This window comes from Heteronotia binoei, chromosome 11, assembly GCF_032191835.1.
Source record: "Heteronotia binoei isolate CCM8104 ecotype False Entrance Well chromosome 11, APGP_CSIRO_Hbin_v1, whole genome shotgun sequence".
NCBI lineage: Eukaryota > Metazoa > Chordata > Lepidosauria > Squamata > Gekkonidae > Heteronotia > Heteronotia binoei.
In genome coordinates, this window is record NC_083233.1 from 61,515,926 (window position 1) to 61,660,104 (window position 144,179).

The 144,179-nt window shown below is 44.7% G+C and overlaps 3 protein-coding genes across 4 annotated transcripts; 2 read left to right on the forward strand and 1 right to left on the reverse strand.

Annotated features, from left to right (window-relative positions):
• Nucleotides 1-27,627: 27,627 nt before the first annotated feature.
• On the reverse strand, nt 27,628-106,288 carry DGCR2 (DiGeorge syndrome critical region gene 2). 2 transcript variants are annotated; one of them, XM_060249419.1, is made up of 11 exons: nt 105,981-106,288; nt 85,823-85,855; nt 73,884-74,006; nt 53,936-54,061; nt 51,883-52,093; nt 48,908-48,984; nt 45,769-45,945; nt 43,583-43,786; nt 33,801-33,953; nt 32,724-32,960; nt 27,628-30,653 (listed from the first exon to the last, which is right to left on the reverse strand). In XM_060249419.1, the coding sequence occupies exons 1-11, from the start codon at nt 106,057-106,059 to the stop codon at nt 30,412-30,414; spliced, it is 1,662 nt and encodes a 553-aa protein (XP_060105402.1). In that variant the 5' UTR covers nt 106,060-106,288; the 3' UTR covers nt 27,628-30,411. The 2 variants fall into 2 exon arrangements, with proteins under 2 accessions (XP_060105402.1, XP_060105403.1); XM_060249420.1 differs by lacking the exon at nt 85,823-85,855.
• A 25,015-nt stretch (nt 106,289-131,303) lies between these two features.
• On the forward strand, nt 131,304-132,189 carry LOC132579305 (testis-specific serine/threonine-protein kinase 1-like). Its single transcript, XM_060249586.1, has one exon. The coding sequence runs from the start codon at nt 131,344-131,346 to the stop codon at nt 132,187-132,189; it is 846 nt and encodes a 281-aa protein (XP_060105569.1). The 5' UTR covers nt 131,304-131,343.
• An 8,245-nt stretch (nt 132,190-140,434) lies between these two features.
• Nucleotides 140,435-141,690, forward strand: LOC132579315 (testis-specific serine/threonine-protein kinase 1-like). The gene has a single exon (XM_060249604.1). It carries the CDS (start codon nt 140,480-140,482, stop codon nt 141,515-141,517), a length of 1,038 nt encoding a protein of 345 aa, XP_060105587.1. The 5' UTR covers nt 140,435-140,479; the 3' UTR covers nt 141,518-141,690.
• The last annotated feature ends 2,489 nt before the right edge of the window (nt 141,691-144,179 follow it).

A 144,179-nucleotide genomic window follows, 5' to 3' on the forward strand; every position in this document is an offset into this window, starting at 1 on the left:
CTCAGACCGGCCCTACAAGATCTCATTTAGGTCATTTAGGTCAAATCCATCCCTCAGAACAAATGAATTCGACACCCCTGCTATAGACACTACCCTTCAAAGCTGCCATTTTTCCCAGGGGAATGGATCTCTGTAGTCTGGAGATCAGTTCTAATTACAGGAGATCTCCAGGAAGAAGAAGAAGAAGAAGAAGAAGAAGAAGAAGAAGAAGAAGAAGAAGAAGAAGAAGAAGAAGAAGAAGAAGAAGAAGAAGAAGAAGAAGAAGAAGAAGAAGAAGAAGAAGAAGAAGAAGAAGAAGAAGAAGAAGAAGAAGAAGAAGAAGAAGAAGAAGAAGAAGAAGAAGAAGAAGAAGAAGAAGAAGAAGAAGAAGAAGAAGAAGAAGAAGAAGAAGAAGAAGAAGAAGAAGAAGAAGAAGATGATGATGATGATGATGATGATGATGATGATGATGATGATGATGATGATGATGATGATGATGATGATGATGATGATATTGGATTTATATCCCGCCCTCCACTCCGAAGAGTCTCAGAGTGGCTCACAATCTCCTTTACCTTCCTCCCCCACAACAGACACCCTGTGAGGTGGGTGGGGCTGGAGAGGGCTCTCACAGCAGCTGCCCTTTCAAGGACAACCTCTGCCAGACCTATGGCTGACCCAAGGCCATGCTAGCAGGTGCAAGTGGAGGAGTGGGGAATCAAACCTGGTTCTCCCAGATAAGAGTCCGCACACTTAACCACTACACCAAACTTGCTCTCCTGGAAGTTGGCAATCCTAAATGAAGACAATGTGCTTAGAAGGTTTGAGTCCAGTGACACCTTTAAGACGAACAAAGTTTAATTCTGAGTATAAGCTTTTGTGTGCGCCCACACTTCGTCAGATAACACTGAAATAGTTTCCCTCAAGCCTTACATACAGGTAGTGAGAAGGTGCTTACATGGCGTCGCTCTGCACAGGATTGTAGAGTTAGAAGGAGCCTTGGCAGCCTTTTAGTCCAATGTCCTGTGCAAAGTTAGAGCATCCCTGACAGATGACTGACTTACTTCTGTTTTGAAGGGCTTCTGGCAGGGGACAATCCACACACATTCCTAGGCAATTTGACTCCATTAGCGAAGTACTCTAAATCCTCCTGATGTTCAACCAACATCTACCCTCCTGCAACCAGAACACACGTGAACAAATGAAACTGGGGCTGCAGGAACTGCACTGGCTGCCAATAGTGTACCGGATTCATTACAAGGTGCTGGTTATTACCTTTAAAGCCCTATACAGCCGAGGACCTGCCTACTTTAGGGACCGTCTCTCCCGATATATTCCCCAGAGGGTACTATGATCTGGTTCTCAAAATCTATTGGTAATCCCTGGGCCGAAGGAGGCCAAACTGAAAGTCACAGAGAAAGAGCCTTCTTGATTGTAGCCCCCCACTGGTGGAACCAATCGCCGGAGGAGGTGCGGGCCTTGCGGAGCCTTGCCCAGTTCCGCAGGGCCTGCAAGACTACTCTCTTCCATCTGGCTTTTACTTAATATGGAATCTACTGTAGAAAGAATACCATCGCCATGGAAAAACTGTAAGATGTGCAACATCAAGATTTTAGCACCAAACCAACTTAGATGGTTTTAACTTAGATGGTTTTAATGTATGATTTATAATATGTATGTATGATTTATAATATGTATTGTTTTAATTGTTGAAGTGTTTTTATGTTGTGAGCTGCCCTGAGCCTGCTTCAGTGGTGAGGGTGGGATATAAATTAAATATTATTATTAAACCACCTTATACCAAAACAGATCATGATCTGTCAAGGTCAGTAATGTCTAGTCAGACTGGTGGAGGTTCTCCAGGGTCTCAGGCAGAGGACTTCTACATCACCTACTATCTCATCATCTTAAATGTCTACATACTAAGGGATGGATCATAGAGTTGGAACTTCCTTGGAAGGGACCTCCAGGGTCATCTAGTCCAACCCGCCTGCACAATGCAGGAAATTCACAAATACCTCCCCCTAAATTCACAGGATCCGCATTGCTGTCAGATGGCCATCCAGCCTCTGTTTCAAAACCTCCAAAGAAGGAGAACCCATCACCACCCAAACAGGCTGCCTCGGGAGGTGGTGGGCTCTCCTTTGGAGATTTTAAACAGGCTGGATGGCCATCTGACAGCAATGCAGATCCTGTGAATTTAGGGGGAGGTACCTGGGACTTTCTGCATATAACGCAGATGCTCTGCCACTGAGCCCCAGGTCCTCCCCAATTAGATACTCTCCTATTAGATCTTCTCCTTCAACAAAGATCCCTTTGCTTGCTTTCTTGTGACAGTGTTTCAGGTATCTGAAGAATCTTCTCTAGGCTAAGCATACCCAGTTCATTCAACTTCTCTTTCCAGCTGAGTTTACACAGAGGGGTTATTGTTATTATTGCAACTGAAAGCTTTTTACCTTTGCTTCTTGCCAGTTCATCTTGTCTATGTGTTTATACTTTGCAGGAGCAGTTAGCCATTTGTGGGGCAAGAGGCCATTTTGGAGGAATACCAACTGATCAGTGAAAAGGCAAGCCCTCTACTCCCCAGATAAAATTCATGTTGTTGTGCTTGGCTGCTAATGAAATAATCCTTGCTGCCCTCCCTTTTTGCAATTGCCGTTCAAATTAAAGCTATAAAAAAAAAAGTGCGCCCCGATATGAGAGACGGCAAAGCAAGAATGAGCAAAAATGGGTAATGAAAACCATAAGGCCTAACGATGCCCCCGGGGGTGATAGTGGAAGAGAAATACCAAACTTGGGAGAGCAGAGGGAGGGCCGACAATTAGAGAACGTTTCTGTGGATTCAAAGCTCAGAGTAAGGGGCAGTTATTAAGAGCATTGGGGGGTGGGGTTCAGAATCCAGAAGCCTCCAGGGTTGCCAGCTCTGGCCTGGGAAATTCCTGGAGATTTGGGAACAGTGCGTGTGGAGAGTAGGGTTGCCAGGTCCAGTTCAAGAACTATCTGAGGACTTCAGGGGTGGAGCCAGGAGACTTTGGGGCTAGATCCAGGAGCAAGGTTGTGACAAGCACAGCTGAACTCCAAAGGCAGTTCTGGCCACCACATTTAAAGGGACCGCAGACCTTTTTAATGCCTTCCCTCCATTGGAAATAATGAAGGATAGGGGCACCTTCTTTTGAGGCTCATAGAATTGGACCCCCTGGTCCAATCCTTTTGAAACTTGGAGGGTGTTTTGAGGAGAGGCACTGGATGCTATGCTGAAAATCTGGTGTCTCTACCTCAAATAACAGTCCCCACAGAGCCCCAGATACCCGCAGATCAATTCTCCATTATACCCTATGGGAATTGGTCTCCATAGGGAATAATGGAGCGCCCAGCAGATATTTCCCTCCTCCTCCCCCCCCCACTTTCTGATGACTCTGAAGTGGGGGGGAGGGTCCCCAAACTGGGGGATCCCCTGCCCCCAACTGGAGATTGGCAAACCTAGAATAGGGGGGGGGCAGGTTTGAAGAGGGATGTCACCTAGACTCTATGATTTTGCCCCTTAAGCTGTTATTTTCTGCAGGGGAACAGACCTGTGGCATCTATGGAACTGCTGTAATTTCAGAACTTCAGGCCCCAGCTGGAAGTTGGCAACCCCACCCTGATTCAAAATTCACTTTGACCATGGAATTGCTCGATGACTTGAAGCAAGCCCATTTTTCTGCAACTTCAGTCACTACCACCCATCTCCAGTGTGAAGATTATGATGGTTGCCTACATTATAGGGTTGTTGTAGAGATGGCAGAAGGATAATGCATATGAAAAGTTAAGCAAATGCTACAGAAATGCTAGCTAGCGTCAAGGAAATAGCCAACATGCAATCTTGTCCACCTAAAGCTTAACAGCCAGGAGGAGGAGGAGATTGGATTTATACCCTACCCTTCACTACCCCAAGGAGTCTCAGAGCAGTTTACAATCTCCTTTCCCTTCCCCGCCCTGTGAGGCAGGTGGGGCTGAGAGAGCTCTGACAGAAACTGCTCTTGAAAGAACAGCTCTGACAGAGTTATGACTGGCCCAAGGTCACTCCAGCAGTTGCATGTGGAGTATTGGGGAATCAAACCCAGTTCTCCCAGATAAGAGTCCACTCACTTAACCACTACACCAAACAGACAGTGAAAGAGGATGAAAGTCTGAATTGGGATGCACAAGGGATTAGTTTGTGAGTACAAATTTTCAGTGTAAGTGCATATTTCCAGACTAAACTCTAGTCTAGAGCTGTAGTTATTTATTTACTTATTTTTATTTTTGTTAATTTCTAGTCTGCCTTGTCCCTGTGACAAAGGACTTCTGATTACATGCAGAGTACCTTTCTCTCACCAGCAAGCCTGAGAGTCACTTGCAATGCATCCATAGGGCTAGGTTCACAAATGGGAAACCCAGACTGAAATCCCTGCTCAGTCACATGATCTTAACATGGCACAACTTTTTTCTGGGATGTACCATTTAGTCAACAGGAGGAGAGAATCAAAGTTTGAGGGGTTTTTTTCTGTATGAACACTTCATTGATTCATACATGAAACTTTTTTTGTCCCCGCCTTTCATCATGAAAGCAGAATGAGTTACACAAATGAGTGCAGGATAATGATTTTCCTCATTACTAGGGTTGCTGGGTCTGTGTTGGAAAATACCTGGAAACTTGGGAGTAGAGCCAGTAGAGGGTGGGGTTTGGGGATGGGAGGGGCCTCAACCTGGTACAGGGCCATAGAGCCCACCCTTTAAAGCAGCCATTTTCTCCAGGGGAGCTGATCTCTGCTAGCTGGAGATCAGTTGTAAAAGCAGGAGATCTCCAGGCCCCACCTGGAGGCTGGCAACCCTGCAGCTTAATGATAGGCAAACTCCTCTCACCTCAGTTCAGAAAGTTTGCTCCAAATTTTTCCATTTCCTTCACTCTTTCCAAAAGTTCTCCTCCAGCTGGAAATGTTGGTGCATGCAACTGTAGCTCCTCAGCAGTCAAAGAGACCTTCAACAATAACATTCAATATTTTTTGTGTATATACCTATCAAACAGCCTAGCAAGCTGCAATACTTACCATGCGTGCACAGAATCTCATTTTGCTTTCCAATCTGCCAAAAAAAAAAAAAAGGTTTTGAGGAAAAGTAATGATCATTTGATAAACAAACTGAGCCTAATGAATTGGACACATTCATATTCCAAACCAGATAATTGCAAATTAACCAAACAGAAGCAGGATTACACTCTGAGCCGGAAAAGAACATGTAAGGGAAATGTAGCTCAGTTTAGATGTCACCAGAGCATTGCAAATGGTGCATTCATATTCCAGACCAGGTAGCTACTGCTGCAAATGAAGGGCTTTGCGCTGTCTCTTAACCGCAGGCTCTGGAGGGAGGCTATAGAGAGTCAGAGTGAACCTGTGCATCCCTTTCTTTTTTCTGCTCTGATGCTATCCTTTTCAAACACAAATGGCTGCTCTTGGAGGATGATGCCCATTTGGATAACAATACAGGCAAGCAGGGCTTTTTTGGTAGAAAAATTTGCATATTAGACCACACCCTCTGACATCACCATTGTTTCACACAGGCCTTTTTTGGTAGAAAAATTCCAGCAGGAACTCATTTGCATGTTATGCCACACATCCCTGTTGCCAAGCTAACTGCATTCCTGAGAGTTCCTGCTCAAAAAAAGCCCTGCCTGCAAATATCCTGGGACTGCTGGACTTATTCATGTACTGAAGCAGTAGAAGAGAGTCCAGTATCACCTTAAAGACTAACAAAAATTGTGGTACTGAAGCAGGATTCAAATTTCAACCACCCTATCCAGATCGTGGGGACATTCTAGTACAAGAGATTAAGCAAGGAATGCCTTCCGGTTTTAAATTACTTCTGGGAACTATGAAGAAAAGGGAATTTCAGTGGCAGGCTGCTTTACACAAAACAGTTTCATCTTCTTGGGTCATATTTCTTCTAGGGTCATATTTCCAATAAATTAATCTTCTAGGGTCATATGTCCAATAATATCCTAAACAAGGATATTGAGCCCATTCCAACGAACCTTCTAAGAAAGACACAACAGCTTGCAACACATGTAAGTCTTGCACTAATTAGCCACAATTATGAATGATTCTTTGGTCGGGGGTGAGGGTTAATTGCTCTCAAAAATACGCTTTTGTCATTCTCAGGGCAGCTGCAAAAATCTCCAGCCTTTGCTATTAGATCCAACACAAAGAGCCTTTGAGTGAGAAAGAACAGGGAATCTGAACAGGATCATCCAAAACTGACTGGCTTTTACTCTTCTCCAGATGATGGGGTTGCCAGCTCCGGGCTGGGAAATCCCTGGAGAATTTGAGGGTGGAGCCTGAGGAGGGTGGGGTTTGGGGAGGGGAGGGACTTCAGTGGAGTACAATGCCATAGAGTCCATCTTCCAAAGCAGCCATTATCACCATCAGGTGAGCAGATCTCTGACACCTGGAGATCAGATAGCAGGAGATCTCCAGCCACGACCTGGAGTTTGGCAAGCCTGTCATCCTCCAAGAGGTAAACTGTGCTACAAAGCATCATGGGTGCCAAAAAGGCAGCATATTGTGAGGAAGCCACAGGCAGACTGTGGTCACCAACAGCTTCGTTTCAATAATTCAGGTACGTCAAGGATGACTGCAAATATCTCAGCGCGGCTGTTTCAGCTTGAAAAGACCTGTTTCAGTTTCACTTCTCCTTGGTGCGATTCAAGCTAACAAGTCTTCACTTTCACACTGTTTTTGATTTCCACTTCCTGGCTCGGAGCCAGGGTGATCTAGCAGTTAGAGTGCTGTACCAGGCCCCCCTGGCTCTGAAGCGTACTGTGCTGAATCATTCTCTCTCCCGCTAACCTACCTGGCAGGACTGTTGTGAAGATAGGTTTTTAAGAGGAGGTGCCAGTGCCTGTGCCTTCTGGCTGGGCTGCCTTTGAGTTCTGGGGCAGAGTTTGGAAGTGTGTATTGAGTTAGATTAGATTGATTGGGGGAATTCATTAAGCCCTTCCCTGGAAGGACGGCTAGCCACACTTCAAGCGATGCCATCGACAACAAAAAACCTGGGACTATGTGAGTGGGGCCTGCTATGGTCAATAGCACATGCGGAGAAATTGGCAGCACGATGACACTGCTGTGTGCTACTGCCCACAGTTCAAAGCAGTCCCAACACATCACTGATGACCCGCATCCTGTTTCTTTCTCATAGTCATAGGCCTCAGGTGACTGGCCTTTCTTTGCTGACAAGCAGCCTCCTTACCTTCTTAGTTACCACCCAAAAACTTCTCATCTGCAACCAGAGCTTTTTTTGTAGCAGGAATTTCTTTGCATATTAGGCCACATAACCCTCATGTAGCCAATCCTCTTGGAGGTCTGGACCGGGGCGGCTCAGCGGTGCTGTTGTTATTAGATCTGTCAGCTGCTTTTGATACGGTTGACCATCAGCTACTGACTAGCCGCCTTGCTGATGTGGGGATTCAGGGGTCCGCCTTACAGTGGTTGCCCTCCTTTCTCCAAGATCAGGGACAAAGGGTGGTGATAGGGGAGGAAGTATCCCAGAGGCACTCTCTCAGCTGTGGGGTGCCACAGGGAGCGGTCCTATCCCCGATGCTATTTAACATCTATACGCGCCCCCTTGCCCAGATTGTCAGGAGGTATGGGCTGGGTTGTCATCAATATGCAGATGACACCCAGCTCTATCTATTGATGGGCGGCCAGTCCAACTGTACCCCGGAAAATCTAAACCTGTCTCTTCAAGCCGTGGCTTCTTGGCTCAGGCTGAGCCGGCTGAAGCTGAATCCGACGAAGACGGAGGTTCTCTATCTGAGTCGGGGTGACCCGGGGAGGGAGGTTTGTCTGCCAGCTCTTGATGGGGTGCCCCTAAGGTCAAGAGCTTGGGCATGCTCCTTGAGTCCTCCCTCACAATGGAGGCCCAAGTAGCAGCCACTGTTAGATCCGCCTTTTTTCACCTTCGGCGGGTGCGGCAGCTGGCCCTGTTCCTGGAGCACAACGACTTAGCAATGGTGATCCATGCCACAATCACCTCAAGAATAGATCACTGTAACGCTCTCTACATGGGGCTACCCTTGACGCTAACCCAGAGACTACAGCTAGTGCAGAACGCTGCGGCACGGCTGTTAATGAGACTCCCTCGATGGGAGCACATTCAGTTGGTGCTGAAAGAGCTGCACTGGCTTCCTGTTGTGTTCCGAGTTCATTTCAAGGTGTTGGTACTGACCTTTAAAGCCCTTTATGGTCAGGGACCTGTCTATCTGCAGGACCGCCTTTCTCCGTATATTCCCCAGACAGCACTGCGTTCAGGGACGAAAAATCTACTGTCCATCCTAGGACCAAAAGAAGCCAGGTTGTGTATGACACAAACCAGGGCTTTCTCGGTGGCAGCGCCAGAACTCTGGAACGCTCTCCCGGAGGCTATAAGGGTCCTGCGGGATCTGCCTACGTTCCATGGGGCCTGTAAGACCGAATTGTTTCGACAGGCCTTCGATATCTGAGAGCTGCCACTGGACATCATATAGAGCACCAAGTAGAGTACTGGTGGTCACCACCAAATTTTCAGAACCGCCTATATTGTACTGTATTAACACAGCACCATGAAATGGTTTTAAATAATTTAAATTTGTAATTATGTTTTATATGTTTTATTGGTTTTAATGGTAGTAATGTAATGTTGTGAGCCGCCCTGAGTCTGCTTGCGGAGAGGGCGGGATACAAGCTTAATGTAATAATAATAAAGAGCTTACAGGGCTCTTAGTACAGGGCTTCCTGTAAGCGCAAACCTAGAGATCAACTGGCCCTTCTCTGGTCCGTTCACTTGCTCATCCTGCAACGTAATATATGCCACCATGTGTCAACAGTGTCCTTCAGCTCTCTTCATTGGACGAACATGGGGTTGCCAGCATCTCTTTGGCAAATGCCAGGAGATTTTGAGGGTGGTGCCCAGGGAGGATGGAATTTGGGAAGGTGTGACATCATTTCCTTGTGAGACTCCAGGAATCCCCCCTTATCAAGACCATGGCTACATGTGGAAATTCCTAGCGGTGAATATTTTAATTTTCCAATGCACTGTGCTGCTGATCTAAAACTTAGTGTCATCTGACAAAAGAACTTCAAAGGGAAAATCCAACGTGAAATTGCTGAATTAGAATCCATTAACAGATTCAAGCCCTGTCCATTGCCAAGGGCTTTAAAAGGACCTGGGATTCTTTTCACTACAGTTGCTAATATTTGCATATCCCACTCATGTTGAATTAGTTCAGTTCTACCTTGGTAATATCTTCATGGCTTGGGCTGAAAGGCCAGCACTGAGGACCTGGTCCAGCCTGTGGCCCTGAATAAGCTACTCCAGAGGACCCAGGAGCTGAAGTTCTCTTGTATACAGGACTTTGTTTAATAGCAGGAACTCCTTTGCATATTAGGCCACACACCCCTGATGTAGCCAATCCTCCTGGAGCTTCCAGTAGGCCTTGTACTAAGAGCCCTGTAAGCTCTTGGAGGATTGGCTACCTCAGGGGTATGTGGCCTAATATGCAAAGGAGTTCCTGCTATAAAAAAAGCCTTGCTTGTATATATGTGTGCATGCTGTCAAGTTGCTGCCAATTTATGGTAACTCCCAGCAAGAACTTTTAAGGTGAGTGAGAAGCAGTGTGAATTTGCCATTGCCTTTATCTACAGAGTCCTCCTTGGTGGTCACCCTTCCAAGTACAGACCCTTCTTGGCTTCTGAGACCTGCCACAATCAGGTTATATGCTAGTGCCTTTCCTTCCCATTATATGTATATATTTGTCTAATTTGTGTCTTTGTGTGTTTCTTGGGAATCTGATTTCCCCGCAGGGGAGAAGATAAACAGGTGAAAAGAAATATGTAGGCGAGTGGCACACACTCTCCACTTAAACTTCCTTACCGTTTCAGTGTGCAGATAAAATGTACATCACTCTTGGAACAAGACAAGGATCAAAAATGCAGTAAATAAATAATAAGTGCTGCTTGTAAGAATTACCAAGATTGAGACAAGAGCTGTTTAAGCAAATAAGAAAAACATGACAGAAATACTTGGCGTGACTGTTAGATGATGGATTTACATATCCTTTCGCAGTCCAGCAGCAGGGGTTCTTTAAGAGCTGAGGGGGGGGGGAGCTCTGCTGCCAAGACTGGACTTCACATCTGTTAAGACTGTGGACATCGGGATGTGTCAGCTGGGAAGCTCTTTCCAGCAACTGCATTAAGGTTGTACGTCTGTGTGCCAAGCCAGCTAATGTCCTTATTTGAGAAAAGTGCTGCTGTAGCGCAAGCAGCTTTGGGCAGAACCCAAATTGACTACCCCAAAATCTGTGTGATGCACAAGAGAGTAAAAGAGTTTGTCTTCACTTGCCAGATGCTCCAGGGTGGGTTTTTCCCTTTATTATAAATGGAGGTCCTGAACTTCCCAGCAGTGGTTTCTTAGCTACAAACAAGGAAAGAGGCAAGATGTGGACCTTTGATTAAAGGAGATGAACTTAAACTAGGGCTGCAAATCCCTGGAGTTTGGGGGGATGGAGCCTAGGAGGGTGGGGTTTTAGGAGGGGAGGGACCTCAGTAGGGTATAATGCTATAAAGGCCACCCTCCAAAGCTGCCATTTTCTCCAGGGGAGTCTGGAAATGAGCTGCAATCCCTGGAGATCTCCAGGACTGAATCTGTGGTCTCCACATCCATTTTATATCTTACACTTCTATATGGAGCTTACAAAGTTCCCCCATCTCCTTCTTACCCTCACAACAATGCTGTGAAGTGGAGAGATAATCACAAGATCCTCAGTAATGGCTGTTGGTCTCTGCATGTCTGTGGCAAAAAAAAAATACTGCTGTGGACCGGCAACTTCAATCTGCTGTAGAAAACTTGTCAGAAGGAGCAATCCTTCGCATTCACAGGTTTTTACCTAAATGTTGCCCTTCCTTCAGCTTTTTTATCACTCCCTTACTTGAAGGGGGGGGATACATAAATCAATAAATGTATTCCCTCTTTAAATAAGGGAGCATCTAGAGCCATCACCAACAGCCCCATGGAGCAGAGTGGTAAAGCTGCAATACTGCAGTCTAAGCTCTGCTCACGACCTGAGTTTGATCCCGGCAGATGCTGGGTTCAGGTAGCCAGCTCAAGGTTGACTCAGCCTTCCACCCTTCCAAGGTCGGTAAAATGAGTACCCAGCTTACTGCGGGGGGGGGGGGGGAGTGTAGATGACTAGGTAAGGCAATGGCAAACCACCCTGTAAAAAGCCTGTCATGAAAACATTGGAAATGACTGGTGCTTGCACAGGGGACTACCTTTTTAGGGTCATCATCTCTTACAGGTGCCTGGCCCCAGGATGGCTCAGTAAGCAGTCACCAGGGGAAGGGCCTTACCAGTTTGGCATGCAAAGCTTAATTGTTTAGGTTGGTCTTTGGAGGCTAAATAACCATGTTTGGACGGTTTTAATAGTGGTAGTGATAGCCGTGTATTTTAATATTTTAATGTTCAGGTGAGTGGCAACTTTTAAAATCTAATACATAAATAAAAATGCTGCCTTCTAGCAAAAGCTCTCAAGGCCTTGTAGTAATAGTAGTAGTAGTAATAGCACCATAATTGTAAAAGTCTATCAAGAATTTTAAAAGAATACACAGAATCAGCTTTAAGAAGCCTAAACACATAATCAAAAGCAAGGAAATCAACAGCAATAGAATAGAAATATAAAAGGGAAAAGAAAAAAAAATTCTTGAGATTTTTTTTTTGAGAGAGAGAGAACGACAATGATAACAGTGGGGGAGAAGCTGCTCTTTGTGAGCATCGCTAAAAGCAGCACAGAACACGGTGGGATTCCCCCAGGAAAACACTTGTTTTAAATGGAACGTATGTTTCAGCAAATGGAATTTTTATTGTTGTTTATGGTATATCATGTCTTAAGAATGTTCTGTCCTGTCTTCTAATTTTGTGATGGTTGTCTTGCTTGTAGGGTGTCTTTATGTTGTCTGATTGCCTTGTTTTTTTTATATTTTATCATCTGCCTTTAGTCTCAGCACGAAAGCTGAGCTATAAATCAAGTAAATAAATCGATAAAATCTTGTTACTGCACTACAGTAACCTTTCAGCGTTCACACAGGGTCTCCAGAAGTTAAATCTCTTGAGTGGCCAGATCCCACATAGCTTACATGCATGTAAATTCACACTTAACAACCATCCACTTCTGTGCAGTATACGTTCTTCCACCATGCAATTGAAGGCAGTCTGACCTGATAAGAAGAGACTGTAGAACAACTGTATACTTTTTTCCTCCCCAGTGTACCTTTAACCCAAAGATCATACAGCCTCTTTGCCTTTTACATCAGTGCAAGACAAGCTACTGCAGGGAAAGAATACAACATTTGTTAGATGGAGTAGAACCTTCAGCAGTGAGAGTCTATGTAGGACAGTGCAGTTGTTAGAGTCTAACTTGGACTGTGGAGACCGAGATTCAAATCTTTGCCATGAAGGTCACTGGTTAACCTTGGACCAGTCATCCTCTCTCTGCCACACCCACCTCAAAGGGTGCTCGTTGTTGGAAGGATAAAATGGGGAAAGGAAAGAACCATGAACAATAAAGAAAAAAAAGTGCTTTCCATCCCACTACATTTCCCATATTGAATTAGAACAGCATGACAAAAATAAGATATTTCTGTTTTAACTATCAAGTATGGATTGTATTTTTAAAACTATCTGAGGCAAAGCTTAGATTGTGCATGCCCAGTTACAAAAACACCTCTCCAGTTTGACCTCTGGGGTCCTGTAATGAATCTGGGTTCACAGATAAACCATTCCTCGTTCTGGTAGTCTTTAACACTTTAATATGAAAAGCAACTAAAAAAAAAAGTGTACCAGTGTCTAAGCCCTGTTTTCATGATAAGGACCAAGTCCTCAAACTGTTCAGGCTGAAGGACAGTGATAGGCCCAAGGTTACCCAGTAGGTTTCAGGCCATAGCAGGGATTTGAATGTAGATCCCCCAGGTACTAGGGCAACATTTTAACCAGTACATACATCAAGTTGGCCCAGATGATGCTTGGGTCAAGGCACTGGCACACCATCAAAGATAAAAAGGAACTGAAATGCATGCAGCAACCTCTCCCCCTCCACTCCCCACATTCATATGAAAATCTGTTCCCGTTTTGTACTACTTGGCTCCCTGCTGAGTTTAGTTAAAAGGTGTCGTCCGATATTGCCAAAAATGTGTTTTGATGTCTCAAATGGAAGACAAAGCTGGCCAGATGGTACCACTGCCGATGGCAGAAGTCCTTGCTATTTCCTGCCAACTCTGTGAGGCAGGATGCTGGACGAGATGGCCCACCAGTCTGATCTCGTGTTCTTCTGTAAAGACAAAGCAAAATCTGGGGCAGCTGTGTTGGATGCAGATCTTAGCCTTGACGGTTTCTAAGCACGCTCTGCAAGATATCCTGAAACTCTTGTTGGTCTCTGAGCTACTGGACTTGAATCTGTCTGCAAAACCCCACAACTTTGAGCATAAACCATGGCAGGTGGTAAAATGGCATTCCCTGGAGGAGGCAAAAATTCAAGACAAGGGCCAAGAATGGTTGCCATGAGTCTTGCTGATACAAGCCAAAAGCATTATGGGACTATTGAGTGCTTTCCTGTTGGAGAGAAGCACAGAATTCGCCAATCTGCTTGGGCATCTGGTGAGAGAGCCGTCCAAGGCCATGAGGTTCTCATCCCTACAGAAAGGGATTCAGGACAGGCACTGCACCAACTGAAAGTTAGAAAGGAGATCCCTTCTGCCTGAGGGAAGTGCATCCCTCGAAGCATGTGGGTAGGCCCCGTGTGGTGCCAAAGAAGCCCGGCTGCCTCCACCATCTCACCAGAGCGGTGACAGCCCACGCAGTGTGCCTATTCTGGGATTCGGAAGTAGCAAATAAATTGTTCTAAAAGACAGCTGAAGCAGTGGCTCCAAGAGCGACAGATGTCAGGACCAGAACAGAGAGGAGGAAGGACTTGGAAAGGAAACAAAAGCTCGGCAGAATGCCATCACCTGCCTCCCTCTTTGCGTAGCAGCTGGGACCCATTGTGATACTGGCCACATTCATTCCAACACCCTCGTTCCAAATGGAAACTATTCTCACACAATATCCAAACCTCAAATTAAAAGAGCTAAAATACACAAAATCTTATCACCCACGTTAACCTCCTCCTTAGGAGCCAATATTTCATCAGGCATCGACTTAACTCACAGGCTTTCAAAGCTAATGAACATAAAGACTCGAAGCAATATATAACCATTCATTGAGATATTTATACTCTGCTCTTCTCCCTCCTGGGGACCCAAAGCAGCTCACATCGTTGTTCTCTCCTCCATTGTTTCCTCTCAACAACCCCTTTGTGAGGGAAGTTTGGCTGAGTGTGTGTGTGAGAGAGAGTAGCCAGACAGGCTGATGTATGTGTCCACATCAAAACAATTCCAAGCCACATTCTGAACAGGACGCACAATAGCAGCTCTGTCAAAATGCAGATGCCTAGGCTGACTTCAAACCCAGTCAATCATGAGCCCGCTTCCCACTGCCAATCAGAAACGATGACAACTTTGGCTTCCAGAGACTATGTGATATCAGCCTGACAGTTCAAGCTACTGAAGAGACACATAGTGGATTCTTCTTGTGAAACCTTCTTTTGTCCAAAGACTTGAGCTCCTGCATTTTGATCACAGAGCAGTTTAATTTTATACCAGTTCTATTTTATTTCTTGCTAGTGATCTTTAATTTTACCGATGTTCCCATTACATAATAAATATTTTTAGACTAAAAATTTTGGTCAACTTAATTGCCTTGATCTATTTGCAAGGCTGTCCTGAAAACAACACCCCAGATTTGTGTCTCAAATTTCTACCCAAATGAACGGGAGAAATCAGTATATTGTTTGTTTCTTTTGCTGGTTGGCGGGCGACTAAAACAGCTGCTTTAACTCTTCAGTCTGAGGAGCCAATTTGGAAATCCCTAAGAAACTATGCTGCCCGCTGCTGCCCTCTGAAGGTAAACTAGAGTTCTGCAGGAACTCTCCATGGTAGCCATGGTGGTGCTGATAGGATTCTGTGAAAAGTATCAGTGCTAAAGTATCTGAAGAAGTGTGTGTGTGTATGAAAGCTTTGTTGGAAAAGACAATGTCTGGTGTACAAAGATGCAGAAAATAAGATCCTGCAGGGAGCAGCAAGAAGACAATTAGATAGGCAAGTTCAATGTTGGGCTGTATCAACAGAAGTATAGTGTCCAGATCACATGAAGTGATGGTATTGCTTTACTCTGCTCTGGTTAGACCTCACCTAGAATGTTGTGTTCAGGTTTGGACACTACAATTTAAGAAGGATATAGACAAGCTGGAACACATCTAGAGGAGGGCAATGAAGATGGTGTGGGGTCTGGAGACCAAGTCCTATGAGGAAAAGTTGAAGGAACTGGGTATGTTTAGTCTGGAGGGGAGATGATTGAGGTGATATGATCACCATCTTCAAGTACTCAAAGGGCTGTCATATAGAGAATGGTGCAGAATTGTTTTCTGTTGCCCCAGAAGGTCAGACTGGAACCAACAAGTTGAAATTAAATTTTAAAAAAGGATTACTGAAGGAAGATAGGGAAATAGCTGAGAAGCTGAATGCATTTTTTGCCTCCATCTTCACTGTGGAAGATGAAAAGTGTTTGCCTGCTCCAGAACCACTAATTTTGGAAGGGGTGTTTAAAGACCTGAGTCAGATTGAGGTGACAAGAGAGGAGATCCTACAACTGATTGATGAGTTAAGCAGAGGCTTGATGGCCATCTGACAGCAATGCTGATACTGTGGATTAGGTCAATTGTGAGAGGGAGGGCGGGAAGGGTTCATCAGCGCTAAGTTCTTGTGGCCCTTTCTTACAAACCCAGATAAATGCTGATCGCCACTTTGAGGTCAGTCAGCAATTTTTCCCCAGGCCAGTTTGGCAGGGGATCCTGGAGGTTTTTGCCATATTCTGGGCATGGAGAAAGGGTCACTGGAGTGTGTGGGGGAGAAAGAGGTATTTGTGAATTTCCTGCATTGTGCGGGGGTTGGACTAGATGACACTGGAAGTCCCTTCCAACTCTATGATTATCTCCTGTTGCCATTTCTTGTCTGTCTCCAAATTGCTACTCTTAGGGCATTTTCTCCCTTCTTCTTAGAACTCAGTCTTACCCTCTCTCTCAGCTAGACATATAGCTGGGAACCTATCTCTGTCTCTCCTCTTTCCTGTCAAGTATGTTAATTCCAAAATAAACCTTTATCTGCTCTTTAAATCAAGCTGTGCACTGTTGTCAAGTTAAAGGCTCTGCCAACAAGCTTATCCCCATAATTAAACTTTGTTGGTTTTCAAGGTACCACAACTCAAACTTTGTTCTGTAGCTTCAGACCACCATAACTACCCACCTGAATCTAAGAACTGTATATTTAGGTTTCGTCTTAAAATGGTCTTTATGAAAACTGAAAGAAAATTGAGCCACTTGTTCTCGTGGGGGAGGGGGGTGGATGCTGTGGGGAAAATTGGCATGAAGAAACTGATGCAATAGGACCAGGAGGTCTGTTTCTTTCAAGTGAGGAACCAAACCAAAACAGGGATGCTCAAACTGAATTTGACAACTTTTGAAATTGTCTCATCCTTATGCAAATAATAGCTCCACAGGCTGAGTTTTTACTATTCATAATCATTAGTATTACAAACTGGCTGCCTTTCTCCAGTATCTTTTTTCCTGTTAAGTCACAGCCAATTTTATAGAAGAAGATGATATTGGATTTATATCCCGCCCTCCACTCCGAAGAGTCTCAGAGCGGCTCACAATCTCCTTTACCTTCCTCCCCCACAACAGACACCCTGTGAGGTGGGTGGGGCTGGAGAGGGCTCTCACAGCAGCTGCCCTTTCAAGGACAACCTCTGCCAGACCTATGGCTGACCCAAGGCCATACTAGCAGGTGCAAGTGGAGGAGTGGGGAATCAAACCTGGTTCTCCCAGATAAGAGTCCGCACACTTAACCACTACACCAAACTGGCTCTCCTTATAGTGACCCCATGTGGTTTCCAAGGTGAGAGATGAAGCAAGGTGTTTTGTTTTTGCCTGCCTTTGCATAGCAACCCTGGTCTTCCTTGGTGGTCTCCTCTCGGAATACAAACCAGGGCCGACCCCTCTTAGCTTCCAAGGTCTGATGATTGTTAGTTGGCATTATGGATACTTCTTTGGCACCCCTTTCCATCTGCAAGGTCTTTATTCATTAGATCAGACCAGCAGATGTGCAGGCACGCTCAGAACACGATTGCTTTACCCACTTACTGTTTGGACTATCAGAAACTGACTTAAGACAGCTGTCAGGTTTTTATCAGATACTTTCATGCTGATATTTATCCTTCTGCTGGTTTATTGCTGGCCTTTTCATGTTATTGTCTTGCGTTAATTAGAGAGAGCTGGCAGGGCCCCCATGGCACCTGTTCTGTTGAGGACATTGGGCATTCGACAACGTGAACAACCGGTGATACTGAAGAACTGGGGCTTGCGCAGAAATCTGAGTAATGAGTTGGCTCTTTAAGGAGGAAGTCTCCAACTGAGGAGTCTTCTGCCTGTAAATTACTTTTTCCAGGCTTTCCCAGCAGGAGTCCCTGCTGCCTTAGATCAGAAGGGAGAGAGAACTATAATTCTCACCAACTTCTGCCAATCCTAAGGAACGGCAACCGGCAGAGGGCTGCCTGCGATAATGACCACCACCCACGGTACAGGCACCATCGCTCAACAGCCAGCTCAATCTAAACCGCAAACAAATCATAAATGTGAGCACACAGAATGCTCACAGCTGTTTCCAAGCCTCCCGATTAGTGAAAATTGTACCTTCATGTCTTCACAGATTAGATTGTCCTCATGAACATTCTCTGCTGTCGCTCCCATGTTTATGGAATTCATTACAACTCAAGTCTCCAGATCAGAGGGCTTGGTCTGTTTTCTTCTTTAAGCAAGCTCTCCAAATGCGATGGGTTTACATTCCCCCTGCTACTGAAATAATGCTGATGTGTGTGTACTTTTTCCCCCTTTGACATTTCAATACATTCTTGTTTATGAACGCTGTTCTCAGCTTCAGAAGCTCATATTGAGTTGGGGGGGGGGGAGAGCAAATTCTAAATTCCCCATTAAGTAAACCTGATTTTTGAGATGCTCAACAAAAGTGGCATGAGATGTAAGAAACAGCTGACACACTGTGAATCATATATCGGACTCTGGCTTTTTACGTGAGAGCACAAACATCTAAGCATTGTACACAGCTCAAATTTGCACTTTGGGGGAAATGCCACTAAAATGTTCAGTGGCAGCTGGTCAACAGATGGTAATTAAAAGGTGTCTCAATGAGTTTTAATTAGAAAGGAAAGCTCCCTTTCAGTTCAAAAGTTACTTTAGAGAGCAGCAATGAATCAGCTTTGTGCTATTTTCAAATGATGATGATATTGGATTTATATCCCGCCCTTCACTCTGAATCTCAGAACGGCTCAAAATCTCCTCTACCTCCCCCCCCCCCAAAAAAAATCCTGTGAGGTAGGTGGGGCTGAGAGAGCTCTCCCAGAAGCTGCCCTTTCAAGGACAACCCTGTAAGAGCTATGGCTGACCCAAGGCCATTCCAGCAGCTGCAAGTGGAAGAGTGGGGAATCAAATCCAGTTCTCCCAGATAAGAGTCCACGCACTTAACCACTACCCCAAACTGGCTCTCTAGATCTAGATCAACTGGCTAAGATCCTGGCTCTTCTCCAGGTGGCAATATCTGGAATTTAAATAGGCATTTCCCCACCCTTAGGAAGGACTTTTTCTTGTAGCTGCTCTATCAAATATTCCCCACCCCAGGCAAATTCATCTAGCACCATAACTACATTTTAAGTCCTTCCTGCAAATCCTTCAAGAGCACTTAAGATTTAATCAGCAACTGCACAAGTATTGGTGTCACTTTTGATTACCTTTGCTGAGTTGTCCTCATTTCTTGATTGCTCTATTTTGTACAGTTTAACCAAACGGGTAAGCTGGGCTTGGAGTGGAAAGGCAATGGAGACTTTTAAAAAGTAAGCAGTTAGCAAAGTGAGGCCAGTGTTCAGGCACATGTAGGATCTTCACAGAGGCAGGCAATCCCAGACCCAGCATCTCATAAAGGCTGGGGAAGGGACTGCTAAGAACCCCATACCCAGGTCTACATGCAATTCAAATGTGTTCATGTCCCCACCCCACAATATGCTATCTGGTACAGAACAAAGACAGTGTGTGCCATGGGCTTGAAATTTAGGTTAACTAAAGCCATGTTCTTCAGCCCCCTCTTAGGCATGTTAGATTTCCCAAAATATTATCTAAGAACATAAAGGAAGTCACATTGGATCAGGCCAAAAGCCCATCCGTTTCAACACTTTGTCACACAGTGTCATCAGGAAGTCCACCAGCAGTGCCAGAACTACAGAAACCCTCCCATTGTGTGTCCCCCCACACCAAGCACCAAGAATACAGAGTGCCGCTGCCCCAGACAGTGTGTTTCATCAATACCTTGTGGCTAATAGCCACTCATGGACCTCTGCTCCATATCTTCATCCAATCCCCTCTTGTGCTTGTAGCCGCCACCACTTCTTGCAGCGGTGAATTCCATGTGTTAATGATTCTTTGGGTGAAGAAATGACTTCTGTTGCTTTTAGTCAAAAACATCAGGACTAGGAATTTCCTCTGGATTTTGTGTGTGCATATGTTTTGTTTTTAAGAGCTCAGGACCCTGCTGATTCAAATTCTGCTTTCCAAGACCAGTCTGCCATAAATACATCACAAGAGAGTAGCTGTGTTGGTCTGCAGTGGAACAGTTAGATTCAAGTCCAGTTGCACCTTAGAGACCAACAAAGAACTTCGGGGTATACATTTTCCAGAGTGCTCCCTTCATCAGACACAAGTAGGAAAAAAAATGGAGATTTCTGAGAGTCCTTCCAGAACCAGTTTGTTGTAGTGGTTAAGCGTGCAAACTCTTATCTGGGAGAATCAGGTTTGATTCCCCACTCCTCCACATGCACCTGCTGGAATGGTCTTGAAGTTGTCCTTGAAAGGGCAGCTGATATGAGAGCCCTCTCAGCCCCATCCGCGTCACAGGGTGTCTGTTGTGGGGGGAGAAGATATAGGAGATTGCAAGCTGCTCTGAGTCTCTGATTCAGAGAGAAGGACAGGGTATAAATCTGCAGTCTTCCTTTTCTTCCATCTTGGGACCAAGGCCTGCAACAAACCTGGAAACTGGTTTGTTTTGCAGGCCCCGATCACAGGATAAAAGGAGCCAGAGACTTCCATTTCTAGTTTACTCATGTCCAATGAAGGGAGCACTGGCTCTCAACAGCCTTATAGCCTGAAATTCTTGTTGGTCTCTTAGGCGCTACTGGACTTCAATCTAATGGATCACAAGATTAGATCAGTGAAACAGGCTACTTGTTCGCCTTCTACATGTGGCCTACCTTGAATGAGGCAAGGTTGGTAGATATACAGATACAGACAGGGAAGTTACAGCCCCCCTTAAGGCAGTGGTACTCATTCTGCATCCTGTGGCGAGCCGTATTTGGCACTAAAGACAAAGGCAGTCCCCTGTGCAAGCACCAGTCGTTTCCGACTCTGGGGTGATGTCGCATCACGATGTTTTCACGGCAGACTTTTTATGGGGTAGTTTTGCCGTTGCCTTCCCCAGTCATCTACACTTTACCCTCAGCAAGCTGGGTACTCATTTTACCGACCTCAGAAGGATGGAAGGCTGAGTCAACCCTGAGCCAGCTACCTGAACCCAGCTTCTGCCAGGATCGAACTCAAGTTGTGAGCAGACAGCTTGAACTGTGGCACTGCAGCTTTACCACTCTGTGCCAAGGGGGTTCTCTATATTTGGCACTACCGCCAACCAAAAGAGCTACATTTACTTCCATCCCTAGCTTCTGGCTCACAGTTTCCCCATGCTTCCCGTAGCAGCTGTTTCTAGGTGGAAACCATCTGACCCACAAGCCCCACTGGGAAAGGGCCTTACTCTTTTCTTGAGACATGAGCCATGTGCCACATTGCTGCTCAGAAGAGGGCTTTCAAATTGTTCCTTTATGGCTAAATGGTTCTTATTCTGCTTTTAAAAAAAGATTTATTGTTTTAATCTGTACACCACATTCCAAACACCTTGAGTAGAAGGATGAGATATAAATGCAGCAAACACAGTCTCCCAAGGCCAGATGAGGCCCGACTGAGATGTACAAAAGAATGAAGTGATAAGAATGGACTTCTCCACTTCAGACTTGTGGGGGGGGGGGTGTCACATTGGGGGATGCATCAAAAAATCCTTTACAAACGAGAAACTAGCAGACCAAGAAAAAGAATGGGGCAGATTCTATCCCCAAAATTTTTATATTGGCATGGATTTTTTTTTTTAGTACAAAGTAACACTCAAGAGTGGAAGCCCAACACCTGCATCTGATGTGACCCAATCCATTCTACCTCTTGCCTTATTCTTCCATATGCATAGACCACGTTTGAGATGTATTGAAAGCAGGAGTTGAACCGACTCTCCGTATGCTATAGTGCAGGGGTGGCCAACGGTAGCTCTCCAGATGTTTTTTGCCTACAACTCCCATCAGCCCCAGCCACTGGCCACCCCTGCTATAGTGTACTCACTCGAGATCTTCCATTTCCTTGCTGGACTCTGCTATGGATCTCACCATTTTCCCTTCTGCCAATCCAGCCCATGGGCTCTTTGAATTTGGTCTTTAGTGAGGCACAGGGCTTGAATTCAGCAGGAGCTCACAGGAGTGCAGCTCCTGAGCCTTCAGCCAGGGTCTGCACGCAGTGGTGAGTTCTCTCCCCACTGCGCACAGATCCTGGGACATATGCAGATGAGATATGCAACTGAGCTCCTGTACATTTTTTCCTACAAAACAACTCCTGGCAACGCATATCTGAAGATGCATCAGCTCTTTCTTTTCTGTGCCTTCCGACAATCAGACATTTGGGGGAAGGGGGGACCCACACACAACCCAGCACACAGCAATGGGTTCCTCTTTTACAGAACACAATTTTTATTTGGCATCTGAATGAAATGTTTCTCACAGTATCTTGAGAGAAATAAAAGATTAGTGTCATCCCACCCCACTCCCACCCTCCTCCTCCTCGTCTCCTAAAAAAAAAAGATTAAAACATTGAAACATAAAATGTCACAGAGACCAAATTATTACAGTATCAAATCTCATTTCTACATAGTATTTAATGGAATATCAAAATCTTTGTACACGCACCACACGCGCACACACAGACTGCCACAATTAAATCCCGCCACAAATCCGTGACACAGGGGAAGCCTGCAAAGCCAACCTTGGCCGTACAGGTTTCCCGAAGGGGGACAAGACCCCTCGTTCATTTGCACATGCTTACACCCACCACGCACACACATGCACACAGAACGGGCCTCCCAGGCAGACAGGAAGTCTAGCATTCAGCGTACAGGACTCCCAAGTGTGGTCACAAAAAGATCTACCACCGCTCATACCTGAAAGAAGCGGCCCAAGGAAACGAGAACCGCCACTTTGTGAGTTGCGGGGACATGGCCACTCCTCAGCCCACAAACAAGGGAAAGGGAAATTCTTAGTAGTCTTTAGATGGAACTGCAGAGCAGGGACTGAATGTTCACGCTCACCCCTGCTGCCAGGCAGCATTTTGTTCGACAAGCCTTTTCCAACAATACAAGAGCGGAGGCAGGAAACGTTTCCTTCTTCCTGTTTGAGATTGACATCATCATCGGTAGCCAAGGAAACTTGGCTATGTAATGTCGTATGAAGTGAAAACGGGGGGAAAGGCAATGCTTTTTCGCTCATCCTGGCATCTTGGGTGAAAATGGGAAAAGATGGCACCCAGGGAAAAACTGTTCCCCCCACCCAGAGAAAAGTAACTCCCCCCTTCCAAAGCTCCTCCCCTACTGCATACTGAAAAAGTTCAAACCCCAATTTTTCTAGCCTACCTAGACAGATCGCAATTGAGAACTGACCTAGTCATGGAACCATGTTTGGAACATAGTTGCTACCAGTGTTCCCTCTAAGCTGAGTTACCGTGAGCTAGCTCACAGATTTTGAGCCTCCAGCTCACACATTTTTGTCTTAGCTCAGGAAGGATGACCCCAGAGCACACTGATTTATGCAGTAGCTCACAACTTTAATGCCAGTAGCTTACAAAGTAGAATTTTTGCTCACAAGACTCTGCAGCTTAGAGGGAACATTGGTTGCTGCTGGCTCATCTTTCACCAACTGAAGTTTATTGGTCAGGACGGGACAAAGAGTAACAAGCACAGTAGAGAAACCCATCTTCACCAGCCATATTGAAATGAATTTAGGGTGTGCAACACAGTGCTGCTTGTTGGTTCCCTCATCCAGACCATTTTCACACACAGCTTACCATGCAGTCACAATCCTGTTCCCTCCACAGCGTCCGGTCCGATTTCCCACCATCGGCGCCGAAGTTACAGGAAGTGCGCGGCTTTTGCGTAGCAAACGTAAACCGCTAAAACCCAGTTTACGTTTGCTACGCAAAAGCCGCGGCACTTCCTGTAACTCCGGCGCAGATGGTGGAAAATCCGACCGGATGCTGCAGAGGGAACAGGATTGTGACTGCGTGGTAAGCTGTGTGCAAAAACAGTCCCAGAGTTTCCAAAGTAGGAGGGGGATGTATTCATGCAGAGATCCTAAGTGAAAATGAACCTCATTATAAACAAAGAATGCTGTTATTAATAGAGCAAAGAGCCAAGTCTAGTCATTTGGGAACAAGGCCTCAGTCTGTAATGGGAGATGGGTCTCCATGCCAAATAAGACTGTCCCTGATGCAGTCCGCATACAGAAGAGATATCTCACTAAAGGCTACTGTAATAAATTAAAGCTCATGGCAAAGGTCTATCTATGTCAAAAGAGTAATGTTTCTGCTGGTAACACCAAGACCTTGTTCAGCAGGGAATTCTTGGGGCTGGCCAATGCAGGGCTTGCTCAGGCTCACAGCTGGCTTTATTCGATTCATATGCCGCCTCTCCAGACCTCCTCAAGGCAGCCTGCAACTAAACAGCACAAGATCTACTCAAGCAACAGTAGAAACGAGACAAATTCAAAATGAATCAAAGCAGCAAAATGCACGCCTATAAAAACAACCAATAAAAAAAGCAAGCCGGTGTGTGGTGGCGAAGAAGTCTCATCAAGTTACAGCTGATTTATAATGACCCTGTAGGGTTTTCAAGGCAAGTGACAAATAGGTAGCTCACCACTGCCTGCCTCCACGTAGTGACCCTCGACTCCCCAAGACGGTCTCCTGCCCAACTACTAACCAGTGCCAATTCTGCTTATCTTCCAACATCTGACAAGATTGAGCTAGCCTCAGCAGCCCAGGTGCATAAAAGCACCTAAATGGAGCAGTCTAGGACGATGTTGATAAAACACTCCTCCGGCCAGGAGCAGACCATAAAAAGCTTATGAAGACGGAACACTGCAGTTAAAAGCCTGGCTAAAGAGAAATATTTTGGCCTGGTGCATAAAAGAGAGTAAAGCAGAAACCAGGCAAGTCTCAAGAGGAAGGACATTCCAGGGAAAAGATGTTACCACCAAAAAGGCTCTGCCTCTAGTAATCACACAGGAATATCAGACTGAGGTTTTTGCTATATGTACCTGGCTGGTCTCCTCACCCGCTATTAAATCATGGGCTGAGAAATGCTTTACTGTAAACCAATCTAGCATTCAGTAGTTGCACTTTTAGGCTTGATGGGTGACCAACATTACCACCCCCCTGCATTGAGAGAGGGACTAGCTGCAATTTTATGACCCTTCGTCCCCTTACCTGGCCTGTCCTTCTCCCACCAGTAATCCCAGTAGCAACACCTCCACTGCTTCCCTTCCCCAACACACAGATACCTGGGTCCATAACACTAGAAATCCCATCAGCAGCATCCTGCTGACACTGATGGATCACAGGGAAACGCAGTCCCTCCAGGAGGTCTCGTTCATGGACATCTCCTCCTGGGGTATCTGTGGTCCGTGCCAGTGTTCCCTCTAAGATGAGTTAATGTGAGCTAGCTCACAGTTCTTTAGCCTCCAGCTCACACGTTTTTTATTTAGCTCAGGAAAAATGACCCCAAAGCAAACTAATGCATGCAGTAACTCACAGCTTTCATGCCAATAGCTCATGAAGTAGAATTTCCGCTCACAAGACTCCACAGCTTAGAGGGATCAATCTTCTGGACCTCAAGCACTGTTCCTGCCAATTGTAGCGCTCAGTGGAATGTGTCGGTGCTGCCTGAAGTGCTGAGACCCTCCAGGGTCATAAGGATTGAGCCAGAAGCCAAAAGCCTTTTGGCTCCTGCCCTTTGGTTTACACCTCCAGCAAGCTGGCCATCCTTTATCTGCACCTATTAAGGGGGGAATGCTTGGGACTGCCACCACATTACTCAATGAATGCCATCAGGAATGTTCCCATGTCACAGATGCCATTAACATTGCTCCCTTATCTTTAAAAAAAAAAATCTCAGCCAATCGTGCAAGCCATAGTTACATGACTAAAATCTGCACATAGTTGTGTTAAAAAAAGGATCAACTCTAAAAATAAACAGGACACTTTGTTTTTAGAGGAACCATGTCTTCAAAGAGGTATTCCCTCTTTGCTCTTACACAAAAGGGAATGCCTTCCTCAAACTATACTTTGTATTTAAGACTTTTTAAATCTGTTGCTGGGTTAGGGTGATTTTTTTTCCCATCCAAATATTTTTCAAATTTCACCAAATGTATGCTTAACTAGATAATTTAACCAATTCCCAGTTAAATATTGCAGCCCTATTTGTGGGGGGGGGGGGGTTAATATTAAAAGCCACTTTTAGGCTGCAGTCACACACACTAAATTACCCACTTCCAAATCCATATTCAGTGCACTTTCTAAGTGGATTGGAAGTGGATTATTTAGTGTGTGTGACTGCAGCAAAAGATTCTCCATGCAGGACAAATCATGGAATTTTGATAACAGAACAATATATATTGAAAGTTCTCATGGGGAGTGGGAATTGGGGAAGCCCTCCACACTGAATAGAAGAGGTAGAAGTAGGAGAGCCACAATCGAGCCAAAGTTTAATATACTTCAGTGGGGGGAAGATGTAGGCACACCCTTAATTCTCCCATTCAAATGAATGACATCCACAAGCATTTAACTGTGGCTGGATTGTGCCCAAGAGCATGGTCAGCCAGTTCAAAGTAGTACAACATCCCTGTTACATTTATATTTTCACATCTATTTTTAATCTCTTTTGCTTCCAGAAACTAACCATCCTCACCATCTTATCTTTGTAACTGGCAACAGGTTCCTTCCCAACACATCTCAGACGCTGAGAGTTTAATTTGCAAACATTAACAGTCACTCCATGAAGCTATTTGGAGTGGTCTCTACATGACATCTGTAATACGCAATTCTGTTCTTTCTGGAATCGAGAGGCTACCGTCATTAAAAACACAGCAAAACAGGTTTCCCCCTCCCCCAGCACAATGCTCCTGTTCTGCCACTATTCAGCCTAAAAGTGGCTTTTAATATTAAAAAAAACCACGAATAGGGCTGCAATAGTGGCAATAGGGCTCCACAGCCAGTCTTCCATTTAGTCCTTCTCAGAGAGAGTCAATTGCATACCAATGTTATCGCCTTCCCCCAGTTGATCCTGAATGCTTAGATAACATTTGCAAATTTACAGACTGCAGCTATAAAGATCAAACCCTAGAGAGGCTTATGTACAAATGTGCTTGTAACGGAGCAAGAGCCCAAAACAGGGAAAAGGTCACACAGAACCTAGACTGCTAACTTGAACAACGAGAAGGAAAGGCTTGGATCCAATGACACCCTTCTGCTAGGCTGGAGCCAGGACTCCAACCAAGTCACAGGGACTCCAACCAAGTCACTCCAACCGAGACCGACTTGATGGAAGGGACTCATTGGATGCAACCTGGAAAGCTCCAGAACATTCGAGCAAATGGAGAACAGCAAAACCAAATTAAGCCAACTGGACAGCTTTCGAGTGGCTGCTTCCCTCCCAGAAATGGCCATGCCATCAGGAAGTGAGAACAATTCGAGTGGCCGTTTCTCCCCTTCCTACCCAGACAGCTACACAAGCAATCTGTATTCACAATGAGACTGTGTACAACATTACCCAGCTGACACAGCCCAATGACTGTTAACACCAGCTCCCCCCACCCCCGAAAAGACTGTTTGTTACTACCCTTGTGGGAAAAAACTAAGAAATTGAACGTTCAATCAAATTGGAGGTGGGGGGGGGGGGAGTACATAACATGCAGCGCGTAAGAGCTCTGCAATTTAAGCATAATACTGCACCGAGGGCTTTCCATTTTGCCCAGCGGCGCACTGGCCACGCCCTGGTACTACTGCACAGTAAATCCAAACAGCAGGGCTGCAGCCAGGCTAGTGGGGTCCCTACCTCAACGTCTGCTGCTGCTGCATAAGCTCACAAAGTGCAGTATAGGTAGGTTAATTCTCCACCTAGAACACAAGCATACACTCACTCACTCTCTCACGTACATACACACGTATAAAACTAAAGAAAAAAAGTCAGTACCTACAATGTATAAAACTTATGAGTGTGCTAAAAATGCACAAAACCCGCTTTTATTTTTCATACTTCAGAAACGCTTGGTAAATTGCCAGACAATGAACACAGGACTCCAGAGGAAGCCGTTGGCCGCTCACCCGACAATTCAGGACTTACAGTTCACAAAGCCCAAGGCCCCGCCGAGAGTCCTCTGGGTGAAGAACTGCTCTCCTCGCTTTGCACCACTCGTTCAAGACAGCTGGGGGAGGAGGGGACGTCATAGGACTGATGTTCTCCGGTCATGCAGCCATTCCCACAGCCACCCCAAGCATATTTAACAGGGTCCTTTGTTTTGTCAGGGCCAGCCAATGTATAAAATGGCATGTACAACCCTTCCCCCAAAGACTGCCCCATTGCATCTGGGGTCTTTTTGCAAAGAAAAAGTTCCATCATTTCTCCCTGGGTGGGCAACTTCTGGAGAGTCAGCTCTGCTGGGGGGCAGGGGGAGGAACTGTGTGATCCTAGCCCACGGCCCACTCTATATTAGCCCCATAAATGAGACTTCCTAACGCACTCAGACATCAGCATGATTGCTGCATTGCGAATTTTCTCAGGTGGGTTTATGATTGTTTGCAGGCATCAACGGATATGTTAACGTAACGAAGCTGCCTTAAACCTAGACAGACCATCAAGCCAACCATAGTCTACAATGGCAATGAACTTCTGTGCCTTTTTGCCAACACTGCAACTAGAGATCCTTTTCACTGCTGACTGAATCAGGAGTCCTTGGTATGTGTTCTAGCAACGAGATGTGGTCTCTCCTGCGTGGTGAACAACACACTCCCCCCACAGAAATCTGACCAAGAGCTACCCTACCCCAATTGAGCATACAAAAGGATACCTAGTCCTGTGTAGTGTTTACACTACAGGAAGGGTCAACTAGAATGGGATGGTACCCTGACAAGTTAAGTGTACAGCCAGCCGGGATGGATAGCGAGTAGAACCGGTCCAGAGGAGCACTTGCCTACTCTTATGTTCCTTCCTGATCCCCTCCAGGCTTGCTGCCTTTCATAAGGCAACAGGAATGCACATCCCACACAGATTCCTCCTATCAAATCCAGCTGCACGCTCTAGCCTGGAGACAGTTCTGCAAAAGGCAAAGAACCCAAGCAGACGTAGGAGACATGTGTGAATCAATTATCTGATTCCAGTTCCCAATGGGAGTGAACATCTTTAGCAACAACATCCGCTGGTTGGGTTAACACAAGTCGATATATTCCTCGCTGTCTGATTTAAGTTGATTGTTTAAGGCTTCAGTAAGTAGGGCCAAACTACACGTTGTATCTTTTGATGAGCTGGGCTGAGGCTCCCTGGACTCGACTTGCTTTCCCTGTTGTTGCAACAGCAGCGGCGGGGGGAAATGTTTTTAAAGACCCCAGAAGCCCAACCTGGCTTAGAACACAGCATGCAGGTGAGCAGAGGTTCCTGTCTTCACCTCCACACTGTCTTCCTGAGCTGAAACATCCCCTGAAGGAAGTTATTTGCATATATTTGGAGCAGCATGTATTGGATATACACCATATGGAGCTCCAGGTACACAAATAGCTCCCTGGAGTGGGTGTTTCAGCTTGGGAAAACACTGTGGAAGGGAAGGCAGGATCCACACAGTAGTTCTACGCAGATTAGGTTTGTGACTGCAGGGAAAGCCAGAGGAGTATGGGGAATCCCAGCCATACCTGTCAAAACACATAACGTGTAGTTTGGCCCTAAGTGAACAAGATAACCAGTTTAAAATGAAGAACTGGGAGAGGATGGGGAGAGAGAAGAACCTGAAGTGACTATTCAAACTGGGTGAGCTTGTTAGTTTAAAAAACTGGGGGGCTACTTCCACACCACCATCTCCTTCTCCTCCCCAAACACTCATGTACCTTAAAAAGCACAGAGCCTGTCGGAGGCCTGCCTTTCTTCGCAGGTCACCAAGTTTACCAGCCACAGTGCAAGACTTGCAGTGTTACAGGAAAGCAGAACAGGTTGTTCCTCGCCAAATCCACATTGGCATCTCTGTACTTTGCATACCTCCTCTCTCCCCCAAAAAACCACTTAAGCGGGCATACTCTTTTACCCTCATGATTCCCTCCTTCAAGATAGTGTTGCAAGCTACATTATGATCAAACCGTGCCTCAAGAGTCTCTCTTTGGCTCATGTTTTAATCAGCCAGGGATCATTATTATTTTTTTAAAGACGCAACCCGGAAGTTCCAACTCCAGCCTTCTCTCCTTGAGGACTGAGCGCAAGAACATGGGGATGGTTAGAAATTCCATAACAGCTGGCTGCTCTCTACCCTTTTCTTCAAAATCTGCTTCCTGAGATACTGCAGTCCAGAAGCTGTTGCTGTTTTTCCAAGTCTCCTTACAACACAATTTTTCACGATTTCCTTTCCAAAACATAAAAAAGGGAAGGGGGGGGGGGGACAACAAAAGCTATCCATGCCATTTCTTTCCTCTTGAAAAATAAAAGGTTTCTTTAAACAAAAAATCCTTCACACTCTTCCTATAGCCTGCGGGGAAAAGGTGCAGCTTCCATGATCCTTTTCCTTTTTTTAAAAAGAGGGCAACCCAACCAGAATAAAGAATGACACCAATAGCCAAGAGGCACAATTCTAAACTAGAACAGAAGAGTAGTGTTCAAAAAGGAGGGGAAAAAAGAAGTGGAGCTTATTTCTGAAGTTCGGTCCACGGATTATTGTCCATCTGTATCTCTGGTGTGCAAACAGTTGCTCAAATTCATTTCTGACCGGCAGTAAGCTTTTTAAAATCTTCCTTTATACAATGGTATTCAGGGAACAGTGACTGTGTCGGCTTCCTGCCAGAGTCTCTGCCGGTGCACTTTCACTTAAGGGCGTATCAGGAGGTACAAGGAGGGTACTGCTGTCGGCAGAGTCTTCCAGTTCCACTGGGGAAGGGCCAACCGAAGGAGGGAGTGACTCTTCCGTGAGCTGGGGTGACATGTCGCCGTTTCCTAGGGACGGCTGGCTGGTCAGTCCTGTCTGGGAATGGACGCCATCTAAAAAAATGAATGGGAAGAAGGTGTTAGGAGGCGAGGGGAATGATCGCAGCCAAAGGCTATGCTCAAAACGCTTATTGCTATAGCGTTTCCAAGTGTTCAAAGAGATTGAATCTTGCTGTAGTTCCGACAGCAGCAAGTGAGCATTACTCTTCCCCTCTGCCTGTACCAGAAAGGAGAGTGCGTTGCCCAAGGATCACCTGGCCTTTCCTTACAGAGCTGTTTATATCAGTGGCCATTTCAGCTGGCCATTGTACAATTCAAGAGTCGGTAGACTTGAACCCAAGTCATGTTGCTCTCTCCTCCAGAACGCCCTGGGATCTACTGCTGAGAACAGAAGAGGTGTGCTTCACCCAGAGCAGAGGAATCATTTGCTAAGTCATTAGGCCAGGCAGAGCCGGATTAACAATTAGGCCAAGTAGGCACTGGACTATGGGCCTCCACACCCTTAGGGGCCCCGAGAGCCAGCTTTCCCCCCGGTTCTCCCCCTGCTTGCAGCACTCCCAGCCTGCACACCCAGCCAGCAACTGAGCTGCTCTTTACTCGACTTGTCTGGTGTGGCTGCTACTGGAGTTGTCATCAGGTTTGCCTCTCTCTGCCTCTCCCCCACAGCTTAGTAAAAGGGGCTTTTAAGAAAGTGCCTGCAGGGGGAGGTGGGGTGGGTGCTCAGACTCTGAGATAATTTGTGAGGGGCCCCCCAAAATTTCAACTGATGAGAGGCCTCCACAGAGTTTAATCCAGCACTGAGGCCAGGGCTACTCAGTCTCGTGGCTGATCTGAAGCCCAGAAATTGATTCTGTAGCAGAGCCCAGCCCATTATGAGTGCCCATCTACTGTAATACCATTAGCACCACACAGCCATGATATTTTTCAATTATACGATAGTAACAACGGCCTTGATGGTCCAGCCCAGAGCTCAGTTTATACATAAAGGTATCGTATCTAAACTTCTCTCCAATGGAAAACCAGAGCAGCATACAATGTCAGTCTTGCCTCATCCATTTTATTGTTAACACCCACCCTTATGAGGCAGGGTAGGCTGATCCAAGATTAGCCATCAAGCTTCCATGGCAGAGCGGGGACTCAAACTTGGGGCTCCCAGATCCCAATGTGACCCTCAAGCTACTACAGCAAGCTGCCTCAGATCCATGTAGTCCAGCACCCCATCTCTAACAATAAACAAACAGATCCAGGGACCGACCTCCTAAGGAGGGACATGACAGAAGATTCTAAAATTACGTATGGGGTAGAAAGAGTAGACAGAGACAACTTTTTCTTCCTCCATCAAAACACTAGAACTTGAGGGCATTCAATGAAATTCATGGGCAGCAGGCTCAGGACAGACAAAAGGTAATATTTTTTTCACACACATGATTAAAATGTGGGATTTTCTGCCAAAGGATGCGCACAACCATAGACAGCTTTAAAAGGGGATTCGACAGATTCGTGGAGAACAGCCTATCGTGGTGCCTTCCAGCTATGGTGACTAAAAGGAACCTCCGCTTCAGAGGCAGTAACTTCTGAATACCGGTGACAGGAGGCAACATGAGGGGAAGGCCTTGGCCTCTCTGCTCTGTTGATGGCCATCTGTAGTTAATGTTTGGCCACAGATGAGACAGGATGCTGGACAAGAAGGATAATTGATCTGATCCAGCAGGACTCTTTTTTATGTTCACAGGCCTGGGGGGGGGGAGGGGAAGGCTCACCAGAGCGACAGACAAGAAAATATTGGCCAAGTCCCATTTGCTTGTGTCCCCAATACTCTATCTTCAGATAAGCTGCCTCTGAAGAGGGAGGCTCCATTCTCAGCTCAGTAGATTTGACCTCCCTGATTTTATCTTTCATAAGGAGCACAAACGCAGCCAACCAACTCCAGCATTCGGCTCCCAACAATGGTCAACCAGATAACTTCCAGAAAGTCTGCAAACAGGGGATTGGTAAATAAATGAAGGGGCTAAGAGACCAATAAAGAATTAGCCATGGCAGACTGGGACATACTGAGGACAGTGCCAGTTAAATGACAAATATATGGCATTTTAGCAAGCCCATAGCAACACTTTAGTGGCGTACCTGGAGGAGAACAAAGGATGCCATCTGGGTTGATGGAAGCCTCGTAGGGTGGAGGAGGGTCATCGGGATGCTGAATATCTGGATATTTGTAGGCCGTGTAGGGTGGAGGAGGGTCATGGAAATGGAACGCACCGCCCTCCCCATCGTCGGAAAGGTGTAATGGAGTGAGGCCAGTTCCAAAACCATCCGGGCCGTAATCAAAACCAGGCATCCTGCGTCCCAAATTGAAATGGTGCACTACAAGGGGGAGAGAAGGACAAAACCAAAATGGAAGTTTGTTGTTATAGCACCACTTCCTTGGTCATGCATTCTGCACAGAATCCCACCTAAAGGGGTACTACAAAGCTGATTTCAAAACCTCAGTCCTGCTATAGTAATGAAAACAGAGTTCAGAACTAATACCCAGAAATCTGCACGGGCTGCTGAAGATCTCTGCTAGGTATCTAAAATGCTTCCCCATCCCCAACCCCCACAAGCTGCCTTCCTAAACTCTCCATCCCTATTCTAAGGTGTGGTTCTCCATGATATAATAAACCACACCTAGGCTGCACGCTTCCAGGCAGTCTGTGAGGATACATGCCAGAGTGGTCTTCCAGGCCCAAAACAGTATCTCTAGCATACAGAAATCTAGAACAACCAGGAACCCTTCTCTGCCAAATTGCTGCATAAAAGGCCTTTGATGGCATTCAATTGTGAGAGACCTCACCTGCAGTAGAGCAGTCCAGAGGCTGGTTTACCACTTAAAAATTTGGCTTAAGTCTATGACAGAAAAGTGGCCTGAAGAACAGAGCAGAGATAGCTCAACAGCCATCTGAGGACAGAATTAATTCTGGAAGGGTAACTGCATTAGCCTGCTGTGCACACACAGTCTTATGGCACCATACAGACTAGCCCATTTTTATTGCAGCGCAAGCTTTCTTGGACCAGAGCCCGCTTTAGAGGCATGCACAAGATGCTTCTGACAAAACAGACTGTATTCTACAACAGTTTGTGCTGCAAGACCCTGCTCATTTTTCAGGGGGGAAAGCAGGAAGATGATGCCCAGAACTGGCTGGCTTCCAAAGTCTAGCAACTTACAGTTCGCCCCGATCAAGGACTCTATGCGCTCCCGACGCCTCTGTCGCAGCCGGTGGACCATGAAGAGCAACAGGGATAATATCAGAAAGGAGGAGATGCAGCTCACAATGAGACGCATGCCGCTTGCCATAGAGTCAAAGAGGCTGTTGCCATCTACAAAAAGGAACCAAAAAGAATAGGTTCAGTGATGCCGAATATAACCATTCCAGGTTATTTCTTCCAAACTGGTGGAAAGTGTCATACAGTCACAGCTGACTTATGGCAACCCTTTTAAGTTTTTCAAGACAAGAGACAAAAACAGAAGTTTGGCATTGCCTGCCTCTGCACTTGGTGGTCTCCCATCCAAGTACTAACCCAGGTCAATTTTGTTTAGATTCTGAGATTGGACTATGGCCTGAGCTGTCCAGCTCAGGGCCTCTTTCAAACTATATAAAGACAAATATCTTCAAAAAAAGTATATTTCCGGGGGGGGGGGCAAAACATGGCAAAACATTTATGCAGTTCTCATTAGAGTAAGAGCAGCAAGCAGTTCTAATCAAAAGACCTTCACCTAAGGAGAACTTTTTGATCAAAAAGCAAAAGACTAATTGTGAAACAAAAGAAAACAATAGAAATGATGCACTACTAGAAACCTTACACCTTACACTCACCTTACACTCACAATTTTGCTACTCGAAGAAACCTCAAGGCCAGCAGGAAATTAATTCACTGCATCTCCCAAAATCAAAGATTTTTTTAAACTTATTGAGTACATTCCAATTGTAGCAATTTCCCACTCCAAATCTGAGGATCTAGTTTCCAAACATCTTTGAGAACATCAACCAACACTGATGCATAAAGAGAAAACACATGGCCCACCAACTTCTTTGCAGTGATGGCAGCACAACGTAAAGCTCTCGGTATTTTCCTGAGCTCAGGATAAAAAAACAATACGTGACTCCAAAACTATGAATCAGATTCACAGTCACTGTTCTTGGTTTCATACAAGCTTCACATCCCCATGGACATTTATTAAAAGTAAACTGATGCTATCCCAGGTTCAAGGGATGTGTCTGCGCACACCCTACAAACCCTTAAAGCCGAGATGATAACAGAGATGCATGCAACCCCAAGTATTTGGGAGAGGATGCAAGACACACTGCAACTGCAGAGCATAAAAATCACACGCTTTAGCCAATTTAGCCCCATTTGATGCAGTCCTGCCAAAGTCACGCAACAACAGTCTAGCCTGCATGCTCTGCGAGTTACACTGAGAAAGAGGTGGCGGTGGGAGGACAAAATCAGAACCTTTAGGCCTCTCCCCATTAAGTGGATAAACTCATCCAAGCCCCCTAACATGAACGCTCAGCAAATTCTTCTAACTGTAGAGCAACCCCTCTACAATTCCCTATAGAAAAATCTGCCTGCTCCTTCTTGACACGAACCTGACAGAGTGCGTTCTGCCCAAGGAAAGCACCTGCCACAATAATATTTAGCGTGCCATAAACCACTTATTCTGATACAAACCCCAGGCCAATTCCACACTAGACCTTTAATTCTGGTTCAGCCCTGTCCTCAAATTGATTTTCTACACTAGAATCATAGACTCATAGAGTTGGTTTTGATGATTCTAGTGCAGAATGTCAGTTTAGGGACAGGGCTGAACCAGGATTAAATGACTAGTGCGGAACTGACCCCACAACGGCAGCTTCCAATCCAGAATTATCCTGCTTTGTGTCATCCCAAACAGTGTGCTTCTACTCAAACATGAGTCTTTAAGTGATTTTTAAAAATTACTCTTAAGAGGAGATCTCAGAATATGGCTGCAGGGCGCACCATATGGCAACCTTTCTGTAACTGAGTAAGTCTCAAACTGGTCAGCGCCTAGATGGGAGATTCCCTTCCTGTATACTGCCTTCACCATCACAACAGGAAGAGAGAGGCATCATTGCAATAAGATAAATTAGACACACAAACAAATAAACCACAAGAAAAATCTCTGCAGCCCTTGAACTGTAGCTGAGCTCATCAGTTTCAAGAGAAATGCCAGTATCATTTGCCTCTGGGTCCTTCTCTTAATAGAGGACTGTGACCACAGTGGAGAGCAGAAAGCCATTTCCCTTCTGTATGAAGGTAAAAAGGATATCTAGAATCTATTGCATACATCACAAGAGGCACCGGTTAAGAAAACAGCAAGTTAATGTGGCATTTAGCACCTGTCCTGTACTAGATCTTCCTCCTCCTTTTGCCTTAGAACTCTACCCATTTTCCCAAACCCAAGCCACTGCTTTTCCCTTCCCAGCCTCTCACCACTGATAAAATGGGTTGACAGTTCGCCTCCTTAATGTCAAGACACTGGACTCTAGTAAAATGATGGATGGATGAAAAAGCCAAGGAAGGACTTCTCCCCCTCTAACCCACCACAACCTTCTACTTGAATGAATGACAGCCAAGGAACATTCTTCTCCCCGGCTATGTACAATCTCCAGCAAGAAGGAAGAAGCACGTATGTGGCCAATGCCACTGATGACCACCAGTGGTCATCTCTAGTCTTCCCACTAAGCCCCCTGATTAAATCTTGTGGAAGAATGCAGGAGCCAGGGCAGGAGAGAGGACAACAGCAATACTGGTATGAGGCTCAGAGGAAGACCCAAGTAATTACCCTGACCCTGAATGCTACGAAAGCATGAACACAATTCTTCAGAAGACTAATAAGGCAGCAAAAAAATCTCGGTGACTCCATTTTTAATGTGGGAGGTATGTCTGCTGGCAAAAAGAACCCAAAAACCACTTCTGCAGGGATGATGCTACAACATCTACCAAAGATTCCCCCTACAAGACCTGAGGCTCTTGAGAGAGAAATCAGTTCCTACTTAAGTCCAGCCTACCACCACCTCAAAAGAATTAAGGGAAGCTTTAATTCTGCCTAGTGAGATTCCTTGAAATTAGAAGACACATAATAAAACCACCTTATGATCATCGTATCATTGGGAGAAATCTGTTACTAGTAAGCATGTTGGCACTTGAACTGTTTGTGTTCCATACAAATAGAATTAGGAAGGTTTTTATTTGATTTAATATAGTGATGGATGTGTACATTTTTTTAAAAAAAACAGGAGGTAAAGGCTTTTTAAAAACCAGAACATAAATCCTACTCTGAAAGAATTAAGTGCATGTCCTCTCGAGAATATGAACTGTGATGGCCAGTGTCTTTTCTGTTGCTGCCCCACTGTTACAGAGCAGCCTCCCAAAAGGAGATGAGGCAAGCATCGAGCTTTGAAGCTTTCTGGCAAGGTAGTACAAGAAAACAAGCCTATACTTACTTGTAACTGTTCATCAAGTGGTCATCTGTGCAGTTACACATCACAACTGTTCATATGCAAACTGGCCTGCACAGTTGCCATATGGAACTGCACAGAAACCACAATGATGAATTATTTTTTAAAGTGTTATGGAACAGCCTGAACAGGTTCTGGCTTGTTTGTTTGTATTTTAATAGATGACTTCCATGTTGTATTTCTTGTTTACTGCCTGAGGTCCTGACTATGTGTACACTTCAAATATAGGAAACAATAATATAAAGATTCCATTTTAATCAAGTTTTAAAAGCCCCTCACTTTCTAGCTATCTCCAATATCATTCTACCAGCAAAGCAAAGCAAAGCAAAGCAAATTTTATTTTTATATCCCGCCCTCCCCCGCCAGAAGGCGGGCTCAGGGCGGCTCACAGACATGACAAGCATGATTTGGTTAAAATAGACAGCAATAGTTTAAATAATACAATTACATGAATTAATAAAGTTTAAAAATATAAAAATAAGAGAATAGGAGATTAAAAGATATAAAAATATAAAGTAGGTAGAAATAGGTGCTATATTTCTGTCGGTCATAGTTTACATATTATCATACATCAGTTCCAATTTCAACATAAAGTGGCTAAAATTACAATAGTTAGTCAGTTTGGTCAGGTCCTGTTCCAAATGAGAGCTGAAAAAGATGGGTTTTGCAAGCCCTGCGGAACTGATTCAGATCCCGCAGGGCTCGCACCATCTCTGGGAGTTGGTTCCACCAACGAGGGGCCATTAGTGAAAAGGCTTGCTCCCGGGTTATCTTGAGTCTGGCCTCTTTTGGCCCAGGGATTTGTAGAAGGTTTTGGGAGCTGGATCTTAGTGCTCTCTGGGGAATATATGGGGAGAGGCGGTCCCGTAGGTAGGCAGGTCCTCGGCCATATAGGGCTTTAAAGGTGATAACCAGCACCTTATAGCGAACACGGTAGACAACCGGCAGCCAATGCAGATCCCGCAGCACAGGCTGCACGTGTTCCCATCTAGGTAGTCCCGCTAGCAGCCTGGCCGCCGCATTCTGCACTACCTGGAGTCTCCGCGTTCGACACAAGGGCAGCCCCATGTAGAGGGCATTGCAGTAGTCTAATCTTGAGGTGACCGTTGCGTGGATCACAGTTGCTAGGTCGTCGCGTTCCAAGAAGGGAGCCAACTGCCTCGCCCTTTTAAGATGAAAGAAGGCGGATCTTGCGGTGGCGGCTATCTGGGCCTCCATTGATAGCGAGGATTCCAGTAGCACCCCCAAGCTCTTGACCCTGCGCACTGGTATCAGTGGCGCACCGTCAAAAGCCGGCAGAATGATCTCCCCTCCCGGTCCGTCCCGGCCCACGCAAAGGACCTCAGTCTTCGTTGGATTCAGCTTCAGCCCACTCAGCCTGAGCCAGTCAGCCACGGCCTGTAACGCCCGGTCCAAATTTATAGGGACATCGCCAGTCCGGCCTTCCATCAATAGATAGAGCTGGGTGTCATCAGCGTACTGATGACAACCGAGCCCATACCTCCGCGCAATCTGGGCAAGGGGGCGCATAAAGATATTAAACAATATCGGGGAGAGAACTGCTCCCTGAGGCACCCCACAGTGCAGAGGGTGTCTCTGAGACAGCTTCCCTCCAACTGCCACCCTTTGTCCCCGATTTTCGAGGAAGGAGGAGAGCCACTGTAAGGCTAGCCCCCGAATTCCTGCGTCGGCGAGGCGGCAGGCCAGCAGCCGGTGGTCGACGATGTCGAACGCCGCCGACAGGTCGAGCAGCAGCAATACTGCCGAGCCACCCCGATCCAGTTGCCGCCGGAGGTCATCTATGAGGGCGACCAAGACTGTTTCCGTCCCATGGCCCGGGCGAAAGCCGGACTGGCATGGGTCCAAGGTGGAAGCGTCCTCCAGAAAGCTCTGCAGCTGCAACGCCACAGCCCTCTCAATAATTTTGCCCAGAAAGGGCAAATTTGAGACCGGCCGATAATGTGCCAATACGGACGGGTCTGATGTAACTTTTTTCAAAAGAGGGCGGACCACTGCCTCTTTCAGGGATGTTGGGAAAACACCCTCCGAAAGGGATCGATTTATGATGTCCCGTATAGGACATTTCAATTCCTCCTGGCAGGCCTTAATTAACCAGGAGGGGCAAGGGTCCAGGTCACAAGTTGTGGGTCGTGCAGTGCCAAGAATTCTGTCGACTTCCTCCAAGCTGAGTGGGTCGAAGCAGTCCAAGGTTAAATCTGAAGACACGCATTGGGCCTCAAGTTCACTTACTGCATCTAAGTTGGCGGGGCAGTCGTGGCGGAGCGATTGGACCTTCTCTGCAAAAAATTTCGCAAAAGCCTCACAGCCTATCTCCAATTCCTTAGCTTTTGGATTGCCCTGTGGCAATGAAGTAAGATTCCGAATTATTCTAAATAATTGGGCTGGGCGCGAATTTGCAGATGCAATCTTGGTCGCAAAGTATGTTTTCTTTGCGGCCTTGATTGCCATCTCATAGGATTTCATAAACTTCCTATAAGATGTTCTAGTCGCTTCGTCGTGAGTACGTCGCCATTGCCTCTCTAGCCGTCTAAGGCCTTGTTTCAGCCGGCGCAATTCCGGGGTATACCACGGAGCCGGCCTAATCCGAGGTCGCAGAGGGCGTCGAGGTGCAATCCCCTCGATGGCCCTAGCGAGCCGGTTATTCCAGGACTCAACCAGGTCATCGAGAGGAATGCCAGAGGGCCAGGGATCCCGCAGAGCCATTTGGAACCGTTCCGGGTCCAGCCAGCATCAGGGCTTGCTATTGGGCAATGGGGGGTGGGGGAGGCCTGAAGACTTCCAAACTAAGTTTAGAAAATGCCTGGAATTTCATCCCAGTCAGCACTGGCTGGAGTCTCTGGCCAGTACCAATAGCCTGACAAGCAAATATTTCACAACCCAAGAATAAAAGCACAGGGTACATTTTAAAAGGATAAGAACGGATCACCATGGCACCTTAAAAGCTAATGCTTGTGCCATGATGAATATGTGATTCTTTAAAGGTGTCAGAGAATCTCCAATGTCCTGGCAGCAGCAGATTAACACGGCTACTCCTCTGGAATGTTAAGAACAGGTTCTTTCAATGACTACAAGACCGCTACATATATTTCACAAGACTGCTACAGGTATTTGCTGGTAGCTTTTTTTTTTTTTAAACCTCTTTCATTTCACTTGAAGTATGTTAAAAGCATCCAATTTCAGAGTGGAGAGGATGGCTCCCCATTTTAGAACTACCGAGGACAAATATTATTCATTTTAGGTGCAAGGGAGGAAATTTTCAGGGAGCTGGATCTTTATGAAGTAGCAAGGATGGCTTCAAATTTTACCCAGAAAACGGCAACAGCACCACCTGCAGGCTATCTGCGGTTATTTGCCACTTAATTTCATCACAAAAATGCCTTTCAAGATGGGCTCCACACAGACAAAACTTTTGCTGTGCTATTCTCAAGTTTTGGGTGATGCCCTACTGAGGAAGTGATACTTGGGGGGGGGGGAGGGTTCCTATGGAATTCTCAAACACCCCCCCACCCCACCCCCCAGCTGAAGTAGACTGAATGCCCCCTTGCCATAGGACTGTCACTTATACATGCAGAATCTGTTAGCTTTTCTGGCCCTTCCACCACCCCATACTAGTATACGAAAGTGCAGTAAGAACAGTTGCTGCTTCAGTCAATTCCCAGGTGTGGTTTCAGGAAGGGTCATCTCCTATTCCTTTCATTAGCGCTAAGCAGAGTCAGCCCTGGTTAGCATCTGGATGGGAGACCATAGAGGAAGTCCAAGGTCATGACACAGAGGCAGGTAACAACAAACTCCCTCTGAAAGTCTATTGCCTCGAAAACCCTATGGGATCACTGTAAGTCATCTGCAACTTGACAGCACTTTCCACCACCAGCTCCATCCTACAGATCATTACATGCAGCAGCACTTTATTTAATCTAGTCACTTCACTTATATGCCACTCTTCTCTCCAACGGTGACCCAAAGCGGCTTACATTGTTCTCTATTGTATCCTCAACGCTGCCCTGTGAGGTAGACTTGGACTGAGGGATGCAGAGTGACCAGCCCTAGGTCTCCCAAAAAGCTTTCACGGCAAAGTCAGGATTCAACCCTGCATCTTCCGGATCCCAGTCCAACTCTCTAACCGGTACACAACGCTGGTTCCCAAAGCGCAACATGCATCTGTGCAGGAGAACCTCTACACATCCTCTTCTACAAAAAAAAAAAAATCACAGGTTTCAAAAGGGAAGCTTCAGTCCAGGCACCGTGTTAGGAAATCCACCTCCTGCAACCAGTTTAAAAACAATGAAGAAACAGTGCTGTAACCGCCAAAGCACCCCAAGCAGCCAGCAGTGACACAGGGATGCTTGAGATGCAGTATCATTGCTGCCCTCCGATATAGCACCTGCAACACAACACTTCCTACGTCACAGCAAATCAATGCCAGCCCAGTGCAGTTGCTACAGCTGGACAGGGAGACCAGGGCTCTGACCCCTACTCAGCCATGAAGCTCCCTGGGAGACCTTGGATCAGTCATGCTCTCTCTCAGCCTGACCTACTTCAAAGGATAGTGAGGACAACACAAGGAAAGGTGAGCATGTATAACATCATGAACACCATAGAGTAAGGGTGGGATGAAAGCAGGTAGATAGAAAACCCTGGAAGTTTAAATGGCATTCTTTGAAATGTCAGCCATACAGAGGCCAAGATAAAATTGCCTGTGATACTGGGAATATTTTCTGAGTATTCTGCAATGGAGGGAAAGCTCCTTCCAATAGAAAAAAGTACCCCCACTTGCAGAAAGAATAGGATTGCTAGCTCTGGGTGGGGAAATACTGGAGATTTTGGGGGTGGAACCTGGAGAGAACAGGGTTTGGAGAGAGAAGGGATCTTGGCAGGGTACAATACTATAGAGTTAACCCTCCAAACCAGCCATTTCCTCCTTTCTTCTGGAGATCATTTCTAATAGCAGATCTGCTGGCCTCACCTGGAGGTTTGCAACCCTAGGAAAGAATCTGCAAGGATCCATCTCTGTCTGCCAGAAATGTATTTATGTATTCCACTTCTCTCCCACCTTTCTTCCACTCTGGAACTTAGGAACTCCTATCCTTCAGCTGGACTGCGCTCTCAAAATGCTCACTGCCATCTGCCTGACAGCCAACGGACCTGATTTGTCCCAAGCAGTGACAAAGCTGTGTCATATTTACATCGCTTGGCTTCTGAAGAACTTCCCCCTTCTGGTTCTCCCTCTCATACAGCAAAGCAAGTTTAAGGAAAAACGGAGGGCTACAGATTCAAAAAAATGTTCCGCTTGTGTTGACGCCAAGCTGATTTAATTTAAAAATGGGTTAAAGAGAGGCTCAATTAGAAGTACATCCATTCAGAAAGAGATATTGATTTTTATCCACTTTGGCAACCACTGACTAATTCTCAGCTATTGTGAACACACTGGATGCGCAACACCGGTGCATGGGGTAAGCATGTATCAAACCACCACACTAAAAACCTTTTAAATGATACGCCTGTAAAGATAAAAGCTTTCCATCTGTCTCCAGGCAAGAGCTGCAAGGTTGAAGATCAGCCTCTCTCAGTGCTCAGCAACATCTAAACAAACACAGAATGCTTAAGAAGTAAGCATGCCTGAGGCCAAAGGAAGCAGAGTGAGCACGAAACTGGCAGGGAAACAATTTAACCGAGAAGATGCACCACTATTAGTTTGAAATGCAAAACCACCAGCTGCCTGGATTTTAAAATGTAACAACCGTATCCTATGTGCTGAGATGCAATCTTATTTCCCAGATGAGTATTGGTAACATGGAGATTACCTAAGACACCGACGAGAGCCCGTTCCATGACTCGAGACACTCATCCAGAGCAGTGTTCAGCTACTGTGCATTCTAACATGTTATTTAAGAAGCTTGCTAGTTTGGTTTGAGCTTCCAAATATGCAAAAGGGAGACTCTGGTTTACAGTCACTGTGCGCAGCATTTGGAAGACAACACAAGATTTTGCAATCGCTCTGTGGGTTTCAGTCAACGGTTCAGTCAACAAAGCCAAACTCCTGCTGCTCCCACGCCACCCCATTCACAATTTATAGCTGGGAGATGTCTTCACTTGGATGTCTCTTTCCATGGGAGGAGGCAGTGGAATACAGCAGGATGGGCAGGGCTTGTTGCTGGCAAATGGGAGAGAAAAGAACTGAAACATTGATTAGTTTTCTGCCCATTATAAGCCGTCTGAGCGTCAAAGTGGGGATGGAACTAATACCACAGCGACAAAGACACACAAAGGATACCTTTTGCATTTTTTCACTTCAGGAAAAGTTTTTCAGGCAATAGCTTTCCCTCCAGCCAAGAAAGATACTTGTAGGACTTTGTAAATAAGGATGTGTTAACAGAGTTGTTGTTTTTTAAAGGCACAAATACTTTTATTCGCAAGATAAAGTTAATAACCTGGTTCAACTCTTACCTGGATCTAAACATGTAAATCTGCAGCACTCCTTGGGGTCTTTGAGGTACTGCTGGCAGCCCTGTGGCCGTTCACACAGGGCCGCCACACACATCTCTGGCTCTCCTTTGTGGCACGTGCAGCTTAAACATGGATCATCTCCCTTGGGGGTGAAATAGTAGCCTTCGTCCACAATGTTGTCTTTGATATCCACACAGGTCTGGCCTGAAATAAACAGAGGCAGCCCACGGCCACATCAGTCCCTGTTACAGGGTGCTTGCTGCACTAGAGAGACACTCTAAAGGGCAGGATTGGGATTGGAAGGAACTGATTTTTGAGAATCCTTTGCACAAGGGAAATGCTCCCTGAGCTCAGAGGAACTGGCCGGGCTGAGCAGGTGGGGATTCTGGGCACATCTGAGCAATGCCTGCTTTACAATTCAAGCTTTCCAGATAATCTTTTCATTGGTCAACAAAAATGTTGTTGAAACAAAGGGTGTGTCCACACACACCAAGTAACGCACTTTGCAACTGGATTTTTACCGTGTAAGAATAGAAAGATCCACTTGAAAACAGCTGCCATGTGAAAGCACCCATAGTCCCTTCTCTGAGCACTTAAACTCCACTATTTTTGTTCCTGGGGAAATGCAAATCTTCCCCCAAGCCACTGCACATGCCACTGTTGCTAAGTATTATGCATGAAGTGACACTGCAAGTATCACTGGTGTGCATTGGCTAGTACCACTTACATCATAGGTAAGGAGCAACACTCACAAATTACACACGAAAAGTTTTACACTTCCCCCAGTTCTACATGAGGCAATGTTTTTCAAACAGTGACCCAGAGCAGGGAGCCTTGTGTAGACATTTTATCCAAGGAGAGTGAGGAACAGCAGCTGGACTGCAGTGGTCCTTTATAGCAGATTTGCAAATGTTCCCTACCCTGAAAGGATTTGTCTGTGTAGTAGCAGGAAAACAGAACCAATTTCTCATCTTGCTTAGTTGTGAATTCTACAACAAAGTACAGGATGTCCTAATTAGCCCCCTTTTGATCAAAGGGACAGTTGCCCAGATGAGAGACTTGTATCCTTCCTTCTATCAGATCTCTGCCCCATATTACCTTTGCAGTGGCAAGGTTCCTTTCTATTGCTATGAGAGTTAGAGAACACAACGCTAGATGGGATGTGGGATGACTGCTTTTGTATATTTAAAATTTGTGGTCGCTATGATGTGTTCTTTTTATTCTATGACAATAAAGATGTTGGTTGGTTGTCAGAGTGCCCAACAAAGAGAAGCTTGATTACAAATACCAACTCAGCCAAGAATTTGGACCAGCCACCTCTTTGCCTTACCGGCCTCATAGAAGTTTCATAAAGATGAACTAGCAAATAGAAGAACTGTGTACACTACACCTGAGCTGACTGGAAGAACAGCAGAGAGGGGGAAATGGGTTGGATCCTACAGCTCTGCTCCAGAGGGACTCACCACACAGCAGAAGGGAGTTTGATGGGATCAACCCATCAGATTCAGTACCATCTTTGGTTATCCACTGCTACACAATTAAAGCAGACAGCAGTGCTTTCAAGAGATAGATGGTACAGCCCTGGTCCAAACCCACCCATAGCAATTTATTCCCTGAGGCACCTTGGTCTCTGAAACACAGATATAAAATGAAAAGCTACAGACCTTCTCTATAATCCCAGTGCTTCGAAGTCTGTTTTATTTGATATAAACTGACTTGCTTGGGTCATCTGAAGGCCTATTCGGTGTCCCATGGCCATCAGAGGTCTTGCACCCAGGCACACTTAACAGGGCCTTCTTGGTGTTGGCCCTAAAACTGGAACTGTCCCCCCACCTAAAGTACATCTGTTCTTTTCCCTCTATGTTCTAGAAAGCTTATTAAAGCCACCTACTGCCATCAGCGTATTGAGACTAAACTAATAAAGGTAACACACTGTCCTTCCTGCTGACACTAGACCTTTAGTGGTTAGTGGATAGTTGTTTCTCTTGATATCTGGATTGGTTTGCACGTTGTCTTCAACGTAAGACACACCTTGACAGCTTTTACTGAAATGCATGATATGTTTTTGGAGGGGGGGTTGCGGGGGGTAGTGAACAGAAAGAGCAAAAATGGCGTTTTTGCCTGCTTGAACTCTCAAGCACAGGAGGTACCAATATAAAACAGAAACCTCCAAGCAGGCAACTCACTTCTTTTGCAAAGGAATGAAGATTTCTCATAGCAGTTTTCAGCATACCAGCTGTGAAAACCACGGTGCCGAAGGGTCGGGAAGTGTGAACACTGAAACTGGGCACAAAGGATGTTTTCATTTTCAGACACAGCCGCGCTAAATGTAGGCTTAGGGGGCAAGAATACTTCTGATGAACCTAGAATGACAAGAATTCATTATAGCACAGGTACAAAAGAAGCCGTTAATACGTCATTTAGGGCCCAACTCAAGAAAATCACTCAAATGGCCACCTGGTCACAACATGCCGATCAAGAGGGCCATGATGTATGGGAAGCCTTAAATTGGCATCATAGCCCTGTTCACACATGCAGGCTGCAATGAGGTACAATATTGGACTGCACCATATCATAATGCAGGTGAAGAATCACATTTTGGAATACTACCTATTGCTTCGAATTCTCTGCAAATGAAAAACCAGACCAGGGTGGGGAAGAATCTCTCTCCCTCTGTGGAAGTTTCCCCTTTACACTGACCTTTCTGTGCAAAGGAGCATCAAAGTTGACAAGCTGTGTGCTGCCTCAGGTTGAGAGAATAAGGAGTCCAGTTTGCAGCCTTTCCAAGTGCCACCCTCCCAATTCGAAGCAGCACACACACACAGCCTTAATTTCTATGCCACATCCCTTGGCTCTCCTGGGAAGCCAGCCAGCTACTGAGCAGAACAGGAAGCCGGGCTAGGTGGAACACCAGACTCATCCAGCAGGGCTCTTCTTAGGTTCTTCAAGTAAACCTAGCTAGGAGGCTCATCACCAATTACAACTGTTGTGAATGGGTGCTATGCTCATCTTGTCTAAGATGAGTCAGTTTGGTGTTGTGGTTAGGAGCTCAGACTCTAATCTGGGAGAACAGGGTTTGATTCCCTACTCCTCCACATGCAGCTGATGTGGCCTGGGGTCAGTCACAAGTTCTCTCAGAGCGGTTCTCTTAAGAGCAGGTCTCTCAAGAGCTCTCCACCTGCCTCACAGGGTGTCTGTTGTGGGGAGAGGAAGGGAAGGAGATTGTCAGCTGCTCTGAGACTCCAAGTAAAGAGCAAGGTATAAATCCAATTTCTTCTTCTCCTTCTTAACTTCTGGACAGGCATCACAGTCTATGCATTTCACAATCTTAAAACCACTGTTACACAATTTTTTTTCACATGTGTTGTATGTGTGTACATAATTACTTCATGCATCTTTGGTTTTTACAGCCCACAGAAGTTTACACTGTAATAAATCCTTATCAAGATTGCTGCTAAATCATGAATATATGTCTGAATTTCAGAAGATAAAATTCAACAAACAAGAAATGCAAGGAGCTGTACATGGACTCTTTTTTGGCAGATGCTAAAATATACTGAAAGTTTCTTTACTTGAGCAAAAAGTTAACTTTCACAATGGTCTTTAACTTACTATTTTTGTCCTTGAGAGGAAAAGACAATAGAGCCTGTAAGTTTACAGAAGTTTAGTTTCTTGGTTGGTATTTTAGTGTATTACTGAACTGATGTTTTGCTCCCATATGACAATTACATATCTATGTAATAACTCTGTAAGATGCCAGAAGGTGACCTTTCGACAGGATTTGTAAAAACTCTTCCAAATACATTTAAAGTACCAGTCTTATAAAGCTACAGGACACCAGAACAGTACTGATAGATGTGTCCCATCTCCATATCCTCTGTCAGTCCTGGTACCATAATCCCACCACATTTTTTCATATACACACTGCAGTTGAGTATGCAACCACCGTGTTGTAGTCCCCGCATTACTTCTGCAAGCCCAGATGATGGTAGCATTGCTCTCAGAAAACTGAAAAATGCAAGAAAAGGAACCAAAAGCTTCAACAGAAGCTCTCGCAGTGGGACTTTATGACACAAAAGAACATTTGTAATGGCTTGTCACATATGTGGTGTTTGAATTGACAAGACAAAATACTGTCAAAGGGAAGTAATGGGAAGATCATATGAAAAAGGTCTGTAAAGAGGTTTGGTTCAGACAATTTCTGTGTTGAACCTGTAAACTGTGAAAGTACTTTAAGTGCCATCTGCAGTTTTGTCAGCAGATGGCAGTGCGAGGGTTTCCTCCCCACTCTTCCTCCCTCCTCACACACAAGTAACGAGTTGTGTAACAGAATCAGCAAAAAGCATAACATGCACCAATTCACATGCAACTGCACAAGAAACATAATGCCACCCTTGTACCAGAATTAAACACAAAATGCTGAAGTACTTGGTCTTCAAGCTCTAAGAGACCACTAAACACCTTCCCTTCTCGTAATAGCTACTGTGTGGGTTTCCAAGTTAGTTAACAAAAGTGAGTATGATCCAGAAACATTTCAGGTGCACTTGAGCAGGAACACATCTCTTTCTCGCTCATTTGCACACCAGAACAGGCAGAGCTGTTTGGGATAACTAGTAAGTATGAAGAACATAAGGAATAATTCATAGGAAAATAGCAATCCTTAAATCATATTCTCTCTCTCTCTCTCTCCCTCATACCTGTAAGATACATTTCCAAAACATGCTGAATATTAAGCCCTCTGTCAATACTTTGATTCAACACTATTTATTTGTATTCTATGTAGTTTTTTAACCATCTTGTTTTTTTATGTTGTTAATTTAGAAGATTCCTTTCTATGTTTCCTTATGTCTCATTTGTACAGTGGTGGTTATTCCTGGGGGGGGGGGGGTTCTCCCTTTTTGTATTTCATTTAAAACTAATAAAATTTATTTTAAAAAAAAAATGGGACCTCTGAGGGAGGAGGGCACAGAGAATGAGAGATAACTGCAAGGACTTCTAGAGGACAGAAAGGAAAGGCTCAAGTGCGAATCTGTGACTGCTTTACAAGGATTATGGATTGGAATTTTTTTTTGGGGGGGGGGGGGGTTGCACCACTGCATCCAACAGCAGCCATTAACAGGCTCAACACAGAAATTGTCTGAACCAAACCTCTTTACAGACCTTTTTCATATGATCTTCCCATTACTTACCACTCCCTTTGACAGTATTTTGTCTTGTCAATTCGAACACCACATATGTGACAAAAGCCATTACAAATGTTCTTTTGGCTGGCTTCAGTCCTTAACTAGAGACATATGAGAATTCATGCCTCTTTTCAGTTCTTACCTTTATAGGCGACTTCCCAGTGACCTTCCAGAGAATGGTTGCGGTTCGTGATGACAAACTGATATCCAACCCATAATCTACAATGGGAGATTTTCAAAAGATTTATCATAAAATGCTAAAGAGGAAGAACATTTATTTATTTATTTACCTTTGATTTGTATCCCACCCATTCCAAAACTGACTCAGGGTGGCTAACAGTCATAATAAAACCAACATCTCAATTACAGGTATAAAATGATAAAACATAAACAATTTACAATTTAAAAACAAAATATTGGTGCTATACAGAATCTTAAACCATAGGTGGATCAGATGATATTAGATCTTCTATTTATCTGTTGGTGGTCCTTCTGGTGGAATTGCCCAGCGGCATATCAGCATTTTTCAGAGATCCAAATACAGACCAGGCAGAGGGAGAGGAATATATACTCCAGACAGAGTATCCTGATGCTGACTGTCACTGTTAAACAAGATCTCTTAAAGATCTCATTAACAGAAAAGGATTGACAGATGCCTCTAAAACCAGTAACATTAGCAGGAATAATCTTAGGAAGGCCAAGAAACACCCAAAGCAGGTGAATCTTGCTATGGCATTCTTGTAATTACATGACATTCAGTATTTTGTGATCTATTCTCAGTGAGATAGTCCACCATTTACATCCCAAAAAGGGCAAGTTGGATCTTTATCTTGGGGGGGGGGGGAAGGGATTACTCCCCACTACTAATCCATGGCACTGTTATGAAATACTCTATGTTGTATAATAAGAATCAGATGAAAATGGTATGAACAATCAAACAGCAGCTCAAACGTAGGAGACGCACTTGGTAACACAGCGGCAGTAGTAGTAATATGAGCACAAGACCAGCTTGCTAAGCCCGAGGAAAACTCTCTCAAACTGTCAAACTGTGAAAAGATTATAGGACATGCTGGAAATGCAGACTTCCCTGGGCAGGCAGCTCCAAAGAAGCTGCCCAAATACCAAGGTGGCCCTGCTCCAAATCCACACCACTCTCTCCTCTGATAAGGAAGGTAAGAACCTCTGGAGAAGAACTTATTCTGCTGACCTTAGAGGACAAGAGGAAGTGGGGAAGGTGCTCATTCAAGGACACAGAACACAAGCTGTGTAGCACTCTGAAGGTAAAAATCGGCACCTCAAATTGGACCCAGAAGCCAACTGGCAGCCTGCGCAAATGTATGAAGTATAATATGCTATCTGTGGCTCATTCTAACTAAAAGGCAGGACACGGAACCAGGATCAAACCTTCATTTTTCATTGCCAAGCTGAACTGTGAATAAGGCTAGCTGCAGCTCCAAAACCACTTCCATCCAAGGGCAGCCCCATGAGACAACTCATTGCGGTGCTCTAAATGGAGGTCACTGTATACTATTTTTAAACACCAGACTATCTAGACAAAGAGAATGATCTCAGGAGCAAGGAGGCAGGCAAAGGCCAAACTTCAAAATCACAGATACGTGAGCTTTATATTTTCAGCTGTCTTGAAGAGATTCGAGGACCACCACTAGATGTGATTGAACAGCAGCTTATGCAGATGAGTGCCTTCGGTTGTCTGCAGTCCGATAAGAGACGATGGAGCAATTTCAGTTCACGGCACAGAATGACAATTCAATCCAAAGACTCCATTGTGACAAAAATAAGTATGGCTAATGCCAATGAATTACAGGTTCTGAGCTGGTGGAAATGGGAAGCTGCAGCAGTTGTGTTCTGCAAAATTTTAACAGCTGTAGAATCTCTCAACTAAGGGGGGGCACGACAGAGGTTTATAAAATTATGCATGGGGTGGAGAGAGTTGACAAAGAGAAGTTTTTCTCCCTCTTCCAAAATACTAGAACCCGAGGGCATCCAGTGAAGCTGATGGGCAGCACATTCAGGACAGACAGAAGGAAATACTACCTTACACAGAAAGTGATTAAAATGTGAAAATGGCTGCCAGAGGATGTAGTGATGGCCACAGGAATAAACAGCTTTAAAAGAGGATTAGATAGATTTATGAATGATAGGTCTATCAGTGGCTACTAGACATGGTGATTAAAAGGAACCTCCACATTCAGAGGCAGTTAACCTCTGCATACCCGTACCAGAACACAGTGAGACAAGATGCTGGACCAGTGGTCTGATCCAGCAGGGCTCTTACATTTTTAAGACCATCTAAGATGCCCAGGTTAATTTGTTGTTGTTGTTGTTGGGCCATGCATCCAGGAGGGAAGCCCTTATCAGCAAAGAGAGTCACTGCAAGGTCTGGGTGGAGATTAGAATGCAAGCAGAGGTCTGCTACCTGGGACACTCCTTACCATCCTCTTTATCAACTGCCAGCCTTAATGTTCTCTCAGGTCCCCACAGGCACTGCAGCATTCAGTGAATTTATTTGTAGTGGGGACCCTGAACCAAAAGGCATCTCAGCAACAGTCTAATTTTAAAAGGTTTATTGATTTTAATAAGCCACTTCGGGAGCCAAAGCTGAAAAGCTGCATATCAATACATCCATCAACCGGCTTAGCAGGACACATGATCAAGTGAACTAACGCTCAAGTTGTTGTCAGAAAGCTCTCATTTCTCTTACAAAAGAATTTCAAAGGGAGATCAGAAAGACTGCTAAATTGCAACTGATAATGAAGCTCAAAACAATGCATCTTCCTGGACTAAACTGAGACCTAGGTTTCCTGTCTCGTTACCAATGCTGATTTCTCCATGACTACAGCCCCTCTGTATATCACACATAATCCAAATCGAGCTTACTATTGTCTACCTGCTATTGTCATTCAGCATCTGAAATCACTCCACTCTCCAAGATATGACAGAGAGACTCACATTCCAGCTGCATCTGGAGAAGTGACCAGTGACTCAAGAAAGCTCATACCCTGCCACAAATGGTGTCAGTCTTTAAGGTGCTAACGGGCTCTTGTTCTTTTCTACTTATTTCCGTGGGGAACCGTTCGCTGATCTGGGCACGCTCACCTCCGTTGGTCCTTCCTCCCAAAGGCCTTCTCTTCCGAGTCCCATTCCTGCTGCAAGATGAACTTGAGCTCCAGGTCAGTGGTGAAGGTGGCCAGTGAGCCGTTCACCCTCTGGCATGTCTGCACAGCATCCCAGTAGTTCTCCCCGTTCAAATACACCCGGTAGCAACTGGCAGTGCCATCGTAGTGATGCCATCCTGACGGGCATTTCCCTAGGAAGCATGAAGAAGAGAAGGGAAACAGTTCCCCCCCCAGGTCAGGATCTCAACCTGGTACATTGTAATTTTAAGCAGACTGGGGAAACAGCTATTACAATGGAGGCTCAATTCTGTGCCAGTTCAGACTGGAAGTGGGGGCTCACGTGATTGAATGATCCTCAGATTTTTAAAAAAAGCTTTCTTCATTCTAGTGGAGGTGGGACAAAGCAGATGAGACCCTCTTCCAGGCCATGTTTGCTTTCTGCAAGAGGCGATACTAGAAGATCGTGTGATATCCAGGCCACTTGCTAAATAGCAGCAAGAAGGGGCCTGAAATGGCTCGCTCGGGTTGTCATCAGACTCTTGGGAGGAATGCATAGACAATCTGCACATTTCCCCCACAAGGGGAAACAGCAGCTGACCAGTTTTTGTACACTAAGGTCTGGCAAATGGTAATTTTTCCCCCTTCATTTATACCCTGCCTTCGTCCCCAAGGGGGACCCCAAAGCAACTTACATTCTTCTCCTCTACGCCACTGTATCATCACAACAACCCTGTGAGGTAAATTAGGCTGAGAGAAAGTAACTGGCCCAAAGGCACCCAAGCAAGCTCCCATGGCATAAGTGAGGATTTGAACCTCTGTCTCCCAAATGCTAATCTGACACACTAACCAGTATACCACCCGGGCCCTCTACACAGGAAACGATTACATACTAGCCTCCTCCCTTGTGGCACTGAGCCAAATCCCTCCCATTTGATTTAACAACGAATGATTCCAGACAGCCAGTCATCAGCACCTCATCTTATATGATCTTATATGACCCAGTCTGGTGTAGTGGTTAAGTGTAATGACTCTTATCTGGGAGAACTGGGTTTGATTCCCCACTCCTCCTCTTGTAGCTCCTTGGGTCAACCATAGCTCTCACAAGAGTTGTCCTTGAAAGGGCAGCTTCTGTGAGAGCTCTCTCAGCCCCACCCACCTTACAGGGTGTCTGTTGTGGGGAAAGAAGATAAAGGAGATTGTAAGCCGCTCTGAAACTCCGATTCAGAGCGAAGGGCAGGGTATAAATCTACTGTCTTTTTCATCATAAGCATAATATGTACTTTGGTGCATTAACTTATAGAAGGGCATTTAGACTTAAGAGTGTATGGTATAAACAATCAGATAGCATGGAATATCCAAAATGTCTGCAATACGAGAAAGATCCAGATTTGATCCTCATGGTTCCTTTTTTGGCTTGCCAGGTTCAACTTTTCATTTTCACAAAGGCCACAGCTTTTGATCTTGCAAAGACTACCGTGTGATTCTCCTATAAACCAAACCTTCAATACCACCCTATCTCAGCATGCTCAACAGGCCAAATGCACAACCAGCCGAATGAAAATGAATGACACTTTAATGTGCCTAACTGGCTGGACTATACCCATAGTAGGTTTATCAACTGCCGACACAACAAATCTGGAAGAGAGATTAAACAATTTGTTCTTGTACTGCCAGTTAAATGCATTTCTGTGTTCATTAACATTAACAATAGAAATGTCAGGGCTGGCCTTAAGATTCACACACACAAAATCTTTTTTAAAGTCCTGATTTTTTTTCTTTTTTAAAACCATAAAGATTGCAGATTGGGAAAAGCAATAATAGCACCTAGTATACATGGCAGAAGTCAAGTATTTAGCTCTCTGTCAAGGATATCTTGAATCACTTTCGTATATATTTCAACAGAGCTTAAAAGTCACTGGAACTAATCTTGTGAGTCATTCTTTTAATGTGCTTTGCTTGCTGAAGCATCTTCTAGAATGATTTGCTGGACCTACACAGGGAACCTGGACTCAGCTTCCAAGTCTGCAACTTACTGCTAAACCGAACAGGCTGAGCCACGTTGACAGTGTGAAAGCGGGTTGTGTCACCTCCTCTTCCACGATTATGCCTGGAGTCCACATTCTCTTTCCCATGATAATTTCGCTGGTCCCCGGTAAAATCTAGAGTGAAAACGAAAACAAATTCATTAGTGGTAAGAAAGGGATCAACCGAACTACAGGGAACCTCTCCAGAAATTCTACCCAGTGCTCCAGAAATTCTTCCCAATGCTTCCCAAGCACCATTTATAGAATCACAGAGTTGGAAGGGACCTCCAGGGTCATCTAGTTCAGCCCCCTGCACAATGCAGGAAACTAACAAATACCTCCCCCTAAATTCACAGGATCCTCATTGCTATCAGATCACATTCTGATCACATTCTAAAGCTGCAGGCAACAACGTGGAACATCTCCGGGGGGCGGGGGAGGAGAAAAATATAGTGATAAGTTTCCTGCAAAATAAGTTCTATTTTCTTGGCCAGAGATTTTTGTTTGTTTTACTAATAAATGTTGTTGTTTCACCAATAAATGCACACACATAAGCCCTTCTAGGGCTTAAAAGCTGAAACTCACAGATCCATTCCACTAGTGCTTTCCTCCAGGACAAGCAGCCTTGCCTTGATGCCAGAGACTCTTCTGCTGAGATTTTAACCCATATCAAAGACACAATGGAATACAGCAGCCCCGTAGCAGATCAGCAAAAGAGTCTGAAGAACTAACAGCCCAGGCTTTGTTATATCACATCAATTACACCTGACATCTTCCCGGTATAACTCATGCAACCGCATTATAAACTGCTTGCCAGTCTTCTCAAGGAGATGGATGGCGTTCCACTTGCTTCCATCCCCACAAGCACACAGCAGTGGAGTGCAAGACCAAAACCGAAGCCTTGAGCCACAAGTAAGAATGAGTTGTGCTGCATAACAGCTGCTCAGGAAATTCCCGCACAACCAGCCCCTATTACAAAGTGAACTGCATTCTCATAGGGGATGTAAGCATTCAGCCGAGGCGCATGATGAGGAGTCTCAATCTAAAAATTATTCAAGGGGAACCAAGGGGATCAGTTGAAGTCATGGGTGCACTGGAAGAACTATTTACTCATGAACTATCACCATTGACAGGAAAGACATAGCGTAGCATGTTTGACACCAATTGGTACAGGGAAGTGCTCCAAACTACAGTTTTCACAGACAACAGCAGGGGGGTGGTTGAAGTTTTAAATGCTTGCTGTTTTTTCCCTTCTGACAGGTGAGAGGCTGACTATTGCACTGCTGACAGCAACCCTAGCTCACTAGAGGATCTGGATGAGACCAGGATCACAGGAAATGTGATCCAGGGTAGCTGATCTTTGCTGTACATAAGAGAAGCCATGTTGGACCAGGCCAATAGCCCATCTAGTCCAACACTGTGTCACACAGTGGCCATAAAAACCAAGTGCCATCAGGAGGTCCACCAATGGGGCTAGAATCCCTCCTACTTTGCCCCCCCAAGCACCAAGAACACAGAGCATCACTGCCCCAGACAGAGAGTTCCAACAATACACTGTGGCTAATAGCCACCAATGGACCTCTGTAGTGTGACTGTTTACTATTCCCGCCATCAAATACTTGCTTTTCTTCTGTGGATGTAGGTGCAAAGGCACAATATTTACTAAACCTGTTGAATGAAATGTAACCTTGTGGCTGCAGTGGGAGAAATTATTAGGAAGCAGTATATAGATGTGTTGGGGGGGCAGTACAGATCATTTTGATCTCTTGCTTTTGTGTCACCAAGGATATCTGCTTTGAATATTACTTGACTGCAAATTTGGAAGGATACTTTTCCTCCTCCCCTACCATAACCTAACAGCAACTTTTATGTTGGGTGGAGTGGGATATATGTGCGTCTGTAAAAATGGCGGCAAACAGAGCAGATGTGACCAGAGCAGATCTGTAGAAATTCTATGGACGCCAATTTAAAAACTCACTCTCTGGAATGTGGATGCATTGTTAACTGTATTTCCATTGCTCAATACTGAAAATGTTCCTCAGTTCACTGTGAAGTCTCTTCCAGCATGTGTTCCTTTAAATAGCCAAGCTCCATTCTTTTTTGCTTTGTTTTCCTTTTGTTTTCTCTTGTGTTAAACCTACAGTAATATACACTAACATTTATATTCTTTCCTTCTTTCCCACTCCCCCTATCTCCCCCCTCCCTTGCATCTGGCATCTACAACCCGTTTTTTCCCTCTGTGACCAACAGTTCAGTAATAGACAGCTAAGGAAAGAGGTTAAAGATCCTTGAGGTCAAAGGCTCTTGATATGATAAACATCTTAAGAGATGTTTTTTACCCCCTTTCCGTTTTTATTTCCCATTTTAAGGCAACAATGTAGAACAGGAGCCTATGGAAGATATGCCCATGAAAGAGATTGATAGGACTCCCCCCACACACACCCCAGAAGACCAAGGTAATACAATCTTGTTGTCTATGTAGCTACCATGTAGCAGTTACATTATCTACTGCAATCCCTGTGTGTGGTTCTCAAGTATTTGGAGTGTTTGGCATCAATGAAGTTTGTTGAACAGGGCATGCAATGGTTGGCAGTGCATGGCAAGTAGATAATCCTTAGCAATCTTCATGCTGCACAGTACTGCTGTACTTGAGGTGCACGAAGTATACTTGATTTTGTAACAACGCTGGTAGTGGAACCCTAGCAACCATGTTGCTAGATTGATTTCTATTGGCATACACGGAACCAAAACATGAAACGATCAGAAAGGAAAAAACCAAAACCCTAGGGTGTGCCTGATATCCAATCTAAAAGAGGTACAAAAAAGACACAAGCAGCAGAAAGGGGGAAGAGCGGGGATTGTCATTGATGGCAGTTGATAATGAAAGTGCACTCTCCATTTAATTTTTTAAAAGAAACAGGACGACAGGAGCAGCCTGCGGCGGAGTTATTGCCAGCTAGGCACATAGCTGCGGCAAAGAAGAAGAAGAGAAGGGTGTCAGTGCTCAGTGATGTAACACACCAGATACCCTGTCATTGAAAAAGAGGGGAAGAAACACAGCAACACACTTTCAAGATGCACCGGCAGACAGATGGCTACAAGATGAGAGGATTGCTGCAGATGACCGCAAGCGGAACAGGTTATTTCAGGCATTCCATGGGCAAAAACACGGAAGTCATGCTCTCAGCGGTTAATGCAATGAAAAGCACTGCTGAGGCATTTAATGTGAGGCAGCTTGCAGTGCCTTCTCAAGAGCAAAAGCAATCCTTTGCATGACGGTTTACAACATGCCAAGGGGAGGGACAGCTTCTTGACACAGAACAGTGCTGCACACCACACTGCTAATAGGAATATAACTGCTGGGCGTAAGAAGATGCACTTGGACCTACAGTGTTCTAAAACAACCATCTAGACTGTTTTCCTCTGCGCGTGTTAGTTTACTCTCAGAGTTTCATACTTAATTTATGCCTTTTTTGAATATAGGTTCTTTGGTTTTTTAAAAATTGCTTTGCAATAAAATTGAGTTTCCAAGTAAATATCAAAAATTAATGGCTTGCCTCTCCCAACTTTACTCACACAGCACAATTGGTTTTTTATATAAACAATTTTATTTTCATTATATAAAACACAACCTTTCCCCCCCCCCTTCAAAACAAACTATATACTTTTTGAAATACATGACTATAAATAATGGAAATATTCCTTTTTGACCCCTCCACCCCTTTTTTACAACTATTTACAGTTTATATACATTTGGGTGCAGTTGGTAAAGCACACTCCAGGAAGGAAGCAATCACTACAGTCCCAGACGCTGCTTTATTTGTGCGATGTCTCTATCTTGTTTTCTTTGCCTTTTCCTTATATCCTTTAACTCGCTCTGAATGGTCCATACTGCAAGGGGGAAATGGGGCAGCCATTAGATAAAGTGTGAGGGAGAAAAGGAAATGAGGGCGAGTAACAGAAAAGTATTTTAACAGGGAAAATACACGAAGTGCCCAAGCATCTGTTTTCCGGGGACTGGACTCCAGCCAGGAGAGGCTGGTACACTTCCTGCCCAATGTTTCTTTCCTGGCGTGACTGCTGATGATCACTGTCCTCTTGCCTTGAGGAACCTATACGAAAAGAAGTTAAAGTTATTGCTCTGAACATCAGTTCCAGGCTGCAGAAGCACACATTTGGAAGCCGCTCCTCAGCAATACGACAGTGTAGTGGCATTTGGGAAAATGCTGAGGGATTGGTGTTTAACACTTACCAGAGACAGGGGAAGGGGGTCAGCTTGGGGCGATGATAGTGGGCTGCCCTCATCTTCTTCAGCCAACAGTACCTCTCACTCCTTGCATGGGCATTCTCCACCTCTTTCCTTCTGGCTACCTCAACTCTGGGCCCAGCTGCTTCAAGGAGAATATCAGCAAGGCAAATGTCACCTGTACAGTAGTTTTACATTGAAATACCTTGCAACATTAAAAGTTAAAGAGATACTTCACAAAAACATTTTTGACAGTGCAGCGTAACCTAACAGGAACCTCATGTCAGTCACACAACCTGAATCTGAAATACAGCCGCAATACAGAACAACACAGTAGGCTGCAGTGTGTTCCCAGATATGTGTTCAATACTTACAAAGAGTCCTTAGCGGAGAGACTGGGAAACGTAGTGCCAGAGCAGCTCTGGTTCCCATTTTCCCTATGACAACGAGGATGGAAGGATGGGGGCACACTGGGGATGGGTTTGATGTTGCTAGATCCAGCAGCCTGTGTCAGTCCTAGAGATTTGTAGTAGGGCGCTAGCGGAGAACTGTTAAATTTATGTTGGTACAATGCCACAAAGCCCACCATTCAAAGCATCCTCTAGGTGAACTGATCTCAGGAGTGCATACATGTGCTTTAATTCCAGGGGTTATACCTGAGGTCTCCTATACCTCAGTAATTCCCATACTGTGGGTTTCTGTAGACTGGTGATCAATTGCACAGAGATGCGATGAACAGCAGTGCCAAGCACAGAACAGAGCAGGAACATGTAAGGGTGGGCACAGAACAATGCAAAGGTGGGCCACATTAAGGAAAATGGGTACTCTGCAGCAATCTACTTTTTATGCTCCCATAATCAACAGCAACAACTCCTTTTCACACCAAAATAGCAACTAATTGGAAAGGGGGGACTTAGCAAAGCATTACCTTCATGCCTTTGTCTTCAAGCTTTCAATCCTATCAAGGCCGCTCTGCCACTTCCCATAACCTGAGTGGTGGGTTGAAATGGGGAGGGCAACCTGTCTGTCTTGGGATGCACTGCCATGCCTCCAGGGCATTCATAAAGGCAGTCTTGGTCCTTAAATTTCAGCCAGCACTGCTCTGGAGTACGCTCAAAGACAGCCACCTCAGGTGCCTTGCAATGGCAACATAAATGCTGCGATTCAAGGTGTGTGCTGGCCATGAGGCACTCCATGTGGCCATGCCAACTGATGAAATACAGCATTTGGGTCACTTCTTCCTGCAGCCAAAAGGTTCCTCTTCTGTACGAGGAGGCATTTTTAACAAATTAATATTGCATTTCAGCAGGCTCTTTTCCAGAGGGGAAGAATGGGTACAAATTGAATCTACCAATGGGATTCTGGTAAAAACAATCACAAGTAGGACAAAGGCACACAGGGAAATGAAAAATGACACACAGGCAACTGCATGGTATCACTGCTGAGCTGCTACAATAGTTCTTAGATCTCTAGTATTTCCCTTGATTTCAGCCACTGCTACCTTTTATAAGTTTACAGTAAAAGAGTAAATGTTCCTTTTGTGGTTGCTGTATGTGGCTATTTGAGTTTGGAACAACACCAGTGTTCCCCCTCTAAGCTGGTGTGAGCTAGCTTAGTTTTTTAGCCTCCAGCTCACACATTTTTGTCTTAGCTCAGGGAAAATGACTCTGGAGCAAACTAATTTATGCAGTAGCTCACAGTTTTAATGCCAGTAGCTCATGAAGCAGAATTTTTGCTCACAAGACTCCACAGCTTAGAGGGAGTATTGACCACCACCACTCAACTGTCGTCCTTGTAAAGGCAGGATCCCTGGTACTTGCATTATTGGTTACGACTGACCCAAGGTCACTCCAACAGTTGCATGTGGAGGAGTGGGGAATCAAACCCAGTTCTCCCAGACAAGAGTCCACACACTTAACCACTCACACCAAACTGGCTCAGTATCAGTACAAACCGCAGGAAGTTTAACCCATGCCATGTAGGTTAGCACTGGTGCACAGCATCACCAGCACGCATGTGCAAACAAAAAAAGGGAGCCAATCTGATGGCAGTGATTGCTAACTTGAGCCACCCTCCAATTTTAAAACTGATGTAATCGGATTAGCGCAACCAGGTACAAACACAATAACATCAGTTTTTAAATTGGAAATAGTACAGGAAAATTGAGGAGCTATGGAGCGCTCAATTCAAAGCTGACTCCAAAACTTGGGAGACTGAACACACCATCAGCAGTAAGTATGCTGAACAGATCACTGTTAAAAAGAGGCAGTGTTAAATTTACTGTATCAAGAGGCAGACTTACTACTGCAAAGCTACTGACTGCCCAGCGCTATCACACAGCCTTCTTAAGGGAGAGACCACAAGCTTAAGTAATCTGTGGCATCCGCTACAACTCTATGGTACTATTTCTACCTCTCCACACTTGAATTTTTACTCAAGAGTACACCTATATCATTCAGCAATTAAAACGGAGGCGGAGGGCAACATTTCTAAAGTCTACCCCAGTATTAATAACCTTTTCTTAAATAACTGTTCAGAAAGATTAGACTGCATTGTATCTATACACATAAAAACCTGGAACTAACTGAACTTGGAGAATCAGTGCAAAGTGTGCAACTTAAACACATCACATGGACACTGTGATGGAGCATCTAATCATGAGTGATCTATTACTACCTCCAGGACAACAACTGGAGAAAAAGGAATATGGGGTATTTAAGGTTATTCAAAGCCTTTAACATTTAATAAGCACGTTCTAGGAAAAGTGGGGAATTACTGAGGACCATGGTGATTCTAATACTGAGTTGCTTACGTATGCATCCCATTGCAAAATTGCAGTGCGCTGCTCTAATTTCAAGAGACCACTGGCTGAGAGGAAAAGTTGTAACTCAAAGAGCTCACGAGAGGGTCAGCAGAGGTCAGAGTCAAAGTGCTTGACCTGTGGCCACCAAAACCCACAAACGTTTGTCAGAGATATATGTTCACTTGGTACCTAGCCAGCTCTGTTGCCCTCTGTCCCCTCCAGCAGGGAAGATGAGGATATTGCATCTACTCAGATGCAAGACTAGTTTTATTTTGACCTATGCCATAAAAGGTGAGGCCACCTTAAATTCACATACCAGTTACAGTTATGTCCAGAAATGTTTTAAAACCATGTTATGTATAACCCTGGGTTGAGTATTCAGGATCATCCTCCTTTCAAGTACATACAGTAACAGTGCTATCAGAAAAGAGTATGAACACAAAAACACAGGTCAAAAGGGAAGCAGAACATTTACAAGAAACTGAAACTGATTTCGCTATGGAAAAACAAATAAGTGCCTCTCCTCTTCAAGACCACATATTCTAACCTGTTCAATGTAGAGAGAATGAACCAAAATGAAACTTCTCAACCAATCAGGGAAATCTAATATTAGAAATGTGCAACCATTTGCACATTTCAGAATCAAATGCAATCAACAACTTGCATCCCTATTCCATGGTATTGGCAGATGTTCATGCACAGCTGATGGCATGAATTCTACAATAGTCTCATTTAAAAGGGTATACCCTTAAGATTTGAATGGGGATGTTTCTTAGCAGAAACATAACAAGGTGAAAAAAATCCTGTGGAATTTCTGCCCTCCATCATAACCTCCCCACATCTTTCCAGGGAACAAGCAGGTACTAGGCCTTGGGATGCAGCCTTCAGAGTCCAGCTGCCTTCCACCTATTTTAAGGAAGAGAACTTGGTTCTACAGACACTGCATAGGGACCTGGTCCCTGGACACAAAGCAGAAGAAAGAGAAAAGTTACAAGAATATACAAGACAACAATTTCACACTTAGCGAACCTATGCAACTAACTGCTTATACCAGTAGTCCACTTGCAAGAACAGCATAATGTGGGAGGACCGGTGGGGGGGGGGGGAGACTGCAGCAGCTACTTCAGTGGCTCAAGAAATCGAGGGGGGTTTTCTCTCTCTAGCTGCTGCAATCTTCCCTGTAGCCCCACTTCATATATTTACTTATATACTGAAAAGCATTTGGAATGCATAACATCTATGCCAACTATTTGATGGGAGCTCTCGGGTGGCCAATGCATATGCACAAGCAACCAAACACTTGTGGACATTTGCAGCTCTTGAGTTAGAAGCAGAACAGCTTAAAGCTGAGCCATCAGAGTCTCTCTCCAATTAAGGTTTTGTTTTTTTTAAGTCTGAACAAATGCTCTCAGCTCAACAAGACTAACATTGTTCAGGGATGATTCAGTGACCTACTTCTTCCCCAAAGTTGTCAATGGAGTTAACTGGTCTAAACTAGCATAAGATCAACCTGTATTGTTCCATAGCTTGGGAATAAACAAGCCTTTGAGGCTGCTCACTAATCAATTTGTTAGGCCGAAAGGGTTTCATGTTGAGTGATTTTTCTCCAGAGCAACTCAACTGGTTTTGTTGGCTAGCATGGTAGAGAACTTACAGCATATCACTAGGATCTGGAAAACCCAGGTTTGAACATATACGCTGCCCTGGAAGCTTGCTGGGTAACCTGGAGCCAGTCATTCTCTCTCAACCTAACCTACTTTACAGGGCTGTTGTTGAAAGGATAAGATGGAAGAGGGGAGAATGATGTTGTAAGTTGCTTTGAGTCCCTATTTTGGAGAAAACGGGGGTACAAATACATACATAGATAAGCTTCTAAAGAGCTATTTCTCCGTGCCGTAGCTCAGCCACTGACAGAATCCTAGAGGCTGTGTAACAGATGTCTTGGTCTTGATGGTTCCATCAGTCATCAGCCTCATAATCCGGGAATCAGACACCGGCCAGCTGATTGTCCAGCAGCACTCTGTTTTTTGTCGCATCTGTGGGGGCTTCACTGGGCATCTCAGCCCACATCCACGTTCCAAAACAATCCCAAGCACAGGCCAGGCATTAGTCTCTCTAATAAACTTCATCAGACAGTGGTTACGGTTGGTTAAAATACTGGTACAAAGCCAAACAAATGCCGAACCCTGAGAGCCGCTGTCATCAGAAACTGAGTGCCTATGCTTTAGTGACCAGGGAATGAAGGGACATTTTGATCTTCCTACTCCCCTTCCACTCACAGTGAGACAACAGTTAATGCTTCTTTACTGTTAGGCAGCCCTACAGCAGCTAATAGAGAGATAAGGAACCCCAGAGCGAAAGAACATCCCATCTCAGTGCCACAAAGACATATGTCCTTCTGATACATAGGAAGCCATGGGAAATGAAGGCACAAGAGGAGTTATAAGGGAGGCAAGATGAGCCAGAAGCAAGGTCAGGCAAAGTAAGCAACGGAGGGTGGAAAGGAATCAAGCTGTCAGGCTGCAAAAACAGCCATGCCAAAAAGGAGGAACTGGGGCACAGCTGATGCATGTCTGGAAATCCACTGGAGGGGGAGGGGGGAGCCTCTGAGTAAAAGAAAACCCCTCGGAATCAACATGCCAACAGGCCAGAAAAGTAGGACAAGGTACTTCAAATCCAGTGGGTGGCAAACAGGGGAACTGTTTTCATGTTCCAAAGAGCACCTGAATCCCAACTGTGCATTAGAGATCCAGTATTACAGCTTGAATAGACCAGAAGCTAAGCAAGGACTGGCCGTGGTTAGTAACTGGATGGGAGACCAGCAAGGAAAACCAAGGTTGTTACAAAGAAGAAGACAACCTCTGCTCATCTCTTGCCTTGAAAATCCCTTCAGAGATGATCACAAGTTTGTTGCAACTTGTCAGCACTTTATTATTAATTACTATTATTATTGCAATACAATCCACTTAAGCAAGTGAACTAGAAGGTAACATTAACCTAAATAGCTAAACAGTGACAGAACATAGCTTGTATAGCTTTAAAAAAAGACTTGTCATTCCTTGATCTGGCAAAGATCTTGGCTGTCTATTCCAGCCCACCCCCTGCCCTAGGCTCCAGCAGAATTTGATTTCAAAAAAGCAAGATTCAAAGCAGAGAGGAATTGAGGGGGCATGCTGTGTAAATCCTCCTAGTAATTTCTAGCATGCAGAAAAGTTAGCAGCAGTGAAAGGACTTGATCCTTTTTAAAGCTAAAGATCAAAGATACAAAACCACTGGATTGGTGCTTGGGGAGAAGAACCAGCAAAAAAGAGAGAATTTCTGAGTGTCAGGGCTTACATTTAAGCTGGAATTTAATGTGATTTGGTGTTAAAAATAAAATCTGCAAAGTAAGGGAGAGAAGTGGAGAAGTAATAAGCAGAACTTAGTGCTGACTGTTGAATACACGCATATATAAGCGCAGTGCCCCTTAATGATTCTCCCCTAAATGCAAACATGCCCATGAGGATTACGCTTTCAGCTCTACCAGAGTACAGAGAGGCCCCTGAGGGGCAGGTCCTGTGTAAAAACAGACTGAGAGATCCCTCTGATTTGGGAAGCAGAACGGATGCTTCTGTTCAGCACTTCTGGCTCCCAATACAGATGCTGGGGATACTTCAAAGCCAGTACCAGCCACTGGTTTGTGCAACTTCCTGGCTAGAGCAAGACCACCACAATCTACACAGTCTGCTCTCTCATCAAGGGCTCTTTTAAAAATAGTCCAGTTCTTCTATAACTGGACATCGGGGAAGGAGGCAGAGAAATTAATTTCTATCATTTCTTCTTCTCCTCTCCTTCTCTCCTTTTTTGTTTTTGCTTTGCATTGCTTCCCACAGGCCCTTTGCATTTTCACCACCATCTGATAGACGAACACTAATAATGCAGTTCTGCTTTGCCTTATCAGATCTTGTCCAATGACACTCCCACTCCAACAGCAAGCACTAGAGAACTCTGCACTGGCTGATGGGCAAGAAGATTATCAGAAGACATCTTCTTTGTGAAGGTGCTACCAAACCACTTTCTAGGTGTTAACAGAGGTCTTAAAAGCCATCCCACTACTGAAGTTGTCTGCCCAAGAATGCAGCTATGTCATTGACAGAAACTCACCCGGAGCTTGAAAGGGCTTGTAATTATCACTTGCAGTGAGGGAAATCCATTACTGTGAGCTGCTACTATTGTGGCACTACTGTACAGGAGCTTACAAAACAAGACCTTCAAATTATTTTACCTGGATGTGTATAACACTTTCTTGATTCAACTCATCAGCAGCTTTGCTGTAAAAGATTTTCACAGAGATGTACAAAACAAAGGGCACTTGATTGCGCCCCCTCCCCCACCATGCACCAAGTGGTCAAACAGCAAATAAGTTTAAAGCTCGATGAGAACAAAAAAACCCTTTAATCAGCAGCTTTTATATTTATCCCAGCTACAAAAACAAAGCATTAACATTTAAAGTTTAAACAACTGCAATGAATTATTATAACGGTTAACAAGGGACAATCATAGGCACTGACCAGTGCCACGGATGACTGCTTGTGTTGCTTTTCTTCTTTGGAAAAGTTTGCAATTGTAGCACATAAGAGATGAGAAAGTTTTGTTGTGTTGATGGGTTTCACAGTTGGCTGCTGCCGAGCTGGAAGGCAAGCAGCCCTCCCCTCCTACTCTAGCCAATAACCACACCAGAATGAAAAACAAAAACCCACTATGCCTACACAACAGCATTCCTGGCTTTAGGGAATGCTGACAGCATATGACAAATCAATTTGACTAGTGTGCCAACTCCACGCTCAGCAGTGTAAACAGACGTTCCTGAGTAACAAGACAATCCTCGAAAACTCATTTTTATCCTCAGCTCAGGGGAAAGAAAGCTGTTACAAGCATGGCCACAAGGTCCCAACAACACGCCTTGAAAACCAGCAAAAAGCAGAAATGACAGGGATGGCTCCATGGCTCCTCAGCACTACCCATCACCAAACTGGGCACAGCATAGAAAACTCTGGTCTTGCAGAAGTCAGGAGGGGCTGGTTGGTCCATTGTCTAGATCCGTTATTTGGGAAGGCTCAGACTAAGTTACACTGTCTACCCAAGATTTTATGATCTCCCATCGAGTTTTGTGCCAAACGCCAGTAAACCCATCAGTGGACTACTGAGTGGTGGCAAGTGCAGGCTAGGATGCTGGCCCTTTAAGATTCTTACTGCTTAGAGAAGGGAAAGAGTGCGTCATATCAGTATCCACATATGAAGCGGCAAATCCCTATTCCTGAGCTTCTCACCCAGCCCAGTATGATGGCAGCATTCCCTATGTTTAAGTTTGAATACGCTAGCAGCTGTACAATGGACCACAAAAGATGACACTTAGCCCATGTGGCTTTGATTCATCCCTCAGCATAGATCCTATAGGACCATGTGACCTGGGAGAGAGAAATGATCTCCAGAGAGAGTTGCAAACAAGTGGCTTGCTCCAGAAGTGAACTGTGATGCACATGTGTGTCAGTTCTGGGGTATGGTACTCTCAGGGGACCAAACACACTTATTCCTGTTTTGTTTGAGAAGATATCATTGTGCAATCAGAAGGTTGAAGCGTGCACGCACCACTGTTCTCGTCTTCATGGAATACCTGGTAGCCATGCTCATATCCATGAGAATAACCAAAGAACATCCTAACTTTACAAAGAAGAATGTTTCTCCTCCTATCAAACTTCACAGCTTTTGTAAAAAAATCTGATCTAAACATGCCAAAAAAGCAACACAAAATACATAGTCTAAAACTGCCACTGCATCCTTTCAGTCTTCAAAACAGAATTTAAGACTTATTAAGTTCCATTCCATTCCTTTATTAACTTCTATGACCAAAGGCCTTAAGCTCAACCTTATTTTCAATAATTGTTTACACCCTCATTGTTCTTGTTCTTTCTAGAGTCACTCTGTTTGAAGAGTTACAGAGATACATCCCTTGGGGATTGCTTAACATTACTCTTATACCCAAGCTTTCAGACCTCCATATCTTTATGGAGCCAGTTTGCACATTTTCTACACTGTTCCGCAGCTCAGAGAAAACAAGACATGAATTTTGCTTTCTGAATTCACAAATAAGTATGATTCACTTTGATACGACACCTCCCGTCCTCTCCTAATTGCCTCTCAGTCTCCTGCCCTCAGCTTCTCTTCAAGCGTCCCCTCTAACACAGTGTTCTGACTGTCGGGAAAAACTGAAACTCCCAGTTCCTATCCTCCTTTGCTTAGTTATTAGGCACATCTGTAATCTGGGCGCCTTAGAAGCAGATGCTTTATTACAAATTAGCCCCACATCATTCTGCAAGGCAAACAGAGCTCTCCATCTGCAACCAAAAACAAACTCTAAACAGCCAATGTGAAAGGGAAGAAGGGGGGGGGGAGGGAACAGCTGGCAGCTCCCCAACCATGATAAAATGTGCCTCTTATGTAATCTTGCAAGGCTCTTTGATTACTAAACTCAGCACGGCAGTTTCCCTTCCTCTCAAGCCGTCACTCAGCGTTCTAGTTTAACAGCTTAAGGTGAACATTGTTTTTAAAAAAATAATGAAGCAACCACACATGTCAGAGATTCCCACAAGCTCGTTATGAAACATGACTCACTGGAAGCTCTTTCTCTCTCTCTACTAAGTCTCAGGAGCACACAAATAAACCACTGCTAAAAATCAGGTTTATTCTTCTGCCAAACCCAGCTGGCTAGAAAGCTGCAGGAAAGGACATCGACCTATTCAAGTCAAGCATCCCCCAAAGGCTGTGAAGAGACAAATTAAATTTGCATCAGGGCCGAAATGTGGTGTAGGAACTCTTGAGGCATGTCTTCCTAACTAAGTTTTGCTCACAAAGCATCTAGTTAATACTCACTTAACTGGATGTTTGCTATGGTACTGAAAGATTTTTTTGATATGACAGCTGGCACTGGGCAATTTTCGTTTCTGTAAGACAGAGCCAGGATTCAAAGAGCTATTTTAGGCAAGGCCCAGAGCTTGTGCATGCCAGGAAAGAGTGTTGATTTTTCTCTGAGAAGGATTCCCCCCCCCCGCCCCGCCCTTATGTCACCAAGTGCTTTGCCAAGGAGGATGGAGAGGGCTGCTGTCTGCCTCTTGGGCATCCGGGACTGGCTGCACAGCTTTTCCCATCCACAGTTGTCCTATGGGTAACTGTGAAAAGGGGACGGGCAGAAGAACTCTCCAGCCTCGCCTGTTTTCCATCTCCTTTATCAATTAGGCCGCTGGAATGGAATGAATGAGGGGCAAGCCCCAGCCAGCTTTTACAAATGAGAATGAACATATAAAGTACTGGTGGAAGACTCAATACAGAAAGGAACTGGTCTCTTTAAACCCCCTATACCTGTCAAACCTGGCAGCTAGTCAAATAAAGAATCCAGGATAAAGTAAGTCCAAGTGCAAAGAATTGTGGTACTATCACAAACAGAAACTGAAACCCTAGTCTATGCATATGGCAAAATGAAATGGTAGAATAGGCTGTACCATGTCATACTGGGGGAGGAGGGCATCATATTCTGAACGGTCTTCCACGGGGGTGGGGGGGGGGGACTGATCCCTATAAATAAGTTAAGCACATCAGGTAGAAAAGTTCTAGCCTAGCAATCTGTATGCCATGCTAGTTTTCTCCATTCATGGGAATTAACCGAGGGGGGGGAGCGTTTTGAAAAGGATGTAATCCTGCAACCCACAATCTGAAATTGTACATTCTATTCTACCGCTCTCTGTGTCGAAACCCTCTTATGTGCTACCTGTGCAAACCAGGGCACAGTCACTTTCAATGGAGGAATAAAAAGACCTCTAGCTTTGCAACTGCAAAGAAAAAGAGACTATAAGAAGATTCTCAAAATAGCACCTGACTGCAGGAGATCAGCAGTCTTGCTTCCTGTACAAGAGTCACAGCTATGAAAACTTGTAGTGCTTCTGGCTTGATCATGCTGATGAAAGGTAAACAATGACAAACTACAAATTAGCTACACTTTAATGCATCAACCACAAAGCCCTACTTGATTTTGCATAACAATGACACGCAGTTTAGAAGCCAGAGTGAAAGAAGAGCTGAACAAGACCGCCTGGAATTCTGAGGTAAGGCACACCAATTCACATATGCTGTGTCTCCTACTTTTTGCCTTGTTTCAAATTTCTGTAGTCCTGTTCTGATTGTATAGCTTATCAGACATCTCATTCTACTGACTACAATGACATATATTACTTAAGTCTCAGTGAGAAAAGTGAACTATAACTAAAATAATATCACAAATCTCTCACAGATGTGGACTGCAATCCCAACAAGATCTCTCCTAGAAACACAGGCCAAAATGAGCTCCTGCTCTAAAACTCCATAAAGTGTGTATGTTTTCACCTGGGGTCCAGCAAAAGATGTTGAGAGAATTCTTAGTTTGGAGCACGTTTTAAAATACAGGCCTGGCCTTTTGAAACAAGTACAAACACATGGGAACTGTGAGTAAAAATCAATGTATCTGCTAAAAAAAATCAACAGATTGTGCCAGATCCCTATTATGAGCTGGAGGACTATGGGTAAACTGCATATTCCACAAACTGAAAACTGAATTATTCAAGACGGTTTTTCTGTGCTGTTAACAGGGCTGCACTGCATGAAATGGTTCGCAAACTTACTTGAATAAATGGGGACTGTGGTAGTCTACACTGCTGTGTGTAGCATATTGTAAGCAGGATCTTATTTATGTAATATCTGTACCATTTAAATGTGTCATGTTAATACTTATATCATGCTTAATTTCCTTCTGGTGGTTCCAAGTTTGTAAATTCCTAATGCGCTGGTTAATGAAATAAATGTCCCATTTTGTTGACTGTACTGACTCACTATAATGTAATGCACCTTCAGTCCCTGTGAGAAAAGCACACCATAAATAATGTAAATAAATAAATATTTTAAACAGCAAGCCATCAGCATTTTGCACACAATTTTTATAAGAATGGAGGATAAACTACAGTTAGTAAACCTAATGGACTGGCTGTACAGTCAATTGTGAAACTGCAACTGAAGACAAGCAAGCTCTCTGGTTTTCATAAGAGGCAAAGGGACTTGAAACAGGCAACGAACGAACTATAAGTTATTTGCTTCTTTGCTCAGTTTTTATAATAATAATAATAATAATAATACTGTTTATTTATATCCCGCCCTCCCCGCCGAGGCAGGCTCAGGGCGGCTCACAACACATAAATACAATGTACAATAAAATCATACACGATAATTACAATTACAATTATATAAAACCATCATTAAATCATTAAATCAACTTGAATTAAAATTAACATGGTGCTATGACTCAGATTCAGTGACTAAAACATATCCAGCGAAACTTTCTTGGCTTGGTATTAAGTGAAGGCTATTTTAAAGTGGTAGGTCTTGCAGGCCCTGCGGAATTGGTCTAGACATCACAGGGCCCGCACCTCCTCCGGGAGTTGATTCCACAGTAGTGGAGCTGCAATGGAGAAGGCTCAGTCCCGAGTAGTCTTCAATCTGGCCTCCCTTGGCCCAGGGATATTCAGCTGGTTCTTTCCAGCTGACCTCAGCGCTCTCTGGGGTTCATATGGGGAGAGGCGGTCCCTCAGGTAGGCAGGTCCTCGGCCATATAGGGCTTTAAAGGTAATAACCAGCACTTTGTAATGAACTCGGTACAACACTGGCAGCCAGTGCAGTCCGCGCAGCCCCGGCCGTATGTGCTCCTGGGAGTCCCAACAACAGCCTAGCCGCGTTCTGCACTAGCTGCAGCCGCCAGGTTCGGCACAAGGGCGGCCCCATGTAGAGGGCATTACAGTAGTCCAGTCTCGAGGTGACCATTGCATGGATCACCGTTGCTAGGTCTCGGCGACCAAGGAAGGGGGCCAACTGCTTCGCCCGTCAAAGGTGAAAAAACGCGGACTTGGCAGTGGCCGCTATCTGTGCCTCCATTGATAATGAAGGCTCCAGAAGAACCCCCAAGCTCTTGACCCTATGGGCCGCTTTCAGCGGCACACCGTCAAAAACCGGAAGGGGGATTTCCCTTCCCAGGGCACTGAGGCCCAAGCAAAGGACCTCTGTCTTCATTGGATTCAACTTCAGCCCACTCAGCCTGAGCCAACCTGCCACGGCCTGCAATGCTAGGTCCAGGTTTTCCAGGACGCAGTCAGGCCGGCCGGCCATTAGTAAATAGAGCTGGGTGTCATCTGCATATTGGTGGCACCCAAGCCCAAACCTCAGAGCAATCTGGGCAAGGGGGCGCATGTAGATGTTAAATAACATCGGAGAGAGAACTGCACCTTGTGGCACCCCACACACTAGTGAGTGCCTCCGGGACAGCTCTCCCCCAATTGCCACCCTTTGTCCCCGTCCATCAAGGAAGGAGGAAAGCCACTGTAAGGCTGACCCCTGATCCCTGCGTCGGCAAGCCGGCAGGCCAGTAGCCGATGGTCTAACATCAGCACCGCCACGCCGCCTTGATCCAGATGTCGCTGGAGGTCATCCACCAAGGCGACCAGCACTGTCTCCATCCCATGACCCGGACGAAAGCTGGACTGGTGGGAATCTAAGGTGGAAGTGTCCTCCAGAAAACTCTGCAACTGTAACGCCACTGCCCTCTCAATAACTTTACCTAAGAATGGTAAGTTCGAGACCGGTCGGTAATTCTCCAATTCGGCCGGATCTGCTGTACTTTTTTTGACACTACATTTTCTTTGTCATGTCTCTGTAGACAAAAGGGATAGATACTTCAACTGTAAATTAAAAAATTGACCTCTAGAATCTTGATGAAGTTGTGTGTGTGTATGCACGCAAAAGAGAGAGAGAGATGCCATCAACTTGCCTCCGACTTATGGAGACCCTATGAATTAATGTCCTTCAAAACACCCTATCATCAACAGTCTTGCTCAGATCTTGTGGCCTCCTTGATTGAGTCAATCCATCTCCTGTTGGGTCTTTCTCTTTTCCTACCATTATTGTCTTTTCCACTGACTCTTGTTTTCTCATAATGTGACCAAAGTATGATAGCTTAAGAACATAAGAGAAGCCATGCTGGATCAGGCCAACAGCCCATTCAGTCCAACACTCTGTGTCACACAGTGGCCAAAAAACCCAAGTGCCATCAGGAGGTCCATCAGTGGGGACAGGACACTAGAAGCCCTCCCACTGTTGCCCCCCCAAGCATCAAGAACACAGCATCACTGCCCCAGACAGAGAGTTCCATCAATACCTTGTGGCTAATAATCACTGATGGACCTCTGCTCCATATGTTTATCGAATCCCTTCTTGAAGCTGGCTATGCTTGTGGCAGTGAATTCCATGTGTTAATCTGGGTGAAGTAGTATTTCCTTTTATCCGTTTTAACCCGACTGCTCAGCAATTTCATTGAATGCTCACGAGTTCTTGTATTGTGAGAAAGGGAGAAAAGTACTTCTTTCTCTACCTTCTCTATCCCATGCATAATCTTGTAAACCTCTATCATGTCACCCCGCAAGCGATGTTTCTCCAAGCTAAAGAGCCCCAAGTGTTTTAACTTTTCTTCATAGGGAAAGTGTTCCAACCCTTTAATCATTCTAGTTGCCCTTTTCTGCACTTTTTCCAATGCTATAATTTTCTGAGGTGTGGTGACCAGAATTGTACACAGTGCTCCAAATGAGGCCGCATCACTGATATATGCAGGGGCATTATGATACTGCCTGATTTGTTTTCAATTCCCTTCCTAATAATTCCCAGCATAGCACTGACCTTTTTAAATGCTGTCGCACACAGTCTCACCATTTTCAGTGAGGCTTCCGTTTAGTTATTTTAGCTTATAAAGAAAGCTCAGGGATTTGATCTAGAACCTATTTATTTGGCATTCCGCAATATCCATAGAAGTCTCCTCCAACACCACATTTCAAATTAATCAACTTTCTTCCAGTCAGCTTTATTTGTCCAACTTTCACACCCATAAAGAGTAATGGGGAACACTATGGCAAGAATTAACTTCGCCTTGGTCACCAGCAACACATCCTTACACTTAAGAATCTTTTCTAGCTCTGTTATGGCTGCCCTTTCTGGTCTAAATCTCTTTCTGATTTCCTGGCTGCAGTCTTCTTTTTGATTAATGATGCAGTCTAGGAACAGAAAAAGCTTGAACAATTTCAATTCCTTCACATCAACCTTAACACTGTGTAATTGCCCAGTTGTTTGTGAGTGTGCATGTGTGTCAGTCATCTGGATGTTCAGCTGTAATCCTGCTCGAGTGCCTTCTGCTTTAACCCTCATCAGGAGTCATTTTGAGTCTTGTAGCATGCACAAACCCCCCTGATGTGCATGTTACCCAAAATCAAATTCAGATTTCAGCCACACTGAAAACTAAACAAGGGGTTGAATTCTGCATGCAGAAGCCTTTTGCTATTCACAGGAGAGCTGTTTTATACTGTATGCCAGAGCGCTGTGTGAGAAAAGCAGAACAAAATCCAAATATGTTGCACAAGCTCCCTTACACAAGCAGAAGCATGGGAACTGCTGCAGAACCTCCCACTACTGCACTGCATGACCTCTTTCACATTTGGAGAACAGTGCCAGCAGCTATTTTGCAAAATGGCTCTTGGCTTCGACCTCACTTTATTAATATCAATGCAATCAGGTAACCTACTGCATACATGAGAACCCACCTGCGCTGTTCTTCGTGGTCAAAACTCCTTTCTCTGCCCAGGTCCCTGAAGAGCTGTGGCAGTCACAGTAAATAGCACAGAGCTAGACAAACTCCTGGTCTGCCTTCATATACAGCAGTTTTATGCATTCAATGCATACACAGCTCTCAGACCACCCCCTCACGAAATGTTGATAAGAACGAAGGAAAGAATACAATTCATTTGAGGAGCACCTACTTGGACAGTCAACTTCATCACTCTCATCCTCACAGGTGGGCCATCCATCGCACTGCCAGTTCAGAGGGATGCACTGGATCGACCCGCTGCGGCAAGCAAATTGCCCTGGTACACAGCGCAGCTCTGTGCAAAAAAAAAAAAGTTTGTTTGTTTGTGAGAGATCAAACAAGATCTCAACAGACCCACTTGGAAATGTCAAAGGACTACAGTACTCCATGACCAGTAAATGCTGCCAAATAAACATATCCCCTTAAAATAGTTTATATGTCTAGGTTTTTGAAGGCAAAATGAGTGTTCAAGACTGGACATGCCACCCCCTGGAAAGAGTTGTGTCAAATTTTGTAATACAGAAGAAGTGAAAAGCTTCAAAAACAGGTGTGGCTCCCCCACCAACACCAATTACTAGCTTAGCCAGACTTAGGACTGTTTCTCACAATACACACCAATGCTAGCAGCCCCCAGCTTTCCCCTGTAACAGGCTAGCATAAGCAACTACAGCCAGTCATGCCTCTTACAAATCAGGGAATCCCTAGTTTGAATCTTGCCTCTTCCATACTACAGATGGCCTTAAGACAAGCCATCCTCTCCCATTCTTAGTCTCTTCATCTGCAATACATATATAACCCCCCTATGGAGTAGGGTATGCAAGGATAACAAGACAGTGTTTGAAACAGGCTAAAGATTGACATAAAATGCTTATTAACTAAGCCATAATCAATATGATCACCTCCATCTCCATAGGCATGGCAGCAGCTGAGGAAAGTGACCTCTTCTATATGAAAGCAAGGTATGCACTATCTCACACTCCCTGTACTGTGCCTAACAATGCAAGCATTTAAACTGGGAAACATTCTGACACACAGGTGAACGTGCCATCAAGTTGCAGCTGACATGGTGACCCAGTCAATACAACAGACAGACAGAGATGGTTTGCCATTGCCTGACTGCATGTTGCAACCCCAGTCTTCCTTGGTGGTCTCTCATACATGTACTAACCATGGCCAACCCTGCTTAGCTTCCAAGCCCATCTAGGAGGGGGTAGAGCAGTCCTCGAATTTTCATTTGGTGCTAAGAATCTGAAGTATTTTCCTAGCCCTGTATGACAGCACCAGAAATGTTATGGACCAAGAAAAGATGAAGTATTTGGGAGGATGGACTGTATTTTTAATATTCCCACCCCACCCCTCTCCCCACCATTTCAACAGAAAAACTGGAAATCTGGGAGAACGCTGAAAGAAACTGGTATAAAATGTTTTCTCTTTTGAAAAGAGCAGAATGCTTTAAGACACTGTAAACTGACTGACTTTTAAAAAATCTTCCTATATGGCATCAGATCGCAGTAATTTCCATGTCTACCGCAGACAAGGATATGTTTAAACATGTAATTTTGTCCACAATAAATTTACCCTATAATATGCCTGATGAGAGCATTAATGAAGAGCTCACTGTTATAAAGTGTAACTTGGAAATGCTAGCTGCAGTGGAGACATTTTCTGTTCAAATATACTTCCTCTTGTTACAAAATTTGTATTTTCTATCTTTGGCTTTCATTTTTCCCTTCGATCTAAAACAACAAAGAGTAAAATAAAATTGCTCAAGTCATGTGGAATGCAGCAGTTTGCAGCTTGCCTTTTCTCTAAATAAATTTTAGAGAAATTCACAATTTTGCTTTCTCTAAATAAATTTTAGAGAAATTCACAATTTTGCTTGTAGAAAAACAACGCATTTATACCCTAACTCCATACATCTGCTTGTAGAAAAACAACACATTTATACCCTAACTCCATATATTTATACTCTAATTCCATTAATATTCCAAATACTATGTTATAAATTATGCATTTTATGTAGTTAAAGCAGCACAAAAAAATTAAGTTTGATAAGGAAGCGTTGAATATATTTCAATTTCCCCCTTAAAAATTTTTTCCAATATTTGTTCCCTGCAAAATTTGACATTTTATATCCATAGAAAGCATGCCCTTTGGAATATACCACCAGATCCTAATTTAATTAGAATTTGTTTTAAAAGGGACTTCTTATGTGCAAGTTCACTTAGAAGAGCAACTTGTGGAAATCAGATACGGCTGATGGACACAGATACAGCAGCTAACCAAAATGAAGCAGGACTGTATCTGAACGAAAGCCCTCCTGAGAACTCTACATACAGCACCTTGAACTCTGTAACAGAAGGCAAGACAGCTACACAACCAAAGTAAACTTATCTGTACCACCTAAGAATTTCTGCCATCCCAAGTACTTCCCAATAGATGACTAACCAAAGACACAGGCTTAACAGGTAGAAAAGCAAAGTATGAGAAACCTATTCTATAAAAGTTTTGCAACCTGAGAAACGGATAACAAGTCTAGGCTAATACAAAGACTGTAAACAACATGGGTACAGGTTGGTGCCAAGCTGAAAAGCTCTCTGGACAAAATGACTAACAGCAATTCTGCCACTGGGGTTTTCATTGTGCTTCAGAAGCTATGCAACTCGTTGTTCCTGTAATAACTGATCTAATAAAATGGAAATTCACACTAGTAACACACACACACAGGGCAGGCTTCCATATATTTACTGCAGCAGACCTGCCTGTCAAAACCTGTTTCTGACTGCACTGGGGACTTCATTACACTCCTCTGAAACCAACAGAACGGCAACAAAACTATACTATGCAAGCTGCTTCCATGGATGTGCTGAAAATTTAAAATGCCCAGAAATCTAAATTCAACCATGATTTATAACAAACAAACACTGCTTGCATATTCATTCCCCTTATTACAAAATATTATTTTAATAAATGCAGTCACAACTGCTGAGAACAGTAGTCTGCAGACAGACTTTTGCAGCCACTCCACTGACAGACAGTGATCATTATCAGCAGAACTGCCTTCGCAGCTCCACAGTGGTCTGACTCTCAACAGTTCCAAATCAATTAAGGCTCGAAGCAAGGATACTCCCTTATCTTGATGTTTTAATGCATGAACAGGATCATTTCCCAAAGTCAACAAAAGAGTTATCCAAACTGGCACAAGTCAAATGCATAGTGAATTCCAACAAAATAAAGTTCCCATTTCTCAGACACATGAAAAGAGATGTTTACAAAGAAGGATAGAAATGAGTACTACTGCTATTATTCCTATTGCGGCATAACTACCCAACAAGTTTAAAAAACTGGCTGCTTCAAAACTGAAAGTTATTCATTCCCCTTATTTTCCAGTTATTTTATTTCTAATCACATACAGTGGGGTTTAGTGGTCAGAGTGTCAGATGGGGCAGAAAGACAAAGGACCAAGTCCCTGCTCTGCCATGGAACCTTGCTGGGTGACCCCCTCAGCCAGTCTCACACACTCAGCCTAAACCTATTTCACAACAGGAAAGAGCAAGTCCATTAGCATCTTTAATAAAATTTGTGGCAGGATATGAGAGCCAGTTTGGTGTAGTGGTTAAGTGTGCCAACCCGTATCTGGGAGAACCGGGTTTGATCCCCCACTCCTCCACTTGCAGCTGTTGGAATGGCCTTGGGTCAGCCAGAGCTCTCGCAAGAGTTGTCCTTGAAAGGGTAGCTGCTATGAGAGCTCTCTCAGCCCCACCTACCTCACAGGGTATTTGTTGAGGGGGAGGAAGGTAACAGAGATTGTGAGCCGCTCTGAGATTCAGAGTGGAGGACGGGATATAAATCCAATATTATCATCATTTTCTTCTTCTATTTGAAGAAGTTAGCAGTGACACAAAAGCTCATTCCCTACCATAGATTCTGTTGTCTTAAGGGTACTACTGGCCTCTTGCTCTTGTCTACTGGCTACAGACAGACTAACATGACTACCCATCTTGACCTATTTCACAAGGTTGTTATGAGGATTAAATGGAGGAACAGGATTATGTAAACTGCTTTGGGTCCCCACTGGGGAGAAATATGGCTTATATAAATGAAACAAGAAATTAAATGAGGGGAGACTCCCAGGAAAAAAAAATCAAAGAATAGGAAACATAAGAAAGTGGTGGGAGAGGAAATGCAAGGCAAGACAAATAAGGATTTCTATTTGTATTATAATGTCCTCTCAGACAGCATAACAGCACTTTCATGCCAAAGCTAAGAAACAAAAATAGGCCTATCCTCTTTAACACGCCGCCCACTCAGAACAATCCTTCAGGTCACAACACAGCAAAGAACTCAGACCTGCCAGACTACCATACAAGTAAATGTATGCTATAGCAAGGCAAAAACAGCTTTGACCCACTTGCTATTTTATCTCCCAGAGTCATCACAACATACTACTCAAAACACATAACAAAGCAAAAGTGAAAACAGAGCCAAGAAAAGCGAGAATGCTAAACTCTTGAGATCAGGTTTTCTGTAAATAACACCAGAGGGGAAGAACATTATGGATTACTACCACTTAATTCGTAGCTTAAGAATGTCCAATCCATGCTCAAGGCTCTTCTATGTACTCAAATGGGGGTCAAGTAACTTCTGAACTAAGACATCTTTCCGGTTGTCTTTACACAAATTATAGCATAGAAACCAAAACTAAACATACTTGTTCATTTAAATTACCTAATTTCTTGTGAAAATACACCCCAAGTGAGACCATGAAGAGATGTGACCCCCTGCTGGAAGCTTACCTGGTATTAAGACAGAAGGGCATGCTTGCCTCTGTTTCCAGCCAGGGGACTAAAGTTCACATTGGGAGGTGATACCTTCTCCCACTCAGGATGAACACCTTGACAACAGAGAGACCAGCCTCTCACCAGCCATCTGCCAGAGAAGCAGTAGATGCAGAGAGTTCGTGCTCCCCTCCCACCCTGTAACATTTCCCACCCCAGCGTTTGCCAGGCCACACTCACTCCTGATATTCAACGAGCCCAACAAGTAAGCAAACGAGACCTAGGCCTCCTCAGAAGCTGGGAAATAATCTGTTTTGCTAAAAGAAACCCACCCTTCCCAGCAGGGATCCTTCACTGCTTCCTAACTCTCCTTCAAGAGCTATGGGTGGACCTTTATTCCAGTATCTGCCACCACCTCCTGGTTTTTACCCTCCTTTCCAGTTTGATGCCAGGAGGAGCATCAAATAGGTCTTCTCAGTAGTGCTGGCATCTGGATAAGGCTCACAAGGTAGGAAGCCAGTCAAACACAAGCTTTATTCTGCTATCAGAATCTCCACAGAATATGCAGGGTGCAGAAATTATGGTACAGATACTAATAAAGAATGTATGTATGAAGAGGGTGATCTCTGGCAGTTACATCACATGGATGTATTCCCTATAGACATTACACATACACAAAGAAGGAACGAGCATCTTTCCACCCTCCACCCCCAACATGTATAAAAGGTCCTGCCCAATCTGGGTTCTGACTGCAGAAGCTGACAGTACACAGTAGCCAGAGAAGCAGAGAGTTAGCTTCTCCCTCCACCCAGAAGCATTTCAGTTATTTGCTGTATCATGCGCTCGACAACAGCAGGCAGTGTTCTTTTCTTCCCTGCAGAATATGGAAGCAAACAGGTCTGGGAGAAATAAGGTTTTCCCCACTCCACCCGTCTCCACAAACACTAGTCCATCTTCACACCTGCCTAAGAAGAAACAGGTTTCTCCTGTGGTCATCCATGATACCCCCTCCTTCCAGCCAAAAGAGCCCTGATCCAACTGTCAGTCAGCCCAAGAATGGAGAAAAGAAAAAAAAATGTCACCAGCCCAAAGATAAAGAACCACCCAGTCTGGTCCACCGTTTTCATTCGAAGAGCAACAGAAGATCAGCCTGTCTTATTTATATAAAATTCTGTTAAGCTGATCTCTCTCCCTCTAACTTTTTCCCTCCAGCATCTTCTACTTTTAGACTGCAAGACTGAGGGCAGGGCCAACCTCTTCATTGATGGTTTGGAAGATTACTGTAGGAAAAGCAAGATGAAAAGGAAAAGAAATAATCATTTGAACGCAGAAGGTCCCAGGTTCAAGGACAACCCTCCTCCCCATCTCCATTTAAAAGAACCTCAGAGAGCAGGAGTGGAAAAGACCCCTGGCTCTGAGACCTTACAAGAGTTGCTGCCATTTTGTACAGACACCCTTGGGCCTGACAGAGCAAATAGTATGTCTCAATGTCAGGCAAATGCATATGCTCACATGCCTGTTGTAAACCATCAGAGGCCCACCAGAGTTCATATGCAATGCAGCAAACATGTCCATCTCCAAGCATTGTCGAGAATCAATGCTAGGAAATCCCATCTGCAGGATTATCACAAATGTGGTTATAGTCTAGAATCGCAGAATTGTTTTTTCCCCGTGCTGCTTCACATTCAAGTAACGGAGATGGAAAAGAACTCTGCCTAAGACCTTGTACAGCCACTGCCAGACAAAGCAGGTTTGCTAAGTCTAACTCACTAAAAAGCAGCTTTGTACATGCCATTTCTGAACTGATGTGAGGCATGTTAATTTTGTATCCTGCATTTTGTGCTTGGGTTTGAATGCCATTTTGTGCTTCGGTTTGAAAGCCAGAGTACAATATACATGCATCACACAGAAGTTGAGAATATCACATGTGAATTGAAATCAGCTATGTGGGATGAGAACTTTTCTGCCCCACATAAATACAGCATGTTTATAAGTTGTCAGGGCTGTTGCGTTGCAACTCAATCTTTAGACAAGCTAGATATTAGATATGAAACAGGGACAACCCCAAATGGTTGTACATGGTAATATTCTGTTTTCATTTGAACTGAAAAATCTTCCCAGAAAAGTTGTACAATTGATTTAAACTGAAGCTTACCCCCACAAAACACTCTTGGGACTTGGGAGTTTTCCCTGGTTGCCACTTGTGTACATTTTTCCCCAGAAAAAAGAGATTTCCATCCACTTATGTATTCTCCATTTACGTATTTAAAGCCAAGCTTTCTCACTGAGACTCAAGGCAGATTACAAAATATAAAACCATGCAACCAGACAATAGGACAAAGGTTACAAAACTGGAATTGATAGGAGACTTGTCTATATTCTGTACTCTCATATCCGATCTGGGTGTGAACATAAAGCACAAAGCAGCTCATTTGTGCCAGCAAAGAAATGGCTAATTAGCTGTGCCAATAGTATGTCACAAACCTCAGAGGCATTCTAGTACAGTATGCTAACATGACAGCATAAGCCATTCAAACTAGGCAACAGCTGCTAAGCTTGGAAGGTCTCAGGGTTTAACCTGAAGGTCTGAGACTCTTTCAAGGAAAGATGTTAGAGCTTACGTGAGTGGCCAGACTCAAGGAAGCAGAGTATTTTCCACTCTGTGTGAGCGTTTTTGCTCTTCTCTCCATCTCACAGCCAAATGGCCTCTCACCTACAAACCATCAGGTATACCTGACCCACCAGGTTGAAAAAGTGCCATGGCCCAATAGCAGATCACATATGTTGCACACAGAAGGTCACACAAACACATCAAGCAGCCATGTGTGACATCAGACCATTTGTCTATTAAGGTCAGTAATATTTACTCTGACTGGCAACTGAGAGCAGGTCTCCAGGGACTCTTTCACATCACCTACTACCTGACTGTTCCTTTTTCTTAACTTGAGATGCCAGGAATTCAATTGGGGATCTTCTTTATGAACAAGCCCCTCTCTAAGTTTAACACCATGGCCCCTCCCACAGGGTCCCAATTTCAGTCTCTGGTACCACCATTAAAGGATCTCTGAAAGCAGGTACTAGGAACAACCATCTTTGTTTAAGATCCTGGAGACTGCTGCCAGTCAGGAATAGCCAATATGCTGCTACAGGTCTGACTCCATATAAAGCTATTAGGATCAACTCAAGTCTCACAGCCTTATCTTCAGAAGACCTGACATGTGCCAATGTGAGCAGAAAGAAATGTCTTCCCAGCTCCCTTTTATTCTAAAGAATGCCATCACATTTCTACTTCAAGCCCAGAAGTGGTTCAGTTGTAACTAAATAAATTGCATGGAGGGAGCTTCTAAATTAGAATCCATCCACTACATTTTTCAAGGACTTGCTACTCACATTCTGGGAAGCCAGACAGTTATTTTACTTACTTGCAGCCATTTAAAATATTAATGTGCATTGGACAAGATACTTGAAAGACCTCCTCTTTTTTTAAACAAAAAAAATCACAAGCTGTGTGTGCAAGACATAAATCTCCAGCTTTTAACAGTAGAAAAATCTATAGCCAGTGTGCAGAGACAAAAGCGCTAGGGTGATGAAGAGTACTTTATATAAGACCCAGGACACAAGGCAAGCACCTACCACTGTGGAGATTCAGATAGCACAGCATCACCTTCTAAATATTTCACCCAAACGTGCCTGTCCCTTCGTACACACCTTTGGCATACTAAGGAGCTACAGCCCAGAAAGAAGCCACCCTGGTATGCTAGCAGCATTTGATGAAAGACCTCTGCATGAACACACACTATAAATGAGACCACGCGCTCCTCGAGATCCTGCATGGGGCAAAATACATGTCCATATCTTTTTGCAAATCATTCCTTGATTCATTCTATAACAGTTAAGAATAGAAAAGAGATGAAGAGCACAAAGCGCAGAACAGCAAAGCAAGCACAAACAGCAGCACCACCATGGGACCACATGAGAGACCATAAGAGGCACTGAACTGTGTGAGCCACCAGCCTTCAACCAGTGAGCTGGAACTCCCAAACGCATTCCACCCCTGAACTCAGGCGGGTGCCATGGGCACAGACACCATTTTCCCTTTGGTTTATTTTTTAAAGGTGGAGTATGAAAGGGAGCTCTGAGACAAAGAAGGAAAGCATCACAGTAGCATTGAATAAAGTACTTTAGAAAGCTGCAATGTAATACTACTTTCAATTTATCTGTTTTCATGTTATACATAGAAGGAAAGAATCAGCTATAGTTGTATGATCTGATCAGCAGGCTCCTATATCAATACCCTGCACGTGTAATAAAAATAACTGGTTTGGAGGTGTTTGTACAGCAGCCAAATCAGCACTACTTTTGATTTTAAAAGAATATTATTTCAGACTTACTGCATACTTCTGTTAAGTGCCAGACCATATAAATGTTTGGAAGAGAAATAAAAAGCTTAGATCTCTAAACAACAGAAACTTGAAGTTCAATAGTGAAACTTACTCTCAACAGCCACCAGGTTGACAAGCTACTATAAATTTCACTAGACTTTCATAGATCAAAACTGCTTTTATAAAATTCTGGACTATAATCAAAAGTAAAAAGGCTTTCTGAAAGCAAGTTTTGGCTGCAAACCTACACACGATTAGCAAGTAACATTTACTCAAAAGTAAATGTTACTTGTTAATCGTGTGTAGGTTTGCAGCCAAAACTTGCTTTCAGAAAGCCTTTTTACTGTTGATTATAGTCACTTGGGTCAGGTCACCAGTAGTGGATATTAATTTCCATCCTAAATTTCACAGCTACCAAGTGGCTGGATTCCTGAGATCTGGCCTACTCAGAGAGGAAGCTTTCTTCCAAAATCACATCTTCTATCAGAGGAAGGCTTCTTCTGTCAGAGGAAAGCATGTCTGCTTGAAGCAAAAATCCACAAGATGCAGTCCAGTGAGGAAATGATTTTGTCTGCTAAGTTTCAAGCTGATTTGGTTTTTTAGCTTACATTTTAAAAGCATATTCTTACAGCACAGCTCATATAAACCAGACTTAAGATGCTTTGACTCCAGATATAAAGATTTCAAACACAGAGTGCTGAAGATACAGAGCTTTTATTAACCCAGAGATCCAAGGCAAAAATTCCACTCCAATGGGTCACACCGTTCAGACATACCCATTATTTTACAGCCAGTTACCATTCTAGAATATCCCAGTGCCTCTAAACTGTAGAAAGAAGAAAACATGCTGCATTTTTAGAACACTATTAAAGGAGAGATGTTCAAACTCATGATTGTGCTTTACTACACTGAAATGCATGACACATTCAACTTGGAGTCCTTAAAGTAACGTCAAAGCCTACTATAGTGCAGCCCATTTTCAAACTTATTTGAAAAATCCATCCCAAGAAAGCCTAGGATTGCAGCCTTAACATGACAGGGCTCTTTTCCTTCCATACCTGTTAATGACTCAGGTTATGAAAGCAACTCTAAGGAACCTAGTCTCTAATATGTCCTTGTCATTTCACTATCTAGACATGGGTACCTTGGACAGTGGAACTATCAGTTATACCAGGCTACTGTTAGAGGACTTAGTTTTATACCCTCTAGAACCAGCCTACAGACCTGTACAAATTCGTATATCCAAAGGTTGAGCTCTTGAAGCAAAAATTCTGGTTGCTTGGCCTACCAAAAGGAGACACACCTGGTTAGACTGGAAGAGCTCCTGAGTTCCCAAGTTCCAAAAAATCAGGAAATTCTTCAACATAATCCAAATTGGGAGTATCATACCAAGAAAATATAACTCTTAAAGGAAACCTATACAGATATATGGAGGGGATCACAGCTCCATGTGCTTTGTATGCAGAAGGCCTCAGGTATGATCCCCAGTATCTTCCATTTGATCCCCAGCATCTCTTTTTTTAAAAGAATGACCTCAAGTAGCAGGGTGTCTCCTGGGCAGCCACTCAGAAAGTTTGTGATTAAAAACAAGTGACTTGCATTTGGGACTGGGACTTCCAATTGTTTCCCATAAAGGTTTGATGAAATGAGCCTGGGGCATACAAATCCTTCACAGAGGCTTTGGAAAGCTCACAAGTCAGCAGGTTTTATGAAAAACATACATCTTGGGTTTCTTGCAAGTTGTGCCAAGCAAAATGTCATCTCTGTGTTGTGAAATGCGAGAACTTGCTTTATTTTTTAAAAAAAGAAGTCAGAAAAAAAATCTGCAATGTTTTAAGCAAAGCAACAGAAGTGACATATGAGAAGCTCTTCAAAGGTTCTCTACTGAATTCAATAAAATGTATTAGACCCTTCACGATTTGAGCTAAAAATATACTGTAAGGGGATTTTTTTTTAAAAAAAGTGATGAACAGCATGTAAAAGACCATACATTCAAATTCCCAGTGTCACCTCCTCTTCCCATCTTGTCCTCTCATCCTTCCTCCTTAAATGCTGCTTCTGAAGGTCAGGAACCTTCCAATGCAACCTGAGGACACAACAGGCATTGAAAACTGGCCAAGTCATACCAGTATCATTCAGATGGAGCACTGCACCATCATTTGGCTGCAATGAGCCAACAAGGTGCCACAGAATTGTTCAAACTCCCTTTTTCAGCCTCACTTCATGTCCAACAAACTCATTAGTTACTTTCAGGTTCCCCACAAACCACATTCTGATATTACATCTCAACTGGAAAATTGTGGTTTGTGCTTGCCCCATAAATCAGAATTGTAAATTCCAAGTTGTTCCTGGTTTGCAGGGCAAACACAAGCTACCTGACAGGAGATTTGACTCTCAAAATCTTATACCCGGGGGGGGGGGGGGGGGTGTCTTGTTGGTCTTTCAGGTGCTACTGGATTCAAATCTTGCTCTTCTTCTGCAGACCAACGTGGCTACCTACCTAAAACCAAACTACAGTTTGTAAATTCATTTTCAATCACAAACTGAAATCTGCTGGAGATCCAGAAGTACTTACCTACCTAGTTTGAAGTGCACAGGAAAAGGCGGAACACAAAAGCAAACTTAGGGCTCTTTCATATAGCTCCAAACTATGGTTCAGGGAGCTCCCTGAATGTCCTTTACCCAGAGTTCTTTGCTAAATTCAATGTTATTTAACTAACAGTATGTCAATTAAGGTGTGATTCTCCTCTACAAAAATGCTATTATTGAAGGAGAGCTATCAAGCTATACAGAAGTACCTGGAAGGCCAGGAACAACACTGGGAGCCTATATTTAAAATATTTCAAAGTGATACTGGAACACAGCATCACATTCAACGGTTTATGAAAGACCAGACCATTTTGTCAGGTAAGTAAGACCCTGTAAACCATCTACCCGTATCAGACACTCACCTGAAAGAAGTCTTGCCAGAGCTATTCGTGAACCTGCAATTTGAAATGTAAAAGAGAACTTACAAAAGAGTAAGAGACTTAAACATACCAATACCAGAAAGGTCAACTGACTTTTCATTTCCATTTCAGTTTTAGGAACTGACGAGGACACAAGACTCCTCATTTTATTATAGCTTCATAGATCTGTCCATTACACAGAGTTGCATACAACTTTTCAAAGGAAAGAAGAGGCGGGGGGGAAAGGTGACAGCATATAGAAGGGTTCCTTGCATCAAGCTGGTAGAATAGCCTGGAAATGCAGGATAAGTCCACTCTGCAAGGGCTATGTAGGTCTATAGTTAATGTAGGATAGGATACTGCTGCTGGGGAACACTATGCATGCCACTGTGAGTTCCCTCCAAGAAAGGCATGGTATAAATTTAATAAATACATAAGCAAGCCGGTTTCTCCCCACCACATATAGGCAATGTGAAGCTTGACTAAAAGGAAGTTGTCCAGCAGCACCTTAAAGATGAACAGAATTTTATTACAGCATAACTTTTGTTGACCAGGGCCCAATTCTTCAGATGCAACAAGTAGCTCCTCACTAGCCAGACCTACTATGTAGGAAGTATTCTTAACAAAAAAAAAATCCAACAGGCTCAAGTAGACACAAAATGCAGGCAGTACAGGGTAAAAAGAATTCTGTAAAATTTGAATCTTATTTACCACTTTTATTAAGTTAGTTCATTACATGATTCCATAGTGGCTAGAGTGGCAGACTAGGATCTGGGAAACCCAGCTTTGAATTCCCACTCTGCAGTGGAAGCTTGCCACGTGATCTTAGGCCAGTCACACAAACATATATGCACTCAGCCCTAACCTACCTCATAGGGTTGTTGTGAGGATAAAATGAAGAGAACAATGTAAACAGCCTTGGGTCCCCAAAGGGGAGAAAGGTGGGATACAAATGAAAGTCAGCAGTTATCCAAGGTCCTTTTAATTTCTATATAAAAGTTAGGATATCTAGCCCAGAATATGAGAGAGAATATGAGAAGTGGAACCTGCAGGGCACATCAACAGCACCGGCATGACTGAGTGAAGCAACATTATAGCCAAGCTGAAGAGCACCTGATTCAAATCTCCCATCTGCAAGAAAACACTGGAGGCCTTAGAACAGGAGGTATTCTTGTGCAACACTTCCCAATCAACAGTGTGGGGAAATAAATACAATCCTGCATTGTAAGGCTGTTGAAACAGAACAGGAATCCCTTTGTACACTTGAAATGTATGAAGTATCAATATATGCTAGCAAGTGACATCAGCTGAGTGTCTGCATCCCAGGTAACTTATCTTAGGGTAATAAGGGGAAATTTGTGCTTTTTAATTCAGAACATTTATTGCTGCCTTTTTACTTCACAGAACTCAAAACTGCTTACAAGGTAGCTAAAACAATTATTTAAACATGCATAAAAGACCACAAATTATTTCCTTTTCATCAGGCTTAAGTGTAAACACATGAACTCAGAACATGCTACATTAATAGTTTTCCCATGTTCCTCTCTACTTCTCCAGCACTATTCAATTTCCCAAAACATTTTTCTTGGGAGTCACAAGACCCACAGGGAGAAACAGCCATGTAGGGCTGAAGCTGCAGTGAGAAGATGAAACTCCCCTTCTTCTCCTATCCATGAAAAAGAAGAGGGCGAGGCGTCTTCATCCCTACCCACACACAACCCACGAGGCTATACAGATCCCACAACTCCAGGAGTGATGTACAGGAGTGCAGAGGAATATGGAGAAATTGGCGTTCCATGCGTGCTTCACCATAAGCAAGACACTGCTAATCTTATTCCAATTTAACAAGCAGCTGAATGACATTCAATAGGCCAGAATAGAGAATGTCTTCTGGAATCCCAACTATGAATGCTCAGATCTTCAATCGGCTTCCCGGGAAGGGGGAGTGCATACCAGTCTATGTTGCAAGTCTCAGCAGCAATGAGCCATTTTAGCCACTCAGTATACAGGACATTACAAGAATCAAAAGTGGGAAGAGAACACACGCTGCCAGTGGCTATTTGGTCAACAAAAGCAGGTATCAATGACAATCAGCTTTTAAACATGGGATGCCAAAAAAATCACAGTTTCTAAGCTATAAAATGTGTAAGAAACTGGAAAATGGTAACGCTGCAGAGCCTACTGTTTAAAAGGCAAACTGGGGCATGAAAGCAAAAAAAAAAACCCGCTCTTTATTCTTGCACTTACAGAGGTTAGCACCTACAGTAGAATTTGTCCTGCTATGAATGGAAAGGTAGTTTTGTTCAGCCCTATGAACTATAATGGCAATATGCTAGGAACTTAAAGACTCCAGGCCCACTTAACTATGAGCTGGACACAATTCATGTGAAGACTTATCATATGGCAGAGTTACCACAGTATGGTGGTGTGTAAGCCAGGTAACACTAAAGAGCTAGAACTTCTGGCTGCCAAACAACCATAGGATCCCCTGCCTAGACTACACACATGGAAACAGGATAACCCATGCATTATCATCACAGGCAAGACAAACACAAATTCAAGCATTAAGGAAAATCATGGCTAGCAATGCTTAGCTATGGTTCAGCATGATGTCTAAGCTGACAAGCCTCAGTTCTCTATGGGCCAAACCACAAGGGACTGTGGTTTATGTCATGTTTTGGCAGGATATCTCAATTGATAAACCATCACTCTAGGTCTGGATAATAGTGAATATAGCTTGGATTTTAAACTATAGTTAGCACAAACCACAACTTGCTTTGATGCCACAACTGAGCTCAAGACTTGTCCTAATATTGTACTTTGTTCTATGCAATGCCAATTCTTGTAGACCCGCTGCAGCAGAAGCTGCCTCACACACACACACCCCTCCTTGCCTTGAGATTCCAGCGAATGAATCTGGGATCCCCTGCATACAAAGCATGTGCTCTACTCCAAGCCAAAGCCATCAATCCCACTGCCAGCAATGGGGCTCATTTCATGTTGAGATCACAGTCAAGATTGCTTCAGGTTTCTATATGAACTTGGATCGCAGTTAATTTTGCCTTATTCTTGCAAGCCACCAGCTCAGACTCCACATTTGCAATGTTGTTCTTTGTTCTGAAAGGACCAGATGCAGTGCCCAGTGAAGATCAACAAGAAGCTAAAGAAATTTGTCATTTTGGCTGAACATCAGGATTGGCAAGAACACCAGAGTTATGTGAATGGAATGCCTGGTTAAAAATCTCCCCAGCTTCCCTCCCTCCTTGGAAGGCATAGGATGTTTAAAAGGGGTACTTTCTTATGCTGAAAAACAGCAAGGTATTTCTCCAAACTTCCAAAGATCTTCAAATATGAAGGAAAGCAGAAATGCCTCCCCCTAAACTGAACAGAACTGCAAGTTACATAACACAGGAACTTGAATCAAAAACCACATTTCCTTCCAAACTACTGGTGAGGAAACTATTGCTTCCTGACACCAAGTAAACAAGGAAGTAGTCCAAGTCAAGTGCTGGCACAAGGGAAAGTCAAATCACAGCAACAACAGCCACCATTCAGCTTTGACCCAACAGTACCACCTCTACATACAGTTATACTTTCCACTCATTCTGCTACCTCTTTGCTTAGAACAGTCGTACAGCTTTCGCAAGGAAGGTGCTCTTTCTTTTGCCCCTTTAAAATTTAGCTTGATAAGTTTGGGGGGAAATCTGAAACCAAAACATAAAAACTTTTTTTTTTAAAGAACCAAATAAAACTTCACAGAGCAACAAGCAAGATTTTGAGTTTACCAGAACACTTCTTCAGGCTGGAAATTAAATAAAAAAATTGAGGGAGTCTAAATCAGATTGTCAGTTTTAAAATGGAACAGGGCAATGTGATGGAAGATTCATTAGGTTAAGCTGTGCTACATATGTTGCACCAAAGACATATATGAACATATGAAGCTGCCTTATACTGAATCAGCCCCTTGGTCCATCAAAGTCAGTATTGTCTTCTCAGACTGGCAGCGGCTCTCCAGGGTCTCAAGCTGAGGTTTTTCACACCTATTTGCCTGGACCCTTTTTTGGAGATGCCAGGGATTGAACCTGGGACCTTCTGCTTCCCAAGCAGATGCTCTACCACTGAGCCACCGTCCCTCCCTTAAGCTCCAAGGGGGGGAGGAGCAAACCCTGCAGTGGATGGGAAAGGGTGCCCCCTGACTTTTTAAAAAGCCCCCCAACTTTTAACAATAATGGCTGATCTGCCTTTGAAAACATGAAGGCCGAGTCCTTCGGCTTAAGATTTGGTGACTGAAATGCACAAGTTCTGTTGAGCTTTGTCTGTTATTCCAATGGATTGTGGTGACCTACATTCTTGATAATAAACTCTTGCTCTAGAAAAAAAAAACCCTAAAATCTATTCAATCTTTGTTTAAACCTGAGAGTCGATGAGGAGAGGGACCACACAACGGCAAAGATTCAATTTTCTTTGTGACATTTAATGAAATACAATTCTTATACAGAGAAACTTTTTCCAATTATAGTTTGGCAACCAACAACTCTCTCTTCAGCCTTAAGACCAACAAACAAGTCACAAAATTAGCAAGTAAAACTCACAGTCCACTATCGTCACTAATTTCATGATCCCCCCCCCCCCAAAAAAAAAGATTGCATCAAACTGCTTTTGTGTCTTACATGAAGGAAGGAAATTAACACACTAAAGAAGCAAAAACAATCTGCCGTGACTAACTAGTGTTTAAAACCTGCCTTGTGAGAATTAATACTGTTGCAATCTACTATGGAGAACCATCCAAAATATTACACAAGGGGAACTTCAAACAAGCAATACTGTATAAAACCTTATTTTGAACAAATCTTTATAGCCGGATAGCCTGATCTCATCAGATCTCAGAAGCTAAGCAGGGTTGGCCATGGCTAATATGTGGATGGGAGACCAGGGTTGTGAGGCAGAGGCAGGCAATGGCCAACCCTCTCTGAATGCCTCTGGCCTTGAAAACCCCACAAGGTAGCTGTAATCAGCTGTGAACTGAGGGCACTTTCCGTCACCATTTTATAACACTGAGACCAGCACAGAGCTAACAGAGTGGGGTAACAATGGAACAAAAATTCCAAAGGCCCCAAGCTTCTGAAGCTAGGCAAATCATGTGATTTTTTTCCCACACATTATTTGAGCTGGGTCTAGGTTTTGAAAGGTGTTTAGATGGAATCTTTGTCTGGTGGGGGAGTGGCTTTTTCCAGACTGGACTAGTCATTTAAAAAGGCAAGCAGGTCACTTCAGGCCTAATAGGCTGCATCCACTCAGCCTGTAAAGAAAGGCAAACGCAATGCAATTTATTGTTCACATTAGCTGAAAACAACAACTTCATCCAGTCGTTGTAGCCGTAAACATTATGGGCTATGTGTGCCAGCCAGCCAACATATATCCTTAAAGTCCCATTGATGTCAATGCCATTTAGCAGGTTCTGTTCCAAAGTCATACAATGCACCAACTGTACAGAAGGTCAGCAGGCTTGGTCATTGCCAAAAAAGGGAACCCTACATACGACACCTTGAATTTGATGAAGAAAAAAAGGATGCAAATTCAATTAGTACATAGTTAACACTCAGTCAGTGAGATCAATGAGGGTTGACTTTGGCTAGACTGTGCCCTGTCAGTATACATGTTAGTATGATCAAATATTTGCAAAACTACTCTAGGTTACTTACAAAACCATCAATTAAATAAGGAGCCCTTTGCTGACCTTCAGTGTGCCTGTTCAGTGGAGCTTGCTCCCCACCCCCAGCACACCTGATGCCTCAGCCTTCACAACAATTTTAAATGACACACAGACCTACATGTATAGAGTTCAATAAACATAAGCCCAAACTAAGCAATCTGCATGCCTCCACTTTTTTTAGTGTTTAGCTTATATGTGTATGTGAGGCTCTAGAAGAAACATAGAGCATGCACCATGATGGGCTAACAAGAGCCCTAGCCCCTACAGTAAAGACATTCCAAATGACTGCATAGTGTGGCAACTGAATACCAAGTCTCACTTGCATCCATGTTGCCCCCAAGATGGCTTGTGCATCCACAGCTCTTGACTTCAAAGCAAGTGAACAGATCAGCCTGCCACAAAACTAAAGAATCAGCACTGGCACAGGAAGTACCAAGAACCACTGTTCCAGTAAGAAGCACTGGCACAGGAAGTACCAAGAAGCACTGTTCCACTGTTCCAGTAAGAAGCAGCCCTTCCTTGCTTTGGATAGCACACATCAAGCTGTACTCCACATGTAACACATGATTGCCATGGAGTCTTACAGCAGGACTGCAGTTGCAAATTCCCTGTGGAAATTCAATTATGAAGTGCTGCAGGGGCCCAATTCATAAGAGGCCTGTGGTGTGCGGGGGGGGGGGGCATCAGCCTCCCCCTCCAAAATTTTCCCAACCTGAAACAGTCCCAGGGAGCACGGTATCCTTAGGGAGGGGGAGGGTTGCACAGGCAAGTTAATTCAGCCCAGCAAGGCAAATAATGCTCCCTGGGGCCATTTCAGATAGGAAAAACTATGAGAAGTCTGTGATCATGATCCAAACCAGATCCCTGAGGTGCTCCAGATGCAGCTGCCATATGGCTGCATGTCCCCACGGTTTCCACACATTACATGCAATACACAGTTTGGGCCTAACACTCAGTAGTGCACTTCTTGCACCTAACTTTCTGTTACTTCACTGCAAGGCCAACAGCAGCAATGTGATGTGAAACAGGGAGGGACATTACTGTTCTCCCAGTGAACAGCAATCATTGCAAGAACTCCAAGAGACAGAAGTGCCTGACAAGGCTTCTTAGGTTCAAGATGAACCCTGAGGAGGAAACAGAGCAAAAAAGGCTAAAATACTTTACAATTAAGTTCCCTCAGCTTTCACTGGCAATGGGTAACCCTTTTATGACACGTATCTTGTTAGTGCATGATAACTTTCTATCTGGCAGAGAAGATTCATATTTATAAATATGAATCCAGAGCATGCTAAACTCACAGCAGTAAAGCAGCAGAGTTCACTCCCACCACTAAAGTCTACCAGCCTTTGAGACAAAACATATACCTGATGCAACCCCTTTCTTTGATGTACATTTGTTGGATTTTATTTTGTTTTCTTCATGTATTCAGTACACATAATTGCTGACCCTTAAAAACAGGTAGTGTTCAGTAGGAATCAAGGAGCTGTGGCTGCACTTACGGCCTCAGCACATGAAAAACCCATGAATATTCTCAGACAGCTCGTTTTTCTTTACCTTGTCCTTGAACACTTCTCAGAACCACCTGGTCAAGGGTATAATTTCAAGAACAATTAGGAAACAGCAAAACCACAGGCTCCTATAGTCAAGACAGTCTATATGCCATAATCATATGCAAGTAAAAAGTACTGGGTTTAAATTTCACCACTCATCAGTCTAAGATAATGCTTTTAGCCTCTGTGACTGTGAAAATAGGCTTGGTGATATGCAGACAACTGCCACCAACAGAAATGTAAATCAGTGGGATTCCAAGAGTCACATCCTGATTTTGGCACCCTAACATTCCACAGTTTGCAAATTACAAGGTGCTACTTGCAAGCTGGTGTAGAACAGTGGCTAAACAATGAGTTAGGAATCAAGAAGTCCTCAGATCAAATACTGTGTCATTGTAAAGGCAAACCCCCTCCCTCTCTCGCAAACAGATTGGGGGGGGGGATTAAATGGGACAAAGATAACTCACAGACTGAAACTGAGGTAAAAAGTGAAAGCCACCACCAACAGTGATTCGCTATTTATTAAAAACTTTATGCTCCACCTTTCCTCATGGTTCTATGAATTAAGTTTGGCACTACTCTACACTCTAGCATCCTCTCATACACTTTCCACTCAAAGTTCAATATGGGAAATCAGATTGATTTTTCACCTGGAAATGCCAATAATGCAGCTCTAGATTCCACCCCCCCCCCTTCATCTTTGTGAGGAAGAGGAATGGCAAGTTGACACCTGCTTCTGAAACCAATCAAGATGCATAGCGTGGGTGGTCAAGACAAAGCTGCCCGGGCATCAGTCCAAATCGACTTAGGAACACTACTCGCACTTGGAACACTACTCAACAGTCAATACGCCAGCTGTACTCAGGGCTGCTTCCAACACTATTTTGACACAGACAGGTCACCTATCACGTTTCCACAGTGCCCCATGCAACATGGTCCTGCCTGAGTGCAATCTCCAGCAATCATCTGATTAAAAGAAGCCTCTAATACAATATTGGGGAAGGCAATGGCAAACCACCCCGGTAAAAAGTCTGCCGTGAAAACACTGTGAAAGCAACATCACCCCAGAGTCAAAAACAACCGATGCTTTACCGTTTTAATAAAATATACTGTACTCATAATACCAAAACAGAATTTTTCACATTTTTCACATTTACTAGTTGTAATGCTATGGAGGAGGATTTGTGCACCATTTAGGTGCACCAATTGTTTTATCATAACGACCCTTCTATCTAAAAAAATTAATAAGATCTCCCAGAGTTCAAAAATTAGCCTGGCACAAGTGAACTTGCATCTTTTGCTGAAGTGCAAAAATTGCCAGAGTGCCTCTCCTGCAATGCATATCAGGCAGCAGAATATAATTTAACAAGATTCTAATTTTCGTAAAACTGCGCCAGCAGCAAAGACGTTATCAAGAACAGCAGTAATAGTCAAATGATTCTAACATGAAGATTCAACATTATCGACAAGATTCTACTTTGTCAGTTATTTACTCAAGTTCATCAAGTGATGGAGGTAGACCAGTTTATTTATTATTATTAATTACATTAAATTTATATCCCGCCCTCTCCGCAAGCGGACTCAGGGCAGCTAACAATCAGTTTCAGTATACCACATTTAAGAAGCATCTGCAATAACATCAAAACAGCTCCGCTGGTCCATCTGCTTCACTATCATTCTCCACATGTCCCCAGGAACCCTGAAGTTCCCCAACTGCTGCCCCCAGCAACTAGAGCTCAGGAGTATACTGCCTCTCAACACGAAGGCTTCATTTAAACATCACAGTTAATAACTATTGCCTCCCATGAACTTGTCTATTTCCCTTTTAAAGTCCTCCAGTCTAACAATTGCTACATCTTATGTCAATGAATTCCTCTAGCTGTACTGAACCAACTACCCAATTTCACTAGGTGATGCCAATTTCTAGTATTATGGGAAGGGAAACAAAGGTCTCTCTTATCCACCTGGCTCAACATCATGTATAACGTGATAAACTTCTGACAAAACATGACTCTATGCCTATAAAAACAGTATTTATTTTGAAAGCAGTCTCATACAAACAGCCTAAATTCACACCACTTTAATACTTTTTTAAAATTTAAAAAGGAGACTACACATCTAAATAATGTAAGTTAGGTTTTTATGTATTTTTACTGTTTGGGCCAGCTTCTAGACCAGCATGTACAGCACAGATGAAATGAAATCATAGTATATTCAGATTAATGACAAAAGTAGATACAAATCAATTTTTAATTATCCTTGTAATGGCACACCTTGTAGCCAACACTGATTAGCTGAGACACACACAAGATTTTAACAACATTAAATTATTTCCTCCAGGTAACCTTGATTACCCATGGTATGGAAAGATTGCTACAAAAATGAGAAATCAATGGGCAATTAGGCGGCCTAGTGAATGGCTTGCTCCAACATCCAATGACACTACGAATAGCAACTCAGCACTGCTGACTGCTAATAAGATTAATATTTTTTAAAAGCTGGCCCCTGCTAAAATCCTTACAGAATAGTAATAGCTCTCTGAAGAAATATGTAAAACATTCCATCGCCCTTAGCAATAATCATCTGAGTAAGAGTTCTACACAATAAACCAATGAAAGACTTCTTGCCCTGATCATTTCAGGCATTAAATCGAACTTGTCAGCATTTCTCAAGCCCTATTAATCTTACGGCAAGAAAGTTGAAGGGAGAAAAAAGAAGAAGTGGATGCAACTGGAACAGGTTAATGCCAATGTTAATTAACACAAGCAGATTAGTTATCCTCAAAGGTTGCAGCATTAAAATAATCCCAGAGTGGTAGCCATGTTAGTCTGCCACAGCAAAAAAGAAACTGGAGTCCTGGGGTACCTTAAGAAATTAACACAAGCCATTACAATACCTTTTGTATTGTTGTTAGTCTTTTAAGATGCCACAAGCCTCTGGTTTATTTCTGCAGCACTACAAAAGCTATGGTCTTAAGCAATTATTCGAAACCTCAGACCACGGCCCTTGTTTAAACCCGTTTCCATTATGTTTTTGCCAGCTCTGTCATCCAACATGCCAAGGCCGTACTGAAGACCAGCATTGGTGCCCTGTACAATACTGAAGAGTGCCACAAAGAACAACCCTTGGAAATCCCAGTGATATCTGGGACTTAAGAGACCACTAAAGTCTCTGGCTGGGGAGAGATCTATCAAGAACTTTCCAAACATAAGACCTACCAAGCACCATACTTCCAGGCTGGAAAATCTTGCCTATTACTCTTGCTAAAGGCCATTTAAACCCCCACTCTTCCAGTAACATCATCAACCCCATAGATCAACAACAGGTGCCAAAAGTCTCTGGATTCCACAGTGAATTTGCAGTGAACCTGAAGGGACATCTATGTGACAGCACTAGAGATGGGGCTCCTAGTCCCTTTGATCTATGTTACCAAGCACAGGCTTAGACCCCAGTGTAGCAAAAGTTAAGTATAAACGTATTTGAAGACATCTTTAAAAAGTTAGACCATTCTTTCATCTAGCTCAGTGCCATATACTCTGATTGACTTTTGGCATCTAAAGAGGGGTGGGGCGCACGAGACCTTTCCCAACACTTGATTTCCAAAATTCATTCAGTCAATAGAAACTGAATGTGGAACTTCTGCTTACAAAGAATGTGGTCTATCACCAGGACACGGCAGCCTCTCTCATAACATGTATATACTTTGCAGCTTCAGAATTAAGAAAATGACCTACCTGCCCTGACCCGGATAGGCCAGGCAAGCCCAATTTTATCAGAAGTTAAGCAGAGTCAATTCTGGCAAGTACTTGGATGGGAGACCGCCTTGGAACACCAGGAGTCAGGAAGGACAGGCTTTATTCAGTGACCTCCCTGAATATCCTCCAGGCCCCTGGTAAGGGTCAGTCACCAGAGGCCACCATGTCTTCCAAGTGCATGCACACACACACAAGCACATATAAAAATACCAAAAAAATAAAAGGCATTACCTCACCCAATGCAGGAGCTTTCTCATGCTATACAGAAACATAAAGCTGGAAGTGACCTCAAGGGCCATCTAGTCCAACCCTCTGCATAATGCAGCAAATTCACAGCTGCCTACCTCCCCTCCCTCCGTGACCCCTGCTCTATAACCAGAGAAAGGATCCCCAGGCCAATCTGGTCCAGAGGAAATGCCTTTCTGACCCTGAAGTGTCAATTGGCATTAACCTAGCATTTAACAAAGGGCCACAAGAGGAGAGCACTGTTTCATCCCTTCCTACTCTCCCTCTCATGATCTGCCTAAATTCACAGAATCAGCATTGCTGTCAGATACCTATCTAGACTCAGCTTAAAAATCTTCAAAGACGGAGAGCCCACCACCTATTGGGGAAGCCTGTTCCATTGAGGAACCATACTGCCAGGAAGTTCTTCCTAATGGTTAGCTGAAAACACCTTTGATTCAATTTCATTCTGCTGGTTCTGGTCCAACCTTCTGGTGCAACAGAAAACAACTCTGCTCCATCATCTATGTGACAGCCTTTCAAATTCCTGAAGATGGCTATCATATTATCTCTCAGCTGCTTCCTCTCCAGGCTAACCACACCCATCTTCTTCTACCTTTCCTTGTAGGACTTTGTCTCCAGCCTGCTCATCATCGCTGTTGCCCTCCTTTGGAAATATTCCAGCTTGTCAACATCCTCCTTAAACTTCTGTGCCCAAAACCAACCACAATACTCCAAGTGAGGTCTAATCAGAGTAGAGTGAAGTGATACTATCACTTTACATCATCTGGACACCATATTTCTGTCAATGCAGCCCAAAATCACATTTGCAGTTCTGGGATGCAACTAGCAATAAGTATAACACACTAGTACATGGAAGCAATACATAGGTCACAAACCATTGTAAATCAAGTACTGTCCATATGCTCCCCCAATCCGACTCCTAATTCTGTCCCTTAGGTATATAAAACCAAGCAAAACAGCTATGACAGAAACTAGAGATCACTGCTGAATTTATCCACATACATAACATATATGCACAAATCCAGCTCAGAGGCTGGCGCACACATACATTTTCATGATACTGACTTGCAGCCTTAACATACAGTTTGGTCACAATAACGTCTCAATACTAGTCACTTTGCCAGATAATTGTGCAAGTAAACCAACCTATTTAAGAGCTTCCATATGAATCAAAACAATACTGTGTTTAAGAGAAGCTGTGCTTAGGCCAAGAGCCTGAGTTCATGTGCATGCAGCAACAGGCTACGCGTTTAAGTTTTTTGTGCACATGTTTGCAAAAAAAACAGGGGCAGCAATATTAACTATGACAGCATCAATCAGCTGGCTCGGGTGGGGTGAGCGGGAGCAGACTGGCCATTTAATTTACAGGGAAATTTCCTAATGGGCCTCTACTTTGCAGTGTGGCTGCAAGCCAAGAACAAGCGCAGTCAAGTCCCAACAACTCTGCTAGTGCCTCAGACCCTTCAGTAACATTTATGATCCATGTGACCAATTAGCAGGAGGCAGCAACGGATGACCTAATACCCACTGCTGATGCAGCCCTGTGTTATTGGTTCACAGCATCACAAGAACCACTCCTCCTGGCTTGTTTTTGTTTCCCAGTCCACCTCAAGGAAGAGCAAAGAATCTGGATTAAGTCCACATTCCCTACTGAGGTAAGTGGCACTGTCAAAGTGACATTAGTGATGTGCACATAATCCCATTTCAGCAACAGGAAGTGCACGTGAAAACTACAGGAGCCAGATATGGGATAAATAATTAGGACCCATTTCAGATGGGCCGTGTTTGGTACTCTGGGGCAACTGTTTATTATAAATGATGTGCTGGATCCAAACATCTTCCAAGGAGTGTTCCTCCTGCCTAAGGAGCCTTCCTACTTGAGTAAAAAGGTTGGGTATAAATATTTTAACAAACAAATACACCTTGCTGAATAGAGTAGTAGGATATGGGTAGAATACACACTCCAATGTAACAAAAAAACCAAGCATGTGTTTTTAGGATATTTTATTATATTTTTATACTTTCTCTCAAAGGCTGAATCCCACACCAATTGAAAGCAGGAATATGAAACACAGATCCTGAGGTGAAGAGGAGAAAAAACCAGTTATCTATTGGCAGTCATTGCAACTATCTGAGGATGGACTCCTTGCCTCTGTGACCTATGTCCATGGCAACACCCTTTACTTGCAGCAGTCCTTGGAGACTCTTTATAAATAGTCCGAAGTTACAACAGTCATAATTTTAGCTGAAATGCAGGACCATACAACATGGCAGTAGAGGGCTTGCATCAATTACTAGTTGTCTCGATTAATGCAGGTTTACAATAGACCTCTAAATGAGACTAGTTAGCAACAAAATTAAAACACTGCCTATCATTTATTCTATACAGAAAACATTTAATACTATTACCAGACCATATTAACCAGAAGGAGAATATGGAGCAACATTTATTCATTTAACTACTACTTTTCATTGTGAACATTGCCAAATATGGAGGATGGAAAGGGACTCTCAGCTGTACTCCAGGCATTATAGAGGCAGCTTACCAGCTGCTTCCTCTTTGTTTGATGGCCCTATCCAAGGCAGGTGATGCAAGGAGCCAGTTTGGTGTAGTGGTTAAGTGCACAGACTCTTATCTGGGAGAACCGTGCTTGATTCCCCACTCCTCCACTTGCAGCTGCTGGAATGGCCTTGGGTCAGTCATATCTCTCACAGAGCTGTCCCTGAAAGGGCAGCTTCTGTGGGAGCTCTCTCAGCCCCACCTACCTCAAAGGGTGTCTGTTGTGGGGGAGGAAGGTAAAGGAGATTGTTGGCCGCTCTGAGATTCTGAGTGAAGGGTGGGATATGAATCCAATATCATCATCATCTTCTTTTCTCAGCTAGATACATGCGTAATGAGGTGATCTGGTAGAACTTCATACCTTTTTTACCAAAGTATTCTCCACCCGCAAAAAAAAACTGATAAGAAATCTGTCCTTATGAACTTCTGTCTTTCAGTTACCTAACCCAACTGCAAAATTCCCTGCATTTCTAGATCTTAGGGTGTAAAGTTTAGGGAAGGATTCCTTAAACAGACTTGCACCCCTCTGTATCGTCTGCCTCATTACACACCATCGGGGAAAGCACAAGCACTTCATTAATTGTTTAAATATTATCTTGGAGACGTTTCCTGAAGGAAGCAGTCGGAGCAAGATTAGCAGCCTAGATCTCTCCTTTAAGATTGACAAACTGTGCATAGTAAGTTGCTCCAAGTGACAACCGGTCACCATGGACAGCTCAGCAAAGAGCAGACACTAGACAGGAAGTATCTATACCACAATGCGCTTCTGGAAGTGAAGCCTCACCAGGAAGAATGCACAAGTCAGGGGCAGAAGAGGCGACAGATGGGAGATTAGCACTACCACCTCCTGAAACTCACCAACTGGCGAGCTAAGCAAAGAGGGGGAAGCTGAGAGTGACAGAGCAAGAAACACTTCAGAACTTCACCTTCTGCTCCCTTCTCCTCAGCTCCTTGAACAGGTAATTTTAAAGTACCTGAAGATTTTTTTTTTTCAAAAAACAGGTCCTTGAGGTAGGGTGGGACAAGAAAATTCAGAGCTGAGCTGCTCTGAAACACTAAAAACATTATGTAAGAAACAGCTTTTGAATACACGTATTAAAGATCAAGGGCAAAACTCTCCATCTTTACAAGCTGTTAGCTAAATAAGAATAAGGGGCACTGTGCTACAGATGGGTCTGTTTGTTAAGAGGGCCAAAGCAGCAGGGAGAAAAGGTGTATTACAGTAAAAGCCTTAAGCAATCTCCCTGTTCTTGCGGTTGCTTCCTTATCTGTAACATTCAAATCCATTCTGTTAATTTCTTAATGGCGTAATGAGCCAGGAGATAGACTCCACCAGCCTAAGAGCTAAACATTCAAAATATAAGAATTTCAAGCACTAACAGAAGGCATCACTAGTCACTTTTAAACTCTTCCCTTGGTTTCAATATGAACGTGCGCATACATATGCTAGTTAAATATGTATCACAGAAGATGAAGGGCACACATGGAAACCCGGCAAATAACCAAAAGCTTCTCCAGAATTCTCATCCCAGGCAATCATGCTGCTGAAACGACAGGACAATTCATAGCTTAATATGGAGCCTGCCTCTTTTATCAACATGAACAACCACACTAGATACTTAAAAAAAAAACCTTCCTCTTGAATGCACATTTCCTCCTCCCAAACCACATAGTCCAGTTTGGTGTGAGAGCCAGTTGGTGTAGTGGTTAAGTGCGTGGACTCTTATCTGGAAGAACTGGGTTTGATTCCCCACTCCTCCACTTGCACCTGCTGGAATGGCCTTGGATTAGCCATAACTCCCGCAGAGTTGTCCTAGAAAGGGCAGCTGCTATAAGAGCTCTCTCAGCCCCACCCACCTCACAGGATGTCTGTTGTGGGGGGAGAAGATATAGGAGATTGTAAGCTGCTCTGAGTCTCTGATTCAGAGAGAAGGACGGGGTATAAATCTGCAGTCTTCTTTCTGTTGAATCAAAAACCCAGTTCCCATACAGGGATGCAACCCCAAGGATTAGGCAGAAGTTCATACAGAAAAATATTTCTGTGGGGAAAAATTCAATAACCTGCTTCCTTGTTGCTTTGATTGTTCTAGGGGCTAAAGCTTCCAATTGCAAACTCCACACACCTTGTGGCCAGGTTTTTAAATGCCACTAAAATACAAAGAGAGGAAAGAATGAGATAGGAAAAATATACGATCATCTTGCAGCACAACAAATAACATTCTTTCAAAGCAAAACACCTGAAGGCTAGGGTATATCCTAAAGATTTTTAGTCCTATCATCAGATCTTAAACTTTGTGCTCATAACAGCGCTTGCATCAGCAATCAAGCAAACTGACAAGCTGCAACTTGATTTCGCTATGAGCTCACAGTTCAAGTTCTATCATATCCTTATACACAACGGCACAGGCAGCAAAACCTGTTAAATCCTGCAGGCAACAATATTATATAACACAAGCCAAGAGCATTTTCACAAAGAATATTTACAATTGTTCCTCCAAATCTGTGATAAATACAACCTCAAACATCCCCTACGTTCCTGGTCATGTTGACAATACACATGTAATCGACACTTATGTAACTCAGCCACATTACTTTGGAAATGTTACATCATGGCCTCTTGCAGATGCTTTCCTGACAGAAGCACCTTTCAAAGCAATCTAGCTGGCAAGAGAGGCAAGAGAGAGATTGTAAGCCGCTCTGAGTCTCTGAGAGAAGGACAGGGTATAAATCTGCAGTCGTCTTCTTCTTCCTGTTGAATCAAAACCCCAGTTCCCATACAGGGATGCATCACAGAGTTAAAGCAGCACAGAGTTAAAGCATCAAGATGCATCACAGAGTTAAAGCATCACAGAGTTAATATTTATATATTGTGCTTTCTCCACAGATGGGTGCAAATTTTGCACAAACTAACAATCAATAGCATGCCAAACCACATTCGAAACAGAGCAACAAATCCAGTTACCATCAGTAGCTAGAAGAAGAAGATGATATTGGATTTATATCCCGCCCTCCACTCCGAAGAGTCTCAGAGCGGCTCACAATCTCCTTTACCTTCCTCCCCCACAACAGACACCCTGTGAGGTGGGTGGGGCTGGAGAGGGCTCTCTCAGCAGCTGCCCTTTCAAGGACAACCTCTGCCAGAGCTATGGCTGACCCAAGGCCATGCTAGCAGGTGCAAGTGAAGGAGTGGGGAATCAAACCCGGTTCTCCCAGATAAAAGTCCGCTCACTTAACCACTACACCAAACTGGCTCTCCCACTGCACTCTGAACCTCATTCTGCATACGCCCCTGCTTCTTCTTCACCCCAAACTGCTTCTGTATATAAGCAACGGGTGGACAAAGCAGCAATTTTTCATATACGTGACCAGCAAACTAAAGCACCTGAAAGAATCTGAAAGCTTAAATCAATAACCAAATCTCAGAACAGACACCTCAAAGTACCTGCCAACAAAGCACTGGAGGCTTTACTGTTTTCTGCTCCATCACCCAGGGAAACAGGCTGCCAACATACTCTTCCTCACCAGCATATTACAAAAGAAAACAATATAGTAATTTAGGCACTCCAAACTCAAGAATATCTTCTAAGCAAGGCCACTGCAAAAGTACATGTAGAGAACTGCTTGTATTATAGCAAGACCAGTTATCATAACTTGTCCCAGTATTTCCTTTATCTTTTCTTTCTTGTGCACCTGTGCACTCCACCACATACAGACACACCCTCAGACTCATCACCCAGTGCTCTAGTACACATCATCTCCCCTGATCACAATTCCCACGACCCTGAACACTTCATTGTTCAATTTCCTGGTTACTCCCCACCCAAGATCCTAAACTTTCTTAAATAAACTTTGGGATATGCACTTGTTAAAACAAATTCCATGGTAACCATAATTGTCATGCCCCAAGCTGTTCTGAAGTCTTCCTACATCTCTTGGATAGGTTTCAGAACCTTTCTCAGCTCCACCACATATTTTGGACACTGCTCCTTTGTCTACATAACACAATTCCAAAGTAAATCTCATGCTCCTTTGACATCTGGCTATAACTCAAAGCCCCCTCTTCTGGGGGCTTTGACCACTGCGGTTTAATTCTGTCTTCTGCACTGCACTTTCAAGTGACCTTTACCCTAACTGTCTTCAGTTACAGCATCCCTCCAAACTCAGGCCTAGCTTGCATATACCAAAGAATGAGGTAGAAGAACGAAATGCAACACTTCAGATTGTAGGTGATAACATTCCACTTGGAACACTTATTTGCATAATATGTCCAATGGAAACAGAAAAGTAGCACAGAAAGCAGAAAGATCCACACACACACACCCCTTCAGTCTACTGTGTTGATTTTGCTTGTGGGGTGCTATTTACATAGGAGAGGATTCCAAAATTTGACCCTCTCTAGATGTAGCTTGAAGGTAATGGCTCTTCTACCACTTCAGCTGACTGCCGCCTTATTCTGCTGCATGGGTGAGTAAGGTCTTTGCAAAGACGAACTCTGAGAACTTCCTCACTCAACATAATTCTAGTACTTTAATCCAGTTCCTAGGAAACTAACATAGGCTCCCCACTATTCATAGAACAAAGGAGAGGCGCTTCACTTCAGTAAGCGCAACCCTAGACAACACAGCAGCCCAAGTTTTGATCAATACTTTGATGCATAGTTCTTAGGAAAACACCAAGGGCTCCTCCTACTCTTCCAGATTTACAGCTCAATCCAATGTAGTGTTACTCCAGGCTATACAGCTTTCAGTGGGCTCGGATTAAAATAATTCCGCACAGGATTGTGCTCAGCCACCTACTGCAGAGGCCAATGTTCACCCAAAGTTCACAGCAACTCTCTAATTCAGAATTCATGGGATGCCGTCTGAATGATGCCCTTCAGCAAGCGAAACCTTCCAAAAGACCCTCATCCCCAAAATCTCAGAGCTCCCCACTATATCACCCCAACCAAGAGAAGGACATCTTAGCTTCAGTAAGGCAAAACCTGAACATTCAGACAAACCCTACAATACAAACAGTCACCCATCCCCGCCCTTTGCACTGAACAGTATTCTGAAACACTTTCAAAGAAACAAACACACTTTTCCTTCATAGTCAAAAAGGGGCTCCCCCCTGCTACATCTTACCAGAGCAAACCCTCCCCTCTACTAATACCCAGAGGTCCTGAGAAAATACAAGGGCTTACACACACACACACACACACACACCAAAGATGAGTAACAAAGACACTTCTCTTTACCAAAACTACCTGACAGTGCTTTGAGTCAAGTTTTAAAGAAACCACCAAGCTCCCCCCTCCCCACTTCGCCCTTACCCAAAAAGGAGGAATCTCCCCTATTCAGGATTTAGCTCCTCTTTACCAACACACACACACACACGCACACGCACACACGATAGTTTCAACACCCGCAATCTCCTAAAAGCCACAAGGGTCTCCTCATTCTTCCAAATTTATTTTATTTATTTGCCTTAGATTTATATGCCGCCCACTCTGCTAGCGGACCACAAGAGCTTACACACACACCCTCCAAAGATGAGTAACAAAAACACTTATCCTTATCAAAACTACCTGACAGTACTTTTGAGTCAAGTTTTAAAGAAACCACCAAGCTCCCCCCTCCCCACTTTGCCCCTACCCAAAAAGGAGGGATCTCCCCTATTCAGGATTTAGCTCCTCTTTACCAAAACAAACCCTGATACACAGACAGGATAGTTTCAACACCCGCAATCTCCTGAAAGCCACAAGGGTCTCCTTGTTCTTCCAAATTTATTTTATTTATTTGCCTTAGATTTATATGCCGCCCACTCCGCTAGCCGACTCAGGACGGCTAACAGTCAAATCAAAAACAACATATTCAGTTACAATTTCAAGCGGTAAAAACATGAACAAATAACAATTGAAAAGCTAGATACTTGGTGTCCCCTCTTTTCAAGAAGGCGAAGGCAAACACTCACGCTTCCCCCCACCCCGGTATTGCAACGGATGCAGGCTCCGGGGAAGTCACCAGAGCTGCCCATTCTTCCCAGCCACAGAGAGGCGTCCCCCCCACCCTTCTTTAGGAAAGACAAATCCCCGAACTGAGCCCCTCTTTGTTAAGGTAACCCTTCAAAACAAAACGCTTTCTTTTAACCCCGAGCATTCAAACTGGTGCAGGTCCTGGGGGGAGGACTACTTTCCCCAGGGGGGCTCCCCCTTTCCAAAGCTCGGCCCCTCCCCCAGGGTCACTCTGAAAAGCTCTCAGAGGCGTCTGAATAAAGGGGGGGGTCTTCTTTCAGCCCCCCTCACCTCCTCCCTAGGCCTTCCCCCCCTCGGCGTGTCCCTTCCCAGCGCCCGTACCTGGCCGCAACGGCTCGGTGATGCTGAGCACTAGGAGGAAGAGGAGGAGGAAGGTGCCGCTGTCTGCCTTGGGCACCATTTATCCTCCGTTCATCCTCCCCCAGCGCAGCACCATAAACCCCCTGGGAGGGAGGAGAAAGGATGGGAAGGGTGCCTCGTCGCAGCCGGGGTCCCTTGTTTCTTCCTCGCAGCCGGGTCCCCGAGGGTGGCTCGAAGAGAATAATTCCTTTTTCTCCACAGGAGGCCACCTTCCGCCGCCACTGGCGCGCCAAGCGGCCACTCGCTTGCCCGGCTCTAGGTACACGCACAAGATGGCGGCCGCGCTCCCCCCCCCTCCTTCCTCGCGACACCCCCCCCTCGCTTCGCCGCCGAGCCGCGCAGCCAATGGGGAGGCGGGAGGCGTGGCCTCGGGCCTGGAAATCTGCATAGGTGAATGGCTAATGAGGGCGGGGACGCAGAGTCGCGGCGGAAAGCCCAGGCGCCTCGCTGAGAGGAGGGGGGAGCCGCGCGCCTACCTGTAAAGGAGTCGTCCCATTGGACTTCGCGAGCTTACTCCTGAGTCAACATTACAAGTTGTCTGGTGGCCGCCCATTGATTAGTCGGTTTACTCGGTTGCAGTGAAGTTGATCTCCCGAGGAAGGCTGAAATCTTATTTAATGGGACTTGGGGAGTAAGAGTCATTGCATTCATTGGGGTTTACTCCTGAGTAAACACGCTTTTGGACTGCATTGTTGTCAGTCTGTTGCCGTCTATGACCCTGATGCAGTGCCTGTTTACTCTAGAATAACTTCCACTGTGTTCCGTCCGCTTACTCCCCGGTGAGTGCGCGTAACATCTTACCTTTTTAAAAGGATCCTATGTCTGTTTACTAGGAATAAACGTTCCTCCTTGCATTCAGTGGGGCTTGCTTCCTGGTGAGTTGACTGTGTGGTGTGTTTGGGGAACTTCTGGTGCTCCCCCCTCCCCCGCACTGATAAAGTCACCAAGTTACATGCGGGCACCTAGTTTGCCTACTAGCAGGGCCAGCCCTGATTAGTTTCCTTGGAGAGAAAACTGCTGCTTTAGAGAGTGACCTCCTTGGTATTAAACCCTGCTGAGGTCCCTTCCAGCCCCCAAATCTCCAGATATTTTCCAACCCAGAGCTGGCAACCCTAGCTCATACCCTTGATGGTGCTACTGGACTCAAATCTAGCTGTTCTTTTGCAGTCCAGTACAACTACCCTCTGAAAATATTTTCATGCATGCAAAGTATGTTCGGAAGCTGACCCTGCTATTGAGTTAAGTGAGACTTGCCTTCATGTTTTTGCAAGATATGCATGAAGTTCTAATATTGAAACTCAGCAACAAAAGAGAGTTCTGTGGTGATGAAGTGTGTATGCACATGAACGCTTATATCCAGAATAAGCTTTGTTGGTCTTAAAGGTGCTATTGGACTCAAGCTTTTGTTCTTGTGGTACATAGGTACTGGCATCAAAGGGAGGGGGGGGGATCTTGGAGCACCTTGAAAACTGAAAGATTTCTTACCTTGGAAACTTGTGGCTAGCTTCACTCGCAGGCAGGCCTGGATAAAGTGAAAGTAAACATTTGGAAATCCTGCTAAAAGGTCATTAAATGTACATGGCACAGCCAAGACCTTTGTATGCCAAACTCAAAAAGTAAAATTCAGTGACTATTTCCAACAGCAGTGATTGATAATAACTCCATTTCCATAGCTGAGGCTAGCACATTGGTCCACAGAGAGAAAAATGCAAAAACTGAATACCTTTTTGTCCAGACCAAATCAAACATCCCAAACTTGGACTCCCCAGAACTGGGCTGGATACTTAATCCAAAAAGATCATTTTGTTGTTGTTGTTCAGTCACACAGTCGAGTCCGACTCTTTGCGACCCCATGGACAAAGTCACGCCAGGCCCTCCTGTCTTCCACCATCCTACGAAGTCTGCTCAAATTGGTGTTTGTTACATCAGTAACCCTGTCCAGCCATCTCATCTTTCGCCATCCCTTTTTCTTTTGCCTTCTGTCTTTCCCAGCATCAGGGTCTTCTGCAGGGAGTGCTCCCTTCTCATTTGGTGGCCAAAGTGTTTGAGCTTCAGCTTCAGCATCTGACCTTCCAGGAAACAGTCTGGGTTGATTTCCCTTAGGACTTACTGATTTGATCTTGCAGTCCAAGGGACTCTCAAGATTCTTCTCCAGCACCACATTTCAAAAGCATCTATTCTTCTGTGCTCGGCCTTCCTAATGGTCTGGCTCTCACAGCCATACATTACTACTGGGAATACCATCGCTTTGACTATATGGACTTTTGTTGGCAGGGTGATGTCTCTACTTTTTATTATACTGCCCAGGTTCACCATAGCTGTCCTCCCAAGGAGCAAACGTCCTATAATTTCATGGCTACAGTCACCATCTGCAGTGATCTTGGATCCCAGAAATGTGATGTCTGTCAATTCTTCCATGTCTTCCCCTTCTATTTGCCATGGTGTGATGGGGCCGGATGCCATGATCTTAGTTTTTTTGCTGTTGAGTTTCAAGCCTACTTTTGTGCTCTCCTCTTTCACCCTCAACAAGAGGTTGATTGTTACCTGCTGGTAATTAAAGTTACTGAGTCTTGTGTCTGAGATTCATAAAACTGAGCATTCAGTTCTGCAGAATTGAGGAGGAAAGGTGGGTTTAAGATAGTTTAAGAGTTTTGGTCTGCAGTAAAACAGTCAGGCCAGTAGCAGCAGACTGTGACACTGAAGCTCTTGTTGGGCTGTAAGGTGCTCAAATCCAACTATTCTACTGATTTAAGGTGATGATTTTAAATGTTTTTTTTTTTAACTCTTGTGGCTCTTTAAAGTTTTTTTTTAAATCTTGTGGCTCTTTAAAGTCATGTTTATTGTGACATATAATAAGAGCCAGTTTGGTGTAGTGGTTAAGTGTGTGGACTCTTATCTGGGAGAACCGGGTTTGATTCCCCACTCCCCCCACTTGCACCTGCTGGAATGGCCTTGGGTCAGCCATAGCTCTGGCAGAGGTTGTCCTTGAAAGGGCAGCTGCTATGAGAGCCCTCTCAGCCCCACCCACCTCACAGGGTGTCTGTTGTGGGGGAGGAAGGTAAAGGAGATTGTGAGCCGCTCTGAGACTCTTCGGAGTGGAGGGCGGGATATAAATCCAATATCTTCTTCTTCTATAAGTGCTCATGGGCTAGGCATGAAGTGTTTATTCATTGTAGGGATAGTCCTGCCTTTCTCGTCTCAAAGTAGGTTACAAAATTATAATAAAATATGGGGGGGGGGATAGAAGACTGTTAGATATACCATAAAGGATGCAGCAAGTAGATAACAAACGCAGTAACGTACGCACAGCAAAAGGAGCAATGAACTGCAACTTGTTCCCTATGCAAAAATGCTCTCCTGACCATTGACTGCAACCCTATTTGAACTCGCAGTGGGCAGAGAGAGAAAAAAAGTGTGCATAGTGAGATCAGCAGGCTGTGAAACTCAAGAAGCAAAGACTGCTCTATCTATGCAAAGCTCAAATAAACAACATAACTGTGGTTGCCGTGACCATTCATAACAACAGTGGTTAGGCAATAACATTCTCCCTCGCTTTCCCAAGCTAATTTTGATTCTGTTCTATAGGAAAGAAAACCCTGATCTCAGTTGATTTTTTTGTTTATCATTTACTTCATTTATAACACCTCCCTTTCTCCCCAGTGGCAACCCTGAGCAGCTTATGGTGTTCTTCTTGCCTCTGTTTTCCCCTCATAACAACCCTGCAAGTTGGCTAGTCTGAGAATGTATGACTGATCCAAGGTCTTCAGTGGGGGAATCAAACCTGGGTCCTTCCAGATCCTAGTCCAACATTCAAATTGAACTCTACAGGAATAAGAATCAGACCCGCCCTGAGCCTGTTCTACGGGAAGAGCGAGTTAAAAATCGAATAAAATAAATAAATAGTTGAGAAGTTCTCATTCAGCAGTTCTGTAGTCAGCTTTTAAAAAAAACTTGCAGCGGTTGTTGTGGCAGCAGTGGTGTCCCTAAATAACGGCAACTTTCAGATAAAGCTTGGGAGACTGCAATGTTCTCACGGTGAATCTCACCACTGGTTACTGAACGTTGGCATTTTTAGATCAGATTTGTGTCCGGAGGTTTCACAACAAATGTCTGCTGTTTATAAATGAATTTAACATTTGTGACCTTGCTTGTATCAGTTTTAAATATGACCACTGCTGTTTGAGGGGGCTCTACTTCTTGCTGCCATCTAATGTCATTTATTGTTTTAGACTGGTTTGCTTTAATAGCTAGCAAACAGACATAATCTTTCACCAGGGTGTTAATTTAAAAACAAATTTCTTAAACAAAAATCAGAATAATTTCAAATAGCTGCTTTTAAAGGTGCTGGGTAAAATGTGCTCATATCATATTTTTTTGAGCTCCACACTGCAAAGCATAACTAAATTCCTGCCTCTCTGAAGTGAGGAGAAATAAATGATCTGCTATCTATCCGCATAGAACTTCTATAAAGAGAGAGCAGGGTTGCCTTGGGAGGGCAGGTTTTGGCAAGGGGAGGGACCCCAGCAGAGTATAATGCCGCAGAGTCCACCATTTTTTTCTGGGGGAACTGGTCTTTGTAATCTAGAAATCAGTTGCAATTCTGGAAGAAATCCAGACCCCACCTGGAGAATGGCAACCCTAGGTGCCAGCCATCATTTCCTATCTTCTCTGCATGACTCTTGCCTTATCTCCCTATTCCTTTTTCTTACCTGTCCCAAAGTCTTTGGTGCATGTACCTGCCTTTTCCCACATTCCTACTTCCCCTTCTGTGGTTTCACCCCTTGTACGTTTTGCATTGTAAGCCCCTTGCAGGAAGGACTTGTTCATTTCTGAAACATGGTACAGAGCCACCTATACCAGGGATGGCCAAACTTGCTTAACATAAGAGCCACATAGAATAAACATCAGATGTTTGAGACCCACAAGATAGGAAGGCAAGCAAATAGATGGAGGGGGAGGTAGAAAGAAAGCAACTTTAATTTTAATGCCTTCTCCAAGCCACCAGCTGGCTTGGCTTGAAGAAGAGATTTAAAGAGACAAATGCTTTCTCTAAGCTGGTTGATAAGGTGGCGGGAGCTTTGAGAGCCGCACAATATGTGTGAAAGAGCCACATGTGACTCTCAAGCTGCAGTTTGGCCACCCCTGAACTATACATTAGAGAGACTATTTTAAAAATGAAAAAATGGTGTGCCAAAAACCTGAGTGCTGTATGATCATTGTGAATTAGGCAAAATAAGGTCAGTATATATTTGCTTTTTTGTACAATTTTAGCTTCTGTATATCCATATAGGGAATAGGAGTTATGCAAAGCAACAAAGTCTGAGAAATCCCACTGAGCAATTTACCTATAATTTGAGGTTTTGGAGTCTTCCCCATTGTGATTACTAAAAAATTTACTTCTCCTTTTTAAGATAGCTGAGATTGGCAGGATGCTGAATTCTGTTCCTCAGCAGTCCTTTTTTTGCACTTGCACATGAGCACAAAATCTGCTGCTGGCTGCAGGATTTGGCAGCCTGGACTTAGAGGCAAGCAGCTGCTCTCCAGATTTGCAGTACGCCTCTTGCAAAAACCCCTGAAAGCTGCAGGAGTCAGCAAGACCTCCCCAGTGCCGCCTGCTCTAGGGTCACGGGAAATGTAATGGGGCCGATTGCTGGTTCATCACCATGAGCATTTCACAGAACTCAGGTCAACAGCTGCTTCCTTGTGGTTTGGGTGGATCTTCCTCCCCCCTCCCTATTGTAATGGAGAGGAGAAACACCTAGCTGTTGTAAGCAAAACAAAACACAGGAGACCTGAGCAAAAATGTCAAGAGTTTCCTGGTGGATATTTTCTTCTAGCAAACGATTGCCATTCTGTATGCCTTCCACAGACTTCAAGCTGAGTTCTTGTTCCACAACAAGAACAAAACCAAACTAGAACTGAGTTGGGAAGCCCATGATTTTCTTGTGCTGGCAGGGGGGATCACAGTTTACATCCACATCTTTTCTCCCACTACAATACTCTTCTCTGCCCCCTCAGAGCAGCTCAGAAACAAGCCAGTTTGGTGTAGTGGTTAAGTGTGCAGACTCTTATCTGGGAGAACTGGGTTTGATTCCCCACTCCTCCACTTGCACCTGCTAGCATGGCCTTGGGTCATGACTAGTCGTAGCTCTGACTTAGGCTGTCCTTGAAAGGGCAGCTGCTGTGAGAGTCCTTTTAGCCCCATGTACCTCACCGGGTGTCTGTTGTGGAGGAGGAAGATAAAGGAGATTATGAGCCGCTCTGAGACTCTGAGTGGAGGGTGGGATATAAATCCAATATCATCATCATGTAGATACTGTATGGGCAGGGCTTTTTTTTGGAGTAGGAATGCAGTTCCGACTGACTTGGCATCAGGGGTGTGGCCTAATATGCAAATGAGTTCCTGCTGGGCTTTGTGTATGGGGAACTGAGGACCAATTCGCAGATACAGAAGGGATCTGCAACATGGTGCCCATCATGGCACCTGCTGACAGCTTTTTGGGCACCTGCCAAGTGTTTTTAGGAAGTGGGTGGGCCCAGCCAGGGCTTTCACCAAACAAGACTTATGATTGGTCACTGGAGATTTGGTTGGGTGTGCAGATTTTTTAAAATGTTGCTTTGGCAGCAGCTGTCACCTCTGCACTGTGTTAGTGAAGTTTAAGTTGTGACAATCATTTTGTGGCTGGCTTTGCCTCCTGTGGCAGTCATTTTGCAGGTGGGCCCACCATGTCAGAATTCCAAATGCGCCCACAGGCTCAAATAAGTTAGGGACTCCTGCATTACAGAGGGTCTTCTTGCCTTGCTCCCCATGCCTGCCTCCAGTTCCTGTCAATCAAGGAATTCTGCTCGAAGCATGAAACTTAGGGGGAGGCATATGGATTTTGCAATGTGTGATCTGGCCCTCTGTTTTCCCCCGTGTGGCAAACAACACATCCATGGACCCTGGTCCCTGATCCAAATTCACCTTTACTTCCTGCAGCTGCTTTTAACTTATCTTTGCAGGACATCTGAATCAGGCCTCTTCTCTGGTTTGGCACATAGTTCCATGCAGCATCCCTAACCTCCCCTCACAAAATGCAAGTTTTGCATTGCTGGGTTTTTGTTCTTTAAAAGCCTGCATTTGGCAGAGAAGCTCAATTTCTTCTTCATTAAACAGCTTTCCTTATTCCCCAGATCTCTATACAATGCTCTCCCTGGAGGGATTTTATTATAAAGTCCCGTGAGATCGAAGGCTGTGTATCAGCTAACAAAATGTTAGCTGATACAGAGAGAAGTGAGGCACAGAGAGAAGTGAGGCTGAGATCAGCCGGTGAGTTTCATGGTAGACTGATGCTCAGCTCAGCCCACTCATAGTCTCGCACTAACCATTACATCGCATTGAGTCATTAGTTACCCCTTGAGCCCAGCCAAATAGGAAGCAGGTTGAACCCTTGGCTGGCATCAGTGGCATCTCCCTTCTCTCTCAGGAACCAGATGCAGGGCAGTAAAAATCCATAAAGGTTCCCTCCCAGGTTCATTCCACAAGCTTCATTTTGTTTGTTATTATTCCCATTCATTTTCATAATTACTGTCATTTCCTTTGGCTTTAGTTGGAAAAGCTTCTCTCTCCCCTCCCCCTGACCACTGCTTGAACTTCAGCCATTGAAAGATATGTTTGATATCTCAAAGAACTCAGCCATTGCCTGCCAGGGTTGTGGGCAGCAGTCAGGATCGTGGAAAGGGAACTCTGAAGGTGGGCACAAACGTAAGAAGCCATCCGAGGATTCATCCCAGGAGACCAGAAATCCAGACTGCGCTGAATGAGCCAGCAAGAGTCAAGGCTACAAGGAAAGGCCAAATCCTAGAGAGGGAAGAAGAGATAAGACAGAACCAAATCACTGGATGGGAGCCAAGGCCACTAGATAGAAGCCAAGGTCACAAGGCAAGTCAGAGAGCAAGAAGGAAAAGCGGTACACACCAGAACAAAGCAGGAAGACAGAGACTCTGGGCCTAAGCAGACGTGACATTTTACACATGTACACTTGCAGGTTAGTGGTGAGCGTTGTGCCCAAGTGGTTCATCCTAGTCTTGTCAGTCTTAGACTTGTTGGCCCCGTTGAATATAAAGAAGAAGAGTTGGCCCTTCACTACCCGAACGAGTCTTGGAGCAGCTTACAATCACCTTTCCCTTTCTCTCCCCACAACAGCCACCTTGTGAGGTAGGTGGGGCTGAGAAAGCTCTGAAAGAATTGAGACTGGTCACCCAGCAGGCTACATGTGGAAGAGGACGAGAAGGGAATCAAGCCTAGTAGCCACAGAGCTTAGCCAGTGTCATGAGCCAGCATTGCTTCATTGATGAGCTGGAGATAGAGGTACTAAAAGAGGGCTCAAAGCAGTCGCAGGGCACCTTTTATTTATTTAGAACGCTTTTATGCCCCCTTTCCATCTGATCAGTGTTCACAAGGCAGCAAACATTTAAAAACGTTTGAACAAAAACACAGATAAGATTATAAAATAACTCAGTTACAAAACATAAACCACACTAGGAGGAGGGCCAGTAATGCTTACTGAGGGTATGCCAGATGGAAAAGGTTTTCCCTTGCTGGTGAAAAACATCCATAGAGGGTGACAGACAAATCTCCCCAGGAAGGGAATTCAAATGTTTTGGTGCCACAACTGAGAAGGCCCTTTCTCGGGTTGCCACCTGTCTAGCCTCAGATGGCGAGGGCAACCAAAGCAGGGCCTCCAAAGATGATCTGAGTGTATGGATAGGATGGGAGAAGGCAGTCCTTAAGGTTTGTTGAGCCCAGGCAGTACAGGGCTTTAAAGGTCAATAGCAGCAGCTTGAACAGACACATGTCTCTAGCCACAGTGTTGCTGAATTTGCTTTGGCGGCTCAGATCTTGAGAATGCATTCATTGGAACTAATGCAGAATAGAACAAGAACGTTTCAGTCATACATAAGAGACTGGCAGCAGGACACAATCAGTTCAAATTACCATGAGAGTACTTTGAAACAGGAAAAAAGAACAAAACATTTTGCTCATAGTAGTAACAATCAGCAATCAGCAGTACGAAATCTGTACAAACCAATTTTAAGACTTCCAGTCCACCCTTTAAAATAATCATAATTAAACGTTGAATCTATATTAGAAATATCTGCTGTACAGGCACTGCCCCAAGCAACCAGCAAACAGGAAATATAACTCTCTTCTCTCAAACCAGGCTTTTATTTTGTTGTTTAAATTTACTTTCTTTATTCAAAAGCTGTATATTTTTCAGTCTGCTAAAGGGACACTTCTTCTAAACAGGGATAATTCCAAAATCCTTTTCATCCAAATTTCTCCTTGCATCTTTTTACATCTGTTTGTAGACCAGATACTATCCTTGTAAACAGGAAAGAAATTAAGGAAGTTGACAGTATATCTACCTGGTTCAATAGTTGACTAGGCTTGCCTGTTTCTAAACTAGTCCCTCTAACTGTCCATTTAATATAACTTCGATTTGCAGTAATGCTGAGTTGACACTGTTTGGCTTCATGCCTTGAAAAGCTTCAGCTGCCCATTTCTGTATGTTAAACCTCTATTGTCTTATTTCAGTCTACTTACTTGATTTATAGTCCACCTTTCAAGCGGATCACAGGATATAAACAGTACAATAAAACGCCATAAGGCAACCAATGAACAATGCAATAGGCCTATGATTGCAAAATTAGGGAGGGAGCAAGGCAAACAACAAACAAGGCAGGTAAGCTATAAATAATACAAAAAGTGGATTACAAGTGAGGTGAAAACAGGAGTCACCTGCAATAATTATATAGACACCCTCCTGAGCTGTTCATTCTACTACAGTTCTAATCTTGTGAACATTTTAGTTTTGCACATTCTGCAGGCAGCCTTCCTGACCCCCTTAGGGCAGGCTGTTCCACAAGGTAGGAACAACTACCGAGAATGCATCAGAATGGGTGGCTGCCCCTCTTACCCATTTGAAGGGTGGCACCTTTCGAAGGCTTAATTCAAACGAGCAAAGCTGTTTCGGTGGAACAGAGCAGCAGAGGTGGTCCTGCAGGTAGGTAGGTCCAAGGTCATTCAGGGCTTCACAGGCAAACTGAACTTGGTAACTGATTGGTAGCCAAAGGTTGTCTTGCAAAATGGATGTGATGTGCACGTCCTCCCCGGTGCCCAATAGTAAATGGGCTGCGGCATTCTGCATTAACTTGAATTTCTGGACTGTCTTTCAGAATAGACCCATGTAGTGTGCATTACGATAGTCTAGCCTCAGGGTTACGGTTGCCAGGTCCTACTCAAGAAATATCTGGGGAACTGAGTTCTCTTGTAGAAGATGGCTGCTTTGGGGGGGTGGACTCTAGGGTATTATACCCTGCAAAGGTCCCTCCCCAAACCCCAGCCTCCACCCCAAAATCTCCAGGAATTAATTCCCAATAACTTGTCTTCTCTCTAGTTCCATTCTGTCTCTCCAGTTTCCCCACCCACCCACAAGGCATCTTGCCATGCGTGTTTGCTACAGATATATGAAAGCCATATAAATCAGCTTCCAGCACAGCCAATCCACCCTTTTCCATTATTGCAATGAAATATTAAATCCATATTAGAAAAATATTCAGTATGGACATCTTTCCAACGAACCAGAAAGCTGAATGTATGACTCTCGTTCTGGACAGGGATACTTTCAAATTCCTCCTTAACTTTTAGAACTGCAGTTGGCTCAGGCCTTCTCCATTGTTCCATACTTCCTTTCCAGTCCTTGCACAGAATGTTGTATGTGGACAAATTCCCATGCCAGGGGATGACTGACCTCTGCCGGGCTAAGGGAACAAAGGCAGCAACCAGGCATGTCTCCACCATGTCTGGCTCCAGCCTCAGTTGAGACTCTCTCTCCCATCTTTAAGGTTGCCAATCCCCAGTTGGGGGCAGGTGATCCCCTGGTTTGGAGGCCCTTCTCCCACTTCAAGGTCATCAGAAAGCAGGGGGAGGGAGGGAAATGTCTGCTGGGCACTCCATTATACCCTGTGGAGACCAATTCCCATAGGATATACTGGGGAATTGATCAGTATCAGGGGGGGCTGTTTTTTGAGATTGAAACAGCAAATTTTCAGCATAGCATCTGGTGCCTCTTCTCAAAACATCCCCCCCCCCCAAGTTTCAAAAGATTGGACCAGGGGATCCGATTCTATGAGCCCCAAAAGAAGGTGCCCCTATCCTCCATTATTCCAAATGAAGGGAAGGCATTTAAAAGGAGCACAGTCTCTTTAAATGCGATGGCCAGAGCTCCCTCTTGAGTTCAATCGTGCTTGTCACAACCTAGCTCCTGGCTCCACCCCCAAAGTCCCCAGCTGTTTCCTTAGACCTGGCAACCCTATCTCGGCTATGAACTGCCCTCTGGGAGGCAGCCCAAGGGAACAGCCAGGCAAGTCTTTGTCATGTCTGGTCTCCAGCTCCAGTTGATGGCTCTCCTCCTTCTGGAGATGATGGAAAGTGCCATCAAGCTGACTTAAGAACATAAGAGAAGCCATGTTAGATCAGGCCAACGGCCCATCCAGTCCAGCACTATGTGTCACACAGTGGCAAAAAAAAATTATATATATATATTCCACATGTTAATCACCCTTTGGGTGAATAAGTACTTCCTTTTATCCTTATGACAATCCTGTGGGTTTTCCAAGGCAAGAGACATTTCAGAGGCGGTTTGAAGCATAGACAACTTCAAGAGGGAATTGGATATAGATACGGAGCAGAGGTCCATCAGTGGCTATTAGCCACAGCTTATCGTTGGAACTCTCTGCTTGGGGCAGTGATGCTCTGTATTCTTGGTGCTTGGGATGGGGGCACAGTGGGATGGCTTCTAATGTCCTGGCCCCATTGGTGAACCTCCTGATGGCACTTGGGTTTTTTGGCCACTGTATGACACAGAGTGTTGGACTGGATGGGCCATTGGCCTGATCCAACATGGCTTCTCTTATGTTCTTATGCCTGCCTCCACATCATGATGACCCTGGTATTCATGGAGGTCTCCAAATTCTATCCAGGCTGACCCTTAGCTTCCAGGATCTGATGAGATTGGGCTATCCTGGGCTATCCAGGTGAGACCTACGCCTTTTACTTGGCCTCAATGAAGCGAGAGGCAGCAGAAAGGCCATAGGCAGCCATTCTTCCATGCCCAGCCAACATCAGGCTGAAACGTTAACTGTTAACTGCCGTTCGACTTACTTTTAATTGCTGTAAGCAACTTTGAGAGCTATCGGGAAGGTTGAAAAACAAGGTTTAAAAAAATACAATCAATCCATCAATATGCTAAAATGGTCCAGTGAGGCCCCTCCTCAATTAACTTGATTCCTAGAAAAGTGCCTCGAAGGCTATACAGTGAGACAGCAACCAAGAGTTTAGCCGTTTTTCCAGGCTCCCTGTAATGTTATTTAATCCAGAGCAAAAGAGGGTCAAATGCTTTGACGGTGAGGCTAAAAGGTCAGTGAAATCAGCTGCCAGGAGATTTAAATCTACTGGGGCAGGGGAGAGCATTGAGGCCTTGATCACTAAGGAGGAAGCTAAGAAGGCAATGCAAGTTAACCCACGGGCCAGCAATATATCTGGGAGGGAAACACACTGCTAGGTCAAAAGCCTCCCTGTGCTACCTTCTGGAGGCTAATTAAATTCTAGCTATGAGGAACACAAGAATCTGATAGTGCCAAATGCTGTGCATCGGGAAGAGCATTTCCATCAGATCTCTAATGATGTGCTTGCTTAAAACTGACACTTGCAGATTGATTTCCCCCCCTCCCTCCACCGATGGCCCCCCAAAGGGCCATGCTGCAAAATCGCAGTTTATATCTGATGGTCCAGAGGAGTCCTGTTTGCCTCTCATGTTGTTAGATCGGCTTGACGCTGTTGGAAGTAACTGGTATAGCTAATCCAGTATCCTGTCTCAATTTAGCAGGGTGTGCCTTGGCTACAAGCAACAGAAGCTCTTTGTTCTTAGTGTACTGGCAGAGTTACAACTTACACAGAGTCACTTGTCAATTTCAAGACTAATAATAGCCCTTTTATTTAGAAGTTGCATTCTGTTGTTTGTGTGCACACGCACGCATGCACGTGCATCCCTGGAAGTCATGGTTGACTTCTGGCATTCCCTAGTGGGACTTGGACTTTCAGAGAGGTGGCTTGCTATTGCCTGCCTCTGCCTCCCAGCCCTGGTATTCTTTCGAGGTCTCTCATCCAAGTACTTGCCAGAGTTGGCCAGAACAGCTCTTGAGCTCTTTTCCCACAAGTCGGAAGCAACAGGGAGGCACATGTGGCTTTCTGGAGTAGCTTTAGAAGGAGCCAAGATGACAGCTGACAAGAAGTCCTTGATCCCTTCCTCTGTAACATCTTTGGTCAAGTACCTACATCACTTCTGCCTTTCCTCAAAAGCAGGTTTTGAGAGCGGTTGGCTTCAGGGCTGGTGCGTGGGAGTAGGCAAAGTAGGCAGTCACCTAGAGCGCCACCTGGTCTAGGGGGCACCACTGGGTGCCCCCTCCCAGACACATTACTCTCGCTCCTGACCACTGTCACCTTGTCTTCCCGCATCACCAAGCTGCCCTCAACAAAGCCAAGCCACCCCCCTCTCCCCGATGTGCGGCTTGGTCTCCCACCTCATCCTGTCCTGCCACCCTCCTTCCTGGCTTGGCCGGCAAGCACTTATTCTCACAGTTTTTAAATAACATATCACATTTTTTAAAAAAAAATTAAAATTAAAAATCAGTAAATTAAAAATGTGAAAAGTTTCAAGTTTTGTGCTCTTCATTTTCCCTATTTTTTTAATAATGGGGGTGGGGCGCTAGTGGGTGATTTGCCTAGGGCACCAGAAAGCCTAGCACCGGCCCTGGTTGGCTTATAGCCTGGCAGCTCTGGAGGAGAAGCTGGAGCAGGACCCCCTTGAGCTGGACTTCATGTTGGACTACATGAAACAAAAATTACAGGCATCTAAAAAAATCTGAGACCACTACTTCCTGTTGGACCTCTGTGGAGGACTCGCCCATGGAAGTGAATTTCTCCAATTTAGAGAAGTACAAAACAGCAGCTCCTGATGCCTGAGAACTGCCACAGCAGGACAAGAATTCCATCCGTTCAGTCGCACAGTCGAGTCCGACTCTTTGCGTCCCCATGGACAAAGTCACGCCAGGCCCTCCTGTCTTCCACCATCCTCCGAAGTCTGCTCAAATTCGTGTTTGTTACATCCATTACCCAAATACTAAGGGGACACCGAAAAAACGGTCCCTCTCCACTAATCTTGACACCAAATGCTCACAGGGTCAGAGGCTGTGATCACACACACGAAATAATGCACTTTCAATCCGTTTCCAACTGGATTTTGCCAGTTCACACAGTTCATACTGAGCCTGCTTTGGTGGGGAGGGTGGGATATAAATCAAATAAACTAAACTCCAGCTGGAAAGTGCATTGAAAGTGCATAGTGTGTGTGATCACAGCCAGAGAGCATATTATGTCACAAATAGCACACGTTTTGGTGCCAACCTGCCTCTGGGATTTCAATATGACGATGTGCATATGTTCTCCCTCTCTCTCTCTCTGACAGATGATTCCTAGTTATAGGGAATGGAAGAGAGGCTGACCTGAGTGAGCCCCGCTCTTAATAACATGCCACCCATTTGGCAGCTAGACGGAAAGAGGTCGAGGAGGTTGTTTCCACCGCCCATTGTAGCTTCTCCAGCCTTGGTAAGGAGGTGACGGTAAGGCAACAAAATATAAATCAGTCCCCCGGTAAAAAAATTCTGCTCTCTCTTAGAGCAGCCAAGGGTGGCCTCTGTGACAAATGTCTCCTACCAGATGTCAGTTCCAAAGCTGGGCTTGCTGTCCTCAGATCTGATTCATCATTAGGCTGAATATACATGAAGCGGCCTCATGCTGACTCAGAATGTTGGTCTCGGGAAGCCAGGATTGTTTAGTGGGGTTGGCAGTTGCTCTCCAAGGGCTCAGGCAAAGAGTCTCTTCCCAGAACCTGCAACTGTTTAAAATGGAGACCCCGGGGATTGAACCTGGGACTTTTTGTATGCACACATTCTATCAAAGAGCCAGTATTTGTCCCTCCTGTTTGCTTGTTTTTATCTATTTAATTTATTTATTTATATCCCACCTTTCACCCCAATGGGAACTCAAAGCAGCTGACATTGTTCTCCTCTCCTCCATTTCATCCTCATGACAACCCTGTGAGGTAGGTGAGGCTGAGAGCAAGTGACTGGCCCATGGTCACCCTGTGAGCTTCCGTGACACAAGTGGGGATTCGAACCTGGGTCTCCCAGATACTAGTTTGACACTTTAACCACTACACCAGGCTGTCTCTATTAGAACTGAAGTATCATTTCTATGGAACTAGTACACACTAGTACACTAGCAGCCAATGTTCCCTCTAAGCTGCAGAGTCTTGTGAGCAAAAATTCTATTTCGTGAGCTACTGGTATTAAAGTTGTGAGCTACTGGCATAAAAGTGGTGAGCTACTGCATAAATTATTGTGCTCTGGGGTATTCCTTCCTATGTTAAGACAAAAATGTGTGAGCTGGAGGCTAAAAATCTGTGAGAAAGCTCACACTAATTCAGCTTAGAGGGAACACTGCTAGCAACACTATCTCTGTCATAAACATACGCTCTAGTAAGTCATTTTTCTGTTTCTGAAATGATATCTAGAGAGCATTTCATGTTAATGCACTTGCAGATCAGGCTGGACTTGCTTGGCTAAATCTATCTGCCTAGTCTTCTATGCTCTCATATGGGAACATGCAAAACTTATACTAAGTCAACCCACTGACCTATGTAGCTGAGTACAATTGAGTACTATGTACTTTGGCAAGCAGCAACAGTCCAGTGACTGAGTAATTCTCAGTAGAACAGGCTTCCTCGGGAGGTGGTGGGCTCTCCTTCTTTGGAAGTTTTTAAACAGAGGCTAGATGCCCATCGGACAGCAATGCTGATTCTCTAACTTAGACAGAACTTAGAGGGGATGTATTTGTGAGTTTCCTGCATTGCGCAGGGGGTTGGACTAGATGACCCTGGTGATCCCTGCAATGATTCCATGATTCTGAGAACTTTTTAACTGGAGATACTAGGGACTGAGCCCTGACCTGGATAGCCCAGGCTAGCCTGGTCATAGGGTTGCCAGGTCTCTGTTGGAAAATACCTGGAGACTTTGGGAGTGGATCCAAGAAAGGGCAGGGTTTGGGGAGGGGCCTCAGCATGGTAGAATGCCACAACGTCCACCCTTCAAAGCAGTCATTTTCTCCAGGGGTGCCTGCTGAAGATCAGTTGTAAAAGCGGGAGATCTCCAGACTCCACCTGGAGGCTGGCAACTCTACCTGATCAAGTCAGAAGCTAAGCAGGTTCAGCTCTGGTCAACATTTGGATGGGAGACCACCAAGGAATACTATGCAGAGGCAGGCAATAGCAAACCACCTCTGAGCAACTCTTGCCTTGAGAACCCTATGGGGCCACCATAGGTCAGCTGCAACTTGACACCATAAAAACAACAACTGGAACTTGAACTGGGGACCTTCTGCATGCAAAGCACACACTCCATCAGGGAACCTTGCCCTTTTCTTACAGCCATATTATCATATGAAGCCGCTTTATACCAAATCAGACCCATTGAGCCATATTTTCTACTAAGACCACTGGTGGCCAGGGCTTTTTTTAAATCAGGAACACACAGGAACGCATTTCCGGCTGGCTTGGCATCAAGGGGTGTGGCCTAATATGCAAATGAGTTTCTGCTGGGCTTTTTCTACAAAAAAAGGCCTGCTGATAGCTTTCCAGGGTTGAGAAAGGCCTTCCCTCAATACCTGTTGCCTGAGAGCCTTAAACTGGACATGCCAGGGACTGAAAACCAAACCTGCGTACAAAGGATGTGCTCTGCCAATGAGTCACAGTCCGCCACGGAAGTGGGTCCCCAAAACTGAGGCTCGAGTATCTCTACCTGGGCATTTCCAACAGGGACGAGAATGCCTCTGAGGCTTCTTCCCACTGGACTCCTTCAAAAATTCTCCTGATCTTCGAAGCAGATGGCTTATCGTGTGTGATGAGAGAGAAGCTGCTGTGTTCCCAATGATGGGGAAACTTAACAGGAACTGGCTGGCTGCCCAGGATAAAAAGAACATTCATGAACAGTACGGTGCAGACAGCAGAGGATTTACAGGGTCTTAATACAGCCAGCCATGTTTTGCATAGGACATTTCTACCCTTTTAAGGCAAGGCCTGGTACAACAGAGGGAGGTGGTGGAATCCTGAGGTTGATAGAGAAGACTGTACCACTACAGGCCGTATCGGAATGATGCCCCTTTAAAAATTCTTCGTAAGTAATTCAAAAGTTTGGGGGGGCAGGGGAGGTTGAACTGGAAAACTTCCCACTGATGAGCTAGTTCACAGGTTCCCAGTGTGGTATTGCCTTTGGGTATGTACCATACACCTTTCCTGGCCCCCACCAAAAGCTTTTAGAAAGTGGGCTGGGCCAGGTGGGGCTTTTGCCCAGCAAGGCTCCTGTTTGGTCTTTGGAGATTTGATTGGCAGTGCTGATACTGTAAAATAATGCTTTGGCAGCAGCTGTCCCACCACGTCACCAAAATCTTCACGTTGTTACTAAAGGTGAGCTGTGGCAGCCGTTTTATGGCTAGTTCTGCCTCCTGTGGCAGCCATTTTGTGGCTGTGCCCACCGCATTGTGTGAGCATTCCAAAGAACAGCTCTGACAGAGTTATGACTGACCCAAGGTCACGCCAGCAATTGTATGCAGAAGCAAACCCGATTCTCCCAAAGAAGAGTCCATACACTTAACCACTCTTTTGGTAAAAAAGGAAAGGGTAGGCAAGTGGCTCTGTGATTGGGAGGGGTTGTGAGCAGACATGGGAAGGATGCACAGGCAATGTGAGGTATGGGGACGGGGTCCTGGTGGTGAGCAGAAGAGGGGAGCCCAGGAGGGCTGCCAGCCTCCAGGTGGCCCATGGAGATCTCCCGCTATTACAACTGACCTCCCGATGACCAAGATCAGTCCCCCTGGAGAAAATGGCTGCTTTGCAGGCTGTAGCATTAAACCTTGCCGAGGTCCCTCCCCTCCCCAGGCTCCACCCCAATCCAGAGTCAGCAACCGTAGGGCATAGAGACCTTCCAAATCTGGAAGAGGTCCTAATCAATACCATAAAAACAATGGGATGTAGTGATGCTTGTAAGCAGGGCTTTTTTTTTTAGCAGGAACACAGTCCCGGCTGGTTTTGTGTCGGGGGTGTGGCCTAATATGCAAATGAAGTCCTGCTGGGCTTTTTCTCCAAATAAAGCCCTGCTTGTAAGTATTAAAAAGAGCCCCGTGGTGCAGAGTGTTAAAGCTGCAGTACTGCAGTCCTAAGCTCTGCTCATGACCTGAGTTCAATCCCCGGTGGAAGCTGGGTTTTCAGGTAGCCGGCTCAAGGTTGACTCAGCCTTCCATCCTTCCGAGGTCGGTAAAATGAGCACCCAGCTTGCTGGGGTGGGGGGGAAGTGTAGATGACTTGGGAAGGCAATGGCAAACCACCCCGTAAAAAGTCTGCCATGAAAACGTTGTGAAAGCAACGTCACCCCAGAGTCGGAAACGACTGGTGCTTGCACCGGGGACCTTTCCTTTCCTTGTAAGTATTAGCTCTCATTCCCGCAGGGTTAGGAATCCAGCACGGCTGTCCAGAAGACTTGAGTGTACTTAAATCTTCAGAAGACGGGGTGGCTATTTCTGTTGATTCCCCTTTTCCCCAGCAGATCCCCCCCTTTGCCTCCTCTGTTGCTCCTAAGGGTCTGTTCACCCCAGGAACAAAAATGCAGGGAAGGGGGGGGGGGTTTGAGTAGCTTGCAGAAGGAGTGAGGAATGGAAAAGTCCTGCTTCATGCGGTCTGCATATGTTTGGCTACAAGCCAGTGCTCGTTTATTGCTTCGTAGGACAGTCATAAATTGTGCATATAAACTATACACTAAATCACGAAATAAACTACAAGCACACTGCAAAAAAATTAAGATGTGCAAATGGTGAAGAAAGAGGAGGTTCGGCGCCAAAGATGATCTTTGCCTGGGGCCCCATGTGGTCTGTGGTTGACCCTGCAGGAGGCAGGGGGGCCTTTAAAAATGGTAAACCCCCCCCCCCCACTCGCAGTCTGAAGCAATCCATCCATTTCAAAATCCTACCACTCCATTTTTCTGCTTGTTCAGACCAGACGAAAGTATGCAGTAATCACATTAGTCTTTGCACGCTGCTCCCATAAATCCCTTTTCCGCTGCGAAAGCTTTCTGTCCCATCCCTGCAGAGCCTTGCTGTGGGACAGACTGAGGGAGCGCAGAGCCTCACAAGAATATTTCAAAACTAAAGATGTTCACACTGGCTACGGTTGCCAGGTCTGTGTTGGATAATACCTGGAGACTTTGGGGGTGGATCTGAGAAGGTGAGAATGAAATCTGTATAACTGGTGTCCTTTATACACAGAATTCAGTTTCTCAATATGACTTTTTTCTTTTTAATTCAAAGTGCAAAAAGACTTGAATACAAGTTCTGCTTAGTGGAATTAAGTGGGAGGGAGGAAAGGGGGAGAAAGAGAGAGAGAACAATCATATGCTCTTTTAACATATTGGAACCAAGATATCTGCAATAACCCTCTCTTCCCATATAAAATTGCCCAGGAATGAAAGTTTCCCGATTGAATGAAAGATCTTTTCTGGATACACACTCATACCTTCTGAAGCCAGGAAGGTAATTATAAGAGACATGGCCTTCTTTGTGGTTGCCTCCTTAGGGCAACTGGCTTGGCAACAGCATTGTCACTACTAACATAAGCAGTGCCATCATGAGCAGTCTCGCATCCTTCTAAGACAATGGACTGCAATGTACTCAGAATGGTGTGTGTAACTCTGCTTAGGATGGACACAGTGCAAGTCCAGCTTCAATCCATGTTTACCCAAACCAAGAATGGCAATGAAGTGTTATGGGGTGTGTATTTGTGTGCGTGTGAAGTGCCAGTTGCTTCCAATTTATGGCAACCGTATGCATGAATGTCCTCCAAAGCATCCTGTTATTAACAGCCTTGCTCAGGTCCTGCAAAATGAGGCCCGTGGCTTCTTTGATTGAGTCCATCCGTCTTAGGTTGGGTCTTCCTGCTGCCTTCAACTTTTCCTAGCATTGCTGTCTTTTCCAGTGACTCTTGTCTTCTCGTAAAGCGACCAAAGTACGAGAGCCTCAGTTTACTCGTTTTAGCTGTGCTGCTGTCGGCAATGTATTTTATGTAGCAGTTTGATTTTATGAATTAATTCTGTGGATATCAAAGATTTCAAGTTTTCACGGCTGGTAACATCATTAGGGTTTGTAGAATCTTTTGGGCTCAAGTGCCGTGTTCTACTGGAGAAAGTTTTTCTTCCAGACGTTTTCTTCCAGCCGAGAACGAAACGTCTGGAAGAAAAACTTTCTCCAGTAGAACACGGCACTTGAGCCCGAAAGATTCTACAAACCCTAATTCTGTGGATGTTTGTATTGTCTGTGTCTTGCAAGAAGGAATGTAAATGCCCTGCATAGATATTTGCCAGGGAGTGCCCGCATTTGCCAATACTTCTCATGGCCAGCTCTGTGAGGGAAGCTGATACATTTGCTTCAGGTGGCAGATTTGGGAGGGCGGCAACCTCCCATCCTGCCCACAGCCACCCAGCTACCTGTCCTTCTGCCACCTGAAAACCGGCCTGACTGCCATCCCCACCCAGAAGCCAGAGTAGATATTCATCTTTGCTCTCCCAGGCCTCTTAAAAAGAGCACAACAAGCCATGCTTGCCAGTTCCTGAACTCCTGCAAGACTCCTCTTCTTTGTGAGAGTTCAGCTACCATTTCTTGTCCTATATGTAGCAACCGCCGGAAGCAATGAAACTCTCATATAAATGTGTTCTTTTAGTGCAAACTAAAATAAAACAGAACTTAGGAACACTTAAATACTTAATACTTGAAATTTCCCCACACAGAGTCTCACACAGTCTCTTAGAAACAAGATTCTTCAAAACAGACATAATAAAGATGTCGGTGGAGTCTTTGAGTTTGTTAGTGTTCCACTCGTGAAGGTACAGAGAGAATAAGGAACTGCTTTTGAAAGGAATCCTCACGGTTTTGCTTATCAATACTTCTTCAGCCTCTTTCTCCTGACGTTACATGGAGCCACAACTCAATTCTTTACAACATGGATCAACGCATGCTCTCATCTGCTGCTACCAGTATTTTGAAGAAGCTTGTTTCTAAGTGACTGTGTGAGACTCTGTGTGGGGAAATTTCAAGTATCAAGTACTTAAGTGTTCCTAAGTTCTGTTTTATTTAGTTTGCACTAAAAGAACGCATTTATACACGTTTTACGTGAGAGTTTCATTGCTTCCGGTGGTTGTTACATATAGCTCACTATAGACACCGGTTCCAGTTGTATTTACTATTACCATTTCTTGTCCAAGGCTTGACATAGGTGAGACCTTCCCCTAGCGTTGCCAGGTCTGTGTTGAAAATACCTGGAAACTTTGGGGGTGGATCCAGGCAAGGGTTTGGGGAGGGGAGGGCCATCAGCATGGTACAGTGCCATAGAGTCCACCCTTCAAAGCAGCCATTTTCTCCAGCAGAGCTGATCTCTGCCAGCTGGAGATCAGTTGCAAAAGCGGGAGATCTCCAGCCCCACCCCCCCATCCCCCACCCCGGTAGGCTGGCAACCCTACATGCTACAGGACTCGAATCAAACTGCTCTACTGAAGACCAACAGAGTTACCCTCTGAAACGGAAAAGGATGTGGCATAAGTGTGGGACCACTCATAACAGCTGCAATTGGCAGCAAGTTTTGTTTTTAAGGTTTGCAAAGGAATGTTGCCCTGATGCAGATAGTCCAGAATAGCCTTGTCAGATCTCAGAAGCTAAGCAATGTTGGCTACAGTTAGTATTTGGATGGAAGACCACCAAGGAATACTTGGGTTACTATGCAGAGGCAGCCAATGGCAAACCACTTCTGAAGGACTCTTGCCTTGAAAATCCCACAGGATCACCTTAAGTCTTTGGATGAGGCAGCGGGCATCTATTTATCGATCGGTTGGACTCCCCCCTACTGCTCTGCTGCTCTACTGCACTACTGTACTGTGATGCTGTATTGCTGTACTATTTTGTGCTATACCACCTTGCTGTCATGCCATCTTGCTGAATCATCTCACTGCACTTTGATGAATGCTGTGATTGGTTTTATTATGATTTTATTGTGATTTTATTTCTATTCCCCCAATGGGGGAATGGGCAGAATATAAATAAACTAATAATAATAAGTCAGCTGTGATTTGACAGCGGGAAAAAAGTCATAGAATGGACACAACAGGGAGGTCTCAGCTAATGGACAATGGGAGCAGCTGCCCCAGGTCCAATGATGAACTACTCCTACTGTAAAACATCATCCTAACACCCAGCTGGTACCTTCCCGCTCTTCATTTAAACCCATTCTTGTGAATCCTCTCCACAGCGAACAGGAACAGCTCCCTGCCCTCCTTGAAGTGACGGCCCTTCAAATACTTCAAGAAAGCAATCACGTCCTCCCTCAACCTCCCCTGCTCCAGACTGAACGTTCCCAAGTCCCTCACAGGGCTTGATCTCCAGGCCCCTGATCATCCTCATCCCTTTTTGTACCTGCTCCATTCTGTTCACATCCTTCTTGAAGTAAGGCCTCCAGAAATGCACACCGTCTCCAGGTGCAGCCTGACCAATGCGGTGTACAGTTGTTACATTCAAACACCTTTTAAGTCACAGGTGATCATTTTCCTCTCTCCCAAATGCATCTACCTAATAAGATTTCTGGGAGGGAAGGTTGCATGGTATAGCCTGATTTTATGAGGTCTCAGAAGCTAATGTAAGAAAAAAGCCCCCTACTTTTCATACACATGGACATCGTGATCACCAGTATGGTTGCCAGGGTGCCTGGAGTTTTAACTCGCACACATCTGCTCTAAGAAGTGGACTTTGCCCACAGTTTCTAAGCCTTATGTGGATACTATAAGCCTCAGCTTTGCAGCAGCATTCTACATCTCTGGATGGGTGTTAGCCAGAACTACAGACGAGCTTCCAGCTGCTCCTTTCTTGCCCAGTTTTGGCCGCTGCAGTGGAAGAAGCCACGCTGCCATGAACTGTACAGGCAAACAGTTTCCAGCCTGTTTCCATGAACCAAAGGCTAACACCACCAGAATCCATCTTGTTTTCCTGACTCCATTACAGCAAAGCAAGAGACTCACGTATCCAACAGCTGCTTCAACTTCTGCATAAGGCAATCAAGCTTATCTTAGGTGTGGATCCTGCCGGACCGCCTAAGCCTTTGTCTAACGGAACTCAAGACAAAGACTGGTGCCAAGAAGAAGACTGAAGAAGAGGAAGACCATCTTCAGCCAGAGCCACGTTCCTTTGTGTAAACCGGGTAATACCTTAGGTAGCAATTTAGCCATCTATTGTCACCTTTTTAGATAAGTTTAATAGTCTTAAGCACACCTCCACCTAGTAACTTCCCCCATTCTTTTCTCCAACAGTCATCCTGGAGCCTCCCCCTTGACCCATTGCTACCTGGACAGCCAATCAGGTAACTAGGGCTAAGTCCACTCATTGGTTAGCCATGAGTGTCCAATCAGGGGTTGCCAATTAACTGGCTATTGGCTACTGCACTAGTCCAGCCCTTATGGTCACTGCAGAGCCTCCCCTTTTCTGAGGTCATGTACCAGCTGACCACCTGTCATCCACCCCTGTGCCTCCCATCCCCTAAGGGCTCAAGGTAGTCTATATAACCTGTAACACAGCTCCCCACATGTGCGCATCTAGCAGTACCCCAGTTCCGCTGTCTAGATCCATCCCCGATTCTGGCCACAGTTGAGGGTCCCATTTCCCCCGTCCTCTTTCGTCGCCATTGGAGCCTTCCTTGAAGACTACGATCAGTAATTATCACCCTGTTTGTCTATCCATGTGTTGTCTCTATATATCTCTCTATTTTTCTTAGGACTGTATGGATGTTTCATGAGCACATTGCCTTGTATGTATGCCTACATTTTTCTGGAATAAATTTTAATTGTTTTACTTAATTAGTGTCCTTGATAAATTTAAGCATTAATTTCTGGACGTGGAATCCTGTATACATAGGTAAAAAGATCCTGATTAAGCCAGGTGCCCACCTGACAATTCCCCATCCTCGTTTTGAGGGCATTTTGGCTTACACTAAGTAGGGTCAGTTCTTGGAAGAGAGACCTCTGAGGAAGACTCTGCAAAGGAAAATCCCCTCTGCTTCTCACTTGCTTTGAAAGCTCCTTCCTGAGGTCACCATAAGTCAGCTGTGACTTGAAGGCAATTTACACACACACACACAATGAGGCTTAACTTCATGAGTACAATGAAGTGGGCTCTAGTGCATAAGAGCTTCTGCCAGAATAACTCTGTTGTTTTAAGGTGCCACCGGATTGCTTTTCTCTGCTGCAGGCCAACTGAGCTATTGCACTGTAATTTGTTAAAATAGCACAAGTTGCCTTTCTTTGGGATTTGGCTTCTTCTCCAGTTGCTCTGAAAATTAAATCCCAGAAAGGTTATGTCTCTAGAGGCCATGCAGGTCAATGAACACTAAGATGCCATGCACAACAACTTCTGAAGTACCTTTTGGGGTTTTTGATGCCACTGCACAACGATTTCTGTTGTATTTCTAGTATGTGTTTATTGCATTGTTCTGTTCGATCATTAACCAAAAGGACAAACACTCTGATGTTTTTTTAAACTGGTGTAGGAGAGACTTTTGTGGAGTAAACAAGTGCTGATTAGAATCTTTAGCAACATCAAGGTGGAGGCATGGCACACAGGTAGAGTCTCAGGTTCCAGCCACAGCTTTCTTAGTTTAAAATGAAAAGAATTAGCGGGTGTGCAAGACTTCCATCTGAGACTCTGTAAAGAGCCACCACCCGTCACAGTAGCCAGGGATAGACTAAGGATTTGATTCCACATAGGACAACTTTGTTAGTGTGTCTATAAAGGAGAGAGGAGGGCAAGCTTGTGATCTTTGATGTGAGAATAGGGGAGATGCAAACTGGTCCCTCTTTTCCTTTGTGATGAACCTGGATAATAGCATGCCCTTTAATCAAGTCCCCTGAATCACATGATCAATGACAGAGTTGCCTTATGACCTCATACGCTGACATCAACTCCTGAAAACAAAGCTGTGGGGCCTACCAGTAGCAGTGTCCAGATCCCTGCGATGATTGTCACACATCCCAAAAAGGAATGCGCTGCTAGACCACATTCGGATGGGAGGCTGGCATCCCCATCCTTTGCATCATGGATGATGCAGCTGTGCTTAGGAGGAAAGGGTATATCCTGGGGGTCAGCTTAGGTGAGAGTTCCTTCGCCAAAGTCAAGTCTGCCTACTCGGAGCGTCTCAGATTCAATGTGGCCGTGAAAATTACGGACAGAAGGAAAGTCCCCCATGAGTTTTTGGAGAAATTTCTCCCCAGGGAACTGGACATCTTGTCCATGGTGAACCACAGTTCCATCATAAAGATCTATGAGATCTTTGAGACATCTGGGAAAGTCTACATTGTGATGGAACTCGGAGTGCAAGGAGACTTGCTGGAGTTCATCAAGAGCAACCGAGGACTGCCCGAAGAAATCGCCCGCAGGATGTTCTGCCAACTGTGTTGCGCCATTAAGTATTGCCACGATTTAGATGTGGCACACAGGGATTTGAAATGCGACAACGTCCTTCTGGACAAAGACATGAATATCAAGCTATCGGATTTCGGCTTTTCTAAACGGTGCTTTCGGGATGAGAATGGGAAAATCATCCCCAGTCAGACTTTCTGTGGTTCGGCTGCGTACGCAGCTCCAGAAGTAATCCAGGGCATCCCTTATCACCCCAAAGTTTATGACATGTGGAGCTTAGGGGTCATCCTCTACGTCATGGTTTCTGGATACATGCCGTATGACGACTCCAACGTGAAGCGAATGCTCCGGCTGCAGAAGGAACACCGTGTGCTCTTCCCGGAGTCTTTGACGATCGAATGCAAAGATCTTATTTTCCGCTTGCTGCAACCCGACGTTGCTCACCGACTACGCATTGATGAAGTTTTGAATCACCCTTGGGTTCAGGGGAAGCGCCTGTGGCCTTGCAGATTGTTTGACTAACCAGCTGATAAAAGAGCAGACATGGACTACCTCAGGAGTCCTTATTTCTTTACCAAGCGCAGCGAATGTGAGTCTGTTTCCTTAAACTGTTGTCCTACAGTGTTGTCAGGTCCCATAATTACTCAGAGAGTTAAAAGTGACCTAAATAGCTATGAACTATTATGTGGGAGGGAAAATAGGTGGGACAGAAATTCAGTTTCTGTCTCTGCCATCTCTAGATTGGGGGCCCCATTATGATGCCAATGGGCACCTTGGCACCTGTCAACTTTCCTGGTGCCCACCAAGTGTTTTAAGAAAGAGGGTAGGGCCATGAGGGGCTGTTGTCCAGCAGGCCTTCTGATTGGCTGCTGGGTAACTGATTAGCTGTGTAGATTAAAGCAACATTATTTCCACAGGGTATTGATGGAACTCTCTGTCTGGGGCAGTGATGCTCTGTATTCTTGGTGCTTGGGGGGACAACAGTGGGAGGGCTTCTAGTGTCCTGGCCTCACTGATGGACCTCCTGATGAGACCTGGTTTTTTGGCCACTGTGTGACACAGAGTGTTGGACTGGTTGGGCCATTAGCCTGATCCAACATGGCTTCTCTTATGTTCTTACATTCACTGTGACTTTCACCACAGTGTTGGTTTTATTCTCTCTCCCTCCTCTTTCCCTGTGTATTTCTAAAATTACCCTCCTTCTTCCCTGCAGTTCAGCTTCCTCTGAGCAGTAGGCTCCACCTCCCCTGGCAGCCATTTTATGATTGCCTCTGCCTCCCCTGGCAGCCATTTTGTGGTTCCACCCACAACTCTATGTCAGAATTCCAAAGGTGCCCACAAGCTGAAAAAAGCTGGGGGTACCTGCTGTAGAAAAGGATTCAAAAAGCTGAAGAGCACCTGGTTTGCATATAGAAAATTCCAGGTGTTGTGTAACTGGGATCTGGAAGACCCAATTTCAGATCTCCACCCTAACACAGAACTGTGCTGTTTGACCTTGTGCCTGTCATGCACTTTCTTCCTGATCTGTGTTGTTGTTACGTGGCAAGGAGATGATGCTTTAAATTGCTCTGAGTCCCCCATTGGGAAGCAAAATCAATAGATAAATATCAGGAATATCCTAGCTGCAACCAGTTGTAAGAGACAACACTGATCTCAAAGCAAAACTGCTGCTTCAAACAATGATAGCACCGGTTTTGCTTGAAGAAAATCTCAAGTTCGACCTCTAGAACCTCCAGATAAAGCATCTCACATCACAAGTGTCAGGAAAGATCATTGTCTGCTGGAAAGCTACTTCCAGCCAGTATAGGCAATACTAAGCTAGCTGAATCAATGGTCTGACTTGATGCAAGGCAGCTTCTTAGGTTAGGGAGCGGTTTGGTGGTAGAACCCTGGCTGTGCATATAAAGTAGTAGAAAACGCCCAGATAGGTAGATCAAAGCTCTGATGTGTGACCTAAGGTAGTTTCAGATGCTTCCAAACCTTAAGCATGAGCAGAGGTCCATCAGTGGCTATTAGCCACAGTGTGTGTATGTGTGTGTGTGTGTATATATAAATAAAAAATTTTGGCCATTGTGTGACACAGAGTGTTGGACTGGATGGGCCATTGGCCTGATCCAATATGGCTTCTCTTATGTTCTTATGAGGAATTGCTTTGAAATTCTGCCCTCTAATTCTTGCTGTGTGCTTAAGGGCTTGTCTTTTAGATTCCCAGGTAGGGCTGCTAGCCCAGGGATGGGAAATACTTGGACATTTTGGGCATGGAGCCTGAGGAGAGGAGGGACTTTGGTGAGGTATAAAGCCATAGAGTCCACCTTACAAAGCAGCCATTTTCTCTCAATGAACTGATCTTTGTCACCTGGAGATCAGCTGTAATAACCCCCTAGAGCTTGGCAACCCTGGGAAATGATTTGGAGGTTCAGGCCTATACTCAGCACGTCAGGAAAAGAATGAGATGGGTTGAATAGAGCTGTCTTCAAGGTCCTTCACAACTATTTTTTTCCAAAACCCAGTGGAGAAGAAATGTCACCTCTAGCAGGTAAGATTTACCTCTTAGCATCCTCCATCAGAGGCATGGAAATCCATTTTTTTCCCCCAACAAAGAGGTGGATTTTCAAACACAGAGACTCCCAGGAGCTCTCCCCTATATTCAGCAACTGAAATATTCCCTTTAATTCCTAAAGACAATCCTTCCACTCCTTGTTTATCAAAGCTTTCATGTTTTTACCCTGATGCAACATAATTTGTGCCATTGGAGAGGCACAGCCCCTGGTTTTGTATGCGACGCACATTCCATTGATCCGGTTCTCCTTGGCTCAAGGGTATTGTAAAGGAAGGAAGAGGCAGGAGTTTTTACATTTGTGCATTTTGTTTTGTCTAACGTTGTAGCGCCAGATTGACAGGCTTGGAACGGATTCCCAGCTGAGAGGGAACAAACGGAAAAGCAGTGGGGTGCCGTGTATCCTAAACTTTAAACGGTTGAGGCACAACCTCCTTTTGAATGAAAATCAGTGACATACATTATTCTTGCATGCGCATATGCCAAAAAACATTTTTTGTAGACTGAAAGAGTAAGAAGCATTCCCACCTCAATCTCCCATCTCTGTGCATGAGACAGTGATCTGAACATGCCTGGTTCTATGGCCAGGGATCTATCTACCTGTTTTTATGGATGCACACATGACGTTCCTTCATACTGTGTCAGACGTCTGGTCCATCTCAGCAGCATCCACTGAAACTGTGTAGGAAGAGGCCGTATAAACTCCTCCTTAGGATATATTTCAGAGGTTCACCATGTCAGGGAAATGGCGGGAATTAGATTTAATATAGGAGGCCTTGTGAGAACCAGGGGTTTTTTGTTTGTTTGTTTTTGAGCAGGAACGCACTTCCGGCTGGCGGGGGGTGGGGTGGCCTAATATGTAAATGAGTTCCTGCTGGGCTTTTTCTACAAAAAAAGGGCCTGGTCAGAACTATTTTTCTAAAACTCAGAAGAAAAGTATTATCTCCCCTGTCCAGGGTGAAAAAGGGTCTAGCACTTGCTACATGTGATTTTTTTTTTTAACTAAAGACATCATGGACTGAACCAGAAACTTTCCACTTGCAAAGCATGTGCCTTACTGCTGATAGTCTTTCTGGTCTTCTATCTCTAGTCACAGACTGTTGTCTGTACACAGACTGGCGGCAGCTCTCTGAGATCTATTGAAAGTTTGCAGTATTCTCATACTAAGGATTACCACTCCTCCCATACACACACTGGCTCACACAAGGTTGTGTCCCACCATCTGGAAGCTGTACTAATTCACTTGTTACCCAAACTGGACCCAGAGAAGGGGAAATTAGTTTTAAAAAGAGTTCCAGAAAGAAATAATGCAGGACCATTGTGATCTCTCTATTCCAGGGTGGATCTCAGTAGCGGAACCATCCCCAAAAAAATTATGAAAAGAGAGAGAGGGTGATTGTACACACAAACAAATAGCTTTATTGTCTACAAAATAAAATAAAAATAAAGATGTAAAGAACCTACACGAGGCACCTGAGAACTAATTCCTGAAGTAACCACACACACACACACACCATCAAGATAGAACAAAAGGTAGGAGGGAGGAAATTGGGAAGTTTTAGGGAAGGGACGTAAGACTTGAAATCCCAGGCGTGAAATCTGGAAGGATCCAGGGATAAACGCAGCTGAGGTCAAAGAGCAGAGCGAGGAGGAGGAAAGGAGACTGAAACTCAGTTGCAGAGAAAACCTAGCACACTTTTTGCTGAGTTGAAATAGAATTTTAATGGGGGAGCTAGATACGGGAGCCCACTTTCTCGGGATCATGTTTGGTCCAAGATATGATGCTTGAATTGGACTGGGCAGTTTGAAGGTAACTGTGGTCAAAATCTGGCGGGAAGATTAAGGAAATACCTGACATTCCAAGGTGGGCTGGTTGTTGGACAGTATCAGCATTATGAACAAACAACTGGGAGTGAATGATGAGTTTAAGTGTCCTCCTTATGGCCCATTCTGGGTGGATCAGATATTAGGCTGCCCTTATTGATGGCTGGATTGGTGCTACTTAAGAGTTGCCCAGCTGTCTATAGCTGGAAATGGTTCACATTGCCTTGATGAAGTATCCCTCGGAGCAAAGGATATGACTGTTTCCAAGGCAAGAGACATTCAAAGGCGGTCTGTATTCAAAGGTTTGGCTCTGTATAGTAACCTTGGACTTCCTTGGTGGCCTCCCATCCAAGTACTAACCAGGGCTGACCTTCCTTAGCTTCCAAGTTATGACAAGATCAGGCCATCCAGGTCAGGGCTCTGTATTGGTTAGCAAACAAAAAACATTGGCTTCTCACCCACTCACATAGGCGTAGCATCAATAATGCACTGTTTTGCCATAGCCTGGCCAGGTTTATGGCATGCACCACCATTCGCACCCAGCCCCACCTGCCCTATCACATGACTTTTTATTTATTTATGGTTCTGGGAGCAGGGCTGACCTTACCCAGCAAGGCAGCTCCAGTGGAAAACAATGGATTTCTCAAATCAACTGGAAACCAAAGGGCACATGTTAGACTAGGATTTTGCTCTCTCCCATTCCCACACTTTGCATCCAAACCCTTACCCAGATCTCAAAATCATGTCTCCTTGGTAGTAACCAGGGCAGCAGGCGTGGTCACGAGCAGGGCTTTTTTTGTAGCAGGAACTCCTTTGCATATTAAGCCACACACCCCTGATGTAGTCAATCCTCCTGCAGCTTACAGGAGGCCCTGTACAAAGAGCCCTGTAAGCTCTTGGAGGATTGGCTACATCAGGGGTGTGTGGCCTAATATGCAAAGGAGTTCCTGCTACAAAAAAAGTCCTGATCACAGCACCTGACCTATGTCAAGTAGAGACTTTCGACCACACAACTCAACTGTATGTTTTTCGATGTGTCACTGAGTTCAACAATCACTCTACGTTCTCACTTCTTTTTTTTTAATCAAGTCTCAGGTGACTTATGGCACCCCCTGGTGGGGCTTTCAAGGCAAGAGTTGTTTAGAGTGGTTTCCCATTGCTTGCCCTGGACTTCCTTGCTAGTCTCCCATCCAAATACTGACCAAGGCCAACCCTGCTTCACTTCCAAGACGTGATGAGACCAGGCTGGTCTGAGCTATCCAGGTCAGGGCACGCCTACCTAGCTAGAATCCACAGGGGTCTGCTCCTTGCCAGGATTGGACAGCCTCCAAAACCCACCTGCCCCCAGACAAATATTCTTTACTGACTACCCTTTTATAAGCTGGCTGAGCAGGGCAGACACAACTCAGATCCAACCCAGAATCATAGGAAAGCAAAGCACATTTGTCCGGCTTTCTGGGACCCCTGATTGTTGGGGTTCCCAGAATGCTGCCGTTCTAGTTCCATCCTATCAGCTGTCTTGGTCCTTGCCTTGCCTACGCACCACAATACTTGAAATACAAAGTTGGCATCAGCTAGAGGGCTGCCACATTGAAAGGATAGGGGTTAAATGAGATTGCAAGGCTATGAGCATTCCGATGACCTATAGGCAGGGCTTTTTTTGGAGCAGGAACTCCTTTGCATATTAGGCCACACACGCCTGATGTAGCCAATCCTCCGGGAGCTTACAGTAGGGCCTGTACTGAGAACCCAGTAAAATCTTGGAGATTGACTGCATCAGGGGGTGTGGCCTAATGTGTAAAGGAGTTCCAGCTACCACAAAAAAAGTATTGCCTATAGGAAATGGGCAACACACATATGAACATATGCATTTATGTTTTCATCACACGACCCATTTCTCTTTCACAGCTGATTTTGTTGATTTCTTTGCATTGCTGTATGGTTTTATAACCATGTATATATATTATGGATGTCTGTTGTATGTAGAAGGTTGATTATACACCAAATGTTGAAACTAACTATGTTTTCAGGGGTAAATGCGGTGCAGGGAAACAAAGTGACATGTAAATAAATAATCCCAGGCCTGATTGGCATGAGGGAAAAGCGAAATCAAAATGGGGATTTGCAGATTGAAATAGCTGGGATTTGAAATTCAAAACCATCCTTTCTGGGAGAAACTGCAGGGTGATTAATTTTAGGCAAGGAGAGATTCACTATACTCTGAATCTCAGACAAAAACCAGCTCGCAACCTGCTAAACCCATCTTGGTTCCCCACCTCAGTCAAAGCATATGTATGACGCACTTCTCAAGCTTTGCAAACCTACAATCTATTCTGGGTTTGTCGTCTGATTGCCCTTCAAAGATCTAGCCTGGCCTAAAGTTTTAATGGCTGTGGATGTTCCTGAATTGAGTTTGCCAACCTTTGAGCAGGGCCTGGAGATCTCCCAGAATTACAACTGGTCTCCAGACTGCAGAGATCTGTTTCCTCTGCAGAAAATGGCTGCTTTGGAGGAACTGTCTCTCACCTCTCCAAACCTCACCACCCCTGGGATCCAGCCCCAAACCTCCAGGAATTTCACAACCCAGAGCCAGCAACCCTATCCTCAAGAGGTATGTGATCTCCCAGACCTGGCCATTTTCCTCTGAAGAGCCAGCAGGTTGCTCTCTGGAAGAGGAAGAGGCCAAGCACACATCACATGGCATAATAGAGATGCCAGCCTCCACTCCAGGTGGGGCTAGGGTTGCCAATCCCCAGGTGGGGGCAGGGGATCCCCCGGTTTAGAGGCCCTCCCCCCCGTTTCAGGGTTGTCAGAAAGCGGGGGGAGGGGAGGGAAATGTCTGCTGGGAACTCTGTTATTCCCTATGGAGATTTATTCCCATAGAAAATCATGGAGAATTGGTATCTGGGGCTTGGGGGGGGCTGTTTTTTAGGGTAGAGGCACCAAATTTTCAGTATAGTATCTAGTGCCTCTCCCCAAAATACCCCCCAAGTTTCAAAAATATTGGAACAGGGGGTCCAATTCTATGAGCCCCAAAAGAAGGTGCCCCTATCCATTATTTCCTATGGAAGGAAGGCACTGAAAAGGTGTGCCATCTCTTTAAATGTGATGGCCAGAACTCCCTTTGGAGTTCAATTATGCTTGTCACAGCCTTGATCTTGGCTCCACCCCAATGTCTCCTGGCTCCACCCCCAAAGTCCCCAGATATTTCTTGAATTGGACTTGGCAACCCTAGGTGGGGCCTGGGGACCTCCTGGAATTAAGGCTCATCTCCAGACTGCAGAGATCAGTTCCCCTGGAGGAAATGGATGCTTTGGAGGGAGGGGGACTCTGTGGCATTGCACCCCACTGAGGTCTCTATCCTCCCCAGGCTCCATCCTCAAATCTCCAGGAGTTTCCAACATGGAGCTGGCAACCCTACAGCCCACTAGGAACTGGAGGGACCTGGCAACCCTATATCGTATCACCCAACACTTTAATATTAACAAGCAGCAACGGGAGAGAGGGCAACTGCAATCAAGGTCATGGTGCTGGGACGGGTTGTTAAAAACACTTTCTTTCCACACTTGTTTCCCCTCCAAGCCGCCTCCCACCAGCACCATGCCACTAGAGCTACTGTGAGCACAAAGCTCCTTGCTGTGAGAATAGCGGTGCTTACCAGGGGTGGAATTCTAGCAGGAGCTCCTTTGCATATTAGGCCACACACCCCTGATGTAGCCAATCCTCCAAGAGCTTACAAGGCTTTTTTGTAAGCTCTTGGAGGATTGGCTCCATCAGGGGGTGTGGGCTAATATGCAAAGGAGTTCCTGCTACAAAAAAAAATGCCTTGCTTGTTTTTAAGAAGGCAGTGGTCCCCAAGGAATTTGCAGAAGGAAGGGGTGAATCAGGAGAAATAGTTGATTTAGTATGGCTCCAACCCTTTGGCTCCTCTCTGAAATAAACCCTATTACACAGACAAGGCATATAATCCCAGCAATAAGGTACCAAAGTGAGTGCACACACAAACAATGCCCTTTAACTTGCAATATCTATTTTGAGCAACAATTTGTCTGCAGCATTTGGGTTTCCATTACATACCTATGATTATACTTTGAAACAAAACAGAACAAAGATGTTTGCTTCGCCTCCTATATATACCTGTTTGTAGTGCATCGTATAAGAGACTGGAATCACCCCCTTTAAGACTCCCTAAGACAACTGAGCCTCACTTTCAGATGAAGCTCAGAGATGTGTTTTCACTCTCCTTTCTTTGTCCAGATGAATTCAGTTTGACATAAGCCATATACTAGTCCACTGTAACAACTGCTTTCTTTTGTGACATCACATAAGAATGTTCAAAGTTCTACAGCATCCCACCTGAAAGAGTCAGGCCATCGCAGATGACCATCCTGGAATTCGCACCAATGAAAGGTTAATGTACAACTAAACTGGATGTTTCGGTCAGTATCTAGCTACAGTACTATGGATGATGCTGACGTTCTTAAAAGGAGGGGCTACATCATGGGAATCAACCTCGGAGAAGGATCTTACGCTAAAGTGAAATCTGCCTACTCCGACCGGCTGAAATGCAACGTTGCAGTGAAGATCATTGATAAGAGCAAAGCTCCGCGGGACTTCCTGGAAAGGTTTCTTCCGAGAGAAATCGAAATGCTGGCCAGAGTGAAGCACTATGCCATCATCAAAACCTATGAGATCTTCGAGACGTCAGATGGTAAAGTCTACATTGTGACCGAGCTCGGCGTACAGGGAGACTTGCTGGAGTTCATCAAGAGGAGAGGAGCCATCCCAGAGGATGTGGCCCGGAGAATGTTCCACCAGCTCGCCAGCGCTATTAGTTACTGCCACGAGCTGGACATTGTCCATCGGGATTTGAAATGTGAGAACCTCCTTCTGGACAAAGAATTCAACATCAAGTTGACAGACTTTGGTTTCTCCAAACGGCTGAATCGTGACGAGGAAGGCAGAGTCACCCTCAGCAAAACCTTTTGCGGGTCTGCGGCCTATGCCGCCCCAGAAGTGCTGCAAGGCATTCCGTACCAGCCCAAGGTGTACGACATATGGAGCCTGGGCGTCGTCCTCTTCATTATGGTCTGCGGCTCCATGCCCTACGATGACTCCAACATCAAGAAAATGCTCAAGTTGCAGAAGGAACACCGGGTACACTTTCCCCGCTCTAAAACGCTCTCGTCCGAGTGTAAAGACCTCGTTTATCGCATGCTGCAGCCCGATGTTACTCGCCGCTTGCGCATCGATGAAGTCTTAACGCACGGTTGGATGCAAGATCCCAAATCTGTCTCAGACACCATGCTTACGAAAGGAGGGGAATGCTCTTCCAATCAGAATACGATCAGGGCAGCATTTGGGAAGGAATCAGGACCAGAGCCCTCTGAAAACGAAGAAGTTATACAAGAAGAAAGACACGCAGATATGGATAAACTCTCTGACCAGATGAAAAGGACAGCCATTTGAAACTGCCAGCAATTCAGCAATGCCAAAAGCTGAAGATGTGTGGCTTCCTGTCACACAAGGATCAATGACTTCTAGATATTGAAAATGTTTGGAAAGAAACTGAAGCTGGAAAAGCATTTCTTCACCATCAAGGTCTTTGGCAAATCCTATTTTAGAAGCAAGGCAAACCAGCAATATCCAGAAATCTTTGTGTTTGATAATACGTCCCACGCCGAAAGGAACAGGGAGTAGAATTTTTTTCCACTGTTCTCCAAAGCAAAGGGAATCTATATATCAATTTTGCCAGGCTATAGCAATTCACTCCAGGTTGGTATTATGCCAACACAAGACATGTTTGTATCTAAAGTGCTTGAGAAACAGCTGCTGTAGCATCAGGCAAAACAGACAAGCTACAAACAGTTGTCATTCCATTATATTATCTGCATGCCCAAGACAGCTGCTTCTGCCAGAAAGGTATCATCAATATGAACTCATGTTTCCAAAGAAGAGAATACCAGTGAAATGCTGGTTTAAGAAAATCCAGATCCATTACAACAACGGTTCAAGATTTAGGGGGTTTGTTTCAAAATGTATTCCCCTACCCAAAGCCTTCAGAAATTACAACTATCATTCTAAAAGCAAACTAATAAATAAAAGCTAGATGGGGGAAAAACAGCAGGGCTCAGTTTGGGATGATTGCCATGAAATGAACTCCTAGGGAGGCTAGAAGATTGCTTCCCCACAACACCCACATGTTCACAATTTAGTTTATATACCCAGTTGAGTCAGCATCTAGGATAAGCACAGTGGGGCATCTATTGAGGCCCACAGCATGAAGGAACACTGTCTGACAATGGTGGGTAGATCAAACAGAGGATGATGAGTAGGAGAGGCATGTTTAGTCAGACGAGACATCAGGGGGCATCTTACCCAGAATAAGCCAAAACCTGGATCTAACCCTGCTCCCAGCAGTCAGTCTTAGACTAAAAATGTCCACCACCCAATTCATAAGTAGCTGCCTTAAACTGAGGGTGCTCTCACACATACTAAATAACACACTTTCAATCCAGACCAATTTCACACTAGGGCTTGTTCCGGGGGAATAGCCCTTTTGCCCCTGGCGCTTCTCTCTGTTGTCACACAAACTGCCACAGAGCTGCGAGTTGGCATGCTGCTTTCCTGCGGCAAGCAGAAACCACTTGTGAGAGGAACTTGCTTGCCGTGGGAAAGCAGTGTACCAACTCGCAGCTCCACAGCAGCTTGTGCAAAAACAGAAGAGAGAAGCGCCAGGAGCAAAAGGGCTCTCCACCTGGAACAAGCCCTAGTGAGGAATCAGTCCCACTTTCAGTGCACTGGCAACTGGATTTTACTGTATGAAATGGCAAAATCTATTTGCAAACAGTTGTGGAAATGGACTGAAATGCAGGGAAACACTGATCCAGCAAGGTCAGTATGGTCAGCTCTGCAGCAGTTCTTTGGGGTCACAGGGCGAGGTCCTCCATATCATCTGCTACCTACTAGAGATGCTGGGGAATGGACCCAAGATTTTCTGTATGTCCTTGAGAAGTTCTGTCCAACCATTCAAAGGAATGTTTGATGTGCTGAGAGTAGGGTGGCTTGCAGGTCTTCTGTGGTCTGTGCTAGGTCTTATGGGATGCTCTATTCTTCTGAACAGAGCTGGCTTCCACCAGAAGAGGAGAACTAGCTTCTCCTTGACCTCCTAAGGAGGCACTGGGTAAGCCAGGAAGTAACAGCAGGCATAGAAACACAGGCATTCCGCTGAAGTTCTGACTGGTGGACCACTAGTAGGTTTCTTGGCCACCACTGTGAAGCTGCTGTTCTTCTGCTCTGTCTTTTGTCTGCTGACTCAGGTGCCCAGAAGAGAAGCCACAGCAGTGCCAGTGGGGGGCGGGAAGGAAGGGGGCATCTGGAGGCTTGGTTTAGAACCAGAGCCTTTTTTCTATCATTTAGTCACCCTTCCCTCTGAGATGTAACCCCCCGCTCTGTTGAGGAGAATGAACTACAGGGTCCTTCTTGCATTGTTTGGAAGGGTTGTCCTGTGGTGGCAGGGGGAGGGGGGGAGGAAGGAGAAGACATACTGCAGGGACAGAGAAAGGGAGACAGAGACTGAAATGTCAGATTCACTTTGACATTATCTTCTAGCACCTGAGCCCTAAATTGTTTCAGTCCCCTGCAATAAAAAAACAAACAAAAACAAAACTAACTAAAGGTACACTGACCTGTGGAGAGCTTAGGTTAGTCCAATCTCTTCAGATCGCAGGAGGTAAGCAGAATCATCCTTGGTTAGTTCTTGGATGGGAGACCTCAAGGAATACCAGGGTTGTGGTGCAGAGGCAGGCAGCGGCAAATCACCTCCGAATGTCTCTGGCCTTGAAAACTCCACAGGATGGCCAAACGTCTGCTGTGAGTTAACAATAAATTATCTATCTATCTATCATCTATCTATCTATCTATCTATCTATCTATCTATCTATCTATCTATCTATCTATCTATCTATCTATCTATCTATCTATCTATCTATCTATCTATCTATCTATCTATCTATCCATCCATCCATCCATCTATCTATCTAATCATCTATCTAGCTATCTCTATCTAATCTCTCCCCCTTCTCTATCTATCTAGCTATATCATCCATTTTTCATTGTTTTCACTCACTAC

Excerpts from the sequence above, each read along its gene's own strand:
- DGCR2 (XM_060249419.1), bottom strand. The coding sequence starts at position 106,059 with ATGGTGCCCAAGGCAGACAGCGGCACCTTCCTCCTCCTCTTCCTCCTA. Across the intron at positions 45,946-48,907 it reads CTGGGAAGTCGCCTATAAAG|GTTCATCAGAAGTATTCTTG; the intron begins GTAAGAACTGAA and ends TTGTCATTCTAG. Across the intron at positions 43,787-45,768 it reads TTCATTCCTTTGCAAAAGAA|GCCAGACCTGTGTGGATATC; the intron begins GTGAGTTGCCTG and ends TGTTTATTTCAG.
- LOC132579305 (XM_060249586.1), top strand. The coding sequence starts at position 131,344 with ATGGATGATGCAGCTGTGCTTAGGAGGAAAGGGTATATCCTGGGGGTC.
- LOC132579315 (XM_060249604.1), top strand. The coding sequence starts at position 140,480 with ATGTTTCGGTCAGTATCTAGCTACAGTACTATGGATGATGCTGACGTT.